Raw genomic sequence first — 115,166 nt, forward strand, 5'->3', positions numbered from 1 at the left:
TTTACAATTATCTTTGCTTTTATCTTTAAAACTTATTTTGAATTGAGACAAATCACTTAATTACAACCAGAATGTTGTAGTATATAGAACTGACTGTCCATGAATTTATTTTTATTTTATTTATTTTATTTATTTATTTATTTATTTATTTATTTATTGTTCTATTTAAAGTGTTCAAATTACAGAACCAACATCCATATTTATGTGTTTTTGTTTTTTTTTTGTTTTTTTTTTAATCATACATGTACCTCTAATCTTCTTATCAATATGACTTCGATCTCTGAGACTCAGAGGGCCTTTATAGGCAGAGAGCCTGCTGCCCAATCCCAGTATGTATGTAACATACATATAATTTACTAGTAATATGAATTATACATAAAAATAGTTTAAATTATGGGCCTTTGCTCTCTGTCTCTCTCTCTTTCTCTCGCTCTCTCTCTCTCCTTTTTCTGGCAAATAAAGTTTACATGCCATCGCGAATTTATTCAACAAATTACTAGTAGTTGTAGTAAAATTCAGAAGCATTAAATTTTATAATGGTGAGGTAATGTACAAAAAATCTAATATCAATCCTAATAGAGCTCAATACGGTTTGACACCTGGCCAGTTGCAAAAAAGATTTTAAAAAAAATTAAAGAGAAATATTATAGATAATAAACGAGAAAGTATATAATTCAAGAAGAAATATTGCACAGAAACTGTGCAGTTACTTTTTTCATAAATTAACAGCATTTCCTTATAAATCACAGAGTGAATTTTGTTATTGGACCTATATAGTTCGTGTTATCAATCTTGAAATTAAACTTCGACATTTCAGTATTTTCAAGTGACCATCGTCACACCTCGTTGACCGGTATAATTTTTACGGAGAACTTAGGCCTCATAATGATAAATGTGAATGGTAAAATTGAAGAAAGGCCAATTTCTTTCCTTTTTTATCCTTGGATGTGATTGATACTTTTATCAATTCTTTCACATTATAATTGTAGGGCATGAAACTGCAAAGTCAGGGTTTTATCGGTATGTCAAAAATGTCTTAATATTTTTTCTCTTTAAATCATCCTTATTTTGATGACAACATTACCTGTTTAAATGAAAGGTTTCTTTAACTATACAAAGAAGGTTTTATGAAATACTTACCTTTTTTCAAAAGAAAACATTAAATTAACTATTGTGCTTCTCGACATCGAACTGGAGCCTCCTTTCAGTAAAAAGCAAAATCTTCCTTTGCCTTTTTTTTAAAAATTAGATTCTGGGACCTCCTGAAGATGTGCACGTGAAGAAATAATGATCCGCGTTCCACAGATCACAGAGTGACAAACTAAAGTACATGTCTACCAATCTGTAGCTATTTCGTCAAGTGCTACATGTAAGCAGTATTACAAATTTAAAATGATTAATTAATTTTCAAAGCATATTTCACACAAGATAATGCGGATGCTGTATGGTATGCCTGGATGGATGTTAAGATAAAAAAAAATACATAATGATACTAAGTAATGGTAAAAAAATGCCTATACTGAATACTCACATTTACATCTACGAGTGAGCTGGACAAAATAAATTATAATTAGGACTTAATTTCTTTATCAGATGTATACCTGTCAGATGTTAGATATTGTGGTAGAAACATTTTTACCCCCTCATCCTACCACTCAAATAGCGTGTGCACTTTACAAAAAGATTTAATCATTTTTTAAGAAACTTTTTCAGAATGGATTAAATGTATCAGATGTATGTTAAAATCTCGCATAAAGCAATTCAGGGGCAATATGAAAACCATCTATCCTTCTGTGTTCAATAATTCAGAAATGAAAGAGGAATAAGATAGACTACAAGATCAGTATATACTGGTCCCAGTTGACAAAGCAGGTAACAACATTGTCTTTGTTTGTAAGGCTCGTTATTTTAATTGTACTGGGATTTATTACTACAAGTGGCAATCCAACTTATACCCATAGATCCCTTTCTTAGGAGGAAATTCTTCAAAATCATATGTCTGTTTTGAATATTTTCAATATTCCCAACAACCAAAATGAATTTGAATTACCATATTTATATTGGATTCCAAGCTTCATAAAAATCCTTACAAAAAAATTCAAAGCGGGTTCCAGTAAATGTTCTACCAAGCCTGTTTCTTTACTCCTCACTAAAATATTAACACCAGTAAAGAAAAAACTTCAGGAGTACTGTGCAACAATTTATTCGAGAAGTGATGTAAATCAAATGTGGATACTAAAAATTCCAAGGAATTTTTGGAAAATTTGAAATCACAAAATTTTACCAAAATCAATAGCATAAAAAACTTACGACTTTTCAACTCTATATACAACCATTCCCAAGACGAATTAAAGTCCAGGCTTTTTGACATCAATGACAGCTGTTTTTTTCAATAAAAATGGAACTCGTAAATTTACTAACCTTGTCATTGGTCATTTGCAAAATTATTTTGTTAAAAACATTCTGATTGTACACACAAGTACTCTGAAGTTGATATTAAAAAGATGCTTGAGTTTCTGATTGATAAAATCTATGTGGTTTTTGGAGACCAGGTCTTCCAACAATTTGTTGGAATGCCCATGTGTAACAATTGCGCCCCGTTATTAGCAGACCTATTTTTGTATTCATATGAAGCAGAATCTATTCAAAATCTTATGCATGAGAAAAAGAAAACTCTTGCTGTGGCCTTCAAATCGACATTTAGATATATCGACGACGTATTATCAATTAACAACAGTTATTTCCATTTATATGTCGACGATATATCCCAGTAAACTTGAAATAAAAGACTCCACAGAGTCTGACACATCTGTTTCATATCTGGATATTTTACTAGAAAAAGATGTTAATGGTAATCTAACAACAAAGCTTTATAATAAACGTGCTGACTTCAACTTTTCAATCGTCAACTCCCATTACTTATGCAGCAATATACCCTCATCACCTGCATATGGGGTTTATATCTCTCAGTTTATTCGATATGCAAGAGCATGCTCTACGTATGAACAATTTCTAAAACGAGGTAAATTATTGACAAACAAGTTGATGAAACAAGAATATCAACAGTCTTTTTTAAAATCATCAATTTGTAAGTTCTATGGTCCATACAATGACCTTTTCAGCAAATACAATCCATCGTTAAGTCGAATGCCGACTGAAGTTTTTCATACTAATTGTTAGGCCATTATTTACCCATTGAATAATCGACTGATTTTCCCGTTATTTCCCGATCATGTACACGGCGGGTGTGACCGGTCAGCAGGGGATGCTCACTCCTGTATGGCACCTAATCCCACCGCTGATGTTTTAGAGGTCCGTGTTTGCTCTGGTCCTGATTTGTATTGTTTGAATGGACTTTTGAGCTCGAATACTGTTCGTTATCTACATATATTTCATGGTAAAGATTATTATATCCTGAGAAACCTTTAACTTTGAATTCAGTTCTTAATTTTTTTTTTATTTTATACACGCATACTCTCTCTCTCTCTCTCTCTCTCTCTCTCTCTCTCTCTCTCAAACACCCCTCACACCCACCATAGATATATATATATATATATATATATATATATATATATATATATATATATATATATATATATATATATATATAGATATATATATAGATATATATATATATATATATATATATATATATATATATATATATACTTTTTCTTTTTTCAAACCTCGATGACATTTACATCTGCATTAAAATCCACTGTAATTGAAGTGGAAGGTAAGATTGAGACTAACTGTTTTTCTCCTTTTATTTGTTTCCATTGGTGATATTTAAAACACAATCCCAGTGATTTGAGACACAAATGTTCACTGAGTTTTTTTTTAATAAGTATGTATGAATTTAAGATTAATAAAGGTTTGTAAGGTTTTATAAATAATGAGTAGGATTTCAAACTTTACTTATCGTAAGGAAATGGGAATTCCCCTATCTAGTGCCCAGACATGTATGCTCTTGCAGTTATACATGTAATCGTTTTTTGACACGTATTTTTTTTTAAGTTAACGCTTGTTTTTGTTGATATTTTGAATATAATTAACAATAATGATATAATATTATATTATAATTGAAGATAATGCTTGTCTTGGCTTATACCGGTATTGTATGTGGTGTCTTGCATTTCTTTAATCGGTTCTGTGTTTGGGGAAATTCCCATTAAAATATCGAACACTTTAAGATGAAGTTTAAAGGTCTATATACACAGGAGATTTTTTTTAAAAGTCTATGTAGGGCAGGAAGTTCAATTGCTGTGATTAATATACAATTTTAACTTTTGAAAATAAATTATTGTCCATTTGGAATTAGAGATTTGATGTGTATCATTGAGAAAAATGACCACGATGTCGAAAAACACTTGTTTGCTGATAATGTTGTTATTGTCCACCGTTAGTTTTAGTTTGGCTTTAAAGGTATGTAAACTCTCTCTCTCTCTCTCTCTCTCTCTCTCTGTACATACTAGTACCGTATTTCTGCTTTTGTATTTTTCATGCATAGTTATTATTTTTTTTCGTAAATAAATTCTCCTAATGTTGTTATTATTATACAGAGAGAAAACAGTACTTGCCAGGTCTCAGACTTGGAGCCAGGGCGCCTACTGTCTTGTTCTGATGAAAACAATATTCCAGTTTCTGTTGTATCAGAGGTACCTAGCGGATCCTCATGCAAAATGATATGTCCTTATAAGGAAGTGGAGGCCTGGGTCACGTGTGACGACGGACTCTGGAATGACTACTACATCCAATGTATGTCTTTCTGTCAATATAAGCAAGTCCATGGACTAATACTAGTAAGAAAAAACAAAATTTGCTTTTAAAATAGAGACACTTTAGCAGATAACTTGTTCTTTTAAAAGATTGCAAAGAATCCATACCAACAAAGCGTGCACACGTAATCAAAAAACGGGGTTGGAGAGTGAGAATTCGAGTCCGGCGTTTTGTAAGAAAAATTGGATGCCTTTTTTCCCGGTGTAAACCACGTAAGTATACGGAGATGAATCTTACACTTAATCATCTGACTTTGAAGTTCCTTGTAAAGAGAAGGATTTTATGTTTAAGATAGTATACACTTATCCACTGTTATATTTAAAATAGTATACACTTATCCACTGTAATGTTTAAGATAGAATACACTTATCTACTATTATGTTTAAGAGAGTATACAATTATCCACTGTTATGTTTAAGATAATATACACTTATCCATTGTTATGTTTAAGAGAGTATACACTTATCCACTGTTATGTTTAAGATAGAATACACTTATTCACTGCCTAAGAGTAGGATAGTCCTTTTTTCAAACCCGGAACATGAACTTTTTCACGATTGACGAAAGAACCAACCAATTCACAGCCAGAGGATAGGCATTTTACTAATACTGATGCATATATATTTCCAAAGGGGTTAGATAGCACTTTTTATATCCTGGGGTATCTGCTCTGTGAAATTCTTCAGTGTTAGAGAAACTGCTAATCAATCATATTACAGGAAATCAAATTTGGGGTCAAATTTTTAATGAAAATTTTCTGAGAGGTGGATAACACATTTTTATACCCCGGGTATGCATTAGTTAAAAATTTCAGACTATAGGAAAATAGTTATTTAACCTCCTAAACTTTATATAGTAAACAATTTATAATAATTGTCATCATTCCGTATTTAAGGTGATACTACTGCACCAAGTTTAATATGCCCCCCAGATCAGCATGTGAAAGCAGAGAAATTACAAACCTGGAAAAGGGTCTATTGGGCGGAACCCACTGCAAATGATGGTAGAGATGGGGCCATAAAGTAAGATTTGTTTTAGATTTGAAAGGAAGCTGCTGCTGCATATACTTCCTTAAAAAATGATTAGTTTTACCTTTACACTCGTTGAATTTAGGCCAACACGTAATGGCAAGGGACCAGGAAGCTACTTTTCCGGTAGGAATATTATCGGATACTATGCACGTGACAAGAGTGGAAACATGGCCCGATGTGTCTTTACTGTGACAGTTACAGGTTAGTTTATCTTAAAATAAAAATACTGACTAAAAGGAATAACCTAATAAAAGTGAATTTGAATATCTATCCGATTTGACCCTTAAATAAATTTTTTAAAATCAATTTTTAATGAATTTTGATATCCTATCCATTTTTTCCAACAGTTAAGAGATGTCCAAAGCACAATCCTATTAGTAATGGATATTTCCAGTGTCATCCTAGTAATGATCCGAGATATGGTGCAACGTGTAAATTCGGGTGTTATCGGGGTTTTTCGCTCATCGGAAACACACAACTGGATTGTTTATATACTGAGTCATGGAACTATCCGACTCCACATTGTCAAAGTAAACTTTCTTTCTTACTATTGCTTAATGTGCTTCATAACTCTCAAACAATTACTCAAGCTTTTGGTTTCCCCAAAATGTTACGAAAACACCAAAATCTTTGACACTGGACTTGAGCTTTGTTGTAGCATTTTTTCGATATTACCAAGAAAAAAAACATTGAAGTTAAGAATGCACTTGAAAAATATACATGTACATGAATAAGGTTAGACAGATTATGATGATTCAAGGAAAAATCATTTCAAAAGGAAGAAACAGGTTCAAAATAAATGTTATAAAAAGTAACTATCCTTTTCCCCCTGAACTTTTGTTTCTGGGTATCTAATTCAGTATATGAAAAGACACCCGACAACCTCATCTTCCAATAACTAAAGATTAAGTTACTTGAGTTATTAAAGAATAACGTATGAGAAGCTTAGGGAATCTATATTTCTTTATAGACTTTATTCCCCTTTATTTTTCAGTCTGTCTCACCAACACATTTATTTTTATATATGCTTTATATATTTTTTTTTCTTCGTTTTTATAGAAAAAACATGCCCCACTCTCTCTCCGTCTGTAGGCAATTTAAACTATTCCTGTACTGACGGTAACAAATATCGCAGCATCTGTACATATTCTTGCGCCAAGGGATATGACATCACTCCTGGTATGTCACGTGTTCGTGTTTGTACAGCCAATGGAAAGTGGAGAAGTGAAGAACCTACATGTATAGGTAAAGTCCCTTGATGCTTGCCTGGTACAAGTAAAGTATTACTTTTTTATTTTATGTAAATTTTGACTTTTTACTTGGTAATTTAACTTTCATTTTTTAGACATCGAACCTCCAGAAATTCAGCAATGTGAACCTATAGTTTATGCATTTGCCGATAGGAATTCGACTTACGGTGTTGCTACGTGGAAGGAGCCAATTGCCATTGACAATCACGACAAAAACGTCACGGTTTCGAAAGAAGGGAATATCTCTCCAGGTGATAGGATACCTGCTGGCAATTACAAAGTTACTTACAGGGCCAGAGACAAATCTGGGAACAACGCTTCTGTGTGCACAACCAATATCATAATGAAAGGCATGTATATTTATACCTTAAAAGAAAATCACATAATCCTTAATCAATAAAAATTTCAATTTTAAAACGTATTCTTCTTAAATCGGTACAGTTCTAACATGCCCAACTGTGTATCCGACGCCTTTTCTGAGTGTAACGTGTCCCCAGGGATCGAAATACGGTGGTCAGTGTGAGTTTAACTGTGACCCTGGCTCTATTCGAAACGGATCTCAGATTGCTGTCTGTGAGATGAGTACAATTGGTAACTATGGATATTGGACCTGGGGTGATAGGCAACCATTTTGTCAAGGTTTGTTGCTGTCTCATTTAGTTAAAAAATGCATTCTATATTCGATAGCAAACCGAAAATATCATGTTTCTGTTCTTTGTGACAGTTATACAGAACTGCAAACGCAAACCAAACGAGCCTAAAAATGGTGCTGTTGCTTGTGACTACTGGCTGGGTGGAAAGTTTTGTCAAATGCTTTGTAAAAGTGGATATGATGTCAGCCGAGGTTCTCATTTTTACGACATGATTGTTTGTGGCGATAGTGGCGAGTGGCTTCCAGCAGGCGCGCTTCCACTTCCAGACTGCGCTGGTAAATGAATGTAACATTGATCAGTTTTGGGTATTCTTTTCATTCTTACACGGTACGTGTTGGCCTATTCTAAGTTGTCGATGACCATGTTTTCAGAGAATCGTAAGGCAAAGAGAGGAATTTTACGAATGTCTGTAACATATTATTTCAATGGAGACTGTACAGATTCTGCTGTCCAAGAAGAAATCAAAAGAAAATTCATCGCAACATTAAAATATTCAAATTTCAAAGACGCCTGTGAAATACACGCAACAGAGTGCAGAGTGGAAAATGTTCAGGTTGTTTTCTCCGTTTATTTCACTCTATTCGAATTTTTCACATTTAAAGCGATTACATACTCGTAGCTTATTTTATGTTTCCAGCTAAGAATGCTGCTTTTAACAAATATCTTTATTTGATTAATTTGATTTATTATCATACAATTCAAATATGAGCCCACAGTAATTCGATTAGTTTGTGAATGCTATGAAGTCTGGTCTTTTGAAATGTTTGGATGACATTTACAGGTGAAATGTGGAGCAAACGGACGAAAACGATCTGCTGAGCTAAGACTGGACTTTGATGTTGCTGCTTATTTCGACAGTTCAAATTTTTCTGTCTCGTTCGCACAACTAAGACGCCATCAATCTGACATAACAGACAAATTAAAAGACGATAAATTGTCCGGTTCTCTTGATTTCAATGTCACCTCCAGTGGAATCATGGAAGCACAAGATATTGGAAATTATGATCTTGTACTTGATTGTCCAGAGAAAACTGTTCCATCTTACAAAACTGTAGCGTGTGGTAATTGAATCGTCAGAATATTTTCAAAGCAAACTCTGTTAAAAGTAAAATGATTGTGGACTGTTAACTGAGTAATTGAGCAAATAATATATTTTTTTCCTTTATACCAGTAGAATAAAACAGTTTCAATTATTTTTAATTATTTATTTAAAACATTTGTATCTACACACGTATATGTAAATGCCTAAACATGCAACTTTTTTAGTTGAATGTGCAGCCGGTACGTATTATGATGTTACCACAGAAACTTGTCCGATGTGTCCACGGGGTACATACCAGAAATTAAGTGGTCAAGATCACTGTGTCAAATGTCCAGCTGGTCAGACGACAGAAGCAATAGGGGGACAGCTTCTATCGCACTGTAAACGTACGCTTCTAACTTACGACTATTTACATGAAATACTTGTATGTAAAGTTTTATAAAACAATATATTTGAAATGTACTTAAGCCGGTAAGTTCTGTTTCTAATCTAGAAATGACAGATAACGTATTCACATCATATTTAATTGTATTTATCTTTTTTGTTAAAGCTGGTTGTGAACCTGGTTCATGGTCCCCTGATGGGACCCCAGAATGTTCCCTGTGTCCGGTCGGGACCTACTCGGATCAATATGGGTCAATCCAATGTACGGTGTGCCCAGGATCAACTACAACAGTAGAGGAAGGCTCAACAGGATTGTCAAAATGTCAAGGTTTGTATTCTTGACCTACTTGTAGTGCTACCATATTCTACAAAAGAGTTGTGAAAATCATTATATCAGTCATAATATTTTCCTTTTTTAAAGAATTTGATCTGCAACTTACGGACAGCAACCAAGTGGTATCCATAGAATTTGATACAGAGAAGAACACCAATCGCTTTGTAGTTTCTGTTTGGACAAAATATGAACAATCTGTGAACAACCTTGATATCAGCCTCTCTGCAAAAAATGGAGCAAAAATTTTGCAAATTACAATCGGCACTACTATAAGAGTTAGCAATTACAGGTAATAAATGAAGTGTCATACTAAATAGCATAGACAGATGTAAAGAATGCAACTTTAATTTATATTTCTTTATTTGAAATGTTTATCATTTTTTTTTAGTCGAATGATCGAAACAAGCACACAGATTAGCACTGACAAGTGGCATTCTGTAGTACTGGTGGTGGATGGCGGCAGTACAGAACTGTATATAGATAGCCAAAAAAGTGGAAACACAGGGCTTGATTTTGAACTGCCAACAAATATTGTGCTGGGTTTAAAAGGTTATAAATTGCTACATAGTGATATATTTAATTTTGCAAAACTTTGTGTTCATTGTTGTAATCTTATTTGTGTGTTTGTATGAAGGGAGGGGGGTGTATTAAGATAAGGATATAATTTGCGAATATGTGAATAACTTTTCAGGTAAAGCCATTGTCTCGCAGTTAAACATATGGAATTACAACCTAACATCTCTCACTGCCATTCTTGCTATGGCAAAAAAATGTTTCAACAACGGCCACGGCGACATTTTCCACTGGAAGGCATTCGAGAATGTGTCAGATGATAACACTTTCAAGCAAATACCAAGCGAATGCGATGGTAAGCATTTATCTCCTCCTACACCTCTAATTAAAGTTGACCTGTACCAAAATCTTCATGATACCCTGCAAATTACAGATACTGATGCCTGTCTAACAAACCCGTGCCAGAATGGTCAGTGTGTGGACGGAAGGACCGGATATAGTTGTGATTGTTATTATGGTTTCCATGGTGACAACTGTGAAGAGAACGTGGATGACTGTGTAGACCATGCATGTGAGAATAATGCCACCTGTATAGATGGCGCTGCGGAATATACTTGTCAGTGTGGATATGGCTATAAAGGAGAACTGTGTGAAACAGTCATGGGTAATTGCTTATTTTTAACTATTCTATGTATTTATGATCCTACAGCAGAAAATTTTAATATATACAAGTAAGTTCTGTATTATCAATGAGTTCTTGAAATACACTTGTCAGTTGATGGATCATGGGGGAACTGGGGTGAATGGTCGTCATGTTCTGTGACTTGTGGAAATGGAACACAACAGAGGGCGAGAGACTGTGACGACCCAGCTCCTGATAACGGGGGGCTGGAATGTCTTGGCAAAAGCATAGAAAATAGGAATTGTAGCCAACAAGAGTGTCCTGGTGGGTTAAATCATTCTTACATGCTATGTCATATTATACGAAGTAATTATTGATTTTATTAAATTTATTAAATTTTTTGTTCATTACGTTTTACAGAGTGTAACATGTTAGACAAACTGGACCATGCGATCTGGGTATGTAGTAATGACAGTGGGGGTATTAACTGCACAGTTGATTGTGAAGATGGATATGAATTCGACCATGATATTAAACCTTTTTACTATTGTGGAAGAGAAACATTCTATCTTTGGGACTTTCAGACCGACGATAACCCCAATGGCAAAACGCCTTACTGTTCTGGTAATTACGTTGAATTTATGAAAAAAAAAATTCTAAGATACTGCTTTATTTTGAAATGTTTTTTTTATTTTGTTTATTTTTTATTTAGAAATAAGACCAAGTACCAAAATGCAGATCAGCTATACCGCATCGTACAAAGATCTTCAATGCGATACGTCAAACTTGTACAGCGAAACTAACGCCAAGGTTCCGGAGACGGTTCAGCGAGACCTTAGCAAAGTGAACTGTATTGCAACAGGTGTCTGTTTTCTTAACAATATAGCAGTAACTGGATGTAGTCGGAGGACAAAAAGATCAGCTGCAACTACTAGTGCAGGATTCCAGGTCTCTTTAACATGTGACTCAAACGTCCGTAAGTAGAAGGTCAACATTTTCCTGTTGAATTTTGATCACTTTAATCCCCGTGAATAAATTAGCTCGATCTCTTTATTAGATGGGTCTGAGGAGTGTTACACAGCCTTGTATATGTCAGTTGATGATTTGCAGTCTTTGGCTTGGAATGATTCGTTCGACACAACAGTTCAGGGATCAGTGTACAAGATCGATCAAGCAAGCACCGATGCCACTAGCTCTGTCAACTGTCCTACTGGCTCAGTGTCGGTTAAATTTTATTGTGGTAACTACTTTTATTATATGAATGAATTACTTAAAGTAATAATTTGTAAATATTTTTCTTATTGTACCGATATTTTTAACATACAGTTCCTTGTGGTCCTGGTCGATATTTTAACAAAGATGAATGTCTCAAGTGTGATTTTGGGACGTATCAGGATCGCTCAGGACAACTCTCGTGTAAAGAATGCCCATATGATACTACCACCCCTGGCAGAGAGTCAAGAAGCTCCACAGAATGTTCTGTCAAACTTCAAACTTCAAAAAATGGTAAATATATTTCTAATACTAAGCTTGCATTCGGTACAGAGCTTCGTTTTTATGCATACAAAATATTATAGGTTCCTGTTCCAAGTTTAATGAAGTGTTCATATGCTTGTTATTTCAGACACAGTATATATATCCATTAGCATTCTATCTGCGTTACTTTTAAGTGTTGTCATAGCAATGACTGTTCTTTTCGTTAGACGACAGTTGTAAGTATTGGTTTTTATTGTAGGATAACTAACATAACTTTTGTGTATTTTTGGTTTGTTAATTCTGTCTATTCTACAAGCTTAATTAATGATAGTTAAGTGTTCAAGTATGAAAGTTTTTATCAAAAGAATTGACTGATTGATAACTGCCTTTAATTATTAGCTGTGTTTCTCTGCGAGGAAAAGAAATGATTATTGAAGCACAAAAAGGTTTCCATCTCAGGCAGACCAAGCCAACAATAGAACAAAGGTTTTTCCTTATTATTTAAATTTAATTAAACACGTTTCTTCATGTTTGATAATTGATATTATCATGTTTATTTAAAAATTCATATGTTGCTAATCAGATATATTATTCTGCACCCATTGTGTCAAATACTTTACTTAAAAGAAATATTTGAAAGACCATGCATAAATATGTATAGAAATACGCATAGTAATTATTAATAAACCATTTGTTTAGAGAGAAAATTGACACTGGGAAACCAACCAAGTCGGATACTTCACTGTCTGTTTTAGATTGTCCTATAGTTGATGGAGACATCGAGGTTATATACCTGAAACACTGACATGGTGATGGAGATTGTTACTTTATTTTGAGTGTTGTACACTTTGTTATTTTGAGTGTTGTACACTTTGTTATTATGAATATTGAACAATATTAAAGGAAAATTAAATCGAGTTAAGTTATCTTTACATATTAGTTTCTGTCGGCATTGGTTATGTTGTATATTGTATACGATCTGAGGCAGTGCAATGATTCACTAAGTTGCGTATGTATATGACCTTTCTTGACAATAAAAAAATGAGTGAATGTGTTTAAACTTGTTATGCTTTCTAAAACAAATTTCGTTTAACAAAAAATATATATATATATATGCATATTGCATATCGTGTATATTGGTTTGTAATTTAATGAAAATTTAGTATTTTGTTGCGGGTGATCTAAACACCCCTATTCAAAAAAGAATGTGGTGATGCACTGGAGTTCCAATTGCAACATAAGATTTTCTCAATAAATCAAGTACATGTACAAGGTTGTGTGTGAAATCATCACATTTATTCCTCATCTAATCCTGTAAGGGTTTTTTTTTGCGCGTGACACTCGTAGAAAATAATATGTATTAGTAGGTGTGATCATGATGCATTGCTGCTATGAACTTTTTTCTTCATAAAATTGTACACTTGTACTGTTTCGAAATGAAAATTCTATACCCACAACTAATAACATGAACGCTTAAGAAATGAATTAATAAACACTACTCTTCATCTTAATCAGCAAACTATAATAGACACTCATCTTTTATTATGTGGAATCGAATCTTCGTCTATGATGCAAATATTTTTTTTTTGTAGTGTGTGCAAATATTTATTTGAGAATCAGATAGATTCTAATTCAAAACTTGTGTCTTTGAATCATATATATATATATATATATATATATATATATATATATATATATATATATATATATATATATATATATATATATATACATGTATATATATATATATATATATATATATATATATATATATATATATATATATATATATATATATATATATATATATATATAGAATACACAAAAAAATTCAATCATGTAATTCTTTTGTTCGACAAACATTGTATTCATTGTATATGTAATATTAGAGCTCTGGTAGACTAAGCATGTGTCATTAATATACATGTACATGTATCTCATATACATAACATGTATAACTTTTTTCAATATAATTTATTTTGATTTATATGTTTGACAATCATTGTATTCATTTTGTATGTATAATAAGGAAAGGATCTACTAAGTTGAAAGAACTTTTATCCAATCGGCTATTGTATATATCATACAATAAAATATGTTCAAATCAAAATCAAATCAACTAATGATTTTTCAACATTTTATTTTTCTTGTTTTTGTTTGCATGTGCTCAATGAAAGTTTTTATTTTGTTATTCAGTAAAATCACCACTGACAGTACAGTTAATTACCGATATTTTTATATATCGATCGTTTAAATTTTAAATATATTTGAAATTTAATCTTCCTGGTACAGAAAGTTCGATTAAGGATCGGATAGAAATATCTTCCGTTATTCGAAAACTTTAGTGACCTTATTAAAACAGCAAGTACGAAATAATCATGTAAAATATTTAAAAGCTGCTTTCAGAGGTCTGAATTAATATGCTGTAGTTGAGTACATTGAGAAATATCTGAACATTCCTGAAGGACTCAACAAAATCGAAGTATTAAACAAAAAGTTGCAAAATAATATTTAGCTTAATTTAATTTTTATTTAAAAATTCACTAATTTAAAACATATTTCTTCATTAACGTCGTTTTACCGTATACATTTTTGTCAGAGAATTTCTAGTATTAACAACTGCTGACGACTCCATCATTCACTGGAATGTACTCCCCCCTTGTGGAATGGAAACATATAGTAAATAAAAATCTTTTCTTTTTTTTTTTATAGAATTTAAAGTAATGTTTCAAAGGAAGAAAGAAAATAGTTTGGAATACCCTATTTTTAAATCGTTTTTTTAAAAAGTCGGGTTATAAATATCCTTTTATTCTATAAAGTCATTTTTAAAAGAATTCACTTCGATGAAATTTTAAGCCTCTATTTTGACAAACTTCAATCTCCGCTACATGAAGATTCTTTCACAATCATTAGAAAACCTATCTAAATTCTCTAAGTAATTTTCCTACATGTCGTTGTGTAAAAATTTGGACAGGGAGAAGAGACTGCAGAGTGAATGCGTACTGAGTAAAAAGTAGGACTGCGTATTTGTTCTTCATTATTTGGCTTGTAATTTGGCAAATTTGCACAAAATAAACCTTGCTCTATAAAATTGTCTAAAAATATGACAACTTTGAAGCCTTTATGTGCTTGATTTTTTTTTTCCACTATTCTCCCAATTTATCGTTATCTTAAAATGAGGACACCTTTTGAATATAAAAAGGTTAGTTCATTATAGTTACACAAAAATACTTTCTTTTACCAAAATATTTTCTCAATAATTCAAATAAAATTTGTGTGTGAAATTATATTTCATTTTCATCTACTTAAAATGTAATTATAGATATGTTCAGTTGAAATTGCAAGTTTAACATTTTTCCTTCATTAAATTCTTAATTTGTTGAACAATTCCGTTTCGAAATGAAAAATAGTAATGAGCATAAATAATAATAAATCTTCATCATTTTATTTTCCTCCTCTTTTACCTCACGCCGTGTTGTGCTCAGTGGTAGGTCGTTGTTTTGGTTGTTTCTTTATTCAGTAAAATCACCTCTGACGTTAGTAAAGATATCGATATTGCATTTATCGATCATTTTAATCTAAAAATATTTGAAATTTAACCTTCCTAGAAATTTCTTCCGTTATTAGAAAACGCTTGTGATCTTATTGAAATGGTTATGTACTAAATAATCATGCAAGACATTTAAAAAAAAAAAATTGTTTACAGAGGATCAAAGCAATGTATCCTAGTTTCTCATACAACTGAGTATCTTCGTTGAGAGATCAACATATCAAGTTCCTATCAAATCACACTTAAAGGTTCTTCTTTTGATGAATCTCACAGCTGTCGAAATGATAAATTAGTTCAGGAAGGAAAAAATACACAAATTATATGTTCTATGAGATAATAGAATGCGACAAAAAGCAAAACTTCAAAACTTAGCATGGCAATTACCTTACTTATCATCATAATTAGAAAATATATATACATGTATATACAATGCAAAATGCGATACCAAATCAATTGATCGGAAAGTATTTAAACTCAAGAATTTCTTTCTTACTCAATGATCCTGCCCTGCGAATAACCTCAGGTTTTTCCCATAATCGTTAAAGAGTTTCTTACTTAATTTGCATTAATGTTGCCCTCAATATTTACTGGTGTTTAAACTTCCTGAAATATTTAATTCGGCTTTGCATTAATAAAAAATTCTTCCGTTATTTGAATGAACTGACGTTACCCTCCGCATAGGTATTGTGTGAGGGAACTGAAAGCATTTAACATTGCACTTTCTTAAGTTATTTGTACATACATTAAACGATCAGTCTGAAGAGAAAGAAATAAACAAACAACCAAAAGTTTAAAAATATTTTACAACATACTATTTGGTACTCTGTTGTGAATAATTTCTAGTTACCATTCTTTTTATCTTCGTTATAATGTGTAAAAGTTATTATTTTGAAGACAGTACATGTATTTTATATACCAAATGATTATCATTATCTGAGATGCTACACGTTGCTTGAGGAACGTGTTTGAAATTAACACGTACAATAATGAAAATGATGCAGCTCCTTCTTATATTTCTTTGGTGCTACCTTCGTCGATTAAAATTAAGGTTTATCAATATCATTTTTAACCATCTGTTGAGTTTTATAGTCAGTTGTAAGATACTAGTAACTGACAAAAACTCTATCTTTAATTTTTTTTTTTTTTTTAGTGTCTTATCCGCCCAAAAGACACGAGTAGAGAAATTTACACATGACCTCGTATTCCATTCATTATTTCGAAATACTAAATATGGTCAAAGACTTCTACTTTTCAAGGGTTCCAATAAGATTTATAAAGATAAGTCAGAATTATAAATCTTAAGTCAATCACAGCCAATCTTTGATAACTGACATGGACTTATTTCATAAATCATTTAGTGTCTGAATAAAAACGCAGCTCATGATGCTAAAAATTTTAAAGTTCCTAGACTCAAATCACCTCCGTGGACTTGGAATGAGTCCAAACTTTACCTTACCCGGGATTCCCATGTCTTTATTTAGAAACATAAAGTCACGTGAACATCTATACAGAAATCTCTATACATAAAGGCAGGTGAATTAAAACTATTTTAAAAAACTTATACATGTAGTTTCTTGCTTGTTGATTTCTGATATTTTAAAGAAGTTTTTCATCAAAGTTAATGTGAAGTATAAAAACAATACAGAGATTTTTTTTTAAAACATCCTAATATTAATTAGTTTTGAACTAATTTTAAACCAGTTTAAACAAATAGTTCTTTATTCCAGTTTGTCCTGCAATGTCTACTTTGTAAAACAGAAATTCCATAAAGGATTCTTTGAATATAAATAAACTTTTAATATGTTTCTTCTTTGTGCCACGCTTAAGTAAATATCACCGAGCAAAATTAACATTTTTAAATTAAAATAACTTTTTAATATATTATACTAAATTTGGACGTTTATCTGTTAAATTCTCTATCTATAATTATTGTATGTCTATTATTTAGTTGATTGTGTCTCATTCTCTTTGAAGCAGGATTAAGACATTCCAATTGACTTTAAGTGACGTGTCAAAAGAATTGATACTCGTTAGGTGTAAATACCTCAGGACCTGTTAATCTAATATCAATAACTTTGTTTATATAATTATTTAGCAATGTCTTTTATGTCCATTCCATCAAAGAAACACACCTGTCTATCAATTAACTCAGCTAGTGTCATAATTCAATTATTGTTTACTCTCTATCTTACAAAAAGCTATGTCCATTATACTTTCTTCAGTTTTGGAGGCCCGATGCTCTACCGGCCACATCCAACTCGGTTAAGACTTGTAAACTTTCGTTAAAATTCATGTTCATTGTTATTTACCATCGTCCATAATAAATTTGGAAACCTGATTTACCAATTCTTGGACTTTATATTGGAAGACCATAAGGAATACGGCACCTTTCTCGTTTACATTGTATTACGGTCCCACAGCGCCGCTACTTTATTACCCGCCAACATTCCTTCTTCCCCGTTTACGCTAGAACAACGGATATAGTCCAGGAATTATTTTTATAACTTATAACCAAAATCTAACTGGTTATAATTGGTGTTAGAATCGGGACGATCCCCTTTGTGTTGTACCTTTCACTACGCCAGCGACGTGTTCTACCCATGAGTTTAATTTCCCCTAACATCAAACATCACGATGGACTTTTATTTTCGACCAGCATGGACATCAACAAATTCTATATGGCCGCAATTTAGCTATGCCTTTAACAACCCTTCTACAAACTTTCCGCCATCAGTGTGTTTTAACTGTGGACAGTATGGACATTACGCCAAAAAGTGCCAAGCTCCTACTAAAAAGTCAAAATCTACAAAATTGCGCGATGCACGCAGAGCCCAACTTTTCTCCAACCGAAAACTATGTCTTAGAGAGCTGCCATTCCACAGTCTTAAAGAAGCTGCTTTTCACAAATGTGTGGACGTAACTTCATCTCTCCGCTTTGAAATTTCAAGAACAAAACAACAGCTTAAAAGCTCAAATATCCGGATCAAAGAACTGCTTCAAAAACTGCAAACCACCAAGCAAAACTTGGAATCAACAGAGAAACAGCTCAAATCTGTCCAACAAGCCTGTTCTTTGAAAGTTTCCCAACTAGAAACGAACCTCCAGACCGTACAGAAAGCCAAACCAGAATTACAACGAGAAATAATTGATCTCCGCATTGATCTGAACAACGCCAATAAGAACAATACACTGGCCTCAGACCATGTATTAGTACTTTCTACCAAAAACCAAAAGCAGTGCGAGGAAATCCAGAATCTGACAACACAGCTTTACGCCACTGACCAGAACATGACAAAGCAAAGGGATCGGATAGCCGAGCAAGACGCAGAAATCAGATGTCTCCGCTTCAAAATTGATACTCAGGATCAAGAAATCAGTTCCTTCCGATTCACAATCGAATCTCAAGTTCAAGAGATAGAAAATCTACGCAATCAAGTCGAGGACCAGTACAACGAAATCGAAAGTTTAGAGCATACGATTGAATGCGAGAGACAAAACGGACATAATCCTTACCCCTCGTACAACAACTTCCACGGACAGTGCCAATATCAACACTTCTCGCCATTTTAATTTATTAGGTGTTCCTTTCTAAAACACGAGGACGTGTTTTCCCGGGGGCCGAAGGATATTATCACCGAGCAAAATTAACATTTTTAAATTAAAATAACTTTTTAATATATTATACTAAATTTGGACGTTTATCTGTTAAATTCTCTATCTATAATTATTGTATGTCTATTATTTAGTTGATTGTGTCTCATTCTCTTTGAAGCAGGATTAAGACATTCCAATTGACTTTAAGTGACGTGTCAAAAGAATTGATACTCGTTAGGTGTAAATACCTCAGGACCTGTTAATCTAATATCAATAACTTTGTTTATATAATTATTTAGCAATGTCTTTTATGTCCATTCCATCAAAGAAACACACCTGTCTATCAATTAACTCAGCAAGTGTCATAATTCAATTATTGTTTACTCTCTATCTTACAAAAAGCTATGTCCATTATACCTTCTTTAGTTTGGAGGCCCGATGTTTACTGGCCACATCCAACTCGGTTCAGACTTGTAAGCTATTGTTGAAATTCATGTTGATTGTTATTTACCATCGTCTATAATAAATTCGGAAACCTAATTTTACCAGTTCTTGGACTTATATTGGAAGACCATAAGGATATCACAGTGAAAAATTCACTGTTCAAGAAAGAACTTTATTTTGGACTTTACTTTTCAATTTTTAAGTTGTGTCATATTTTATTTCTCACGATATGTTTCGCGAATCTAATTGTTTAATTGACCAGTGACACTTTTCGGACACTTGGTCTGTTGTTACAAAGAGACAGAGTGCTATGTCTCAAGAACTGTTAATCTCTAAAAACAACACTGTGTAATTATCTGGGGTTTTTTTATGTCCAAACATCAAAGCGTCATTGAGTTTATTTAATTAACCCATACCTGTGAATCTTTCACTCATTTTACTAAATGTCAACACCTGTCATTTATTTACTCATTATGTACATTCTTATAAATAGTCATGTATAATTTCAATCATTAGTCTGGAATATACGAAGGCCAGTCTCGGCCACGACCGACTCGTCAGGACTCTGAGTCCGGGGCCACTTCGGCCAGATCCGACTCGATCATTTATAATATGTCTGTTTGTTGATTCATGTAAACTGTTGCCATCGTTGAGACTCATCTAATAAATACGGAATCCTTCATCATTTGTTTTATCTCTGGAATTGCATATTGGTAGACCTTCGGGAATACGGCACACCTATACTTCGTTTTTACCTCACGGCCACACAGCGCCTCTACCTATACCTCGTCCCCCCTACGCCAACATACCCTCACCCTGTTCGTTCTGCAAACAACAGATGCAGTTCCAGACGAATTCTTAAGGTATGTCACTCGTGAAATTTGTTATATCAAGGATTTTTTGAGAAGTATATTTTGGATAAGTACTCATATAGTATGACTCAAAATCGCAGAGAAAACAGGGGGTCAGTGTGCATCTTACTGATCTACGGTACAATTAAGTTGACCTTTTTGCACTTAAATTTTAACTCTTTGGTTAATCACTTTAACCTTTATCATATTTTATCAGATGTAACCATGGCGATAAATATAATCTTATTTCATGTAAAATAGTTTGAATAATATTTATCATTGAACAAATCTTGCAAATTAATGCGCGTAAATTATTGTGTGACCTTTTTGCACTAAAAAAGTAACATATTTGGGGTATTAAAAATCTAAATAGACAATAAAATATTTTTTGTATCAAACTTTTTACGACTTCAGTGCTGATCAGTCACAAGTATCGAGAAGTTTAAAATAATGAAAGAAAAAGTTGGGGTCAGTGATGTAAATTTTGAAATATTTGTAAAATATGCGATTTTCAGGCAAAAAAACGATGTAAATTTTATCTTGACTTCTTTAATATATCTTCATTTCTCAGCAAAGTTTGTTGAGGGAAGGTGTAAAATTTGTTATAAAAATATAAATTGAGACATATATTTAATATTCCTAGCATATCATAACGAAAAATATTCTCTGAGTAAAAGTATGTGAGTCTAAAGTTCCAAGATATTAAATTTAATAAATGTGCAGATTTGCAGAATTTTCTGCTAAATATCCTTCCACCACAAGAAATAGTCCCTCATAAATCTTGCTTCTTTATGAATTTTTGAGCAGTTTTTTCATTGAATGTTGAACAATTTACATTGTTTCATTCAAGTATGTTACGAAAAATTAATTTTGATAAATAGTTTTGAAGTAAGAGGTTCTGCCTGAACTTTTCTAAAAATCTGACGAGTGACATACCTTAAGTACCGTCCAATTCTACACGGTCACAATTGGTGGATGAATCCTAAGGGTAAAACAACGCCCGGGGCCGCTGCATATATTTTGCAGTGGTCAGATCTCGAACCTCTTCAGCAAGCGAGTTCCCCCTATTGAACCACTCTGCTCATCGAGAACTGTTCGACCAATGTATCAACGATGGACAACACCAGTTAACATCCATGAACACTTTCGGCATTCCTTTGTTAACCACCAGGATAGTTTCAATAACTAGTGTTTACCGATGTGTACGTCTACAAGAACATGAAAGAACAGAATCCGAGAAATAATTAAAGTGAAATTTCTTTCCAAACACGAGGACGTGTTTTTCCCGGAGCGGTGGGAAATTATCACAGTGAAAAATTCACTGTTCAAGAAAGAACTTTATTTTGGACTTTACTTTTCAATTTTTAAGTTGTGTCATATTTTATTTCTCACGATATGTTTCGCGAATCTAATTGTTTAATTGACCAGTGACACTTTTCGGACACTTGGTCTGTTGTTACAAAGAGACAGAGTGCTATGTCTCAAGAACTGTTAATCTCTAAAAACAACACTGTGTAATTATCTGGGGTTTTTTTATGTCCAAACATCAAAGCGTCATTGAGTTTATTTAATTAACCCATACCTGTGAATCTTTCACTCATTTTACTAAATGTCAACACCTGTCATTTATTTACTCATTATGTACATTCTTATAAATAGTCATGTATAATTTCAATCATTAGTCTGGAATATACGAAGGCCAGTCTCGGCCACGACCGACTCGTCAGGACTCTGAGTCCGGGGCCACTTCGGCCAGATCCGACTCGATCATTTATAATATGTCTGTTTGTTGATTCATGTAAACTGTTGCCATCGTTGAGACTCATCTAATAAATACGGAATCCTTCATCATTTGTTTTATCTCTGGAATTGCATATTGGTAGACCTTCGGGAATACGGCACACCTATACTTCGTTTTTACCTCACGGCCACACAGCGCCTCTACCTATACCTCGTCCCCCCTACGCCAACATTCCCTCACCCTGTTCGTTCTGCAAACAACAGATGCAGTTCCAGACGAATTCTTAAGTACCGTCCAATTCTACACGGTCACATAAACATCACTATTTAAAGGTAACTTCTTTGTGTAAATGTTTAATTTCAATCTCATAAAATCATTTTCACAAATGGACCTAACGCTTTTACTGGGAATCTAAATCAACATATTTTGTAGACGGCAAGTCATTTAAAGGAAACCCAAAATTACAGCACGTCAATGGGTTTGGTAGGTCCAAGATCAGTAACTCGTCCCAAAGCAAAATCCCATCGCATTTAATTCCATGGTCGTTTTTGAATATATTTATCAATAATTTTTGGTCTTAGATAACGCTTTGACATCCTATGATACGCACCGCGTTGCAAAAAGGAGCTCGGACTTCGAAAAAAAACTAGATGGCTTCCGTACGGGGACTTCCGTCGGTGGTAAGACAGGATTTAGCTCTGGAACCAAGGATTGTCATAAGGGTGTCATAGGAGGCCTTCTCTGTCTCTTTAGATGCAAGCAGGGATGGGGTAATTGAAAAAAATAATTGTAATTGAGTGTAATTAATTATTTTTCAAAGTAATTGGAAGTAATTTGTAATTGACCAATTTTTCAATTACTTGTAATTGAATATAATTAATTACATTAAAAAAAATACCCTGTAATTTCAATTACTTTTCAATTACATTTCAATTACTTTACATAATACATATTATGTGTATTTAATAGGAAAATATTTCCAACACAGTCACATTTAACAGTTATTTTAAATTTACTCAAAGAAGCCCTCTGTTTTTCAAAATCTTAAACTTTTTTATAGCTCAATAAATGAATTTGATATATTGGCTTGTTTATAAAAATATTATAGTTTGTTTTATAATTATAATGCACATAAAGAATTAATACGTTTATAATGTTTATCAAAAAATTTGTTCTACCAATCATAAGTATAAACATAAAAACATTTCAATTTTTGTTGCTTGATTATCAAAAAAGAAAATATAGAAAATAATTTAATGTGTCTTAAGACCTGCCTTGTTGCCCCTTCAATTAACTTCATACTGTAAATTGCTATCAAACAACCCTCCAAAGTTTTATATAATTTTATACCATGCTTTGTTTAATTTCAAAGATCTGACCATTAGAGTGATTTATTAAATACTATTAAGAATGCTCTACTATTTATACACTTCAGAAAAGAAATCAATATTGAATCACTATTTTAAAATTTAAACAGATCTTAATGCATGTAATGTATGCATTTGCTACCTGAAATATTTATTACATAAAACAAGTATTATTTGTCAACATTTGCAATTAAAGGTGTTTAGCTTGCCTACCTGTAGATGAAATAATTTGAGAGTATTTTATGGTTGATTCATAAACTCATGAAAACTCGCTTTTAATCAAATTTCATAAATGCAGTAAATTGATAAATGTACATGTAGGACTAAGTCTTATGTTGATGAAACACACAAACAATGTCAAAAATGACAGGTACCTGACATTATTTATTAATATTAATATTCAGTCATCAAGGGACACCGAACTACTTCACAGTGCTGTATGCTGTAGCTCTACTGTAATAACATAGGAAAAAACATGAATTTACCCAGTTTAAATGGTGAATAGTTTTTCTTCTTACGTAGCAACAAGCCAAACTACAGTTGAAAATGTCCTATTTGCAGTAAAACATAGCTATAAGAGTTTAACAAATATTGCAGTTGTGCAATTTCATGTGTTCAACATTCCCCAAATCAGGTTTTGAATGGATCCAAATTAAAGAAATAGTTATAAGACAAAACTCATCATCGCTTAGAATTAAGGGGCATCTATATTTCAATATATAGGTATTTAGGTAATTTCTTATTGGTTCAGCCTTTGTCTGAGGTTCCTAGACTGTAAAATTTACATTCAGCGTAATTTTCTTTCTGAAATCCATTAGAAACCTACAACATTCAATACCCTATTACACACACGAAATCTTGTCACCGCGCGGTAGAATACACAGTAGGAACTATACGCATTATCAATACTCAAGGAACACCAAAATGTATATTGTTTTAACTCAATTTAATAAAAACAATTACTATAATATTGTATTATTGTAAAAATATAACAATCATACGTTTAAAATTAATTTGTTATTTTTTCCCCTCGGAATATTTAAACAATAAAATGCTTTCTTTGGTTGTTAGTACGGGAATTAATGTCGCAGCTATTGCAGAAAAAATACATAACCCGTGTAAGCGGGTTATGTAATTTTTTCTGCAATAGCTGCGACGTTAATTCCCGTACTAACAACCAAAGAAAGACATTTTATTGTCTATATTTATATCTGTATAAATAATCATTTAAAGTAGGATTAAAAAGATTAATTATTGTATTGTTGATATGTACGTCATAGTACGTTTCATTTCGGAACAGCCACTGATCAAGAAATCTGTACAGGTGATATGCCTACTGTTGTTCATGAACTGATAAACGGCAATGGTTTTCTTAAGAAATAAAGGAGAAAATATTCAGTGGATGTAAATATTCATTATTTAACTTTCCATGTCACAGCGGCTCTTCCTAAGCACACCAGTTCTGAAAGGCGCTAAATTCATTATAAAGATTAGATTCACTAAACTAACACGCGAACGCGCGCAATATTCAATTTGTTGGCACGGCCAGATGCTGTTATAGGACCGACGACATCCAAAAACAAGAATTCAATGCTTAAATACGCCTCGGAGAAAGTAGGGACAACCACATATTGTTATATTCAAAGTGTCAGGTTGGTAAAGTAGATCATAGGTACATTGGTACCTAAATTTTCAAATTACTTTGCAAAGAGATGGTCTAGATATTTGTTTCTTGAATTTCTAAACCATGGTTAGGTACAGTGTGACAAATCGGAGTTCATAAATGGATCAAAGTGCATAGTTGGGTGTTTTGAAGGCTATAAAATGGTTCCTACATCTACACTGGAGCCAGAGAGCATTATATGTAATAAAACAAATCAAGGTCGGCCGACTTTGGACAAGGCAGTTCCCAGATGTCAAGGCTTTGTCATCAACATCGGCTAACTCATCCTTTTTTCTTTAAGAATCTGTTCATGAACAAATCAAGAAGGTTTCACTATTTCAGCATCATTGATTCATTGATGATTAAGTAATTTGCCTAGATGTTCGGCCAATGCAACAGAATTGGATCTAGTCCATGCCTATGCTGTCTGTACCCACAGCACTCACAGAATAATGTAACAGTTCCGGTGTAACGCAATGTGACATTGGATTTAGTCTAACATCAGGTATCATATTCTCTACCTGCCAAGAAGATGCCGTGGTTCACGGAGCTTCCATTTTGTCAAGGTAAAGGAACGGCACTTCCAAGTATATATATATATATATATATATATTTTAATTTCATTCTTTTTTTTAACATAGATTTTATTTGTGCTTTCACATATACAGACTGTACAATATATTAATTAACATTCAATACATGCTTTCATTTCTACTTCCTAATAATTCACATTACACATTTTCTTTATAGTAAATATATGTTGCATTTCAAAATCAAACTGAAATTATATATGACATGCTGTACATTTAAATGAATTTTCACTGTGAAAGCTTTATATACAAAAATGAAATAAAAAAAGGAGAAAGAGGGTGAAAAGGGGGTAAGTACAAAAAAGTGGGATGGGGGAACAGTATTAAGTATTGTAACATACTTGTACATTTGTATATAAACTTGGGGAAAAAAACATTATAGCATATTACAAATAGTTTTCCAGTATTTTTTATATTCTGAAAATTTACAGTTTCGTAAAAGTATAAATTTTTCAACTAATATTCTATCCACAATATTTTTTCTAACATTGAGATACTTAGTTTAGGCACATTTTTAAACCTACTAGCAAAAATAAATTGTATAGCAGTAAGTATTAATATATTGGGCAGTCTAAACATGTTTTTATTATTGAATTTACCAAAAAAAAATATCTTTTCTATCAAAATGAATGGTTAAATGAAATTTATTTATAAACCATTCCTCAATGTGACACCATTTTTTTTTTTAACACGGAAACACTTGCAAAATAAATGTTCAATCGTTTCAACATCTTGTTTACAAAAGGAACATGCAGGTGAATCAATTAGTTTCAGTTTATAAAGGTACATGTATTTATTTGTTGCAATAACCCTATGCAGAATTGAAATTGCATCCACTGAAATTTTGCTTCTTTTGTTACTTTAAAAGGAAGTTCGAATATTTTGTTCCAGTCTATATCGTCAAAAGTATTCCATTATTTTCCCATTTTTCTAGGACCCTAATTGCTTCCTTTTTCTTCTTAATGAGTTCGTTCTTATTATTTTTTCAGCTGGACGTTCTATACCAAAAAGGTTCAAGATCTTACCTGTAAACCTCCTAAAATCCTAAATTGTTCAAATACAATATATGCCTACACTACACAGACAGAAATAGCCGCCACACTGCCTCCGTCAACTGGTCAGAATTTGTGGCAACAGACAATGCAGGATCAGCAACTGTTTCACAAACCAGAAAAACTGCTCATCGAGCCAGTTTCCAAATTGGATTGACAGAAATTCGATATTTGGCAACTGATTTAAAAGGCAACGAGTCACCAAAATGTAATTTCTTCGTTAATGTTGAAGGTTACGAAAGTTGTCATACTACTGATGATTTTTAAAAAAGAAAGCAACAAGTTTAAACTAGAAGTCTCTGACGAGACTGTAGCTCTACTGGTTTGTACTTATAACAAAGGAAAAGAAAAGTAGCACTTGGACTTGAAACTTTGCAACAGCAGTAAATAGAGTAATGATCCTTGCTTTAGTCTCTTTTTTGTGGCAAGATTTATTGCAATCAAACTAAAACTGTAGGAAGAGTAACCTTTTAAAAGATTTTAACAGAAATTTTGATTTTAGTCACCATAGCAACATCATTCATCAAAATCATAAAACTGATCAAGGCAATTATGTACCTCAGTGTAGTCTATTTGCGTGGGAGTTTAGTTGAAATTAAAGGAAAACTATAGAAGGAGCAGAATTTTGAATGTTTTTCAAAGAAATTTGTATTTTTAGTAACCATGGCAACACTTCACCAAAATCAAAAACCGATAAACAGAATCAGGTATTTCAGTGTAGTCTACTTGTGTGCCAAGTACTTTTGAAATCAGACCAAAACTATTGGAGGAGTAGCGTTTTAAAGGAATTTCACAGAAATTTCTATTTTTAGTAACCATGGCAACACAGTTCATCAAAATCATAAACCGATGCACTAAATTATGTATCTTAGTGTAGTCTACTTGCGTGCCAAGTTATACTGAAATCAGATTAAAACTGTAAGAGGAGTAGCGTTTTAAATGATTTTCACAGAAAATTCTATTTTTAGTAACCATGGCAACATCGTTAATAAAAAAAAACGATGCACTAAATTATGCATCTTAGTCCAGTCTACTTGTGTGCCAAGTAATATTGAAATCAGACCAAAATTGTAAGAGGGGTAGCGTTTTAAAGGAATTTCACAGAAATTTCTATTTTTAGTAACCATGGCAACACCGTTTATCAAAATCGAAAACCGATGCACTAAGTTATAAATTTTAGCGTAGTCTACTTGTGTGCCAAGTAATATTGAAATCAGACTAAAACTGTAGGGGGAGTAGCGTTTTGAAAAAAAAACTTGTTTACAGACAGACGGACAGACAGACGGACGGACGCCGGACACCTTACTATCGCATAAGCTCTTCTGGCTCCGGGATCATGAAACGTCTTAAGCTTAAGTCAATATTCTCATATTGTGCAAAAATGTTGTAGAAGTCAAAAAGACCAAAATTAAAATATTGTTTTATTTTGCTTCACAAAAATGTTGCTATACCTGCAAATTTAGAGATTAATTCAACAAAAAATAAACATTTTACAGGCGACTGAAAATTTGACTTAAGTCTAAGTTTGTTTCATGATCCTAGGGCCTGGTCTCTGACCAGTAGAGCTAAAAATGCAAATGAGAGAAATAAGGACATCATGCTCATTTTCAAAATTTCGCTGCGACCAGCCTCTGATTGTTGACAAATATCTGTTTTATCAATACGTTACTACGGCGCCAATTTTCAGTTGCAGTTTATGGGAAGCTTTCCTCTGATTGGATACGGTACGATCACGTGTGAAAGAAATGACAGTTACTCTCCTGGTTCCTGGAATATTGGAGGGAATCGGCAGTTAATTTATTTCTCTTGATCATTACGCTTCAATAAGAAAACCTACCAGTTAATGAATTTTGCTTGAAAATTTTCAATGACGTGGTATTAGTTTTGCTAATTGCAACATTTTGTCATCACATTTTCATCAGAAAACCCCTTGCGATAAGCTCCCTGTCCAAGAAAACTGAACCATGGCTTGTGACACTTGGATCTTTGGCTTATAATGTCGAATGCAGTGTTCTGGCCAGTACGATATACCTTCTGGTACTGTCAGTTCCAAATGAGCCCCTTTCAGGGGACTGTTCACATGCTCATATTCCAATGGAGAATACACACCGTCTAACACAGTGCCAGGGTGCACAGGTTTGGAAAAAACATAAAACGGGCGGGGGATGCAAGTTCATGATGTATTTTTGTTCTCAAAAATTGTAGAAATTAACAGATAAATACAAAATAATTTACAATTATACGTGAAATTGTGGAGTTATTGCACTTCACAAAACATTTTTTTCTTTGAAAATTCTCAGATCTTTGCTAAGATTTTTATCAAAATACTTGTGAATTAAGTATATTTGAGTATAAATATATAAGTGAATTAAGGTAGAACCTATGTCATAAAAGTCTTTGTCACAAGATTTTCAAACTTTTCAAAATGATAAATTAGCACTCGCTTGTCAATCAGAAAAAAATATATGGTATGTTTCCTTGTTATTAAATGTAGTACAGCCTGTGCAACTTGGAATAATAATTTTACACTGCGATTACATATTTTCAGCCATTTTTAGGGTTACTGGTCATAATAAGAATATAGAAAATACTTCTTCAAACATCGTCGTTTATAGACTTTTTCAACTGAACCTTATTAAGCAATATTATTCAAGAATAAATTCTTTTTTATTTGATTGACATAAAAGATTAAGTCCACATTTCAACGAATATAGGCAAATGTGCTCAATATGATGAAGAACATACCCAAATGATTACAAAAAGTAATTAAAATATATACTTTTCCCCACAAACGAATGAAAGACACTCTATTTATCAATACTTCTTTTGTTGACCTTGCTGCACTAACACATGATTTAATTATTAAATGACTGTTTTGGGGTTACGTTAAGATTTAGAATGTAAATATTTATCAAAAAATGTTTGTTTGTTTTTTCTTTTTTGTTATAATAATTTAAAAAGATATTTTTGGGAAACATTATTATTATACACCAACCATTATAAATAATTAACAAATAATTATGAAAGGGAATGCACGTCATTTCATGATAGACATTACAAACTTTACACACAATTTTTAACAAATGTTTGACTCAGAGACATTTTTATCAAAATATTGTACTATTTAGATTTCTTAGGATTTTTAATTTCCTTCAAAATAGTTGCATGCCATTCACATTATCACAGTTGTGTAACTTTATTTTATCCCATGTTTACCCCTTTATCCCGTGGATATGACCCATTGGATAATTTTTTCATAATCCACAGTTGTGACGTCACAATGGTTTTTGCGTTAGCGCGATGAAGTAAAACAAAGTGGAGTCCTATATAAAACAGTGTAAAACATTGGTTGTGAAGTATTAAACATGGGATAAAAAGAATCTCCCATGATTTGTAGTTAGATATGACTTTTATCCAACTCGTTGTGTGTTTTTATCCCCTCGCCAAGGCTCGGGGATAAAAAACACACAACTCGTTGGATAAAAATCATATCCAACTACAAATCATGGGAGATCCTATATACACGAGACAGTCTTTAAGAAAGTTCGGGGAAAAGTAACATCAAAATAATGATGACGTCATAATGGATCTAGCATCAAGAAGTTGGTCTAAACTAATTTACTTGATATGACGTCATACGACGTAGGTTCTACGTTAAGGTCTAGTGAATCTTTTTGGTGCTAGATCCATTATGACGTCATAATCAGTTTAAACTTTCCTTTTCCCGTACTTTACGGCTCTAATAGAATAAAGTAGAAAATAAAATATTTTCATGGAATTTAATTTGAAATCATGTGAAAAGTAATCCGGATACCTTTATTCAATTTAATATGATTTTAAAGAAGAGTCTAAGAACATACAAATTACCTTTTTATGAGAGATTGTAGGCAATTTTGATACATTTCCTTTGTCTGATATGGAAAAAAACTCCAATATTCTTGACAGATTTCTTAATTTTTCTTTGAAAATGACAGATTAAAATACGATTTTTCATCTTGTTTATCCACAAATTATACCCCGATACACCTTATTTGACCAAGCCATCGTTATAAAGCATTGTTAAAGGAATTTATTGCTCAAATTTGAGAAATCTGTAGGCACCTTTCATTTACTAGATCTTGACCTTAAATATATTTTATAGTATTTAGTTTCAGAACGTTGCCGGCCTGGAATGACCACAGTTCTTGGTGATTTTTTTCTAATATTCTGGTTACTGTAACGATATGACTGTGTTGGAGGATATGTGTTTGTTGTTTAACGTCCCTCCCAAGAATCTTTCACTCATAAGGAGAAGCCACCACTTGCCGGTGGAGGATTGCAAATTTAGACCTATACTTGGCACTAAGGGCCATTGAGCAGTAAGGAATCTTTTTCATGTCAGCACCTACAGGACTTGGATTTATACGGTCTCTTCCAAAGGACCGGTCTCCACATCCCGCAGTGGGATTGCTGGACGATATTAAACAAAGCTTTATCAACTAGATGCAGCTCCTTGAGATGCAAATTTGGAGTGGAGTATGTCCCTTACAAATTGACAGCAATATCAACAATATTATCATCACTTGTGGACCCACAACTGGAAGGAAGAAACGTGACATTTCTGATTTTCTCCGACTTAAAGAAGTACCCACGATATACGGGTTGATGTTATATTGTCTACAACATGGTAAGATTTTTAAATCACTAGTGGTGCCACGATTTATTCTCTGGAGGAAGTACAGAAGAACCGTGGCGTTTTTGACATCATCACAGCGTACAGAGGTTGGTAATTTAACAGCTAGAGACCTGAGTCCAGATACCAGTAGCTTTATGCTGGGATACAACAGTCCAAACAGTCCAGATGGAATGGCAATACGACGGTCAACATTGACATGTGGTAAAACATAATTTGGTATTTTGGTGAATTAAAAAATAATGACCACCAAAATGGAATTGTTTGATAAAATTCAACTACCCATGACATATTTTTCACTTATGTCATAATATTGTACATGCATTCTTAGACTAGTTAATCCTGAAGTTGTAATAGAATAGACAATTGGATAAAAAAAAGTTTCAGAATTTTTATCAGCAAAACTTTATTTGAAAAAAGAAAATATCACTACATCCTTGAAGACTTTATAAAATACATAATCAAAAGAAATTATAGTTTTTTATGCTTTAAAATGGTATCAGCTATATAAATGATTAGATCTAAACTTTGATTGAATTTCTTTTCTTGTATATGTGGGGAAAAATAGCTTTTTGATTGTTATTTTACATTTTTTTTTTTCAAATCTGGTTTGATAAGTTTTAATATGAAAGAAATATGAAATTTAAAAAAATCCCACAAAATCATTTTTATTTTAAATCTAAGCCAAAAAAGAATTTTGATTTACAAATTTTCTTACAAAAAATACTAGATTTTGAAGTGACCCTATTTTACATTATTGTGTTGCACTCCTGACATCTGATATGTATTTTATTTAACATTGTTTTTAAAATTATAACAAACAATAACCCATTCTTAGTTTGTAAATTAGTTCGTCGTTTTGATATTTTTTTAATCGTTTACGGCAAGTTTTTTTTTCATATTCATAAGACTTCAGACATGATTATTTTCAATGTGTAATATATATGCATCGTATTTAAAAATATGTGTTAAGTGATGAAATTTATTCTCTGAATTGACTGTAAAATGTCTGTAATTACTTGAAAGACATATGTTTTGAACATCAAATAGTATCAAAGATTTTTTTCGATTTATTTTTTAGTAAATATTTGAAGATCATTGATAATTATGAAACAGTTTTGTTGCACTCCTGACTGTAGTAAAATTAAAAATTAAAACCATAGAACACAAAAATTCATAAAGTGTTGGCAACATCAAGTGGTAACGAAATTGTGCAATATTTATAGTCCAGTACAGTGTACTTCACAATTAAAACACATGAAAGTAGTTAAACTTGGCTTTATATCTTGAATTATTCCCTGCTTATGTCAAAAAAAAAACTAGCTAAAATGTATATTTAAAAGATAAAATATATTTTATAGTATATTTTCCTTCACAGGACAAACACTGTAACCAACTGAGGTCAACCAGAAACATTCTACTCATCATTTTTTTTTCTTTATATTTATTCATATTTGATCAGCAATGATTCTAAAATATTTGTTGCACTCCTGACCAAGAGCATGGAAGTCTATAAAGTAGAATTGTGAAGCGAAAATAACATCAGAGCTTGTTCTGTTGTTTCAGTGAAGTTGAGGTGGAATTACTTGAATTGTATAACAATTTTTCAGTGTGTTTATTTTTTACATTCATAAAAAAATCAAAGAAAAGAAAAACACATCTGCATTGATAAAATTGAGAAAGAAAAGGATTTTAATAATAAAACTGTCAATAATTTAGTACTAAATAATCTAAATAGATCAGTATCAATTAAAGAATATCTATTAGCATGAATAGAAGTCAGTTCACCATATTACTTGAATCTTTAAAAAAATGTGTTGCACTCCTGACCATAGAAATATAGATCTGAAACACAGACACACCCTGTAATTAATAAATCCATTTGGTAAAAATGTTCTTTGTATCTTTATTTTCCAAAATAAAAACCAGAGAATCATACATACTGATAAAAGTTTTTTCATGCTGGATAGCAAAACATCAAATGTTGCACTCCTGACATTATTGGGTATGCACAGATAATTGACTCTCATTAATGCTGCTTTTGATTTATATAACAGTTATTTCTTTACACTTTGAAAATTCTTTTTTGACTTAATTGTCTTTCAGATTTTTAAAATCAATGTCTTTTGGCAACACTACATTTTTTCTGTTGCACTCCTGACATGGTATAACATTTTTTTCAACATCAACCATGACCACAACTTGGTCAAACAAAAGTTGCAACAGTGTACATTGAAAGCTCAATAGTTTCAATATCATCAGGAAAGTCTTTATTTCCAACATAAACCATTATTATTTTTATCGACAGATCTTCAAACAATGTTGAATTTTCAAAATGTCACATAAAGGTGTTGCACATTTTTAGCATCATTTTTGGGCATAACCTTTTAGTGAATTGAGATATCAATGAGATATTTGGCAGCTATTTAGACACTATGTAAAGACATATGCTGAGACATAGAAATTTATTCCGATTGCCTGTATTTTTAGTTCAGGTTGATAAATATGTGTTTGGTCAATTTTTTTTAATTCACCCATTTCCTACCGTTCTTCTGGTGATTTTTTGACAGCCAAACATTTTCGAAATCCGATGGAAAACAATTAAAAATAGTAAACAAAAGTTTACTCAAAGATAGCTTCTATAACCGCAATGAAGATATGGGCAGATGTATGGAATCTAATTTCTTTCATTAATCCTAAAATTAATGGGATTTTTCCTTGTTATATATCAAAACTTAATCTTCAGGAACTGATGACTACTTGTATTTTAAAACTACATAATTGTTCAAAGAAAAACTAATAATGTTTTAATCTTTGTAGTTCCATTATTTACATTTCTTGACACAAAGACCCCATGAAACCTGGATGCAAAGATTGTCCGATGGGAATCTTCAAAGAACTTCCCGAGGACATCACTTGTGAAGAATGGCCAGAAGGAACGTCAATGGAATTCAGAGGCTCAAAAAATATCACAAGCTGTCAGAAGTTGCCTTTTGTTAATAATTTTGGAGATACTTAAAGACATGTCCCACTGCTTTTCTATCCGCCCTTTCATTGTAAAGTAGCTTAGGAAATTTCATTGGAGACCTCTTTTTTTCTTAACAAGAATTTCATCCGAGTATCTGAGATAAAATTGCTTGTTATATTTGTTTTCTTATTTACTATTGATATAAATCGCAGTCTCCTTACTGATATTCTTTCAGAAAAATGTAGTACATGTTCATACTGTGTTCATACTCATATAAACTGGACTGGTACCGTGCCATTTTTGTCCAGTATCATCGTACCAGAATGGAGAGATTCCACGTGGTGCACACAGTGTCCATCTGAAAAAAAAGACTTATTCAGGAGCTAAACACATTTCAAATTGCACGAGTACCTTTGTAAAGTAACCACTGTTTGATGTCTAGATTTCTTTTTCATTTTTCTTAGGTTTTACTAACAAAGTAGTCGTTATGAATTTGAGCAGAAAATCACCTTCGATTAGCCATTTTCTAATCAAACTGCGGTACCCATGTCATGCTGGTGTAAAGTACCAAAATCAAGGGCGAATATTTTCCTATTTCATTCCGAGTCTGCGTCAACTAGCATTGATTTCATGTACTTGGATTCTTTAATTATACGCATAAATAGGTAATTAAATCGAGTTATCTAAATTGTAATCCACTTACTTTACACTTCTTTTTAGCTCAGGTAAAAGCTCAAGTGAGCTTTTCTGATCACCCGTTGTCCTTCCTTCTGTCCATGTCCGCCTGTCTGTAAACCTTTTATATTTTCAACTTCTTCTCAAGAACCACTGAACCAATTTTAACCAAAGTTGGCACAAAGCATTCTAAGAAAAAAAAAGGATTCAGAATGGTTCAAATGCAGGGCCAACCCCGATTCCAAGGGGAGATAATCAAGAAAAGGCAAAACTAGGGAGGGGTCATAAAAAATCTTCTTCTCAAGGACCACTGGGCCAGAAAAGGTGAGACGTTTGTGAAAAGTTCCTGAGCAAGTGTAGATTGTAAATTGTTCAAATCATGACCCCGGGTTTATGGTGGAGCCACAATAGTGGTTGAAAGTTTTACATTGAAATATATGAGAAAAATCTTCATCTCAAGAACTACTGGGCCAGAAAAAGGTGAATTTCATGTGGAAGTTTCCTGTAGATTCTTAAAACCGTACAAATTATGATCCCCGGGGTTATGATGGGGCACAATAGGAAATTAAAGTTTTACATTGAAGAAAAATCCTTAAAAATCTTCTTCTTAAGAACCACCGCACTAGAAAAGATTGAAACTAATGTGGAAGCTTCTAGACATAATAAAGATTCTGGATTTTCAAATCATGGACCCCTGGGTAGGGTGGGGCCACAATAAGGGATCATATTTTTAAAATTTTTGAAAATCATCTTCTAAAGAAACAATGGACCTGAAAAGATGAAACTTATGTGAAGGCTTTCTGCGGTAGTGTAGATTCAAAACTGTTAAACTCATGGCCCCAAGGACAGTTTGGGGCCATAAAAGGGGGTCAAAGTTTTGCATGGAACTATAAAAGGATTTTTTTTAATCTTCTAAAGAAACCATTAATTTGCAAACATTCCCAAGTTGTGTGAATTGATTTTCTTTTTATTAGCTCACCTGAGCCAAAGGCTCAAGTGAGCTTTTCTGATCAAAATTTGTCCATTGTCTGTCGTCGTTGTCGTAAACTTTTCACATTTTCATCTTCTTCTCAAGAACCACTGGGCCATTTTCAACCAAACTTGCCAAAAAGTATCCTTGGGTAAAGGGAATTCAATTTTGTTCAATGAAGGACCACGCCCTCTTCCAATGGGAGATAAATACAAATTAATGAAAAATTAATTGCATCTTTTAACAATCTTCTTCAGAACCACTGGGCCAGGAAAGATGAAACTTTTGTGGAAACATGCTCAAATAATGAAAATTCAAGTTTGTTCAAATCATGACCCCCCGGGGTAGGGCGGGACAACAATGAACAATCAAAGTTGTACATAGGAATACAAAAGAAAAAAAATCTTCTTCCCCAGAACCACTGTATCAGGAAAGATGAAACTTTTGTGGACACATCCTCAGGTTGTGAAGATTTACATTTGTTCAAATCATGACCCCAGGGGGTGGGGCGGTCAAAGTTTTACATAAGAATACATAGGAATAATCTTTAAAATTCTTTTCAAGAACAGCAAAGCCATGATTGGTCATATTTATATGGAAGCATCCTCAGGTAGTGTAGATTGAAGTTTGTTCAAATCATGACCCAAGGGGTAGGGTGGGGCCAAAATGGGCGATCCAAGGTTTACATAGGAATACATAGGAAAAATATTTAAAATCTTCTTCTCAAGAGCAAAGCCATGATTGATCATATTTATATGGAGGCATCCTCAGGTAGTGCAGATTCAAGTTTTTGAATAGATCAACAGTTCACCAGAGGTCGCTATAAAAGTCCTTAAAAGTCCTTACATTCTTAACCATGCAAAAAATACTTTCATCAGGATCACATCAAATTATAAAAATCTAATTTCAATATAACTATTGCTACTGCAGCGTGTCATGGTTCACGGGTGTTACTCTACCAAAAGACAGCTGGACACATTTATCAGTTCAACTAGACTCTAGTACGTAGGTTACCTTGTACGCAGAAGGCAGCAGGGCCTATTCTGCTTCAGTGTCCTCGCGGTCATTTTTATATCACCAACTCGGTGCCCTCGGGATCATTTTTGATATCACTAACTCCATTCATGTCCATCTACTTTTAAATGAAGCATCCATTTACTGATAAGTTTTCTTTTTTATTTAATTTTTATGAGATTAAGATTTTCACCTTCCAAATAAAAATAATTGGAATTTTTCTAGGTCCAAGGGACATAACTCTGTCGAAAATTGCTTGATCGCACCCAAAACAGAACTTGACCTAGATATTGCTTTCCTTTCATTATCTCTGCAAAGATTGAACGAATTAATTACTGATATACCATGAGAAACGTGTTTTTGCCAAAGATGTGATGTAGAAGACTATTTCTGGTTGATGCATCTCAGATAGTACCGGTGGATAACCCCTTTTAAGTTCAAAATGTCAAATTTATTTCCATGTATACTGCCCATAATAAAGGCTTGTGCATCCTATAATGTACATGCATGTCCAAAGGGAGGAGGGGTGGGGCATAAGATAAGTGTTTCACAAACATCTCTTGTTCCATCTTAAATCAAAGGACATATGATTTTATCTGCATAAAAACTACCATGGAATTTAATTACTCTTCAGTTTGCAGTGTTAAAAGCTTCCTTAGCAAATGTGAAAAACGTACTCCTGTATACAAATAGTGTCTTGATAGCAATTTAATTCTTTTTGAAAAGGAATGGCAAATTAATCCTTAAATATCCTCAGTCTTTCACAAAACTACAAATGTGCTTCAAGATAAGACACGGTGTATAGATTTAATTAACTTTCAATAAATATGTTGCACCTATGTCAGGTAAGGGCAGAACAAAAGTTCATGTGCATTTGAGAGACTGGCATTTTGATGCTCTCTTGTGATTCTATGATTTTTTTGTATCTACTATCATTCCCCATGTGCATTTGAGAGACTGGCATTTTGATGTTCTCTTGTGATTCTCAGATTTTTTTTGTATCAACTATTATTCCAGTGTGTCAGTTTGCTTGATTGACTGTAGTAAAATTTCACAAACTGAGTATCATATAACTCATCGATTGGATATTTGATTTTAATGGAATCATACTACTTTGCAGATAAAAACAGAATCCAGCAATACCACTGATGATACTGACCAATCACATTGAATGATTGTTCACGTGTAGGGAATTTGTAGTAAGCAGCAACACATGGTCAGTCAAAGCCCATTTTCTGCATGTGTCATATTTGGTTGTGATTAGTTATTCCTTGTACAACGAATAGACCTTAAGATTTTGATTTATTCCAATATTTGATTCATACTAGTACTAGTACATCAACGCACTAGTTTCTTGAACATCTAAATTGAAACTCTAGCACTTTGTTGTGTTGATCAAACATATAGCAATATGCATTATTTAGCCATCACTTGCATTCTGCACCCATGTACTAGTACTCAGGAGCGTTACTTTACTATTTTTTATATAAAAGTTCTTATATGTACAGTATGACATTTTTAATCCTATCAATTCACAATTGAACATGCCACAGGAAGTTAGATATGCTTTGACTGACCACGTGTTTCTGTTTTCTACCATAGTAAACAATCATTCAATGAGTTTGATGCGATTGGTCAATACTCTCGGTGGTATTTGGGGTTCCTGTGTTTTATATGTCAAGTACAATGTAGTATGCATTTTTAAACCAACCAGCCAATCAACGAGTAGTATGGTAATCAACGTGTGAAAGTTTACCACGCTTGATCAAGCAAATTGGAATGATAGTAATATACATTATAGTAATGCTAAATCATTACTCCAAGTAGTCCATACTCCTAAACTGAACTTTGAATGCTAAAAATGAGTACATTTACAGCATACCTGTGTCCCACTCAAGATGATTGTTTATGTCCGAACTCTCTTATGACTGAATGTTACTATAACATTCATATACCGGGTTAGACCAACATAATTAATCAAACTTACGGAAGTGGAAAAAAATCTATATTGAGATTTTATTAATGCAAGACTTATGTTTAAAATATAAACATAACATGATAATTGCAATAAATCAGTAACTCAGTAAAATATTACAGATTTACGAGCTTTTACATTATGATAATGACAAGGCCCTGCATACCAAGGATTCCTGACTTTTCCAGTAATGCCAAAGAAAAGCAGGTATCAATTTTTGTATAAAGTTAAAAAGCACCTAGACAACAACTGCTAATTAAAAGTATTTAAGAAAAACATCTGAAGGTCACATTTCCAATCAATCTGAGTAAAGACTGTAGATCACTATTTTTTCGCAAAACCTTCTTTTAGCGAGACAGCTATTTGGTGATTTATAAGCAAGACAAAATTTTCATGAGCTGTGGTTATTGTTGTATATAATCCTTAACAATAAAAACATACGCGAGAATGAAATTTTTTGCGAGCAGACAGACATGCAGAATTACTCGAAAATAAAGTTTTCACGAATAGAAGGTGATATACAGTATACTCTTTACATGACCAACAGCTTATAACATGTCTTACAAAGTCATTCATTTCCAACATTGAAAGACCATGAAAAGTAATTTAAAAGTTAAAAACTAAGTTTTCTGTTAAAATTCTCATGGTAGAATATAGACTTGGCCCTGGGATCATGTAACAGACATAGACAAGTCTAAATTTAAAAATCTATTCCATGTTAATTACTTGTGAGCCAAGACTCTGAATTTGCATATAACAGCAATTTATTGATGCAAAATTAAAAAGCATTTATATTTTGGACCACTTGCTTTCTAAATCATTTCAGAGCAATACAGTATACATTTTTTGACTTAATATGTTTCATGATCCCGAGGCCAGGTTAAACAGAAAGGTCTGATAAGCCTTCATCATAAGACAAATCTTGAAAAAAAAATTAAAATCAACTTTCCTTTTACTTGCCATTGCACAGAACTGTATCTCTTTTACATTTTCTAAAGTCAATTTTCATGGAAATAGTACATAAAATGAATGTATGTATGTCCTAGTCTTTAGCTCATTATTTATTGTTAAAGAGTAACTGGCAAAAAATGATACATTTAAGATGAATCTAACTGCTGTGCTTTATAAAAACACAAAATGTAATCACAGACAACTCTTCACAACTTTTCTTTTTGAAGATATGTTTAACATGTTAAAAGATTACTTAAAAGTCCCTGATCAAATCAAATGATCCTAGATTATAAATACTAGAATATAAATTTTAGATATCTATATATTCTATAAAATAGCACTGCATAATTTGCTATTAATTAAGCATCTATCAGTTTAATATCTTAATTAGTCAGTTGAATTAATTTATTTACAAATTTTCTGGTCTAAATCTAAGATTGTGTGTGCGTGTGTGTGAAAATATCACTTTAACAACTTCAAGATAAAATATCTTAGATTTTAAGGTACTTTGAACAAATTCTTCTAAAAAAATTGATTGGGTCTAATATTACATTACCTGCACACTTAATACAATCTATGTATGCACAGATCAGTTTACGAGTCAACAAAAACTATGTAATAAAAACAGATGTTCAACATACACAATGTGAAGTATACATAAAATGATATGATCCCAACATGAAGGGCTACTATCATAATATAAACATATAAATGTGTACTATTTTCAAGTAAGAAGATAGAATACCATCTATGTTGAAACATTAAAATTATATTTTTTACATAAAACAGATACAAGTAAGACTTGCTTTAAAGTAAAATAAGTGTTTACATGTATAAAAAAAAAACTTACTCAATATACATGTAGCATTTTAGGACAAAAAAAAAAAAAGCTTCTTGAGTGAAATGGACAATGTTTCAATGAAACACCAAGAAAGTAAATGTACAATAACTGCCATTTGCCACTAGAGACACTGGCTTCTCCTTAGGAAAAACACATTTCTGTACCTATTATCTTTTGTCTTGTTCTATTCCTGAATATTGATATTAAGTCATAATTTTCATACTTTTATAATTTCACTTCAAAAGTTTTCTGTGTTCCTCTGCCACTGCTAAATGGATTATTATTGGATGCTGTTGGCCTGTTTGTAGACTTAGCAGCCCAAGCAACATCAAAAGGGTCAACATTTGGCCCTGTTGGCTTTGAAACCCCAGATGCTGATTCCCCCCATGCACTGCCATTGACTTGAAAGCTCCGTTGCTGTGCCATGTCCATAAGAGTAGGTTTTGCTTGGTGACGAGAATGACTTTGCCACTGACTCGTGGAAAGTTCACCAGTGTCTATGGAATGACTCCGAACGTGTTGCAAATTTGGAGCATGTGACCTTGGAGGAGGTTGTGGTTGTTGTGAAAACTGACCAAAAGCACCACCATTACTGACCGTTGCTCCACCTATGGGTGGAGCATTGGCAAAAGGATTTGTAGCTTGTGGTGTTGACCAGGGAGAAGTGGGTATGGCGGTATGGGCGGGGCTGCCTCTGGAAGAGGCCCAGGGGTTGGTCTGCTGAATGGGTGCTGCTGGATGTGATGAAACAGCTGCAATACAATATGACAGGCAATTATTGATACCTCACAAAAGTAATAAACCAACAAATTTAAGTATTAAAATTAAATGGGACTGAATCTTTCTGAAAAATCAATTTTATTCATGTGTGGTAAAGTTGCAAAATCAGACCAAAGTTACTATTATCAATTATCAAATTGAATTGGTAGTATACAATCGATTATATAATTGATGATTTAAACTTTCATTAAAGGTTACATTAAAAGCTTACATTCAATAAAGTTAACCATAAATACTGTATAAAAGATATTCTCATAAATGAAAAAGAAGATGGGTGAACATGACGAGCGAAAAGCCTATAGATCGAGTGACAAATATGAATGAGAGAAATTAAATCTCAATTATATCAAAAATTTCCTAAATATTTCATCTAACGTTAAAATATACTTTACGAAAGATCTCTACAATTTGCAAAAATCTCACAAAGATTGAAATTATTTGCCTATGAAATATTATACACACACTAAAGAGGGCAAAATGAGTCATTTTCTCATTCTATAACACTATTTTTCGATATGAGTGGGTTTTAATTTGCTCCATTTTTTTGACAGTTAATCTTGAAAGTTTGCATAAAAATATACATCTTTTGGTTACCAAAAACATGGAGCAAAGACCCACTATACCTTAAAAATAAACTTTTATGACATAACATTTGCATATTTTCGAGAAATACTTTAAGTCCATTAAGTCAAGGGTCATATTACAAACATGATTTAAATGCCACTATTCATCAGGACTTGTGTAGTCTAGTGGTTAGCGTGCTAGACTCGAAAGAAAATGATACTCAGGATTTTTATTGCTAGGGCTCGAACCCCACGAGTAGCACATTATTTTTTAATAAAAGAATAAATTTTGCCAAGAAAATTTTCCTCTTAAAAGTTTTGTTTGTCATAATTTCATAAACTTCAATAATGAGAATGTTACTCTAAATACAAAATTCACAAATTGAACATCATGAACATGATTTATATATATCTGAAGCTATAGGCTTTCTGCACGCTATGTTCACCCATCTCCTTTTAAACTTAGTTGGAAAACTTGTCTTGCTTTTGCATGAAAAAAAGAGAAATGTCCTTTGATAATGTTAAAAGATAAGTTTGGCAAAATAAAAATTTCTGGAATATTTAGCCACTATCAGTCTTCAAAATTTTAAATCAATTGTTCCTGACATGCTGTCTTCAGCAACAATTTTTCAATAGTTGGCAACCAACTATTGTAACATTAATGTTATTAATTAAATAGAATGTTTTTATATTACATTTCATTTTTCTATGTCATTGGAACAAGACTGGAATATTTAGCCACTATCAGTCTTAAAAATTTTAAATCAATTGTTCCTGACATGCTCTCTTCAGCAACAGTTTTTCTAAAGTTGGCAACCAACTATTGTAACAATAATGTTATTAATCAAATAGAATGTTTTTAAATTTCATTTCATTTTTCATGTCATTGGAGCAAGACTTTGGTTACATCATGCATGCAGGGCCCAAATACCCTAAATATTACAGTTTTTATGTGTACATATAAGAAACATTCCTGTTCCAGACTTAATTTTCCCAGTGCTTTAAATGGGCCGTTCTGCGATTTTATTTTTGCAACCTGTCTGCCTTTTTGCAAATACTTCACACTGCTTTTACGTGATTGGTTTTTACTGTATGTTATGTGTTTTCTCCTTTCTGTGATTTTTAAATGGTCACAATTTAGAGAAAGGTCAAAGTTTTAAGGAATGGTGATGAGTCTTAACTATGCAGAGTAGGTAAAATATTCAAAGCCACAATTACAACCTATGCAAAAGGAATTGCTGTGGTAAACAGGTGCAACAGGTTTTACCTAGCTAACAGAAGAGGTACACATTAAAATATGATGCAGAAAAGCAAAAAATATAATAATGGAAAAGCAGTATTACTTATTGTGGAAAAGCAGGATTCTTTTCATTGAAAAGCAATGTCAAATTGCAGAAAAGTGGATCTGCATTTTAATGAACTAACACAATTGATTACTGTTATGTCACTTCTGAAGTGCATACTTTTTTTACCCCCATTTTTTACTCAAAAGTGGAGGCCGTCATTAAGCACACAAGTGACACCCTTCTTCACAGTGCCAAAAATGTTAAAGGATCTGATTTCAAAGTTGGTTCTTTTTGGTTTTGTTTGGTAATCATTTTAAAATCTCTAATCGTCTAGTCAGATCTTTCATCTCTTTCACAGTAAGAGCTACTCATTTGCCAAAAGCTTTCAAACCATGTGCTACGAGTGTATGTGGCTATGATGATTTGAATCTGATAAATTTTCAAAGAAATTTTTTGAAGATTTCTGTACTTTTTTTATCATGATACAGCACTGAATGACTTATGATAAAAAGAAATTGATTTATAGATACATGTGTATTACATTTAAAAAAAAAAAAAGACACCTAGTACAAAAAATGATTTTCTTAGCTTCATTTCTTTATACACAAAGCATTATGCTTATCATAAAAGCTTGAAGAATGTTTTCAAATTCATTTTTGTTCTACATGCTTACTTGTTTGAGTGGTGTGTCTTGGGCTGGGTGCTTGGAATGCCGGTGAGGTAAGACTTTTAGATGGTGTCGATTCCACATTCTGTGTGGTGCCAAACGGGTCATCTGAACTAAGCTGTGATAATCCCATGGTCAGTTGCTGGCACATATTGGCTATTGAATCCTCTTGCTCTTTTGAAGGTGACATTTCTTGTATAGGAGCACTGATATCTACTAAAAACACATTTTTAGTGATTCCAAATTTTCCACTTAAATAAAAATTTTACAAGAAAGAGCAACACTTGCAAACAAAAACAAATCTCTAAAAGGTGTTCAGAAATTGGTAATATGGTAAGTTATTGACAAGTTTGTGGTGTGTTTGTTCTCCCATCTTTTTTGCCAATTCTTCTAGTCATATTTGTATTTTTTCATTATGTATATTAATATCCTTATAAGGAATATATTCAAATATGGGCATGTGTAATTTTTGTACATATTAGGTTAATTTGGCATTCTAATAAATGCCCATTTACGACAAATAGTTTGCTGTTATATTTGCAAAAAACAGAGCAGAGTAGACTCATGGATGGAGAAAATAAATTATATTGAGGGAAGTTGAAGATGATGGTATAATGATTAATATGCATTAAAAATGCTAAGAGTTTAAAACTGAAAACTGTGTACAGCAAGTATCCTATTAAGTTTTGTATGGTGTACAGAAAATTACTCAAGACCATGTGGTATAAAAACTACAAATACGCCCATTGTCCATAGGACATGAATATTCCCAGCCCTAGGTTTTCTATAGATATTGCTCATTCTCTTTTATATAATTGCTTCATACTTCTCAGGCACATTTTCTACTTTGAAATACATTCACGCATACATAAATATGATAACAATGTTACATATATTATGCTAAATTAAGGTCTTTTGATTTCCGACTCCCGAATATTCCGGATTGCCATTTTTTTAAATTAACATTCTTCATTTCACTAAAAAGAATCTATTCAAACTTCTTGGGCTATGTTAAAGTTAATTCCCACATACATAAATATATCAACAACATTATCTATGATAATGATATCTGTCCAAAAATGGTGATATCTAGGACTAAGTTATAAATGTAGAAACCAACAACGGATGCAGATTCATCTAACTGCTCAATTTAGTTCATAAATGCCACCATTCGTGACATTTTTGAAATTTTTGTATCTCTGTGAATTAAGTTCGACATAGTTAATATGCCTGAAAAGTTTAAACCGTATCTGTTTTGGGATAAGAGTATCAACAGAAAACATTAATCCAAGAGGGTCTGGCGTTGGGAGGACTAGATTTACTGCTTGCCATAGTAAGGTCAAGGTCACAGGGAAAGTTAAGGTCAGAAAATTATGACACAGTTGAATAGCTCTCACCAATTTGCATTAATATATGAAGTGTGATGAAAATATCTTTAATAGTTTCTTGGAAACTGAATTTTAAAAACAACAAAAAGTATAGTCAAAGATCATAGAGAAGGTCAATGTTAAAAAAAAAATTGGACACAGTTGATAATTTCTCACCAGTATGTATCCATATACGTGTTTAGATAAAAATATATCTTGAATCTTTTCTTTGAAATTAAGCTGACACAAATTTTAGAATAGTAAGGTCAAGGTCATAGAGAAGGTAGAGGTCAAAATATCTGATGCAGTTGAATAGTCTAACCAATACATATCAGCATAAGAAGTTTGATAAATATATCTTGATTTTTTTATTTCTTTGAAACTGAGCTAAATGAAAATTTAAGAAGTCAAGGTCAAAGAGAAGGTCAAGGTCATAATATTTTGATGCACTTCAACAGCACTCAACAAAAAAGTATCAGTCCATGAAGCTTTGAAACTAAGCTAAACAAAATTTTGAGAAAAGTGAGGCAAGGTCAAAGGAAAGGTCAAGGTAAAAAACATTGATGCAATTGAATAGCTATCATGAATATGCATCAGAATATGATGGCTGCTAAAAATATCTTGAATAGTTTCTTTAAAACTGAGCTAAACTCAAATTTTACAGAAGTAAGGTCAAGGTCGAAGGAAAGGTCAAAGTCAAAAAACATTGAGGCATTGAATAGCTCTCATCAATATATATCAGCAAAAAAGGTTTGATAAAAATATTTTGAATAGTTTCTTTGAATCTGAGTACCAATGCAATTGAAATGCAAAGTGTGAAGGACAGAAGACAGACATGCCCTGGCCATATTTATGGTGGGGCATAAAAAAACTCTGTTTGCTTTAACTTCAAAACTTTTCTTCCTTCATCTCTTCAAAAAATAAATTTTCAACCTAGCTTGTGAAAAATGTACTCACCAGTTGGTTTGGGTGGTGAGCCATCAGTTATTGCCCCTTGTCTTTGTAATGTTGATGGAAGGTCACTGAGTCTCAACGACACAGAGCGTTTAAATGGAGAAGATTCTTTCTGCAAATTTTCAAAGCCTCGAAATGATCCCTGTCTGACAATCATAGAAGGTGTGGCTTTTGGCCGCTCCACAGCAAAAGGGTTATCTACCTTCTTGACAGGTACAGGTTCTGAAATTACAGGCAACATCTAATATATATACATATCAATAATATATGCATAAATATATGATTCTGTGTAAAATCAATACATTTATAAAGTGAGTGCTTGGCACAAATTAATATTATTAAGAATATGTCCATTGCAAAACACTCAGTTTTACCATCCTGAAAACAGCAGAAGTAAAGTAGTGCTAAATATTTAAGGTAATTGAACCTTTCAAAATGACCGACTCTAGAGAAAATTGATTTCTGACCTCGCAACTAACCATAATGACATCAATTCTCTTACCAGCAAGTATGGCGCTCTGTGGGTCTGTTATCCTCTCTGTCAAAGTGGTCTGCCTAAATGATCCCATTCTAGTAAAGCTGGTCTTGTCCTGAGAATAGGTCACTTGTACCCCTGTATTTCCATCTTTATCCCGCTTCTGTTTACGTTCCAAACAGATGGCAAAAGCACAACCTACAGCATGGCTCAAACGTTCCCCCTACAATCACCAACTTCAAAATCAAAATCATCATTTCACATTGCAACAGTACTGTGTCTTCACTTTTAAAAACTTGTAATATGTGTTGTAATATATTACCACTGAGTGAGAATGCATGTTTTTACTTCATATAAATTTTTTATCAAATTCAATTAAAAACTGAAAAAAAAATCATAATCAAAAGATTACATGGGAAAACAACTCAGTTTAGTCTGTTGATTAACAAGGGGCTCTATCTTAGAGAGTGCATGCTATAAGCCTATATCCAGATATTTATATATATATTCTCTGGTTAACTAAGTAATATTGTATTTTCTATATGATTCTGGGTTATAATATTATTTTTTGCCTTGCTTCAGTACAGAGGAGAGAGTATAATTAAAACATTGGGGAAAATGTGTAAAATATTTAAGGAAAATATACTGAACAAATGCTGTTTATGCTTTCCATATATAGTTTTAGGAGCAAAATCAATCAGTTATAACTTTTAAAATCATCAATTATTTACATTGCATTGGAAAATCATTCTAAAAGCTATTTATCAATAATGAATATTGTGCTTAAATCCTTTTTATTTTGTACTTAAACCATGTAAACTGCACTATAAAATATGCAAACATTTACTGTCAAGGTTATTTCTTTCCAATCTTCCATGAAAAATATATTCTTGAAAAAATATTAAAAATTGTCAGGAAAAAGGAAGCAGGTGATGACATAACAAATGACATTCCTTTCTTTCTACTTAATGTTCTTCATATCAAGAGATAATCTATTAGATGATGCATATTATGCACAGAATGTTTTATATAAAAACAAGGAAATGCTTAGTACAATGAATCTGAAATAAATACATGGTGTTATTAAAGCATTGATTACACACTGAATGCAAACCTTCACCAATAATAACATGTTAATTGCAAGCTTCCATCTGAAGAACCAACTTGAAAGTGGACAAAATCTGTTATTCTGAAAAATGTATTGATTTTAGTTGTATGATGAAGTTATTTTCTGCATGCAACATGCTGCAATGAAACTATCAATAACATTGCTTTTTTGATCTTACACATAGAAAATTAATTTAGTTATGTAATTCCTCTAGTAATAAACAAAAAAAAGGAAGAGAATTCATCACAATAAAAGCTGAATATAACTTCTGGTGATTCTACTGAGCTTTACAGTGTTGCTTATCTATTGATATAAAGAAAAAATATACCGTCATGATAGCATTAAAAATGTGTATAAAATAATACATAACTTTATAAATGTTTACATACTTAAAAGATGGTTGAATGAAACAAATGTAAAATAATATTAACCATATGACAACAATGTATATGAACCCATCCCTAAAATATAAAAATAACAGCAAAATGAGTATGCTATATGGAGAATGAGAAAAAATTTACAAATCAAATGATGGCAAATCACTCGACAGGTACTGTGACATAGATGCAAACACATAGCAAAGCTTTATTTATCCAATAGACAAAGAACATCAATTACTGCGGCTTAGATGCCAACTCTAAATTCATGAACTTTTTTCCCTCTTTATTGATCCCTGAGGAATTTTCTACTCCCTCTCTATTGATTCTGCTACACCATGTGTCTTTTTGTTTCACATTGTGTTTTATTTTCCACTCTGCTACGCGTGTTAAGTCATGTTGAGGGCCGTGAGAGATCTGCCATCATTAGCTCTAAATCATAGCTGTCTACAAAGCCTACACAAATCAGTAGATATTCTGGAGTATACTGTTATAACGGTACAAACTAGAACTCGCTTCATGCAAACGGTGTAAAACTAGAATGCAGAACAGGCTTAACTAGAGCCGAGCTTGACTACTCACGGAGCGACGGTTCCGGCCTTTGAAATACCACTTGGTGAGAAAAACAAACAAGTAGGCCAACTTATAAAACAGTCATTCAGCATTCATAAAGATTTCATTCAAAATATGAAACAAAAAGAGAAATCTTTGAAACATAACATTGCTTAATATACTTGCATGCTTTTATTAATTGTAAAGTTTTTCTTTAGTCACAAGTATGATATCTTTCATCTACTTGAAATGACAAATGAACAAACGGAAGCAATTTTACTACCAAACAAGATGGTCAAAGCTGATTTTGTTATACTTCAGACAAAATCCATGCATCATATGCTTAATTACATAGATCAACTAATGAATATATGTTACAATTAAAATAAAAAAGTTAAAGACAGAAAAAGCAAGGAATAATCCCGACACAGTATGCAAGAGAAGCCACGCAGACACTAAAAAAACTGCCGAGTTGGGTGGACGACGCATCTGCTCTCAAACTAACCAGGTGATATCAATACAAAACATTGAAGCTTTCTCAAAAATTGTGGTACGAAACTGATATTTGGATGGAATTTTGCAATTCACAATGTGCAATATTTTATTTTTATACATGGATCTCGCAGACATTAATAACATTTTTAAAGATTTCTACAAAAAAAATAATGTACCTGCTGAGCAGGAACAAATGTCACATTTGATACACGGTGTCAATCTTATATTGATACTGAAATATTAATGAAAAAAGAGGACTTTTTTTAATTATCATTTTTCATTTGATGAAATCCAACACCTGGCTACATTTCAGACACAGATCAATGCTTGATTTTACTAATAAAAACTGGATTTATATCCTTGTATTTCAATTTTAACTGAACTTACCATGATCACTAAAACTATTATGATTACATATTTTTTAAGGTTGGGAAGATTTGAATAATAAGTTTATATATAAATAATATACAAGTTTTGTGAATAAATGCAGAAGAACACACACTTTCACACCTACATATATATATAAATATCAATATAGTGATCAACACGACCTCTACACATTTAACATGCTAAACTTGTACAGTGAAATAATTCATGCCAAAATAACGAAAAAAAATTGTTCAAATAAAACTGGTTTGAACACAACTTAAAGTCATTGGTAGTACCAGACTCTGCTGAAGAGCGAGGGGTATCGGTCTGGTTGTTTTGACAGCAGCCTGCTCACCGGACACATCTCGGCAGCTATGTGTCGGGACAAAGTAAAATTATAGTAAATAATACTGACACTTACGGACTCTTTGACAGCCAGGAAACCATGACACATCCATCGCCTTGTGGTTCCATCCCGACATATGTAGGCAAATCCTTTCTCATGATTGCGGTCTGGTGCACAAAAGGATACCTTCTCAATGGTTTGGTCAACTATCATACTCTGAAAAAGTACAAATGTGCCACTTATAAACCCTGATGTAATATTAACAGTCAATTTTATTTCAAAATTACTGGTATATACGATGGTAGAATTTCTAACCTTAACGAATTAAAGTGTACAAAAATAAGATCTTGTAGTGACAAAAAAGTCAAAGAAGCAAACCCAAATTTGCTATAATAATTCAAGCTTTTAAGAAATTATTAAACACTTTACTGACTACAAAGTAACAAAATTTTGAATAATAATAAGTAACAGGTATCTCCTTCAAAGAGGAAAATGCTCTGAAATACTGAAATTTGCAAGCTGTACGATGGAATTGATCTTTTACCTACTAATCAAATAAACAAAAACATTTGATTCACTTTAACTTTTATTATGCTGTTGTATTGAGTATTGCAAATATTAATTACAAATTATAAAACAAAATTAAACCACATTTTTTCAACATACAGGTACAGGCATTACATGTGTAGAAAATGAAAATATATCATAAGAACTGAAATAGATTCTTTAACAAATTTGAACCTCATAAATACTGAAATGGCAAAGTTTTGGTCCATTTTTATTATTTATATTTACCCTGTTATGCTACACAGTCATTAACATTTATATGTATCATATTTTTATCCTAGTTTTTCTATGAGGATGATCAGCATAACAATCTACAATATTTCTGTATTTTTGGAGTTGCCACTATTGTATATACATTTATCCATGGATGGAAAGTGTAATACCAGCAATTTATTATACAACTGCCAAGAGATATAGGGTTTTGACTACTGTTGGTATTTGACATGTCAAAATTTGGAAAATATTATTACATACTGAATGCTTAAGTAGATCCATCTAAATTATCTGCCTACATTGATACACAACCAAAGTTCTGGGTGCTAATGAATGAATCTGGCAAGCCAGAATGGTTTATGTAAATATTTTGGTGATTGATTCTAAATCTAACCTCATCCCCAGATTTCTACAAATTCAAGGCTTCTATTGATTTAATGGTCTGGATAGAAGATGAATCTATTTATTCAGCCTCCAAAGTTCCTTAAGTGAAACCACAGATTCCCCCATCTAGATTACCATGGCAAATAAATTATTTGTCTTGCATGCACAGAGCTATAAAATTGTGTTTTAATACCACATTCTCATATCAGTTATCAAAACAAAAATAGAAAAGAATTCAAAAGATTCCCAACTACAAAGTGGAATCAAATGAATTCTGAGGAGACAATGAAGACAAGCCCTGTCTGAGACATCCACAAATACTTTAGAACATCTAAGGTCAACAGAATCAACTCAGTGACATCTAACAAAGGTCTCGGGATATTAATCTGATCCCGTTAAAGTCCTCATACCAAGTTCATACATCCCTTACTTTTTTCCTGACCTAGAGGCACTTTGCAGCTATTGTATACTATTCTCTAGAGAAACAAGCTATTCAATGTTCAGTATCTATGCTGTATTTCATGACTCCTCTCACTTTTTAATCAATATCCATTATTTATTGTCATTTCTCTGTCACATTTAGTTGACAAATGACAGTTCACAATCAATAACATACTGCTTGTGGGTAAATCTTTTCTCTTCTCCAACTTTTTTTTTTTTTTTACATATGTCAGAAACCTACATGACGTATACACAACTAAACTGAATATATGGCATGCACTAGTATGGCAACGAGTCTGCTTATCACCTCGATTCTACCTGGCAGTAATACAAAACTGGCACATTGCATTAATAAAGTAAAATCACATCCTGTCAAAAATTATCACAATCTTACTGCATCAGCTATTGATACCATATTTTAAAGCATACATATTTTATGAGGCATTACATTTCAGTCTGGTGAGAGATTATTACACTATCACATCTATATAGATAACTATATATGAATATCTATCACCTGGTAAAATATGTCAAAATAATGGAAAACTAATACTGTTCATGGGAAAATACTAATACTGTTCATGGAAAAAGTGTTGTATAAATAATTTAACAAAATGAAGACCATTTCAAAACATGATCAACAGTCTATTACTCACTTTGCTGATCTCGTCCACAACTCGCAAGGCATCTCCCGAGACATATAATACTGCTCTCTGGTATTTACCTTTACACTGCTACAGAATATAATGAAATAAATTGTGACACTAATCACCAGAAATAGTGAGGATTAAACCTTTTTTTTTATTTCAGAGATACTTCAAACTTTCAAAATGAGAGATGCTATTATGCAAAAGTAAAATTCTTTATATTGCAACTGAAATCTAAGGTTTTCTGAATATCTTTCTTATATTTCTGTCTCACTCACAGCTTTCAATGTTTTCACGGCCTCTTCACAAACTTGCATGCCTCTGGACTCAAAAACTTCAACACAACCAAGGTACTATAAAGCATTAAAAAAAAGAAATATTTATTTCACTGTTTTAAAATCTACATTTTACCAGTACTCATGCTAAATGTTTGCAATTTATTAACAGTTTTTATAACTGCACAGACATATTATTCACACACTTTATCTTCTGGAGGGAAGTTCACTCTTAAAATACTTAAACTGCTACAAAAATTTAAAAGTTTTAATCAGAATTCTTATGATTATACATCATGATTAATTAAGAAATAAAGTCTGCATTTTGATGAATGTTGCAGGATAACCTTCGAGGTCAAGAAATGTTGTTCGAAATATACAAGTCGAAGCCTTAGCCGAGGTTTTTATATTTCCCACAACATTTTGAGACCAAGGAAGTTATCCTGCAACTTCACTACCATAAGGACTTTATTTCTATTCTATTAACAGCTCTAAAATACAACCGATCATTTCCTCTGTAGAGAAACGAATTATATCACCATGTCACAACTTCGCTGTTCCATTTAACATCAGAGGGTCAATTTGTATGTTTACTTGTGTATCGACTGCATAGACTGCAGACGATTCCAGCTTTCGTTGGATTAAAAATATCCTTTAATTATTTAATATAAATTTGTTCGTAACATATATTGATTAATTTTCATGAATGTAAAATAACAAAATCAGTTGTCTATTTCATTGCTTTATCAGTAAAATCATGGAGTGTAAATGTTGTGGGGAGGTCCATGTAACAGCAGTTATAAAAAAACGGATATTTATCAGCTGTTTCAGGCAATACACACTGTTAAGACTGCATAAGATGACACATCGATATGTTCTAAATAAGTATTATATTCTACAGTGAAATATTCATTTCAACTGTACAGATTTGACATAATGTCCTTTTCTTTGATTTTCTTTGATTGCATTTCTTTGATCTCAGCAATAACTGTAGAGTAGTAGAATATATAATAATTCATGATAACAATGGTAAATATTCAGTCTGTGTTCATAAAACGTTTATACATTTGCGATGTTCAAATTTCAATATCTATAGCATTTTTCTTTAAATACATATAATACTCAATCATTAGAGCAGATCATTATTTTGTTTAAACAGATTGTCTATAAAACTTAGGAGGAAAATGGGTCAGTGATAGAATAATCAAGTCTTCATTATCCTCAGGCTTTATAAATCCCACATTCATGTGAAGTCCTGTCTGAATCTTTAGTACATGAGATTAATGTTTATAATTACCCGAACTTGAAAGCTACAGGTTCCATCTCTCACTTTCTTCTCGTCTTCCTGCCACTGGTGTGGTTTTGAACACTCAGGGACATGGTTCTTCTTTTTGCGAAAACTCAACCGCCTCTTGATGCTTTCCATGCCAGCCTTCAAAGATAAATCATAAACTTGTATTAATGCTAAACATGCTGAATCTGATTGTGCATCAGCATGATGATTCTAAGATGACATGGAATCTTGGATTTATTTTTGTCCTGTAATATTCGTTAAAAACAAAAAGAAAACTACCCCGTGAATCAGCCATTGGCATGAAAAAAATTCAATACTCCCCAAAAAATGTTTCATGTGAACTTGACAAAACATTTGAAATTTTAATAATCAATTTAATCAATATGACATATTTGTTATAAGTTTAATTTCACTTTTCATGTTGGTCAATTTTCATGTTCTTTTTTTACATTTGGATACATATAATATGCAAAATGAAATGTTTCATGTTGTGTGCAAGATTGGATAATCTTCTGATTGAGACACAGTTATGAAGAACTAAGTTACTAAACCAAGTTAAGTTATGAAATTCAATTCATGTCCACCCATTGGCAAATTTTCAGCAGGGATGAAAAAAAGTTGAAAGAATTTTTGGTTATTTCTAATTTATTTAAATTAACAAAATAAAATTGAACATCCAGACTAGCAACTTTTTCAGCAAGTGTTACCGGTATACACATTGTTTAGATTCTGTTTTCATCAAAATTCTCAATCAAATTAAGAAAGCCAGTTTATCAAAAATTTGTGACTACAAAAGCAAACTTTTACATTGTTTAAAAAAAATCCTTTCCTCATTCCTGAATGCATTATATGCAATGAACATGTCCAATCAAGAGTGTACAGGGATTTACCCCGGGTTTTATTCCATACAACCTGAGGCTGAAGGCCGAAGGGTGTATGGAATACAACCCGGGGAAAATCCCCATACACCCTTAATTGGACCTGGATAATGGATTTATTTCCTATGTACCCAAATAAATTCTTTGTAAACAAGTAACAATCAGCTGTGTTTTACTACAATGCATCGTGACGTCATGTTATCTGCTTTTTATCATAGAGAAACTATGCATTGTGACGGGTATACGGAAATTTACATCTGATTTTGTAACCAATCAAAGCTTGTGTTACAAGCTACATAGGAAATAATAATATTTATTCACAATATGGACACTACGGACAGGTCACTGAAAGTTCTCTATATCCAGCTACTGTAAACAAAATCATGGAAGACTAACATTTTTCCTTGAACATGTGGATATATATATGTTGTGTAAAAGGAGTGGAATTACATTAATTGTTAGACAGACAAACTACTGCTTAACCTAAGACCTTGCCCACAGACTGTCAAATCCCCCATAAAACTGTAACCTTTCCTCCCTCAGTAATTGACTAAGATTAGGACTAAGGTTTGTCAAGAAACTAATCAATAAACTTTATCTGGCGATTTTAATGCCAGAGATAATGTTGCTTTGTTGGAATTCCTTTCTAAATCTGTCCTATCAAGACTGAACTTCGTACTATTGTTGTACAAAAAAAATGTCCAAATAACAATACAATGTGACCTTTGAAAAATATCTTAGCAAATCTAACGAAGTTTAAACCCTTGTTCAACATACCAATTAATAATACTGATTTCTGAAAGGTTTCTTGTATTTTGATATGAAAACTGCATATCATATGATTTCTACCTTTATATTTTTACCCAAGGTAAATACTTTTTACACATTTTTTTTTTTACACAGAGTAACAATCCAACAATACTCTATTTAAAATGTAGTATTATAAAGCACATGTATGTGCATGTGCTTGGATAAACACATATAAGTTGAACACATTAATAAACAAAGTACAGTGTGATGTTTTCGTCTTACCGTCATGGTAGGGTTGTCCTCAACTTCCCTGAGGTCAAGTTATGTAAGGTAAATGGCAAACAACGGAAGGTTGTGTTTTACAAACAAATCATTAAATCCCAAGTAGATACACTGAACAATTCAAAAACACAAAGGCAAATAAAGCACAGTAAATTTGGTCACTCGTAATATGACTAATCCATGCATTACTCAGTTTAATGTGAGACTACACTGTATGACGTATATATATATAGTCCTCATTCACCTGTATACCTTTATTCACAATTAGCACTAGATATCATTAACATAAATAGCCATCAAAGTTCAGCTGCATATCTAATATTGTATGATCATGGTTTCATAATGTTCACTACCAGAATTTGATATTAAATTTAAATTCTTTAAAATATTTTTTTTATCTAATGACACATCTCTAAAAGGCAAAAATTTTCCTGATTTAGATTGATTGATAAAATAAAACTGTAAAAAATAAATCCACTTTTCAAGGAAACAAACAAATTGTCATTAAAACTGTAACATACAAGATTATCATGTCTCTGATGCTAAAAATCAAGTGCATATTTTATGTAGAATTCTTCACTTCCTTCCTGTATATTTATATAAAATGGTATTGTGTTTAAGAGTGATTGTTGTAATATTTCCAAGCTTTCACAGTTACACAAGTTTTTAGCGAGTAACTTTGAACATTAAACTTTGGCCTAATTCAGATGTGGATAACATCATTCAATAAATACATCAGTTAGTTGAGTTAGTCATTACTTATTAGTTATCAAACATGTTGAACATTCTTAAATTTGAAAAAAAAAGATTTTGTATAAATCTAAAACATATCACATCTCATCTAATACCATCATTCAATCCAAGAGAACCTTGAATTATGTACCATAATTTTATTTATGTGGCATGTTTGTGTATTTATATGTAACTAATACAAGTCTGATACTACTTTACCACTCAGTAACTACTTTACAAAACAATTACTATCATTCTGAATTGAAGTAAAATCTCATGCAAGTAGCATGCATTAAATCATATATCTATACACTTTAACATATCAGCATATTTAAGACTGAGACCCCACCCCCAATATTTTCTTGACCTTCCTCACAGTTCACATCAGATCTTTGTATCTAAAGGACTCTTTATTTTCACTCATTAATAACTACCATATCACTATTTACAATATTACTATCCTTGCAAGGAAAAATATTTCTATTCTTATCTATTATTATCATTATCTGAATTGGACACATACATTAAGTCCAAGACATTACACAGGAATCACACTCCATTCACTCACTCTCTTTTGCAGATGCTATTTGGAAAACAACAACCCCCCCACCCCTCTGATTTTTTTGTAGAAAAGTCATTTGCAACAGTTTTAATATGAAAATTTGAATTGAAATACCTGCTCTTCTGGAGCAAAATTATGGCCAAATTATAATTTTTGAGAATTAGGTCAAATCTATAGTTAAGGTCATGAGGCCAAATATACATGTAGTAGTCTACTTTCTGAAACGTGTTGTCATAGGAAATGTACATGTAAAATATGAAAGACATATCTTCTCTCATTCAAAAGTTATAAGTAATGTTATTTAGACCAAACTTTCAAGATCAAGGTCAGTTAGGTCACAGGGTTAAAAACCATTGTACATTTGGAAACGTCTTCCCACAGGTAATGCACCATCAAATATGAATGCCCAATCTTATCTCATTCCAAAGTTATCACCAATGTTAAGTTTTTGAAAAGTATGCCAAATTTAAAAGGTCAAAAGGGTCAAATATTACTTGGAAAGGTCTTATCACAGTTAAAGTATATGTGAAATATGAAAGCCCTATCTTTTCTTATTCAAAAGTTAAGACCCGTGCAAGGTTAAAGTTTTTGAGACACGGACTTACAGACGAGTGTGATTTAATGTCCCCTCGCTTTTGCGAAATCAGGGGACAAAAATATGGGAAGAAAAAGGTGAGAGTTTGGGAAGGAAGTGAAAAACATAGCCCATTTGTAACAGAATGGCTCATCCCATTACAAGATAAGCAATATGTTGAAAATTCCCAAATCAAAATTTGTTTATGTAGCTCGAAAGTTTTTTGCCAGAGGTTCAGTAGAACACAAACTGAGAAGTGGGCTTCCAGCAAAAATGAAAGAAAGAGATTACTGCAGTTTGGAAAGGCTTTTGAAAACGCATCCTTGGGAATCACTGTGACATAACATCGAAGTTTATTAAACACAAGACTTTAAGTAAGCATACCATTCAAACTTGAGTATAGAAGGTGTGTAAGTAAGAAGAAACTAGTAGTGAAGGCAGTTAACCATGGAAATACACTGCTTGGTGTAGAAAGGAGAAGCAAATGGACAGTTAAAAATAATTGGAGGAAAGTAATATTTTCAGACAAGAGCAAAATCATGATTGGACATGACCACTGAACATTCATTAGGGATATCAGAATCTATCATCAGATTACTGTAAAATAAACATTTATTAAAAGAAGAGGTTGAAAAAGGTGAAAAGAAGCATCTATTCAAGATGTCACAGTGGGATCAGAAATAAATATGAATAGTGGACGTGTTTCAAATGACATAATTATGATAATGAACCATTTTAATGAAAGCAGGGACCAAAACAATAATTTAAATCCATGGACAGTGCAAAAAAATTATATGAAAAGATGTGAAGAGAGGAGTGGTCAGAAAAACAATTGGCAGCGACGCATGTAAAAAAGTAAACTTAAGGCTTAATTACAGATAATTCTAAACATTAGAAACATACTAATGACTAATGATAATCATTGGAACACTGATCTATATTTTTCCTGATGAAATCCAGATAGTTTGGAGAAAAAAAAACACTGAGTTAATGTGTGAAGGACATCAAAAAATTTAATTTTCCTTGTGTGCAGGTGCCCCCATTGTCAAACATGGGTACCAATTATGGTGTGTGGTTGTACATGTATTACATATACAAAGATGGAACTTTATCATGTTTATGTCTTTAAACAGTAGAAAAATGCAGAAAAATATGCTACAAATTTAGAAAAGTCTCTATGGTTAGACATTTTGGGACATTTAAGCCAAAAAATTGAATGGTTTTCGAGATGACAATGTCCCCATCCAAAGAGCCCATATTACTTGGGATTTCAAATGGGAATATAATATTCAAATTATTGCATATATTGTGTGGTCAACATAGTACCTGGTCATAAATATTATCAAAAGATTGTGAATATCACTCTCTACACAAAAAACAACAAAATAATTGGACCCTTGAAGAGTTCTTTGACTTTGTTTGATCAGAACTACCTTAGCTGCAACTCTTTATGAATCCAAACCATTCCTTTTATCTGCTGTCATTATGTGTGAGAAACTTATCATCAAATAAATGTTGTTTAAAATAAAAATGTTTTGACATTTCATGTCTGTCCACATCAGATGCATCAAAGTTTACGTGCACCATTTTTGAAAATTGTGCATGCTTTTGCCATGGTGCTGTAGCTAAATCAAGAGATTGTGCTGGACCTGATTATTTATTTATTATCAGCAGCTTGACTCCCATGTTACAAGCTGAATCTAAAAATAAATTAAACCTAGGTATAACATCTACTGTTCCCAAATGGATAAACTAATACCCTGTCCTTTTTTAACAGCCAAAGCCCTTTATTTAGCTTGAAATTTAAATGCAATGTACCATGTCTGAACTGACCGGGTTATTAGAGTACAGTGTATTGTACACAATTCCAGTTTATCAAAACATGCCACATTCGTCATGCTTGAGAGATTTTGTATGCATAGTGCTTCGTATTTCTATGGTTCATTTCATTCGTTGGCCTACAACTGTGAGAATTTTAATTTACATTACATTTTATAAACGATAACTTTTAAAACCATATATTCAAGTTAATAAGCGCAAATAAAGGAACCACCCACTGAAATTAGATGCGGCAGCCATGTTTTTCACACGATTCATTCATGTTTACCTTGATATGTTAGATAATGTATAGTAAGTAATCTATCACTGATCAATCTTAATGTGCAATTTACTCACCTTTGATTATATGGACTTCACCAAGAAATAGATTTTTATTCGCGAAAACTCAAAAAACACATGATTTGGAACGAATTATGTCATTTCAATGCCCTATTTCTAATCCATATTCAAAAGAGACGGCCTGCTGTAGTAATTATGAGTATCACAAATGCTTCTTGTACGGTAATTCTTTACACAGCACCTAATTAAAATGATGTAAAATATTTAGAAAAATGTAAATAGTATCGTTGATAACCACAGCGGAAGAACCACTTCAATTCGACAGGTACGAAAATGATCTGCGCATGCTCACCGGAAATTAAAAAAAAAACACCTAATGAATATTTTTGGCTTTTGATCCGCGCCGAAACTACACATTCCTAGAATCACGATCATTTTTTATTTATTTATTTATTTATTTATTTATTTATTTATTTATTTATTTATTTTAGTGGGGATGCGCTTCTTTTGGCGCTACGGAGCATTTAGTATGACCTTTTTGCACTGTAATTACATCTAACACAAAAATAATTTTTTTCAAAGTTTTTCCTTTCATACTTTTTATCCAAATAAATTATGGGAACAAACACAGTATTTTTTCATCTTAAAATACAGTGTAGTCACATTAAAGTTTGTGACAACAAAAAAGTTTCAAATTACTTCGCATAGTCAATTATTTTACCTTTTTTGCACTCAAAAAATGTAATTTTTCTGGCATTTAAAATTTAACAAGCAATAAAATCATTTGAAAGTAGTGAATTTTTTTTTCTGAATTTATTAAAGCAGAATGTTTAAAATTATCTTATATATTCAGAAAAGAAAATTAAAAGTGGGGGTCTGTGATGTTGATTTTAGATATTACTTAAATATTTGGAGTTAAAGTGACAAAAAATTGTATAGATTAATAAGGATGGTTGCAGAAAGGTGGAATTTTTGAACATCGTAGAAAGTTTACAATTTCTTCATATTTTGGAAATATTTTATTCTAATCATTTACAATTAAAATAGTTCAAAAAATATATACCAATCCAGGCATCCATTTTTTTTTTGTCTGTATCATCTGTCCTTAATTGGCATTGTAGAATCCAAATTTATCGTAAGAACTAAAACATTGTGCAGAATTTTTTAAATAGAGGTCAAGACAAAAATCTGTTCAAAAGCTCAGGAACAAACTTCTTTAAATTTGAACCTTTTCAGCTTCTTCTCTGGAACTGCTGAATCAGTTTCAACCAATTTTGGCATAGAGCATCTATGAGTAAAGAGAAACAACAAAAATATATAGATTTCATGGTCCCTGCCTCTATGGTTAATACGAGTAACAGTGCCTCTTGCTAATTGTGATATTTGTGGCCCCAGGATCAGGGGTTTTGGAAAGTGGGCTCTTTTGATTATATGGTAAAAATGCATTACTTCCTTGAAAATCTCTGCTTCTTTGAAAATTGTATCCTCTGCCCCTGGGTATTAAGCAAACAAACGAAGTGTTTAGTCATGATGACCAAGGGTGCTTCTTCCAAAATAGTGCATTTCATGACCTTGCGTCAGGAATTCTGGTGTTAGGGCGGAGATGTGTTGAATGTTTAGTGAAAAATAAAAATGCATTATTTCTTTAAAAATCTGCTCTGCTACTGGGCAGCAAGGAGGCAAAAAGAGTACAGATATGTATATAATAAGGAAGGGTTTGGGTTTTCTATGCCCTCGTAATAGAAGATTCGGGGGTATAAAGTTTTTGCCCTGTCCATCTGTCTGTCTGTTTGTCTGTTTGTCAGCAAAATATCAACATTGCCCATAACTTTTGATTGGTTGGAGCTATGGGTTTCATATTTCACATGTGTATTCCTTGTGACCTTTCTTTGGGTACCAACATATTTGGCCTCTTGACTAGTCCTTGGAGTTTGACCCACTTTTGCAAAAATTTACCCAACTTTAACCTTGGCCATAGCTTTTGGACGGTTTGTTTGTTTGTTGTTGTTTAATGTCCCTCTCGAGAATTTTTCACTCATATGGAGACGCCACCACTTGCCGGTGGAGAGCTGCAAATTTTGACCTATACTCGACACTCAGGGCCATTGAGCAGTTAGGGATCTTTTTCGTGCCAGCATCTACTGCGACACGGGACCTCAGTTTATACGGTCTCATCCGAAGGACCAGTCTCCATGTCCCACAGTGGGATATACATGTAAGCCTGCGACGTAAGGATTATCTCCTTAATATGCGAGTCTAGAGCAGACCCTCTACCAACTACCGCGGGCAACTTGAACGGTTGGTGCTAAGGCTTTCATATTTCACTTGTATATGAGAAAAGAATTTTTCATGAGTGTAAATATTTATTTTACCTTTTGACCTTGACCTTAGAGTTTGACCCACTTTTAAAAAACTCTAACCTTGGCCATAACTTTTGATCAGTAAGCACTAGGGCTTTCAAATTCTACATTCCTCGTAAAAAGACCTTCCTTTGTATACCAACAATTTTGACCTTTTGACCTTGGAGTTTGGCCTTATTTTGAAAAACTTTAACCTTGGTCATAACTTTTGAACAGTTGGTGCTAGGGCTTTTGTACTTTGCATGTGTATTTCTGATGACAAGTTCTTCCACTGTGTACCATTAATTTTTATCCCTTGACCTTTTAGTTAAACCCACTTTTAGAAAACATTAATCTTGACTGTAAATTTTGAACAATTAGTGCTAGGGCTTTCAATTTTCACACTGTATTCCTTGTAAAAGATCTTCCTTTGACTACGAACAATTTTGAGCGTGACCATTGAGTTTGACCTACTTTTAAAAAACTTTAACCTTATACATGTACATAACTTTTGAACAGTTGATGTTATTAAGGCTTTTATATTTTGCATGTGGATTTCTTATGACAAGATCTTCAACTGCATGCAATTATTTTTGACCCTCTGAGCTTGGAGTTAAACCCACTTTTAGAAAACATTAATCTTGACCGTTAATTTTGAACAATTAGTGCTAGGGCTTTCAATTTTCACACTGTATTCCTTCTTTTAAAAAACTTTAACCTTATACATGTACATAACTTTTGAACAATTGATGTTAAGGCTTTTATATTTTGCATGTGGATTTCTTATGACAAGGTCTTCCACTGCATGCAATTATTTTTGACCCTTTGACCTTGGAGTTTGACCCACTTTAAGAAAACATTAACCTTGACCATAACTGTTAAATGGTTGGTGCTTGGGCTTTCATATTTACCAAGTATATCCATTGACACAAGTCCTTTCTTTGGGTAACAACATTTTTGATCTCTTGACCTTCACCTTGGAGTTTGACTTGGCTGCATTTGAAAAATTTGAACCTTCGCCATAAGCTGCTTTACTGGGGCATCAGTGTTTCACAAACACATCTTGCTTTTTTTAATACCATATTTGTGAAAATCTGGACCACTTGGTCAAGTGTTCTGGTGCTGGGCAAGGCCCTATTGATTTGTATTATACTGAGAGAAGTTATTCCCCTTTGCTATTCACCTATGATAATTAATCAGTGTAAATAATGTAATCGTGAAAGGTCAATTGAATAAGAGATTTATGCAAGAATTTTCATAATATATAAAACATAATTAAAAGTGCTTTCATAGTTTTTAATGGTCAGGTAAACTTGTATATATTTACATTTCCAAATATTTTTCTTTAGAAAAAAGTTCACGTTCTCATGAACTACGCGGGATGAGTGAGAATATTTCCATTGTGACTTAATTGAAGTAAAAAAAAAAGTGCAAACTTTTTTATCCTCGTATCGAAGATTCGGGGGTATATAGGTTTTGCCCTGTCTGTCCGTCTGTGTGTCTGTTTGTCTGTTCCGCAAAAACATTAACATTGCCCATAACTTTTGATTGGTTGGAGCTATGGCTTGCATATTTCACATGTGTATTCCTTGTGACAAGACCTTTCTTTGGATACCAACATATTTGGCCTCTTGACTAGTCCTTGGAGTTTGACCCAGTTTTGCAAAATTTGATCCAACTTTAACCTTGGCCATAACTTTTGAACAATTGGTGCTAAGGCTTTCATACTTCACATGTGTAATCCTTGTGACAGGTCCTTCCTTTGGATACCAGCAACTTTGACCCTTTGACCTTAGAGTTTGACCTACTTTTGAAAAACTTTAACATTGGCCATAACTTTTGAACGATTGATACTTCAGCTTTCATACTTCACATATGTAATCCTTGTGATAAGACCTTCCGTTGAATACCAACAACTTTGACCCTTTGACCTTGGAGTTTGACCTACTTTTGAAAAACTTTAACCTTGGCCTTAACTTTTGAACCGTTGGTGCTAGGCCTTTCATACTTCACATATGTAATCCTTGTGACAAGGCCTTCTTTTGGATAACAACAACTTTGAACCTTTGACCTTGGCCTTGGAGTTTGACCTACTTTTGAAAAACTTTAACCTTGGCCTTAACTTTTGAACTGTTGGTGCTAGGCCTTTCATACTTCACATATGTAATCCTTGTGACAAGACCTTCCTTTGGATACTAACAACTTTGACCCTTTGACCTTGACCTTGGAGTTTGACCTACTTTTCAAAAACTTTAACCTTGGCCATAACTTTTGAACCGTTGGTGCTAGGGCTTTCATACTTCACATATGTAATCCTTGTGACAAGACCTTCCTTTGGATACGAACAATTGTAATCCATTGACCTTGTCCCTGGATTTTGACCTACTCTTGAAAAACTTAAACCTTGGTCATAACATTTGAACGATTGGTGCTATGGTTTTAATATTTCACCTGTATATTTCTTGTGAGAATGCCTTTCCTAAGGCACCATTAATTTTGACCATTTGACCTTGACCTTGATGTTTGACTTACATTTGAAAAACTTTAACCTTTTCTGTATCTATTCAATGGTTGCTGCTAGGGCTTTCATATTTCACAGGTATATTCCTCGAGACAAAACCTTACTTTGGGTACCAACATATTTGATTTGCATTTGAGAAAGTTTAACCTTTGCTATAAGTTGCCATACGGGGGCATCAGTGTTTCACAAACACATCTTGTTTTAATCAAAAATGATCTTTGAATGACAAAAATATATAGCAAATCATCGCAAAAATAATGTAATGCTAACGCGCTTCATGAAATATACCGGCATGAAGCGTCGTAGTTCATGTCCTCATGAATTCTCAAAAATCAAATTCATTTCTTAAATAATAGATAAATAAAAATGAGACAAAGATACCTTATCTTTGTACATTAAATATTCTTCAAGGACTAAGAGAGGCCAATGTAAGAAAAAATGAGAGGAGTTTACTAATAGAGCTCAAGCACTTTTGTTAAGTTTATATAGTTATAGTGACAAATTTCGGCAAGTACGGGCAAGTATATTGATCAACTTTAAGATTTGTTACTAAGCACTAAATTCATTATTTTGTTGACCCTTTAACATCCTATTTATCTTGTTTTTGGGCAACATAGCTTTGTTTATTACTTTATTTTCTTTTATTTTATACTAACATAGATCCTTATATACAGTGTTGTATTATACTCAGGTGACCGCTAAGGCCCTGTGGCTTTTTGTTAGATAGCCAATTTGTTTCAAATCTTCTATAGTTTTTTTGATAATTCCAAGTTATGGAATCTTTTTGGCTGAAACCATTTCCTCATTAGATATACCCAAAAGACTGAAAATTGGTTTCATTGCATTCTCACTCTCCATAAAACAGGATTTCACTTAGAACAATCTCAATATTTGGATCTTATATTCTGCTTGAGTTAAAAAAAATGCTCACACCATTATAGAAAGACATGTTTATTTGGCGTAAATTTGAAAGTGACTGAACAAGAATGAATTGATGCACCTCAAATTTCAGTCTGATTAAAATTAGCCCATACGTTTCATTTGATATGTCGTAGACATAACAAATAATAAAACGTATAGGCTAATTTTAATTGGACTGCTCAAATATAGCCTTTAAAACTTGCTGATCAGACTGTCCAATAAGTGAACAAGAGAAATCGGTTTTATTGTTTAAAAATAGCTTTTCATTGGACAGTTTTAACAATAGGAAAAGTTAACCTGATACTGTCCAATCTTAACACAATGACACAATGGAGATTTTGTTTCAGCCTCAAACGGTATATTCTGTGAGAGAAAGAACTGATCTCGGTCATACGGGCCTCCATCAGTTCTTTATCTGACAGAATGTACAGTTTGATGCGTATGTCCTTTACATAAACTAGATGCTGTCGTAATACACCCCCCCCCTTTTTTTAAGGGTTTACCTCTAAAACAAGACGCTCTCCTTCGTATCTGGGTACCTATACAAGAATCCACAATACCGTTATTAAATATTTAATATAAGTGTATATTTTTTCATAAAATGCTCAGCTAGGTCACAATATGGCCTATGTTCTTTCTATATAAGTATTTCATATAGAGCATATAAAAAATCCATTAACAGTCTTATTATCTAATGAAACACATTAAATTCTGTTTAAATTTTGATTAAGCTACTGTTTATCCTGACATTTTTGTTTTTTTTTTTTTTTTTTTTTTTTTTTTTTCCCAGAAAATCTGCGTTTTCGGTCCCCAATTGGACATCGAATGAAATTGGAAATCCCAAAACTTGATTGCACATCTACAAGACACTAGTGGCCTTACTGTCTTTTGGAATATAACAAGTGTTCTGGGAACAGGGTTTTTTAGTAGAAAAAACGTAGTTTTTCAGCCCCCAGTTGGCCTCCCGAATGAAAATTTAGAAAACTTATCGCACGTGTACAGGAAATCCTCAATTACATTTTCTAATGATGAAAACGGCTACCACGTAAACTTGAAGAGGATTTCCGATAACCAGATTTTGCAGAAAAACGCCGTTTTTCGCCCACCTCCAATTGACTCCAAGGATAACAATGAAAGTTTTGAAACCTTATTGCACATCTACTTGACACTAACAATCATATTCCAAAAAAATTGAATTGGCCACAAATCTAAATGTAAGAGGAGTTTAAGGAAGGAAAAGTGTGACAGACGGACGAACGAACGTACCTTGATAACAACAATTTTTCATAAAATGCTCAGCTAGGTCACAATATGGCCTATGGGCTTCCTATATAAGTATTTCATATAAAAACAAGATGTGTTTGTGAAACACTGATGCCCCCACATGGCAACTTATAGCGAAGGTTAAACTTTCTCAAATGCAAATTAAATATGTTGGTACCCAAAGTAAGGTCTAGTCTCGAGGAATATACCTGTGTAATATGGAAGCCCTAGCATCAACCATTGAATAGATACGAAAAAGGTTAAAGTTTTTTCAAAAGTAAGTCAAACATCAAGGTCAAAGTCAAATGGTCAAAATTAATGGTGCCCAAAGAAAGGCCTTCTCACAAGAAATAAACATGTGAAATATGAAAGCCCTAACAGCAACCGTTCAAAAGATATGACCAAGGTTAAAGTTTTTCAAAAAGTAAGTCAAACTTCAAGGTCAAAGTCAAGTATGATGGTACCCAAAGAAAGGTCACAAGGATCACACATGTGAAATATGAAAGCTATATAACTCTAACCAATCAAAAGTTATGAGGAATGTTAAAGTTTTTGCGGACAAACAGATAAACAGACAGACGAATGGACAGGGCAAAAACTATATACCCCCGAATCTTCGATACGGGGGCATAAAAATCCATTAACAGTCATTATCTCTCACAACAATACGCTATTGCGTAAATTACATTTTACATAGAGGAGTTTGATGAATACCATAGTGTGACAGACGGACCGGTACAACGACAACAATATATATATATATATATATATATATATATATATATATATATATATATATATATATATATATATATATATATATATATTCGCTTTGTTTAGGTACAAGAATGTTACGCGTACAAGGATATGGCTGGGGAAAGGTGAAATTTTTTTTTCTCAGAAGAAATGTAGCTTCTCTTAGCATGCTCAGAAGTGACATGTTTTAATATTAATCGCCGTTTGACCTTTTTCTCAAGCGATTTTAATAAAGATTCTTTCTCTCTCTCTCTCTCTCTCGTGTAGATTCAAATGTGGATTATGAAAGACTTGTAATTGCTTGAGTCACAAGTACCTAGTAAGAATATTCCTCAAAATCCTAAATGTTCCACTGGGAACAAAAAGTCTGGGTAATGTATTCAGAATCCCGTGGAACATTGTTTATGAGGACAGATGTTAATCTCTACATGTATATGAGTTCTTAATTGGTGTCTTTGCAGGTTCCATATCTATATAACAAGACTAATTTTACATTAACATTCAATTTTCCTACCATTGTCCTTCATAATTACTGTATTGTGCAAGAGGACCAAAATTTCTGTAGCCGATTTACCACTCAAGGTTTGATAGTTAATTTTGGCCTCCCAATAACAAATACTTGTAATTAATGTTTCTGAAGTCTGTGAGAGTGTGATTCCTTTTAAGGTCTTATCCTTCAGTTACTTGTATTATGAATTATGTTACATGTATTTCCTGCAATCCCTCTTCAAAATATTTTTCTTTCGAATTGCATACAAATTATACATATTAAAGGTATATGTTATTTATCAAGTTGGTTGTTTCTTGGCACTTGGGAGGAGGACAAAATTATCTGTGAGACTGACATTTCCAGACTTTTGTCACAGTGTCTGTGTACTGCATTCTATTTCGATTTGTTTTCTTCGTGCCCCAGACGATCGCATCAGGAACAGGGAAACGCTCCGACGGGCCTTTCTGACTTTTATTTTATTTGTCAAATACATGCACAGTATACTTTGGTATGAATTTGTTAAATAACAATTCATAATATAACACATGTAAAAAGGAATTACTGTTTCAGATAATAATTTAATATAGAAGAAATTTTATAATAATTAATACAAAGAGTAATGTCATAAAGTAAGGGGGGGGAGGGGGTTAAAAATATTCCGTTTTCCATCGATTTCTTTAGTGAAAAACACAAGTTCAATTGACCTTTCAATTACATTATTTACAGTGATTAATTATCATAGGTTAATAGCAAAGGGGTATAACTCTTTCAGTAGAATACAAATTAGTAAATTGACCGAGTGGCGCAAAATTTAAAAACTCTGGTAAAAATACCCTTGCATATTACAACTTTATATACTCTTTTTGCTTCCTAGATGTCCGTGGTCAGAGAAGAAGATTTTCAAAGAAATAATGGATTTTTACTTTATATTCAGAAGAACCCCACCCCAAGACCAGAACCCCTGACCGAGGGGTTATGAATTTAACTTTTTGAAAAGGCATCCTTGCTCAACATAACCATGCAATTCGTTCGACTATTAAATACCCAGAGTCAGAGAACTAGATTTTCAAAGAAATACTGCATTTTCACTATATATTCAACAGACCCCACCCCACCTGAACCCCTGACCCTGGGGCCAAAAATTTCACAATTTTGGAAGAGATATCCTTGCTCTTCATAACCATGCACTTAGTTTATCTGCTAAATACCCAGGAGTAGAGAAGATTTTCAAAGAATTAATGCAATTTCTCTATATAATTACAATGCTGGTTCGGGTCTCAAGGGGTGATACTTATGCCACTAGGTCTCACCACTTAAAACCTTGAGTTAATGCCCACCGTCTCTAAATAGGTTCTGCCAGCAAGTCACATGCCACACCTCCTCGTGGTGACCCTGGAAATGCTTTAGTAGCTAAGTGGCAGTGGCAAAAGGCGAGTGTCCGGCGCCTTGAAATAACTGGAACCCGTGGCTAAGGGAAGGATACCCTGACAGAAAACCACTGGCTCTCCGAGTCCAGGGGGTTGAGCTTAGGGCTAACAACCCTAACTCATAAAAAAGTATTGTTACGGAAACAGTAACGAGGAATATCTCTATACCTGTGAATGAGAGCCTCTCTGGGACCTGCACTGGAACCAGTATGACTGTAGGTAGTGAAAGCCATTGGGAAACTACCAACACGAATAGGGAGGCCCTTAACACGGCCAAGACTAAGATCAAAATAGGATTCTGGAATGTACGTTCTATGTATGCAATCGGTAAATTAGCACAAGTAACAGCCGAGATGAGAAGATACAACCTGCACGTGCTGGGAGTCAGTGAAAGCAGATGGACTGATTCAGGGAAAATACGTACAACAACAGGTGAAACATTACTGTATTCTGGTCGAGAAGATGGACAACATCATGAAGGGGTTGCAATTATTCTCAAAAAGGAAATTGAGAAGTCTTTAATGGAATGGAAGCCAATCAACAGTAGATTGCTAACAGTACGGCTTAGAGGAAAGCAAGTCATCATGACATTATTCCAGTGTTATGCACCCACTAACGATGCAGATGAAGAACATAAAAATGCTTTTTTATGAACAACTACGGCAAGAACTAGACAACACACCAGACCACGATATTAAGTCATCATGGGTGATATGAATGCTAAAGTCGGAGCAGATAATGAACTATACAATAGGGCAATGAGACGACATGGTTGTGGAAGCATGAATGAAAATGGAGAGAGACTTGTAGTTTTGTACCACCAACAACTATGTAATTGGAGGAACACTATTCCCCCACCAAAACATTCATAAGTTAACCTGGCACTCTCCAAACATGAGAGACAAAAATCAAATTGACCACATCATGATAAATGGAAAATGGAGACGATCATTATTGGATGTGAGGGTGAAGAGAGGTGCCGATGTTGATAGCAATCACCACCTGGTAACAGCAACTATCAAACTAAAACTGCGTAGCACAGAGAGAAAGAACATGGCAAGAAAGAAATTTGATGTGGATAAACTTAAAGACATCAAGGTACGACATGAATTCAACATCATGCTCAAGAATAAGTTCGATATATTACAAAATTTGGAACCAGAGGACAACATACATGTAACATCAATCGACAAAAAGTGGGAAAAAATTAGCAACATCTACACTGAAACTGGTGAGAAATGTATTGGTTATAGGCAGAAGCATAAGAGTAAAGACTGGATAATGCCTAGAACGTGGATAATGATTGGCCCAAGAAGAGATGCCAAAAAGAAAGTAAATGAGGCCAAATCTCTGAGACTTAAAGAGAGACATCAAAGGGAATACAGTGAAATAGAGAAGGAAGTGAAAAAGGCTCTACGTGCAGACAAGAGAGCACACATAGATGACCTAGCAACAAAAGCAGAAGAGGCAGCCAACAGAGGAGAACAAGGAAACCTTTACAAAATAGCCAAGGCACTGAGAGGCAGGAATAGACCATCTCCCAATCTACCTGTCAAGGACAAAACAGGAAAGTTGCTGTCATCAGAACAAGAGATGGAGGAACGATGGACAGAGCATTTTAAGGAAATCTTAAACAGACCACCTCCAACTCATGAACCTGACATCAGTTATCCAGCAAATGACCTAAACATAAGCATTGAACCACCACAAATTCCAGAAATTGTCTCTGCAATACAAAGTCTAAAAAATGGAAAAGCCCCTGGATATGACAACTTAAATGCAGAATTGTTCAAAACAGATCCACTTCTTACAGCCACAATTTTACAGCCAATTTTCCATGACATCTGGGAAAGAAACACCATACCAGATGAGTGGAACCATGGAGTTATCATTAAAATACCAAAGAAAGGCAACCTAAACGACTGCAACAATTGGCGAGGAATAACACTGCTTTCCATCCCAAGTAAGATCATGGCTAAAATCATCATCAGAAGGATATCCATAGCTGTAGATGTCAAACTGCGTAAAGAACAAGCAGGATTTAGGCCAGGGCGAGGATGTATTGATCAAATATTTACACTAAGAAACATCATTGAACAGTGTACAGAATGGCAACGACAGTTATATATTAATTTTATTGATTTCGAAAAAGCCTTCGACAGCATTCATAGAGACAGTCTCTGGAAAATTGTGCGGTCATATGGCATCCCACAACATCTAATAGATGTCATCAAGAGTTTTTATGTCAACTTCAGATGCAGAGTTGGAAACACCAGCATCGAGTTTGACGTTAAAACAGGAGTCCGTCAAGGCTGTGTAATGTCATCAACACTCTTCATCATAGCCATTGACTGGGTCATGAAGAATACAACATCTGACATTCCGAGAGGCATCAGATGGGGTACATTTACAACACTAGAAGACCTGGACTTTGCTGATGATATAGCCTTATTCTCCCACTCCCACCAGCACATTCAAGACAAAACCAGCAGGCTACACAAATATGCAGGAAGCATTGGACTGAAGATAAACACCAAAAAAACAGAGGTCATGACCCTAAATGTAAACAACCCACAAGCGGTCAAAGTGGAAAATCACATCCTTCCATGCACCAACACCTTTACATACTTGGGTAGCAAAGCAACAACAGATGGTGGAGCAGAGACCGACATCAAAGAGAGACTATCCAAGGCAAGAGCAGCTTTTAACAACCTACATACTGTTTGGAGATCAAGTCAGTACACAACAAGAACAAAGCTGAAACTATACAAAAGCTGCATTCTACCTATCCTTTTGTATGGATCAGAGTGTTGGAGAATGACAGAGAGCGACCTGAACAAGCTGTCAACATTTTATACAAAGTCCCTGAGAAGGATCTTAAGAATATTTTGGCCCAATACCATCTCAAATCAAGACCTTCTCAACAGGTGCAAGCAAGAGGACATGGCCACAATCATCATCAGAAGACGCTGGAACTGGCTTGGCCATGTACTTAGAAGGGACTCGGACAGCAACATAAAGACAGCTCTCTTCTGGACACCAGAGGGAAAACAGAAGAGAGAAAGGCCCAAAGTCACTTGGCGGCGGACAGTGGAAGCTGAACTTAAAGAACAAAAGAGAAGCTGGGGCACACTCCAAAAGCTAGCCAGTGATAGACAAGGATGGAGAACCCTCGTTACTGCCCTATACGCCAAAGGCGTCACGGGCAGTAAGTAAGTAAGTACTATATAATTAATGGAGCCCATTTGTCACCAAGATGAAAATTCTGAAACTTTATTGCACATCTACAAGACACCACCAAAAATAACCCAAAAGGTGATTTGGTTACAGCGTAAAATATAAGAGGAATTCTGGAAACCATGGCCCGTAGTCCAGTGTCATGCTCTCCCAAGCATTTTATTCTAAATTTGATACATGTACATTATTAGAAAAACTTGTGGCTTCTTCACTCGTTACCCAAGTACGAAGGAGAGTACATTTAGATGCACACACTTAACTGCTGCATGGTACATGTATTACTGTCTTTTAACAGCATCTAGATTGCTTAATGTGGGACAGTTTTTAAAACTCGAGTAAAGCCAGTGTCTTAGCAAGTGCATCTAAATGCGAATATAAGACAGTAATACCTGCACGCAAGAGTTTGCCTTTAAACGTACTCTCCTGGATAACTAGAGAAGAAGCCACAAAAGTTATTCTATAATTTACAAATATACATGTATCAAAATGTATGATTAGTGGTGTCCTGTAGATTTGCAATAAGATTTTGGAATTTTTGTTAAGGTGGACAATTTGGGGCAGGAAATTAATTTTTTTTTTTTTTTTTTTGCAAAAACCTCCTTTCCAAAAACACCTTAAAATTTCAGACTGGTAGTAAATTTATTACTGGTATATGAAATACTAGTATGACGCCCATGGGCCACATGCTCACCTGAGTATTTTATACTCTATTTGATGCATGTACATGTAAATGTAAATTGTACGTAGAATAACTTTTGTGGCTTTTTCACTAGTTACCCAAATAAATGCACATTTAACAGGCAATCACTTTCATGTTGGTATAACTGTGTTACGGCAGCATCTAGTATTCAATGTTTTTTTTGTTTTTGTTTTTTTTATCTGAACTTTTCAATAGGAAATATGACCTGTGAAATAGGTAAGTCTTAGAATTCACTGTTTATCTCCAATATGCAGAAGAGAATAAAAACAATCACATGTAACATGAAGAAAATACCTGCATGTAATTGTCATATGAACATTTTTATTTGCCAAATGCAAATATATAAAGCAGTACAATACATGTAAATAAAGTGTACAATAGATAAAAAATGTAATTTATTTGGACGGATTTGATACATGTATTAGTAATGAATTGAATGTCATCTCTTCTGCTGTTCACATAATGAGATGCAGTGCATGTTGAACTTACTAAAATGTGTTCTACAATCATAAGAATCCTGATACATTAAAAAGTGCCCCGTTCTACAAAAGAAAAGACATTGACCTCTCTATCAGAACAATACACTTCTTGCATCATGAAAAGGTTTTGGAATGTCCTCCTAAAAATCCCATTTATTTACAGATTCTTTGTCTAAAAAATGTTTCCTTTCAATGTATAAAGTATAAAACTTCTTTCATCGGAAATCAAACTTTTCAGATGTTAATAAATCAAGTTGAAGACAGCTATAGAAACAATATTGTGTGGTACCCTCTGTATCAATAAACTGTCTGTGTATTAGCTCTCTGTGCCTCTTTACTTCTCCTCTCACATAATCTACGATATCTCTCCAACTCCTTAAAAAGAATAAAACAAATGTCAAAACTAGTTATTCAAAAACTCTGATCATACTTTGTACTACATGTACTTCTGTTATTTTAACAAATTAACATTGTTTTCACCTCATCTTTCTGTGCTCGGAGTGAATCAATGGCTGCCTCCTGGTACTGAGGGTCTTTAGCAGGGTCATCTACTAAGGCAGGGTTTGATATATCCTGTGGATTGTAAATAAGAAATGCTGCATTGCAGTATATTTACATTTGCCAATGTCTTTCCTTATTAAACAATACAAATTAAATTGACATTCAATTTTCAATGACAAGAAGTTGGTCATGTGATCAGATTTTCTTGCGTATGTAAAGCAAACCGCACGAGATATTTGAAAGTCTAGACTGTGACATCACATGACGTCATACAGTATATTATGTTGCATTTCCATAACAATGTCTAAATAGTGCATTTTTTCTTTGTAACACAAATAAAAATATAAATATAAGAAATAAAATATCATTTGTTAGAGTTTCATAGGGACGTCATGACATGGTGTTGGTACATGATCAAATCTACTATAATACCCTTTGGGCATAATAAGATTTGATCACATGACCAACTTCATGTCATAAGCCAATGAAACTCTAAAAATGATATCTTATTTCTGAATTATCTATTTCTTCTTTCAGAATACAGTGTATCTGTCACTATGCTGAAATGTTAAAATAGCTATACTTCATAAAACAGTTATTGTGAAATGAACCAAACTTACATCTTGTGGGAAAAATCCTGTAAAAGCATGCTTCCATAATTGCATAGGATTCCTGTAAATACATTTTAAGTCATTGTCATAAAGACCAGCTTAAATAATTTCTGGAAAAATATTCTGTAGAATCATGTTTACCTCCACATACAGCTGGTGTCAAGGGCACCAAACATGCTTGATCAAGTGAACTGTTTGATACACGTATCATCAATGATTTCATTTATCATTAATGGATAAAGGGATTTAATTCCAACAGAGACTTACTTTGCATGGACTCTACCAATGTCTTTGTCGGATAAAGGAGGAGTACCTATCAATATGATTAAAGTGAACAGTGATCTATCTGCAACTTTTGTTTCATATTTAATTTATAAAAAAATATTAGCAAATATGAACATTTTTTAACCCACTAAATCAAAATAAATCATGCAGCAAAAGTATGAGAATAAAATCTGTTTACATGTCTGATTCATTTTTTAGAAAGGAAAATCACTAATTTCACAATTGTAGTACAAAAAATGTATACATAAAGACACACACCTATTTGTTGTAAAGAGTCATGTCCAGCTGCCACAAGGAGAGGTTTGTTGTGGTCTACTTGTAGAGATTTCCTGTAAATCATTGACAGAATCAGAATACAAACATCAAACTAGAGGTACTCCGAGGCACTGAGCTCATACCCTCTCTCCAATGTGAGTATAATGACAAAGTCCATGTTTTGCAATGGGAATTAAACCCCAAATATCTGTCTGCATGATCCGAACATAAAACAGGAAGTGCACAATGGCACTTTGTACTATAGATTCTATGAAAGTCTGATTAAATTTTATTCACTGGTATAGGAGGATTGTGGATAAGAGATGGGTACCCCAATATTGTAGAAAGAATGGCAGTGTCCAGGATTTGCTACAGGAAACCCCAAATAACTGTCCGATTGAAACAAAAAATAGGAGTGCAAAATGACACTATATGTAATGAAGATTCTGTGAAAGTTTCATAAAATTTTATTCAGTGGGATAAGAGGAGTTGCAGATAAGAAACGGGTATCCTCTGTGTTATAGAAAGAATGGCAGTATCCATGTCTTTCTGATTGAAATAAAAGATAAGAGGTGCACAATGGCATTATGTAAGAAAAATTCTGTAAAAGTCTGATAAGAATTTATTCAGTGGTATAAGATGACTTGCAGATAAGAGAGGGTATCCAAAGTGTTTGGATGTACAGATGGACCCCCCCATCACTAAACACCGTCTGCTTTTCAAGCAGGAGGTATAATGTATGAACTTTTGCATTAAAGCAATATCATTTGAATCTTTTAGAGTTGTAGAGACATTTAAAAAACTGTAATGTTAATACCCCTACTCACCCCATAGTTGTCCCAAACAAATGATGACTAATGAGCCCTCTCATTCTCATAACCAGCTGCTCCTGTTTCAGTCCAAAAAACTACAAGTAGAAAGGAAGAATAAATCTTATTGCTAACATATATGAATGTACACAAAAAATGAAAAGTTTCTGTTCTTATCAATTAATAATTGCACCATTTGTATGTGTATATATTTGCATTAATTACCTGTAATGTTGCACCATTTGTGTGAGCAATAAACCTCAGAGTCTTGCATATAACTTTTCTCTTTTCTGAATCAAAATCCTACCAAAAAATTCAATAGCAATTACTATTGTATCTATTGGCTAGAATTTTCAAACCACACTCTTTGTTACAAATACTAGATAGATATGCTTTGTATTGTTCATTGAATTATAAGAATTAAGATACAACAGATCTTATTTGTTACATAAATTATCCACTTTTTTTAAATCACAAAATACAAAGATTCCTCAAGAAATATAACTTACCTGAAACACATCATATTTTCCTCCTATAATAATCAAAGGAATTAAGAAAGGGTCTATCATTGTCTTGTCCTGCAATAGGACCATAATTCATGAAAAAATTGCTTCAAAATAAAATTTATCAACAATTAAATTTGCATACAGCATTTGTATAAATAACATATAACTCACTCTACTAAGTTAGTTTTATTTTTAATGAATTTTTGAAAAAAAATTTGGACAAAACATGAAATACATGTAAATGCTGCAGTGAATATCTTAAATGCAGCTACAACAAATGGTAAAAATTAAAGGAGAAAAAATATACAGGTAATTTCAAATTGAATGACAGATGCAGGGGAAAACATGAACAAAATCAAGAGCTTTACTCAACATCCAGTTTACTTGTATTGTACATGAAAAAAAAAAAGCGGCCCTATGCTTTTCATGGAATCAAAAGGAAAAGGTCAAGTTATTCAATGCAGTGGAGCCTCATTTATCTGGACACTTTGGTTCCAGTAGTAATTGTCCATTTCCACCAAAAAAAAAAAAAAAAACGTCCAGAAGCTGAAGCATCTGGATATCTGAAGGTCCACTGTTTTGAAAAGTTGTGACAAATTGATATATATATATATAGGATCTCCCATGATTTGTAGTTGGATATGATTTTTATCCAACGAGTTGTGTGTTTTTTATCCCCGAGCCTTGGCGAGGGGATAAAAACACACAACGAGTTGGATAAAAGTCATATCCAACTACAAATCATGGGAGATTCTTTTTATCCCATGTTTAATACTTCACAACCAATGTTTTACACTGTTTTATATAGGACTCCACTTTATTTTACTTCATCGCGCTAACGCAAAAACCATTGTGACGTCACAACTGTGGATTATGAAAAATTTATCCAATGAGTCATATCCACGGGATAAAGGGGTAAACATGGGATAAATATATATATATATATATATATATATATATATATATATATATATATATATATATAAATTAAAATAAAATCCAAGATAAACAAACAAGTTCACATTTAATTATTACACTAAGCGCTTTTGCCGTGAGGCTCTTCAGAGTGTAACAAAGTTTATAAAAACAATACAACTTGGTTGTTATGACGTCGTTATTGTGACGTCATAAAGGCAGCATTATATATTGGCGCAGGTAAATGTCATTAGGGCGCCAAAAGTAGAGAATTGAACATATGTACATTGTGATGAAATAGGCTGCTAATTTTAAGCTATAATGTTCAATTTACATTTAGTTTAGGTTTAAATAATTTTACAAAGTAATCTTCCTTGGCTCTCCGTAATTGTTCATTATTTTCTAGAACTTTATAAAATGGAAATACTAAAAAGTTTCCATTCGCACATGAATCAAAATGTTCACTGCATGGCGTATTCCTGACAGAAGGGTCCCGTATTTGTTGTTTATGGACTCTTACGCGGTCAGCTAGTTTGTTACTGGTCTGTCCAATGTAGTTTTCCCCGCATGAAGTACAAGTCATACAGTATATTAAATTTTTAGATTTGCATGACATATTCGCATTTACGGTAAATGTTTTACCACATTTAAAAGTAAACTTCTCTCCTGTTTTTAAATAAGGACAGGTTCCACATAGGGGGTTCATACATTTGGCCACTGTGCGTATGTCTTCATTTGACGAAAATTTGGCTCTTGTAAGGAGTTTCTTCAGGTTTGGGGGGTTGGCGCCGGCTATAGATTATGCTCTTCAGGTCAATTAATTCCTTTAGATTTTGGGATTGTTGTAGAATGGGGAAACACTGTTTACGGAATGATACATATTAAGGTTCCGGGGGTTATGTGTAATGACAAGCGGGATTTCTTTATTGTTTTCCTGGGCCCCTGCTCTAATAGAACTCCGGAGATCTGTAGTTGGTATTGACTTGGCCCTTTCAATAGCGACGTCTATTAGATCATTGGGATATTTTTGTCTAAGTAAAAAAGTTTTCAATTCCTGTAGACGGCTGTTTCTTCTGTTTCACAATAACGACGTCATAACAACCAAGTTGTATTGTTTTTATAAACTTTGTTACACTTTGAAGAGCCTCACGGCGAAAGCGCTTAGTGTAATAATTAAATGTGTACTTGTTTGTTTATCTTGGATTTTATTTTAATTTATAACCTACCTATACCGTGGACTTTTACTACAATTTCACTATATATATATATATATATATATATATATATATATATATATATATATATATATATATATATATATATATATATATATTTGTTTGAGTTGTAAATAATTTTTCACAAATATCTTCCTTACAGAGTGTTCCTCTCCCACTCTTTCCCAGGCCTTTTTGTGTAACTTGTCCTTCAGACCAGGCTGTTCTTGCTTCATTTCCGTCAGAATGCTCTCTATTCTGGACTTGGCCGCTGCCAGCAAAGTCTCCAAAGTGAACCAGATCTCTGAAGGCTTGGACAAATCCACAACAATAGCTAAGGTAGTATGCCTACCAATAAAACAACAAAATGTCTAAAAACCACGTGCAATGTGACCTTCTAGTATATGGAGGTGGCCATATTGTGTTAAATGCACTCGTATGATTGTGCATGTTTACCTTATTGAAAAGAGATGTAAATACAGTTATACAAAAGATTCTCTGCTGGGACATTTTTTTCCTGGAGATTTTAGATAATTACAAATGTAGCATTTATAAAAAAAATGTTTGAAATTTGAAAAATTAAGAAAAACTGAACTAAATAATTTTAGATATACATTTAGTTTGTGTTTAGCTGAGTTAAAATTATTGTTTTCACTATTTGTTTAAGTACTAATTGTAATAGTAATTTATCTGTGATTTCATTCGATTTCTTTTCAGCACTTACTGGATTGTATCTGGATTAAGAGGCACCTCCATTAGCTTAGACAGCCAAGTACCCCCTCCTAATTCCCAAATGTGTCCTACATCTTTTGCCTGGCCAAAAGGATAAAAGGGCATATAAAGGACAGGCATACAAAAAAAAAACAACAAAAAAACATTCCGATCTTCAATCTCAAGAGCATATAAAATATGGAAAATCTAACTGCAGAAAAGAAAATGCTATCCATGTTTACAGAGTATATTTCTAAATACACAATGAAAGTTTGCAAAATATATCTTTAGATTTTCATTATCCATTCATTATACTTACAATATTGTGGCCTTTGGCTCTTCTACCAAATGTATATTCTAATGCCACTGTAGGCTTTGGTGCTTCATCTCTGTGTATAAAAATAAATATTAGACTATAGAAGTCATCTTCACTTCTTGATGATTTAATGTAAAAATGATCATTACTAGATATTGCAAAATATTCTCTATGTCTAGTTTTAAAATACTAATGATAAAGGTTGAAACATCATCATTTTCTTACTTGTTTATACATGTAATTAAAACAAACTTTTAAAACACACAGTGTAGTATTAACTCAATGTTACCTGTCTAGGAATCTAAGAATGATCGATGTTTTCCCCTAAAACAGTAAGGAATGTACTGATCAATATACATGTATATGCCTAATTTTCAATTACATGCAAATTATTTGCTTTTTGGATTATGTACTGTGTACATGTATAACTGTCCATATATTTAAATCAAAATCAAAATTCATGTGTTTATTATTTAATTCTTAAAAAGACAGAACATATCAAAATTTAATGGTATTCATTCATCAGATCACATACTGAATTTTTACTTCCAATGAAAAAGAGTGCTGCATCTTCACTTTTAGGTCCATCATCTGTTTAAGATTAGATATACATAAGCATTAGAATTTACATCAAGCTTGATTTTCATCAACATTACTATTACTCTTGTGAATAAGAAAGAGAGAAAATGTGATGAACTGTAACAGGAAAGGAGAAAAATGTGATGGACCAAATCGGGATTTGAACCCAGGCCCCCTGAATCTCCAGTAAGGTGCTCTACCAACTGAGCTAGCTGGCCATCAGCATTCAAACCTGTCTGACTGCCACATTCCTTAAAGGTCTTCCGCCCCAAAGACACCAGCTCTTCTCTGGCAAGTCTTTAACCTGTCACTTCCAGCACATGGTACAGCACCAAATGTAATGGGAGAGGAGAAAAATGTGAGAGACCAGACCGGGATTTGAACGAAGGCCCCCTAAATCTCCAGTATGCCCAACTGAGCTATATGGTCACCGGTGATAGAACCCATCTGAGAAACTCAGAATAGAGCTGAAACGAATGTTCAAATATTCGCGAATGAATAGTAAATGGCGAATATTCGAATGGAAATTTAGCAATCGAATATTCAGCATCATGATTTATACTTCCATGTTTACTTTGTTGATTAAATTATATTGGTACTTTAACGATGAAAATTTACTTTACAGTATTATTAAGAATTTAGTGCTACTTTATCCTTTGGATGCTCCACATGAACTGTTGACTACCTCTCTGGGTTTTATTAGTGTTAGAAAGTACAGGAAATATGATTAGAAATTGAAACAAAGAATGCACATAATTTTTCTCAGTATAAATCCTTTTGAATATACAATCAAGATATTTCATTTTCATATTAAGTGTAATTCAGGCCTACCAATTTCATCACCGATCATTTGCATGGCCTGTCATTTCCATGCAGTTTTCTATCACAGTTGTCACTAAATCACAAATGTGTTTTCTTTTGAAAAGAAATAATCCTAAAAACTAATTACTGACATTAATTTTTTTGGAAACACGTTTATTTACAGACTGACCTCTTAAAATGTTATAAGCATGTTCAGTAATGTGTAATTTGAATACCCCGATAACATACGCGGACTTTCACACTTCTGAATTTTCTACAGCATTTGTCATTCTTACTAACAAACTGTGACATTTCTGTTTTTTCCATGCATAGATTTTTTTTTTAAAAATTTAGTATGTAAAGATAGTTTCCTATCTAAGTACATAAATTTACACATTTTCCCACCAACCTAACCTTGGGTGATGTAAAAATGTCTTTACTGTAAATAAGGCATGGTCAGCACCACAGAAAAAATATCGTCTGTTTTCCGCTTTCTTTAACTGATTGATTGTATTTTGTTTAATGTCCCATTTGAGAAATTTTCACTCATATAGAGACGTCACCATATGCCAGTGAAGGGCTTCAAATTTAGACCTATACTCAGCAATCAGGGCCATTGAGCAGTGAGGTTGTTTATCGTGGCAACGCCTATTGTGACACAGGTACTACGTTTTTTAAGGTCATGTCCAAAAGACCTGTGACTTTCACTTCTAATGCCAGGCGCTGGAACAGTCACTACCTATGTTTACGTTGCAGGTTTGATGTGGCGCAGCAAACGAGAATCAAACCCAGCTAGGTCTCCCAATCACGAAGCGACCACCCTACCACTAGGCTACCGTGAATGGTCTATTTCCTTTGCATGAGGAGAAGCTTTAACAGTCGTCAGTTAAACATCAAACTATATCGTTATCAATTTTATTATTACATACATATACAAATTTTCTTTGGTCTGCAAATAGTATACGTATTATAACATTTTAGAAAGATATACTTTAAATATATCATCAACGAATATTTGAGTACGAATCAAATAGTAGTCCAGAATATTAGAATATTGATTTTCAGTATTCATTTCAGCTCTACCACAGAACGAAACACAGCTTAGAACCCGAACTCCTTAACTCTAGACCACTATCCTATCTACCTGTTGAGCTATATATGGACACTTGCAAAGGACACTGTTTTATTATCATATTCCTCCATCCTTCACTCTCAAAAAATAAACCCATACTCTTTCACAACATACCTGCTTCCTGTGCTTGGTCAATAGCTATGTCCCAGAGCAGCCTCTCTCCAAATCTTAATGGAAAAATGTTTTCAAAAATTACATGTAAGAGAGGCAATTTCGAATTTCCTCTAAATTCACAACAGTCAGTTTCGGAATATTGGTATAACCTATCAGCAAATGAATTTAATCTACTATAAATATTAAATATATCACAGTTTAGTATAAATATAATAATCTGACATTTAATTAAATACATATGTGCTACAGTTTTACCCTTTAGACATATTTTTTTCTCTGGTTTCTAAGTCGTGAAAAAAATGTTTACATATCCGAAGTGAATATGACGTAGACACAAAAGATCGTTGGAAAAATAAAGAAATATCGCCTTGAGCAATAAATCTGATAATACTAGCAATGTATCACTATTATTTCTTAACTTTCTTTGAATCAAAAAGAACATGATAAAAGGATGTGTTTTCATAATTTATTTCAAAATTTAACATTATAGACCGTTTCACGATAACTGCGAGACTGCTCTTCGCGCATGCGTACAAACACTTCCGCAGGGCAACTTTCAGTTTATTGAATATTGCGCTTTCGGTTTAATCATAAGATTTGCCTCAGTATGGTACGCTCTTGCTGTGTTGTCAAATGTTCAAATCGTGATGATACGAAAGGAAAACAGAGAGGTCTACACTTTTTCAGGTAAGTCTTTCAAATATCTTTTTAAATTTTCTAAAATCCAGGTTGAATCGTGGTAGGCCCCTATTTCCTTGCGTATTAACAACCAATATGAATACAAGTATACATTGTTTTATATGGTTTTCGTATTCATTATGCTACACAAAGAATTTTACAAGTGTGTCATTTCATAAGAGGAGAGTAAATTATATTAAAAAAGTTAAAAGTTATTTAATGTAAAGCATCCACATACATGTATATAACTGTGTACTTAAATGTAACGTATACCATCTCATTGTAGTGATGGTACTTATAAATGGACAAAGGATGTAATATATAAGCAAAATTTCTTTTACTTTCATATATTTATGTATATTTGTTTAGTCTATGTAAATGATACCAATGTTGTGTGACAACAATATCTTGAGTTGAAACTGTTATGTTATATTTATTCCTCTGTTATTTAGCTAAGAGTGACAACTAGCTCTTAGCTGATCTTTATGTTTTTCTTTCAATATTCATGTATTTGTTATAGATTTCCCAAAGACGGTTGAAAGCGTCGTGCTTGGATAAAGGCAATAAACAGAGATGATTTTGTGCCCAATGAACACACCTGTGTGTGCTCAGACCATTTTGTGACTGGGTGGCACAGTGATGACCCTGAAGATGTGGATTATGCTCCAACTATTTTTTCATACAAAATGAAGACAGTTAATCCAGAGAGAGAAGAGAGATTAGCCAGAAGAAATTTACAGAAGGTTCTAAACCTTTCTCCAATGAGACAAAATAATAATAAGATGAATTTCAAAAAATTAAGCCTTTGGACAAAACTAAAAAATGAGAAATAAATATGGCACATTCTAAACCCATTTCACCAAAAAAAAGATGAAATGGTTTACATTCATTGAATTTAACATTAACCATACAATAATTTTTGCTGTATTATTTCTAGGAATTTCATGTGTCAGTACAGAGAGAGCAGGAGCAAGAGAAGAAAAGTCTGGACTTTTCTTTATTTGTACATTCCTACTGCAAAGGTAAGAGGAAAATGTGTAACTATGTTATTATTTGTATTAAGATCTGTGCCAAGACTTTCAGAGTGGGAATAGTTTCTTTCAAGATTTGATTTGGAAGTCCCAACCATTTATGAATATTTTATCCCCTATATCTAAAATACACTGCTCTCTTGATGTTTTACTCAGTCCCATGTAGATAAGAATAACAAGGTTTGAATGTACTGTAAAGAATCAATTGAATTGAATTGTAAATTTTGGACAATCATCATGTTATAACCCAGACAGCTGAGCTGACAATACTGAATAACTCACTAACACCTTATTCAATTTGTTAGTACAACCATCTATGTTAAGACATGATGAACATCCAAAATCTGCAATTAATTGCTTAAATGTTAAAAAAAAATTCAGTCAGGACATATTATGTTTCTTCTAACTTTTGGACATGAATTTGTCATTCAATTTTTATTTTAGATAAGGAAGAGGAGGAATGTTTTCATGTAGAAGATGTAATGGAAGATACAGATGATGTAGATACAGGAGTTACACTGAAGAGAGATATTGGTAAATAAATTAGATTAGCGGAGGAAAGATTAACACAGTATTGTGTTCATACATGTACACTGAACACCAATGTCAACAAACAAAATTAGATGACGTACATATTTCCGTAACAAATCCAACTGTCATTCCAAGAATATCATTAATAATATCCATAAATAGTTATTCAAAAGATATGAGTTAAAAATTAGATATTTGCTGTATTTATGTAGTTTACAGGCTTTTAGTCATACAGGTATATTTTATGAAATAGCTATTAATGTACATTAAAATGTCAGCTTATTGTAATTCATGAATTGTAGGTTGCCAGTGTGATCCAGACCCCCTTATACTTGAAAATCAGAGACTTAAGTTGGAATTAAGGAGGATACGAGACATAAGGTGGTCTGTTACCAAGATTAAAGATGATGACGCAATGACCAGGTTCTATACAGGACTCCCAAGTTTTGCAGTGTTTCTGTGGCTTTTCAAGTATGATTTAAGAGCTTCATACCTCTTATTCCATAGACGGTTTCACAATAACTGTGGTACTTCTCTTTATCTATCAACAAAAACTTTGGTAAAAGTTATTAATTTGCCCTGCAAAAGAGTGGTACCACAGTTATCGTGAAAGGGCTAATTGAAAACTTTTTTGAAAAATTTTTAGTGGCCTATAACTCACTAACTGTTTGTGTGTTGAAGGATGGAGGCTAAATAATTAGCAAATATTATATTTATTTCTTTGGGCTAACATTTAGCATACAGGTTATCTTGGTGAAATTCCAGTAATGCAAATTTAGTCAGGTGTATTTAATTTAAGCAAATATTTGATACAACTTGAAGAAAATCTTATATTTATAGATATGAATTTTTTGCAATATTAATTTCAACCATCTCCTAGGCCCTTGCCAGAATAATATGCTCCTACTTTATGATACATTTAGCTACCTGGCACCAAAGCTTGAGAAGATGGTCTACTGGAGAGGTAGTTCAGCAACTCCAGAGGAAAGGAGTAGAGCTAGGCGAAACATGGCACTGGAGCCAATTAACCAATTTTTGGCAACTTTGATGAGGCTTAAGGTATCTTTTAGTTACCATAAATTAATACATATACTAGTTACTGTAGATTCCTTATATTTATACTTGAATATTGAATTTATGATTTAACTTCCTTAAATCACAAATTGCTAGAAATTGAATTCATGAATGGTCTGCTGATCAAGACCTATTACATGAATTTCAGCCATAGAAAAACAAAAGGGAGTAATTTCAAATCATGAGAACTGCTTCTTGCAGAATTATGGAATAACAAATTCTTTGGAATCTACAGTATTGCATAATAACATAACTGTTTAATACAAAGTATTTTAAAATAAGCCACATTTTATGTTGGATTTTGTGGTATTTTTGAAAGTTTAATTTTGAATCATTTTAAAGGTTGGATTATATGTACAAGACATGGCAGAGCGTTTTGGTGCTTCTGTAGGAGCCTTCTCTCAGTACTTTACCACCTGGATTTGCCTACTTCACAAAGAACTGAAGGATCTTAATCCCTTTCCTTCCAGAGATGTTGTTCAGAGAAATATGCCAACTTGCTTTAAGTCTTTTCAAAATTTAAGAGTCATACTTGATTGCACAGAGATATTCATTCAGAAATCTAACAGTTTGATAAACCAGAATCAATCTTTTTCTCATTACAAACACCATACAACTTTGAAATTTTTGATTGGTATAACTCCTTCTGGTGTTATCTCATTTGTTTCAGAGGGCTTTGGTGGAAAGATCTCGGATCGGCAGATGATTGAGCGTTTACCTCTGCTTGATCTGCTTGAGGAAAGGGATGTTGTCATGGCAGACAAGGGCTTCACTATTAGGGATTTATTAGAGAAAAAAGGCTGTAGTTTGAATATTCCGCCATTTCGGTCTTCTTCATGTCAATTTTCTACTGTAGATGTTTTTAACACTCAAGATATTGCTAAATTACGGATTCATGTCGAAAGAGCTATAGGACGCGTAAAAAATTTTCACATTTTTGATGGTGTACTTTCTCTTTCTCTAGTGCAACTGGCATCTCAGATATTTTCTGTCTGCTGCTGGCTTACCAACCTTGATGTCCCTATGGTTGAAAGTAATCCATGATAACAAATTTAGGTTAGTATGAATTTATCTGATGTTATAATGTATCTTTCATTTCGTTTTCACTTCCTTAATACTGTTTGAACAATGCATATATAAATCTGTATAAAAAATCATTTTTTAGTCATAAACAATCAATGTAATTTCACAGTGACATCATAACCATATTGACATATTTAAGATATGAATTTAATTTTTGAGAATTCATGAGGACATGAACTACGACGCTTCATGCGTGAAGCGTTGTAGTTCATGTACCTCATGAATTTTCAAAAATCAAATTCATATCTTATATTTACTTTATTTTTCTGATGACTTCCCACATATTTTTGTCTTTCAATGATCATTTTTGAAAAAAAAAGTTTTTTCACTTCAATCACATCACAAGGGAAATACTCTTACTCATCCCATGGTAGTTCATGAGACCATGACTTTTTTCTAATTTGCAAAGAATCTTAGGGAAAAATATTTGGAAATGTAAATATTTCTAGATTAACATTTATATGGGTTGGTATGTGATCAAATCTTCCATAACATCTTTTGAACTTTTTGGGATTAGACCAACCCATATTTATATTCCTAAAATGTTACCTAATTTCTTAATTGAAGAACGTTTACATTTTAAGGTATGAAGATGAAACATGTGAAACAAAAAACTCTACAAGTTTAGGCATCATCAAAGAACAGAAATCTGAATCAAAATAAATTCTCTCTATAAAGCAGTTGCTTTGCCTGGCTGCTGTCCACACAACAAAGTCACCCCATGCACATCCCATAATGGCCATTTCCCCTTGAATCTGGGCATAATATTTATGCTCTCTTTTCAGTCTGGGTCCCTCATCAGTGTCTTCCAAGAAAAAACCTCCTCTACCAACCAGTTCATGCACCTGTTCAATGTATGCCAATTTAAGGTTGCTTTACTTAAAAAAGTATGACTAATAACAAAAGACAACTTAGGAGGTGAACATGTACCTCTCTGTCAGTAATAACTTCATTACTGATGGAGAATGGGCATTTTATTTCCAAGACCCCTCTTTCATTTCCCTCTGGCATAGACTCATCATATACCCATCCATCACTGGTTGCTCCCAGAAATGCATGTGATGGGTATATGGTGAGTCCAGACTCCTCCACTCTGAGATCAGTAATAGCATTCTGGAGGGCCAAGTAGTCTTTCAGGGCATTTTTCTCATTCTCTATCCCCCACTTGACTGGCAAAGGTAGTGTCTGGTACCTTAAATATAAAATGTTATACATTATGATATATCAGAAGTTGTTGATGCGCTATGCTACTTGATTCTATGCAGACTAAAAATGTAGGGATTATTTATAGTTTTTAAGATTTTAAACCTATTCCTTTACCTATCTAAACTCGATCCATTCATTATCTGATTGACTAGGCTGTGGGGAGTTTGTCCTGATTTTAGAACAGAACCAAATATGGAACTAGTTATTCGTCCTCTATGCAGCTCCTTCCACATCTCGCACGCTCTTTGGCCTCTTGTTCTATGCTTGATGAAAGCACTCAGGCTTTCATCAATAGAAACTGGAATGGGTACTGTAACAATAATGTTTTTTTTAGATAAAGATTATTTTCAATTTATAGCATAAATTTACAGAAAACTTTTTCCCTTACAGTTCTCCTCGGACAATACAAGACTTTTCATTGCTGTTTCCATTGGATCCTCTGTTGTTCTGACTTCAATTTCCCCTGATGGATTAGGTGTCTCTTCTGGAATGGTCCATAAGTGACTCATGCCTAGAATAAAAATTTTGATGAAAATTTTTATGTTTTTAATACTAAATATTTGTGTTATTCTTTTTTGTGTGTATAAACTGTAATATACATGTACATTGCATTTTTTTTTTGTAAAGCAAAATTGCAAATCATGCTTTTTAAATTGTAATCAGCTCTTTTGTTTAACCTGCACATTGATATATAACACTTCTGTGTCCACTAGAGAGATCACATTTTCCTTTGGAAGTTAGTAGATTGATTTTATCAAGATTTTGAAAATAAATCTTAAACTGAACCATTATCTATTCTTATCTAATATGATTTATGTATTGCTTTTTCATGCACATAACTGAAAAGATTACTTCTTGTATACCAGTTTTGGGAAATATTTTTTTTAACATCATCAATTGTTCCATGGAATGTTTGGAGTTAAATTCTCGCTCTTCAGGATGCCGAGGATCAAAGTCTAATTGTTTTCTCTCACGGTACTCCAGTTCCCCCTCTGTCGTCAGTTTTGGTCGCCCAAGATTCCACTCCCTCAAGGGCATGGGGTCCATCTTAAGTGGACGGGGGACATTCCACTGGCATGGTCTAGAGGTTGCGCTGTCTGACTTAAGTACCTCGGTCAGATGCCAGTGGTGTAAATAAAATAGCAGTCCACCAATATGGCTGCATGTTTGGGCTAGACTATATCAAACAAAATACATGTATAATTTGTTTGTAATTTAAGATGTTGATTTTTTTATTTGTTTAACTTTCTATTTTTAATATTGATTTTTAAAATTGTGCCTACCCAATTGGACATTCACAATAGGCAAATTGAACCGTTGTCCTGTCCTCAACACAGAGAAAAACTTTGTACTTCACTTTTTTCATAGAGGCTAAGCAGTAAGCTCTGATGTAGTCAAGGGACTCATCAATCTATAAGTTTGAATTTATAAATGTTAAGCATCAGTGATGTGAAACTTTTAGATAGAAAGTTACTGTTTATTTAAATTAGGCTTTATTCTCTTCTTTAAAGTCCGTCTTCACTCACCCTTTTCATTATTAGAGTAATTAATATTTCCATTAAGTAAACAATTCCCTATATATTTATTGTGGAATTCCAAATAAAAGGTGAAAAATGCAGAAAAATTATTATAGTTGAAATGTAAAAAGGACGATGATACATAAACATACTGAGTATACTTTTTTTAATGCTTAACCATCATACCTGAGCTGTCATTATTTGGGATATATCTCCAGTCTCAAAATGCTTAATTGCTCTATCTAATCCCTTAAAATTCTTTGCTTGTCTCCCTTCTGTTGTTTGCCTCAATATCATGTGATGATAAATCTGTTGAAAAGAGATGTTAGGCAGGGAGGTGGGCGTGGCAGGGGAAAACGACGCAGACTGTAGAGGGGGGAGGTTTTCATGCCCAGAAATCTCGGGTACAGTACCCACCAATGCCATTGTCTGATACTTGATTGGCACTTCAGCGAGAGACCCTCTCCTTTTCCTGTTTAGGTCATTTAAATTCTCCCGGGAAGCCATCTTCGCGTTGATCAGTTACACGGAAGTGCCCCCTTTGTGCACTAAACTCGGACCTCTATTTTATTTAATTTCTCTACATAAATATATATCTTCATGCATAATCAACACAAGAGAAGTCTAAATATGTTAGAAAAACAAAAAACAAACACACTTTCACATAAGAATCCTTTATTTCGATCAAAGCCATCTTCGTATTGATGAACACGGAAGTGCCCCCCTTTGTGCACTAAACTCGGTTCTAGGTGGGTTTTTTTAATTTCTCTATATAAATATTATGTATATTTACACATAATCAACACAAGAAAGGTATAAATATGTTAGAAAAACAGAAAACAAACAAACTTTCATATAAGAATCCTTTATTTCGATCAAGTAAATGTGGCTTTGTCGTAGTACCGTAGTAGTCAGCGTAACCTATGTAAACAAGTTGCCCTGCGGAAGTAGTTATACGCATGCGCGGAAGTTATCGTGAAACGGTCTATTAACTCCGTGTCTGTGTTGAGTCAGTATGGCGGCTGAGTGGAGACACTTGTTGGAAGAGGAAGGTTATGAAAAGTTCAAAGAGGCCATCCGTCTCTCAGAAGACGAATCAAAGAATGACCCAGACGAAGACCCATTCAGGTCAAAATATAAGGCAAGGGAAATTTTCCTGGAAGTGAAAGAAAAGCTCAAACCTTACTTAGAGAAGTTTCCAGAAGAACAGGAACTTCTGTTTCTCAACAGTGTCATTGATTTAAGGCTTGGTATAAACTACATTGACACAGAAGAACTGCAGTCCGGGGAAGAGTATCTCACCCAAGTGATTGATGCCACTGAAAATTATAAACTTCATAAAAATGCCTCTGATATCTACCTGCATGCTCTAAACAACTTGGGGATATTATGGTTTGGAAGAAGAAACCCAGAAAAATCTCTTTCTTATCTACTGAAAGCAGAAGAACTGTATTTTAAGTACAAGGCTGAAGTAGATGGTGCACCAAAATTTGTTGCAGAATATTTAAAACCTGATAATGAAGATAAAGAAAGATTGGAACATCTCCGGAATTCGAATTTTGAAAACTCGTATACACACACCTTGTATTATATGGCGCAGGTGTATGCTAAACTGGATGAAAGTGAAAAATCTGCCTTATGTTGTCACAAAACCTTACAGAGGCAATTAGATGCACACACATACACTCCACTTGATTGGGCAATAAATGCTGCTACACTGTCCCAGTATTTTGTCACAAAGGATGAGTATGCACAGGCTCGACATTGTCTTGCATGTGCAGAAGTCATTTATGAGGTGAGTGTTTTATTTGAAATGTTATATATTTAATGAATATTGACAATTTAGTGTCATTTTTCAGGTGTTAATTTTTTTTATAATAATTTGCCCTACTTAATTAAGATGGAATATATTAAGGTATGGCGTTCATGTCCGGCGGTCTGTCTGATACCTTTTTCATGTCTGGCTCATAAAAATTTCTTAGAATTGCTTAGAATCAACAAACTTTGTCAGTTGATGCCTCTTGGGTCCTCGGAATGTGTAAATCAAAAAATAGATCATGGTGACCTACTTTCGGAATTTTATAGATGATTTAAATATTTTAGATACTAATTTATTGGTTTAGAATAACCAAACTTTGTCAGTTGAATCATCTTGGGTCCTCAGAATATGTCAACGAAAAAGTGATCACACTGACTTTCCTTTGTTACTGAATATTTAAGACATTAAGGGGCTTAGAGTCATCAAACTTTGTCAGTTGATGCATCTTGGGCTCTAAGATTGTTAACCAAAACGTAGGTTATGATGACCAACTTTTTTTTGATTTTAGGCTTAAAATAGAAGTGATAAGTTGTACAATTTATCAGAAGTCAAGAGCAATTCTAGGCCCCTGGGCCTCTTGCTTTTTTTTTATTTAGCTCACCTGAGCCAAAGATTCAAGTGAGTTTTTCAGACAAAGTTTTTTCATAGATTAGTCCATTAATAATATGTTGATGGTGCGACTGTTAGGGCGAGCGCAGATACTCAGTGTTAATTTAGATCGGGCTCGACCATCAAACTGCAGGTGACATTTGATGCGTCTAGAGTAGACTCTGACGTCACATGACGTCGTATATAAGTTGCATTACCAAACCAAAGCCTGAACATTGTTGACTTAAATGAAGAACGTTTTATTTGCTATTTATCTGCAATATATCCATTAAATCAAATCGAGTTTATTTATTGTTAAACATTTTTTGTTATTCTCGCGAGAACATAGCTTAAACAAGTGATGCATTGTGGGTCCAAAACTTACTGTGGAAAAAAATTTCGTTTGGATCAATGTGTGAGTCCGAATTTTCTCTTCGCCCAGACATTGTCGTTAGAGCTCGCATTGCACTCGCTATTACATACTATGGGTATCACATTTCATGGTTTGGGAAAGAATACAAATACAAAGGTGTATTCAGGTATGTAAATTCCAGGACAACCGCCTTGTCCTGTTTGATCATTATTAAAATTTGTATAGGACTGTCAGTATAGTAATCCTTGTTCGCCTACTTTGTGGTCTAACCACACACACCCACACACAAAAAATAAATAATTGGTGTTCAATGTTTAATGATAAAATCACAGTATTTGACTTTTCCTGAAACATTGGGCCAATTAAAACTAAATGTGTCACAGAGTATCATTGGCTGAAGGGGATTGAAATTTTTTTCCCTTGTTCCCATAGAGTTCAATATAATGTCTTATGAGGATTGACTGGATAATACAATAAAAAAAATCTCTGGTGGGAACATTTTCTAGTTTATTCAAATAACTACAGCCTAAGGAATAAATCGTGTACATTGCAAATCAGACTCTTAATTTTTTTCATTGAACAATACAGCATTCATAGATTGAAAAGAAATTTTTAAAAAAATGAAAGTCTTTCTTTTCTGTTACAGGAGACCAAGTTAAGAGAAGATGAAAATTTAGATGAGGAAGAAAAAGAAAAACTTCAGCAGGGAAAAGCTGATATACAGAGATGTTGGGCCAAATATGGACTTGCACTTCTGGAGTTTTCAAGGGATCGTCTTTTGAAGGCAACTGATGAGGAAGGAGAAGAACAAGATCAGGACCAAGCTGAAAAGGAATTTGAGAAATTTAACCTTGAAGTTGCATCACGAGAAGAACAAATCACCTGTAAACCTGTTCGTGATTTTGAAGAAGCAAGAAATGTGTTTTTATGTGTACAGACTTGGCTAAACGGAGCAAAGGAATTTTATGTTTTTGATGGTCGATGTACAGATTATGTAGAGATTGTTCAAGATCACAGCAAAGCATTCAAACTTTTAGCCTTCTTTGAGCTAAACTTGGATCGTCAGTGTAAAATGCACAAGAGGAGAATAGACATGTTGTTAGAGGTCTGTAATGAGTTGAATCCCCAGCATTACCTTCTTGTGGTTCGCCAACTGACATATGAATTGGCAGAAATCTACAGCAATATGTTAGATATTAAGTACATGATTTTGAAGGAGGAGGGGGGACAACCTTCAGTCCATGCCATGAAGAAAATTAACAGTTTAGCTTTTCAGAGCATAGAGAAGTACAAGGCCTATATTGATTCTTTTAGGGAAAACGGGGCTGATTTACCAGTAGAGTTTCCAGAACTTGATACCAGACCTGTGCTGGTAGCCTGGTTCTGCATGGGAAGACTTTATTCCAAAATATTCCCCTCCAATGTAAGGGAGAGATTGGATTACATAAAGAAGACTGAGAACTGCTACCAATATGTAATAGACTACTGCAAGCAACATCCAAAAGCTGCAGAGTGCATGCGTACTGAACTTGAAGTGTGTGAAGAAATGGTGCAACTATTACCACTCAAAATGGAAAAAATTAGACAAGAGGCGGAGGTTTAATGAATTAATTCCAAACTTTTCAGAGACACGCCACAATAAGAAATTATTAAAGTTGATATGGCTGGATTGTGAAGAATAAAGGAAATCTTAATTGCTGTAATAAGTTCCACATTACATGTTAATTATATGAGGAATCAAGAGAAATTCATGATCCTGCATATCATTAACCAGTTCTAAGGTTAAGTCCAAGTTATCATAAAACTTAATTGGTATTCAAATTTCCAAATACATGTATTGCATCCTAAGTTATATATACACATTTTTATGATAGATTACCCAAAGCAGGGGTTAGCACTTATTTACCAGTCCAATATCAAGGTCAAAGGTCAAGGCCTATGTCAAATTCAATAGCAGAATTGAAAAGGTATAATCTTTTAAATTACAGAGTAGATCAAATCTTAACAAAGAGAGATGTGTAACTGTTTTATTTACATAAGGTGAAATGCCAAGCCAAAGTGATTGCAAATTAAAATCATGTCACCTTGCATTAATAACCTAAGGCCAAAAAATTAATAGTCTTGTTTACTGCTACCTGACCGATCCTTTTTTTTTTTCTTTTTTTTTTTGCACTGGAACCTAAAATTTTTTTTTAGTATTGGAAGAAAAAAATTCGGGAATTTCATTGTTCTGTCACTGTAATCAGTTTTCATGTTAAAACAAAACAAGCATTTCATGAAATTCTATGTTTTAAATATGGACTTTCATAAAATAACACTTGAGTTGTGCATCAAAAGACATGAAATTTAATTTTAAAAGACAATATTGATCTGTGACGTTTAATTTGATCTTGTATAAGTTCATATCCAAAAAAAATTCAGTCAGAAAAAAAATTCCTACCTACCTACCCTATTTTCTTCAAGCTGGTAGCAGGAAACAAGACTATTATTTTTTTTTGGCCTAATGGTGAAGATACAAGTCTGAAATAATCATATTAGAACAGAAAAAAAATACTAGTATTTCATGTCAAGGTCATTGTCAGCACTGAGGTCGGTATTTCTAACATCTCGTTTTATCTATGACTGTTTAAGTTTGATACTCATCATTTTTTCCAATTACTAGGTTCAAAATCAGACGTCTATGTCACAGGAACTTGTTTCTTATGCGGGGCACCCCCTACTTATTGGTAAAAATTAAAGTAGGGGGGGTGTCTTGTATATGAAACAAGTGCCTGTGTTCTATGTCATGGCAAAGCCCCAGTGTTAGTATTTGATATATATCATCCTGAGTAATTTACAAGTGTGGGATGTTGGATGATCAGAATAAGTCACACTCAACAGAACTAATTTAAAGGTCAAGGTCATCCAAATGACAGCTCGTATAACATCTCATCCTGATTTACCTATATAAAGATTGAAGGATATCATACGTATAGTTAAACACAACTGATTAACAGAATTGTTAATGTGGACAGGGAATAAACTGTCAAACAGACATCATCGATTCATATATATGATTTGGGCTTCACAACCCAGCCAATTATACTCTGTAGTTCTATTAATATACAATGTATTTATAATAATTTATTACTATTAGTCTATAAATGTGTCAATGTGAATAAATCTTGAATATAAAGATTAAGAAAGCATTTTATTAAATTTTATTCAGTGCACCATATATCTTTTAATTAACGTATTAGGTGCAATAATTTTAAATGTATACAAGTCTAGCCTTGGTAATCCAGCTGATGCCAATAAAGAAGCTGAATGAAATTTGGTAAGAACAAAATTTATATTTATATCTAGCTACCACTTACAAAAGGTATGTTTTAGTAATCTGGCACAAAAAAAGAGTGTATCAAAGATCGAGGCTCATCTGCATACATATATATAATCATCAAATACAATCTTTGCTGCTGAAAATGTGTGAGAAAAACTGATATTAGATGCCTATACAGAAATGAACCTTATGTCCCTTGGGTAAGGGATCAGGTTGTATTTAACTATGAAGTGATCAGTATGATTCCTGCATGATTAACAGGTTTAATGGATAACACAAGAATACTGCTTGTTATTTTGATATCATCTTTTTCAATTCTCCAACAAACTCTTAAAATATTTTAAGTCTATGTCCTTTTGATAAAGGACTGGAAATCTTGGAAAGTATTTTAAAAAGATAAGAATATCCTGTACTTGAGGTCATGCGTTTAACACCTGGAGCCAATAAATGTCTAAGTGAAGGTGTTAATTAGGTAAAGCTTGCCTTCACATAGCCACTTCCGGGTATTGAGGATAAATTACAATAGATAATGTATAACGGGACTGCAGTTTGACTTAGAGGGATCAAGGATTTCAAGAAATTGAGAGTTCGAGAAATCAAGAATAAATTTGCTTAATATACTTATATAGGGCAAAAATCAGGACCGGAGACTTACTTCCAGTGATCGAGAACTTGGAGAGATCGAAGTTTGAGCCATCAAGAATTACCTGTATATACAGACTTAACTCTTGAAACACCCAGGTAGTCATGTGTTAAATAAACATGAATATGCAAAAGATGGGAATGTTTGTATATTAATTTGACTCACTCTTCTCTGCCGTTCTCTACACAAAGTGATAAATATATAATTTTCCCCAATATATCTACATAAAAATACGAGTCCCTGTTCAAGCTCAACACAACTTGTAAATAGGTATACGCCATATTAGTTTTCCCATCTCCAATAATGGCACTGGGGTATACCCTTTGCACTCGTTACACCTGACTGCTTTCTTGTCACAGGTACCTGAATGGAATGGACAACACCTGTTCATGTTGGTCTTACATTACCTTTGTTTACATTTTATTGCAGTTTACGTGTATTTGTGCTGCACTGACCTGTGTAACTGATGTAAATTTCTTTGGTAACTTTCTCTTTAGCCATGGAAGAAGCACACAGTTACTTTTGTTGCTACCGAGAGTTTTACAATAGTTATGTAGAATACCGGTGAAACCTTATTACACTCAACTGTGATCAAGTAAATGGCTTATGTAGGGGGCCATACAGTATTGGAAAATGCAGCGTAATATGGCAGACAAACGTAGATCTCTGCCTTTTAGAATAATGTACAGCTTTATATAATGCCCATCTCAAATCACAAGATCATGTCTAGAACAATCAGCATAGTCCCAGTTTGGGGATTCTGTAGCATTGATTAGTGGTTGACTTTTATGATATTTCTTGTCTAACAAGAATGGAGAAAATGTATGGCTTAAGACCTGGAATCGAACTTGGGACTCTGCATCACTAGTCAGGTGCTCTTATCCAGCTACCCAGACCAATATCCATGCAAGTCCTGGGGTGGTCAACAGCACTAAATTATGTAACAGGAAAGAAAATGCCTGGAGTGGGAATCAAACCGGTGACCCATATCACAAGCCCAGACTTACCCTTTTCTCAGCACACTTTAGTGCCAGCAAATCTTTAAAATTTTCCTATCACCCTTTTTCACTGTTGCCGCATGGTCATATTAAATTAATTGATCTTTAATATTTCCCATCTCATGGACTTCAGATACATTTGTAACTAATTAATGTTCACATCCAATCCAATATGGTGATGACAGATATGTATTTCCCAAAGTTTATCTCACTTCTTTACTGTATATACATCTATATAATTTCATACCCTCACAAACATTAATTTGTACTGAAATTTTGAACTGGTCTGAGAAGCGCGCACAAATCTTGACTGGCTCACCTCATTGGATACAACCCTGAGTTTCAAGCAACCATGGGGGACACAGCAGGTTGTTAATGTAACTAGAGGACTGCATTTGCAAGTTGATGGGATAAAGATTAGAAGCTCATGTGTGCATGCCTTTTTAATATGTAGCCTCAATTTATTATAAACTACTGTATCATTAATTTCTAGTAAGATTTTAAATATATCTTTGTTTCTTTCAAATTTTATTTTCTGTATAAGAAATTCCTGCCTGGCCCCCAATTATTTGTGATGCATTAACAGTAACACATGGGCAATTGTAATGAAGGCTAGTGAAAGCTAGGACCACCAAGAGTGACAAATTATTGTATTTCCTCATGTGAGAGGTTAAAATGAATTAGTTGCACTTTTAGCAGTTTTGAGAAACTGCTTGTTTGACTGCTTAAGTTTGTTCAATACTGAACTGCTAACACAAATTCTTAGCAGTTTCTTAACCAGTCTGTTAGCAGTTTTAAGGAATGCTAAGACTAAGACTGTTAGAAACTGCTTAAAAACTGCCAAAAAACCTCAAGACTGCCTAATAACTGTTTATAAACTGCTAAAATAAGCAGTTCACTTTGACTTGGGCCCTGCATCACTATTCAGGTGCTCTACCTACTGAGCTACCCAGACCAATATCCACAACCCTAACCACTACTCTTGCATACATGTTTGACTGATGACTTTTTAGTTCGGCAGTAAAAAAATATGTAGTATCAATACATGATTTAACCCTATAGAATGACATAGTACTGTCATTCCTCCAAGTCATTAAAATATAATGAATCTACAACTAATCAAATGAGGGATCCACAAGATTTAACTAAGTCACATTGCCCCATGAATAGGTAATGAGACTCCTAACTATACCCAAGTAAAGTGAAAGATATACGAGGGTTGTCCCAGAAAAATGCAAACTTTTTAAATATTTCATAAACTACCCAATCAAAATTATTCATTTTTGGCACAATGTTGGGAAATGATATTTTCGTCATTTTGACCAAATACTATCAGTCTGATTAAGATCAAACCTTCACTAGCTCCTTTTTATTTTGATTGTCATGCGACAATCAAAATAAAAAGGAGCTAGTGAAGGTTTGATTTTAATCAGACTGAAATACTATAAGGCTGGAATGTCATATGCATTTAGAAACAGCATTTAAAGGGTTTTAAATATCGGTGGTTGGCGCACAGCAATTTCTTGACTTTCAAAATTAGCATTGCCGTCTACGTTTTTCTTTATTACACGGCTCTATGGAAATATAATGTGACAAAAATTACATCCATAGAAACTGTACGATCTAGAGTACTCGTGTGTAAAAAATTAATACTTCGACTTCATAAATGACAAAATATGACGTTATATGACCAAACACTATTAGTTACATATTGTCAAAAATGGCGACGTCCTGCGATAATGCGGCACACCAAATTATCACTCAGTACTGTCACAGGTACTTATGGACAGGACCCCCCCCCCCCCCCCCCCCCAATTCAACCCCAATGTTTGTTAGACATTTTTTCACAAATTATATTTATTACACTTATTCATCATGTGTACCATAGAAAAAAATTGTGAAAACCCCAAAATAATCGTTCCACACAAAAATACCCCACTATACATTATAAGAGAGAAAGGTATGCCACTTCGGTTTGTTTACGTTGTATCCCCACTGGTCTTTCTGGGTTTAAAAACATGTATTTATTTTATTTTAACCTAAAATGTCGGTTCACAAAGTCTTTTCATATATTTCTGTCTTAGTTCATGCTATCGGATTGACTCTGCATCTCGAAAGAATCCCACAATTTCTCCTTAAACAGCATTGCAGTCAGTACATTGAAAAATCCTTTTGTTGGGCCAATTTAATACCAATCAAGAAACTTTGAACTTTGAACTCTCAATCTCTCTCTGTTTTTCCATGGTCCCCTAGACTTTGAAATATCTTGTAACCTGTATTGAATTTTCACCATTTTTTTAATTATCTACTCTTGCCATTCTTTTAGAGAATTGAAAACCTTTCTCTGAAGGATGCTTTGTGGCTTATATTGTTGAAACTGGCATATTGGTTCTCAAGAATCAAACAAAAGTGTGAAAAGATTCTGTTAAAATACACAAATTAACACATAGAAAACATAAAAAAAAAAACCTAAATTGATCAGAAAAGTTCACATAATTCTCTGGCTGAAGTAAGTTTAAAAGAACAGATGATCTCTTCTAAACAATTATTAGAAACAGTAAGTATAAATTCCAAATTTATGTGTTTTTCATTTACTTGTACACAATAAATATAAATGAAAATATCCAAGTAATTTGCATATTTCTGTGTATACCATTACCACACAATAAATACAAATGAAAATCTGATAAATTAGAAATAAATAGAAATAAAAATATCTGATTAACTTGCAATACATTAATAGTTTAATACCATAGTTCAAAATAATAATGGAAACCAGAAACAGTCATGGAAAATACAAAGCTTCAAAAGATCAGGAAAAGGGCTCATTTTGGCCCAGCCTGCTGCTTATTCCCATTTTATACACACACATTACTTACATTAGATAACAAATAATGGAAAATGCATTAGTATCAAAATATTGCATATACAATATATATATTTTTTTATATTTAGAGGGGATCAAAATTGCATAGTCTGTTCTGAAATACATGTATATAAACAGGTGTACCTAATTAGAGAATTCAGGCATTTTACAAGCAATAATATTGAAAGTTAGGAAAAGACATACAAGTAAAATTGAAAAATGATGAATTTGAGCAAACTAACTGGAAAAGATCACTGAGATTCCCTCATTTACAGACTTAATCCATTCAGATAACTGAGACTCCAATGCCAAACTGTTTGTCATGCAGAGGAGGGTAAAAGATTGGTTCCTTTTTAGGACAGGAGCTCTGAGACTCATCATGGAGACAGTCTATTAATTTAAAATCCTTGCTGACACAGATTTCAACTTCATACAGCAGCTGCTTCTTTGTTTTTTCCTGTAACAAAATATACCATCAATATTTTTCTTCAGAGTTATTTCCCTTACAGAAATTGAGAAGAAAAAGGCATACATGTATATCAAAAAGGCCCCTCAGCAGCCATATTTTTTTCAAAACATTAAATTTCAATTTATTTTAGCAAAATTAGTTTAAAATTCACAATAAATATGTTAACTTTTGTTATTTATATTTCAAAAGTTAATATGAGATTATCCCACAGTACATGTAGTTGATCCATACATAGATGCTTTTTCAACATGATAATTAACATTAGGGTCATGGGAAAATATGAGAGGCTGGCATTCAGAAATCGTCTATGCCATATATTGATTAGAGTTGCCTGTATGATGCATCCAGTATGTTTTCATTGCCATCAATCAAGATTCAGATGCTGCATTTTCAGCCAAAAAATGACCAGTTTAACGTTTTTGGAGCAGGTTTAAGTTTCTTGAGCAGATCACATATACCCAAGTCATTTCAAGTCTGACTTTGACCAAATTGCATGGACGTTGCTTCGAAGGAACTTGATTTAGATTTAGATGCTGGATCTGACTTACATTTTCTAGATAAGTGATCTTATCTTTCTAGATAAGAGTTTGAAGTGGGTCTAATTCTTAAGTAACTATAAGTCCTACCATGACCAAAATAACAGGGATGATGCATCTAGGGTTGAACACTAGAGCTGGTTCAGATGTTAAATATTACTTACATTTACAGGACACTTTTGGTGTTTTGGAGCAAGTCCATTCCCAACTATCGGTAACTAAAAATTCCTCCAGATTTAACGACTTGTTGCATATAGGGATGCACACTGCCAGAATACTGTATACAGGGTTGTTTTTGCCCCATGTTATTTTTTTGCCCTTTCAAATTTGCAAGTAATTTTGCCCTGTTTAAATTCGCCCAGAAACAGTTTTGTTTAAGATATAATACTGTTTACTTTGAATAAGCCCAATTTTAAATTCGGCCACTTCCGACAAGGGCGAAAGTGGCAAAAATAAAGCGGGGGCATAAAATTTCCTACTAAAAGATGATATTTGTTGAGGCGAGTTTTTTAATCTTTGATTACCTATCTTCTTAGTAAAGTCATACAACGGTGAAGAAATTAGTCTACACCTTACTTAAGAGACCCTGGAAATCATTTTTAAATTTGGCATTTTTCAGTCCCAGTTATGTTTTTGTGTTGCTTGCAGAGCAGAATGACACTTAGGGATCACCTCACCCAGTGTCTGTCTGTCCGTCCGTCTGTCCATCCATTTGTCATACCTTATATTTTGAGAAATGTAAAAGGCATGAATTTAATATTTTGCACATATATAGCACATATATGGCTTTTGTAAATACCATAGTTTACCAAGCCCTCAATCAAGATTTTGACCCAAGCCCAATATTGCATATATTTCAAGACAGTTATCATGTATTTTGTTTATCCTGCAACAAAATTTTTACATTTGACCTCCAAAATGGGTTATTTTCAACTTTCAGGTACATTTCTGCAGTTGAAACTATGACCATTTTGACTCTAACTTATCTTTTCCATGGCATTTTTTAAGTGGGAAAAAGTTTATGTACAAACTATTGATGAATTCTGATTTTTTTTTTTATCCTTCTGTATACCGGTAAATGAATGTTTTACAAGTTAAAGTGATCCTCTTTAATAGACAAGAGGCTGATGGGCCACAATGCTCACCTGAGTCAAAATGACCCTGTTGTTCTTAATCAGCAGACTTTTTTCTATTTTATATCATGTAAAACATTGATCCCTATTGTGACCCCAACCTACCCCAGGTGTCATGATTTGAACAAACTTAAATCTCTACTATCTGAAATTGCTTTCATTTTCATATGACTAAACATTGCTTTCCTGTTCTTGAGAAGACCTGTTCTTGAGAAGAAGATTTTAAAAGAAGTGATCCCACCATACTCCTGAGGGTCATGATTTATACAAACTTACATCTACACAACCTGAAGATACTTTTATATCAATATAACTAATCATGGCTTTGCTGTTCTTGAGAATAAGATTTTTTAGGATTTTTCCCTTTATAAATTCCTGTTAAAATTTGATTCCACACTGTAGTCCAATCCTACATGTACCCCCAGGGGTCATGATTTGTTAAATTTTCACTACCTGAGGTTGCTTCCTTATCAATATGAACAATCATGGATTTGATGTTCTTGAAAAGAAGATTTTTAAAAAAAATTCCCTATATATTCCTATTTCATTATATGAACAATCATGGATTTGATGTTCTTGAAAAGAAGATTTTTAAAAAAAATTCCCTATATATTCCTATTTCATTATATTTTTTGGGGGCCGAAAAACATCCTTATCATAAAACTCCTCCTCAGTCCAGTTCCATACCTTGTCAAAAACACACTGCACCACTGTGTTCACTCCTAGTTCCCTCTTCAGAGCTGCTTCTGTTTCATTAGCCTTCAAAAGTATCAAGTTATGATTCATTTATCAAAACAGAAAACAAGTAAATTAAATAATGCTTTATAAATGTAAATGTAAAATCCTGTGGAAAAGGGGTATTTGTAATGTGTGTATCTGTTATTTGAATGATTTTGAGTATAAAAAGATATTTGAATCAAAGATTTCAATTGATGTGAAAAGCTAACTCAACAAATCAAAAACATTTCTTTAAATTATAGGGGAAAAAACACTAAATATGAATGCTAAAGTTTGCAGAATTAATTGATAGATCTACACAGAAATTTTATTTCTGAATCAATTGAGTTTATGATCACAAACGGAAAAGAGATGATTTACAGAACATGGCACTTCTGATGGAGTGTCCAGTCCAGAATTAAAGGGATAAAGAAAAAGTGCTGAAGTTGACATCCTTCAAAATTTTCATTAGAATCTCATGACTTGCATTTCTTGAGACCTTTTCAGACCATTATATCATAAAAACTTGTTTGGAAACTTTTTTTAACTGAAAAATTATCAAAACTATGAAATTTGGGTGTGTTTGAATGCCTTACATCCTGACAGTTTTATTCACTAAAATTTATTCTAAATATTAATTCAAATTACACATCATCTCCATATTTGTTGTGAGGGGATAATAAAGGCTACAGCATGCAAGACAAAGTCACTCAATTCTTCAAAGTCCATGGATTTATCAGATTTACTTTTAAGATTATATTTAGGAAAAGTTAAAAATCTGAGGTGTATTCATAAAAGATATTAAAACTATAATCAAGGAAAGTCAGTAAAAAATGTAAGAATTAAAGACAAACCAAACACCAATGTTGTCAGTCAGTGATGTTCAGTGATGTGTGCAATTATTTTAAGTTTGATAGTTGACCATATTACTGTCGACCATATTAAAAGGTTGACAGTTGACAGTTTCTTTTCTATCATTCTGTCAATCTTGCATGGTTGACAGTTGACAGTTTCCTTTCTAATCAACTGTCAACCTTACATAGTTGACAGTTTCCATTGTAATCTACTGTCAACTGTAGACAGTTGACAATCAACAATTTTACTCTTTCTCACCTGATGGGATTGTTAATATTACAACAGAAGTATTTTAATTCTTATAAGGACATTATGTTAGATCTGAGAGATTAGAGTTGGTACTTGCAAACAATTCGACTGATTATGGTTAGATTCACAACCATATGAGTGGTTTGGGTTAGTCCTTGCACATTGATGAGAGTTAGTCTAGCACCCCACCTAAGAGATTAGGGTTAGTCCTCATACACTAATCGACTGATCAGGTTAGTCTCACACCAACCGAGAGATTAGTGTTAGTCCTCGCACATGCTTCAACTGATTAGGGTTAGTCTTGCACCCTGCCAAGGGATTAAGGATAGTCCTCGTAAAGCATTTGATTTGGTTAGTGTTAGTCTATAGCCCATGGCAAAACAACATTTGAGCACCTTTTTCTTGGGAAGTTTAGTTGTCCTTGTATCAAATGTTAACTGTTGAGTTGTCCCCATTTGACAATAGGACATGAATATGAAAGGTGTCAATTGTCTACCCTTGACCTGTCCCTGGTCTATACTAGGTCATGAATATGGAAGGTGTCAAATGTCAACTGTTGACCTGTCCTCAATCAATGCTAGAAAATCGAAGTCAAAAGTGAACACTATCAACAATCGGTCTATGGAAATAGAGTATTTTTACAGGTACTATTTTATCCACATGTTGGAGTTGAGCCTTTGGTAAAAGATTATGAAGAATGCCATTGTCACTGAATATTATTTTGAATATTCAAAATTGTAAACAACTCAGCAATGCAAGTGTGTCCATGCCCCTTTGTCTGAGATATGGGACCGTGACATTACCCACCATTGATATGTGTGCTTAGAATTGGAGTTCCTTAGAAATTTAGATTTGAGTACACTTACCATGTAACCAGCTGTGTTGCTTGTTATTATTCCCTGGTTCAGAAGTATTCTAAAGCACAAAATACATTATTATCACACATTTATTAAAATATTTTTGAAATATATCACAAAAACTAATTTGTAGTGAATAACTAAAAACATTTACTTTGTAAGGTTGTATTGAGCATGTAGTTTAAGTCCCATCTGGAAGTACTTGAGTTCATTAGAGGTAGCAGGTAATGAGGTAGCACAGGTTCCATGTTTTGACCACTCGTGTTCCCTTCAAAAAAGGCATGTATACTCTTCACCAAACATTTCATTCAATGAAATGTTACAGATAATTAATGTAGTATTTTCTCTAGCAGAAAGCTAAATTGATCTACCAGAAACTGTTTGCTCCTGTATCTGGATAGAGGTTTGGCCAAAATTTCTTCAAATCTGGCAACAGCGTCTGAAACAATATATAAATGTATACCTACATTTAAGATGTCAGGACTGAATGGTTCTCAATAAAAGGCTGATTTAAGCACTGGTTTCTTTCTTTTTCTCTTATCAGTGCTTAATGCTGAATATTTATTAGCAAACATTTGTTTGGTAAGTTCAGATTTGTTCAAACACATTGTCTTAGTTAGCACAGAACATGATATTTTACAAGTTATGTGATGGAAATTGGTATGTGCTTCACCAAGCTAATTCGGAATACTATTCGAACACATAAAATTATCATATAATGATTTACAATCATCTGTACCAGTAACCTACAGCTATGTGTAAGTGACCATATTATCAATTTCGTTTTGAAATCTCTGTCAATACTGGTGCCATATGGAAAGGAGTGAAAGAGATATCATGTATATTTCTATTCATGCATGACATTGTCATGCATATCTATCAACTTAATCTTCAATTCAGGGCAGGTAAATGTAATTTCTTGAAATTTACAAAGCAGTAAGGGTTGAATAATATTTAACTATTTTATTGTTCCACAGTCTGAAATCATTTTGACAATCAATTCAGCCTCAAATTGACCAAAATCTTTGACAAATTAAAAGAAATAAAATTACATAACATATGAAAGTAACAGAAGCTACTATAAAAAGAACCCAAACCCCGTGTTAAGTGCAGTCATCCTTTCCCATCTTCTTATGCTTAGTCATCCTTTGAGGGAAAAAAAATATGCCAATGTCCAAAGGGACCAAGTCCTTTTACTGGACCAAGATTATGAGGATATTAATGCCTGGTATTTCAAGCAAGATTGCTTTTTCTCAATGTTCAATATCCAGAAAAGCTTTGTTGAAATACATACCTTGACCCTTTCAAAATTAAATGGCCAAGAGGTGTTACAATTTTCTGGTCCTTTAGATTTAGAGTCTGCTGTTGGCCTAAAATAAAAATAATACCACATATAATTTTTAATACCAAGATGATTTTTTTTTGTTCAAACTGAACAAGATTGAAGTCCAAAGACTTTGACAGTCACCTGATTATCATGAGTATTTTCACATTTATTTGTTACTTTCTATTAAGGCAGAGGCTACCATTATATCACATATATATTATATATTACATATAAACATATAATATATATATATATATATATATATATATATATATATATATATATATATATATATATATATATATATATATATATATATATATATAATCAGCTTGTTGCTCTACATTGATTATTGTATACTTTAAACCTATAAATTGTATAGTTCTTGGTAATACAATACATAATAAAGAAAACAGTTTGCCTTTTACCTATCAAGTAGTAAAGCAAAAAAAAAATTTGAAGATGGCATTTTTACTTTATTCTCAGATATTGATACATTTTATTCTATGCTGCATGTCAAAATTGGTTACACAAGGTTCTCGTGTTTTTGAGAAGAGGCTAAAAATGTTAAAACATTATAACCAACAAACAGTAGGTGACAAGAATGGAGAGTACAATTTTATATCTCCTGGTTGACTCGGGTGAGCCAAAAAATGACATCAAACCTTTATAAAACTGATCAACATAACGTGTTGCTAATTATTAGTGTCTAAATTAGCAATAAGCCTACTTTCACTCACTTTCAAATCTAATTAAAATTAGATCTTTGATCTGCTCCAACTAGATTGCTACACTTTGTGTAGTGATCTAGTGGTGAGCAGATCAAAGATCTAATTTCAATTAGATTGACTCGGTTTCTCAACAGCTTTTCTAAATCATTCTGTATTAGCCATGCTTTCTGATATAATGATGACCAAATAAGGACTGAAAGAAAATGGTTTAGACAAGTTAGCGGTCACAAAATTAGCAATGGAGATATGAAGGTAAAACCCCTGATTTTACTGGAATGATTATTACTAAGAAAACATTGGCAAATATAAATACATGTATTACAGACAAACATTTCCTTTTCCTTAAATAATCATAAAAACTAATACTATAAAATAACATAATACTACCGGTAAATGAATATTGAGGAAATTTTTCATGCAAAAGATTTCCCTCTACCGGTATATTAAGTTACCAACTACCAAGGTCAAAGAATGATTGAGGAAGAATATTTTTCATTTACTATATGCATTATGAAGATCATTTTTGATTCACCTTAACATTAAAATCCAAAGAACTGAAGGATCAATTGTGGCTGAACACAAAGTCTGAGACTGGCATGTCATTTATAAATACAGTACATGTGCCAGTACACTGTAACAAATTTACAGGTACCTTTATACTTATGAATAAACTCACCATATATAAGTTAATCTGTATACTTATGAAGAAACTCAACATATACAAAGTTATTTGTACTTATGAATAAACTCACCATACACAAAGTTATCTGTATACTTATGAATAAACTCACCATATACAAAGTTATCTGTATACTTATGAATAAACTCACCATATACAAAGTTATCTGTATACTTATGAATAAACTCACCATATACAAAGTTATCTGTATACTTATGAATAAACTCACCACATACAAAGTTATCTGTATACTTATGAATAAACTCACCACATACAAAGTTAATCTGTATACTTATGAATAAACTCACCACATACAAAGTTAATCTGTATACTTATGAATAAACTCACCACATACAAAGTTAATCTGTATACTTATGAATAAACTCACCATACACAAAGTTATCTGTACTTATGAATAAACTCACCATATACAAAGTTAATCTGTATACTTATGAATAAACTCACCATATACAAAGTTATCTGTATACTTATGAATAAACTCCCCATATACAAAGTTATCTGTATACTTATGAATAAACTCACCATATATAAGTTAATCTGTATACTTATGAATAAACTCACCATATATAAGTTAATCTGTATACTTATGAAGAAACTCACCATATATAAGTTAATCTGTATACTTATGAATAAACTCACCACATATAAGTTAATCTGTATACTTGTGAATAAACTCATCACATACAAAGTTAATCTGCATACTTATGAATAAACTCACCATATATAAGTTAATCTGTATACTTGTGAATAAACTCATCACATACAAAGTTAATCTGCATACTTATGAATAAACTCACCATATATAAGTTAATCTGTATACTTATGAAGAAACTCACCATATATAAGTTAATCTGTATACTTATGAAGAAACTCACCATATACAAAGTTATCTGTACTTATGAATAAACTCACCATATATATGTTAATCTGTATACTTATGAAGAAACTCACCATATACAAAGTTAATCTGTATATTCATGAATAAACTCACCACATACAAGTTACCTGTATACATATGAATAAACTCACCATATACAAAGTTATCTGTATACTTATAAATAAACTCACCATAAACCATGTATACCCCAACCATTCACTGTAGGTGGTATTACACAAACTTTATGCTGAAAATAAAAGAATTCACAAGTAATTTCAATTTTATATTGACTTTATGTATTATTGTGGCAATGTGCAGGGGCTTAAAACTTAATTTGTGCATAGAATATATACATGTACATCAAGTCAGTCTACAGATGAATATTGGTGCAATTTTTTCTACTTCCAGTGTGTATTTTAATAACAATTTCTCAGAATTTATTTCAAAAACTTGTAGCATTTAGCTGGACTGGGGTATTAGAAATATAGTGGCATATTTATTTACTTTTGTAACATGAGCAGCTGTTAACCAAATACATATATGTATGTATAGCAAACCCTTTTACTATTTTATACTATCTATTCATAATGTAAGACGACTCTTCAATTAGAAAAAATAATGGTTTAAAACTTAAGAAGGTATAATATCTTAATTTAAAAAGATGTATATTAAGGAAAAAAAACTTCGTGCTAAAGAAATTACATATAATGTTTTTCTGTGTTAAAGAGATGTCATATTTCTCTAGAAAACAAGAGAACTTTCTGTAACTAATTATTTATTGATATGAAATTACTCTTTGATCTGATTTGAACATATTTTATTGTCTATAAACTTTACAGCTGGGATTGGGCAAAAGTTCTTAAAACTTAATATGACCTTTCCCTACATATGAATTATACCAAACATACAGGTAAACTTCGTTATCTCGACATCGACGGGACCATCGGAAAATGTCGAGATATCCGAGGTGTCGAGATATCAGAGTTGAGACTTGACGTCCAAGATTTCATTGCATAGCAAAACAGACAAGCTTATTATATGTACATGACTTTAATATAGACTGTAGCTCAACATATTTCATTATTCCCTCTATTTTTATTAAAAATCTAGAAGTTATTTTAAAAATCTTGTTTATAAAACGTGTTCCTTATCGAAATATTTCTAAATTCACAAAGTTTCAGCACAAAGTTACAGCATTGAGCTGCATTCGAGTGTAACTTGCCTTTTCGTCAGAACAGGATACGAAATGCGCTCTATAAACTTCGAACCGTATAAAGTCGACATCCGATATATGGTAAAAAAAAAAAATAATAAATGCGGATTATTTTTTTCTTATTTCATTCAGAAAGAATATACAATAAAATTATTTTTTTTAGAGAGATTTGTGTATCTTAACTAACGTAGTGATGTTACGGATGCACGAATTACGACTGATTCTGTCAATCGTGTCGTTAATTGGATTGTTTCCTGTTGAATACATTTTAACTACAAAATATCATTAAAACTTTTTTTTTAATTCCTTAGTATGAATTTTTCAGTGTGTTTTTGTTATTCATTGTACTTTAGTTATCTTTTTCAAATTTAAAAGTTATGTTACGTTTCGATATACATTTACGCAGAATCGTGTAGATTTAGCAATGATATTACCCAAGCTCAATTAACTTCTCAAAGACGCCGAAGGGGCTTGGGATTCACCTACAAACACAGTCTATAAAATTAATTAAGCAGCTTGCAGTCAAAACATGGGTGTGAAAGGTGTGAAACTTTGACGAAGTCGAGATACCCTGAGTTGTCCGTGCGTGACGAGCGACCCTGTCTGACAAACAGTTAGGTTCAGTAGAGCAGAAAATTGCCGATGTCGACATATGCCAGGTAAATTTTGCTCTTGGGACTGTGAATATACGTCGAGATAACCCGGGTTGTCGACATTACCGAGGTCGACATATCAGAGTTTTTGCAAATCATTTATATAGTAAATACTGCCGGGACCGCGGAAGGATGTCGACATATCCCAGGTTGTCGACATATCCGATGTCGAGATACCGAAGTTTACCTGTATTTACATACATGGGTTTCAGAAATTACTCTTTATAAATAAGCAAAAAAAAAAAAAAAAAAACACAAACAAAAACAAACAAAAAAAAAACACACAAACAAAAACAAAAAAATCAAAACAAAATAGCCAAAAATTTTAAAGTGAAAAGGTGATAGTTTTAGGAAAATAAATTTCTCTATGCTTGACATACTTTTTGTTTCATAAAAAAAGAGATCGTAAATCTTACTGAATATTAGAAATACCTGATGTTTTGTGAATAAATATGACAAAGGTAAAATAGTGTGTCATTAACCATTACTTTGAAAAAATTTTAGTTCTGTTATTTACATGTTAAGAAGGTTTTAGGAGGTAATATCAAAGGACACTAATTCTGAGAACCTTAGTACCTCTGCACAAACAGCAACTGGCCACTGCTGGGCAAAGGTAAAATGACTCCAATCTTCTCTGGCATATCTACAAGTAAAGGTTGTTGTATGTAAAATATATATAATTTCAATAAAAAAAAATTATCAATTACTTGTCACAACAATTTTAACAAGTTTTACAATTACTCAACCTACTAAATTTTAATTGATGAAAAAAGTTCAATGTGTATGCATGGACTTTGTGTTAAGGGTTAAGTGGACAGAGTACATAAACTTGAACATTAATAGTTCTTCTGATACATATAGAAAATTACAGTATATATATATTTGTTGACCGTATAAAATGAATAGTCACTCACACTGAAACCGTGGAAAAGAGGATGGTTATAAAGATCCCACAAAAGTCTGCCATATTTTCTCTGAAAGGGAAAGATATTCACATCACAGCTACCCACATTCAGCAGAAGCAAACCTCACTCTGGGGGGGGGGGGGGTAACAAGTGCAATATATTTAGACAACAGACATCCAAAAATAGGATTAAAAATAACTGTTAAATATTAGGTTTGAAATAATATATGATAAATCCATACGAAATGAATACATTTGTAATTAGATGTCAACTTTGGAAACAAACCTGCACATATGATATAGGTCTATCAACAAAACAGTGTTTCTCCACGAAATTTGCGTGATATAATATACCACCAGGAACTGTTTTGTTGATCAATCAGCTGTCGAACAAAATCACATGACCTGCTTCTGTTTACCTGTTTACAACCCTACTCTTTCCTCTGATGTGCGCACGATTACAGTCTTACATGATTAAATCACTCTCGGATAAGTCACTATAAAATATTATATATAAAACTTAAGTTCTTTAGCATTACAGTATTGCTTAATCAGTTAATAATTTCATTTATCCTTTGTTCATACTCTATATAAGTACTTTGCTGTCTGCGTATTTTCAATGGATTGATTATGTTATCTCCAGAATTGAAGAATTCTAAGGAAGGGAAATAACTTTCTTAGCTTTGATTTGAAAAAAACTAAAGGTTCATGGGAATTCATCTAATATTGCTGTGCTAGATGAGTTGGATCAATTTCCACTATTTAACTTGTAATATGAAAATATGTTTAATTTTTATTTTGGTGTCTGCATTTAATTAGGATTCTGGAAGATAAAAACATCGGGGTTTAAGAGTATCTTGGCAAAGGAAACTTTTTTTACGCTACAACAGAAATTTTCCTTAGCTTCTTTAAAATTAGACATACCACATAAAACTGTAATAAATTAGCATTAGAGGAGCATATTATAGTAATTAAAAAATCTGTGGACAATTAAAAACATTTGATTTCTAAATTGAATTCTGGAAAATTTACTTTTTTATAGTTATTAATAAAATAAATTTAAATGAATATACATTGCAAAACTACATACAATTACCATTCAAGAAACCCGAGAGAAAAATCATAACAAATCTATGAATTACTAGTGCTCACACATTGCATATTGAAATGAGGAGATACTCATGACCACATATTCCTAAAGAAAAACGTGTATGTTATTCTTTCAAGCTATTCAGTCATTGAAAATGAAAAACATGTTGTACTTTATTGTCCTAGCTACAATCAATGTAATTTACAATATTGCGATATATTTCAACCCTCCAATTAAAAGTGTTAAATTTGTTTGAAGAGAATGTAACTTTCTAAAGAAGTGTTTTGACATCAGAAAGGAATTAAACCTCTGTTATTACAGCCCTCACTTATAAATATGTTTGTATTAATTGAGTGAATGACAGAAGTTTCACAGTCTCATGAATAATTTTTACTTCACATCCCAACGGGTACTACTAAACAGAGAACCCTAGAGAACTCTAAAGAACTTTAGAGAACCCTAATGATTTTTAATTATTTATTGTCTGTAAAAGAAATATTTATGTTTTAAATAACCAATATATCATACAAAAACAAAATAAAACTTGAAAAAAAATATCATGCCACGTTTGTGCTTAATTTTAACAGAATACTAATCTCTGAAGACTTTTCATACTTTTTTGTGATAAAAGTAGTAAGAAATTAATTTTATTATATGTTTTACAACAGAGTGAATGGTTAGGAGTTCTGCACGACTTAAGAAATAAAATATAGTGTGTAAAAGACTTGTAAAATTGTGTGAAAAAATTGTTAGCCTATTTCAATAAATAACGTCTTCTGAAATTCAATCGGGATCGGGATTGGATAAAATATTTTACCGTAAATTTGTAAATTTTGTTAAGTTTTTCAACTATTTTCGAGGGAAAACATACATAAAATAATCTTGTTTTTGATTTTTTTGATAAAATATGGCACATAAATTGAAAATCATGTCAAATATATATATAATTTATTTGAGTTCATCAAATACATGAAATAAACCTCGAGTTCTCTAGGTTCTCTAGAGTTCTCTAGGGTTCTCTGTTTAGTAGGACCGCATCCCAACTATCACACATGAGTACGACACTAGCTTAGAGATCACTTTACCTGGCGTCTGTCTGTCTGTCATACCGTATACCTCAAGAACCATTAGAGGTATAGGGATTTGATATAAACTGACTCATATATTGCTCATAAGAATGGCTTTTGTAAAATACCAGGGTCAATGACCTCGTGAGCTTTGAATTTGACCTTTGACCTAATTTTCAAAATACACCATAGTTTTGATATACATACATGAATGTACATGTATAACATGTATATTCTATGAACTTTTAATGGCAATTAAGTTTCAGCTTCACAAACCAACTGGCCTTGATCTTTGGCCTATTTTCAAGAATATGCCGAACCATTAACGTATTCATAAATTTTGAGAAGCATGGCTTTGTTAAATGTTTATAACCTACTGACATTTTCTTTCAAATTTATTCATTACATTAACCACACAAAACTGAAAGTAATAATTAAAAAAGATTCTAATAGGCAGATAGAAATTTCTGGACTTGACAGAAAGGTCATTGTTGTTCTCGACTTGAGATGTAAACCGTGTGATGTCCCCATTTTTCCGCGTTAGTTCAGGATCAACTTGGGCTTGTGAATCTTGGGGATGTTGAAATAAACTTGTATTAATGGATGGTTATTTCTTATAAATTCAATTCGAATTTTCATTTTTAACTTAAATTTATATCGACTGTAACTTTTATGATAAATATTATTTATCGCTGTCTTACTCTTTGTATTTTTTAAAACTAAAATGCTAGTACAATATTTAAAAAGTTGATTAACGTCATTTAGTTTTATTTATAACATGCTATAGCATGCAACACATCCATTCCTTGGAACACCCTAGTTTAAGATTCTAATTCAAACTCCAATGGTCAACCGATATCATGCAGTAAATCTCTATGTCTGTATATCATTGTTAATTAACATTTATCTATTATTTACAAGGTCTACCTTCAGATCATTAAAAACTATAAAGTCAAAGTATACTTTTTGTATTATATATATTATAAAAATTCCTGTATAAATCTCTTATTCAATTGACCATTCAATTACATTATTTACAGTGATTAATTATCAGAGGGGGGGGGGGGGGTAACTTCTCTCAACGTAGAATACAAATTAATAGCCCTACCCAGCACCAAGCTA

At 33.0% G+C, this 115,166-nt stretch overlaps 7 protein-coding genes and 1 pseudogene across 14 annotated transcripts; 4 read left to right on the forward strand and 4 right to left on the reverse strand.

Annotated features, from left to right (window-relative positions):
• The first annotated feature begins 4,356 nt into the window (after nucleotides 1–4,356).
• Nucleotides 4,357–12,889, forward strand: LOC133182626 (uncharacterized). Its single transcript, XM_061317474.1, has 26 exons — nucleotides 4,357–4,425; nucleotides 4,563–4,758; nucleotides 4,869–4,991; nucleotides 5,675–5,801; nucleotides 5,893–6,011; nucleotides 6,158–6,340; nucleotides 6,870–7,055; nucleotides 7,156–7,410; nucleotides 7,502–7,699; nucleotides 7,785–7,988; nucleotides 8,085–8,266; nucleotides 8,495–8,774; nucleotides 8,980–9,141; nucleotides 9,306–9,467; nucleotides 9,561–9,762; nucleotides 9,862–10,022; nucleotides 10,165–10,341; nucleotides 10,420–10,650; nucleotides 10,762–10,932; nucleotides 11,029–11,232; nucleotides 11,321–11,584; nucleotides 11,666–11,848; nucleotides 11,935–12,114; nucleotides 12,233–12,320; nucleotides 12,484–12,570; nucleotides 12,784–12,889. The coding sequence occupies exons 1-26, from the start codon at nucleotides 4,357–4,359 to the stop codon at nucleotides 12,887–12,889; spliced, it is 4,500 nt and encodes a 1,499-aa protein (XP_061173458.1).
• A 5,379-nt stretch (nucleotides 12,890–18,268) lies between these two features.
• LOC133182627 (uncharacterized) lies at nucleotides 18,269–31,823 on the forward strand (annotated as a pseudogene).
• Nucleotides 31,824–39,237: 7,414 nt separating this feature from the next.
• On the reverse strand, nucleotides 39,238–60,351 carry LOC133182158 (protein numb-like). Of its 7 annotated transcripts, none has more exons than XM_061316889.1 (10): nucleotides 60,137–60,351; nucleotides 54,166–54,320; nucleotides 52,872–52,946; nucleotides 52,603–52,680; nucleotides 50,411–50,557; nucleotides 49,162–49,191; nucleotides 47,122–47,317; nucleotides 46,623–46,841; nucleotides 44,305–44,514; nucleotides 39,238–41,754 (listed from the first exon to the last, which is right to left on the reverse strand). In XM_061316889.1, the coding sequence occupies exons 2-10, from the start codon at nucleotides 54,292–54,294 to the stop codon at nucleotides 41,228–41,230; spliced, it is 1,611 nt and encodes a 536-aa protein (XP_061172873.1). In that variant the 5' UTR covers nucleotides 54,295–54,320; nucleotides 60,137–60,351; the 3' UTR covers nucleotides 39,238–41,227. The 7 variants fall into 7 exon arrangements, with proteins under 7 accessions (XP_061172873.1, XP_061172874.1, XP_061172872.1 ...); XM_061316890.1 differs by having other exon boundaries at nucleotides 54,166–54,300; nucleotides 60,116–60,351; XM_061316888.1 differs by lacking the exon at nucleotides 60,137–60,351 and adding an exon at nucleotides 56,073–56,093 and having other exon boundaries at nucleotides 50,417–50,557; nucleotides 54,166–54,300.
• A 13,660-nt stretch (nucleotides 60,352–74,011) lies between these two features.
• LOC133183554 (cytoplasmic dynein 2 light intermediate chain 1-like) lies at nucleotides 74,012–83,255 on the reverse strand. The gene is made up of 15 exons (XM_061318496.1): nucleotides 83,196–83,255; nucleotides 82,941–82,993; nucleotides 80,850–80,905; nucleotides 80,604–80,638; nucleotides 80,318–80,387; nucleotides 80,012–80,100; nucleotides 79,449–79,635; nucleotides 77,162–77,230; nucleotides 76,878–76,955; nucleotides 76,671–76,750; nucleotides 75,847–75,917; nucleotides 75,571–75,616; nucleotides 75,313–75,364; nucleotides 74,672–74,764; nucleotides 74,012–74,566 (listed from the first exon to the last, which is right to left on the reverse strand). Exons 1-15 carry the CDS (start codon nucleotides 83,204–83,206, stop codon nucleotides 74,489–74,491), a joined length of 1,068 nt encoding a protein of 355 aa, XP_061174480.1. The 5' UTR covers nucleotides 83,207–83,255; the 3' UTR covers nucleotides 74,012–74,488.
• Nucleotides 83,256–83,509: 254 nt separating this feature from the next.
• On the forward strand, nucleotides 83,510–89,328 carry LOC133182161 (uncharacterized). Of its 2 annotated transcripts, none has more exons than XM_061316895.1 (8): nucleotides 83,510–83,627; nucleotides 84,139–84,361; nucleotides 84,556–84,640; nucleotides 85,094–85,183; nucleotides 85,483–85,651; nucleotides 86,104–86,239; nucleotides 86,597–87,310; nucleotides 88,934–89,328. In XM_061316895.1, the coding sequence occupies exons 2-7, from the start codon at nucleotides 84,305–84,307 to the stop codon at nucleotides 87,296–87,298; spliced, it is 1,239 nt and encodes a 412-aa protein (XP_061172879.1). In that variant the 5' UTR covers nucleotides 83,510–83,627; nucleotides 84,139–84,304; the 3' UTR covers nucleotides 87,299–87,310; nucleotides 88,934–89,328. The 2 variants fall into 2 exon arrangements, with proteins under 2 accessions (XP_061172879.1, XP_061172880.1); XM_061316896.1 differs by lacking the exon at nucleotides 88,934–89,328 and adding an exon at nucleotides 88,019–88,095.
• LOC133182162 (uncharacterized) lies at nucleotides 87,883–89,950 on the reverse strand. Its single transcript, XM_061316897.1, has 6 exons — nucleotides 89,827–89,950; nucleotides 89,407–89,720; nucleotides 88,932–89,054; nucleotides 88,658–88,853; nucleotides 88,268–88,529; nucleotides 87,883–88,182 (listed from the first exon to the last, which is right to left on the reverse strand). The coding sequence occupies exons 1-6, from the start codon at nucleotides 89,907–89,909 to the stop codon at nucleotides 87,910–87,912; spliced, it is 1,251 nt and encodes a 416-aa protein (XP_061172881.1). The 5' UTR covers nucleotides 89,910–89,950; the 3' UTR covers nucleotides 87,883–87,909.
• Nucleotides 89,951–91,052: 1,102 nt separating this feature from the next.
• On the forward strand, nucleotides 91,053–96,025 carry LOC133182160 (KIF-binding protein-like). The gene is made up of 2 exons (XM_061316893.1): nucleotides 91,053–91,855; nucleotides 93,487–96,025. Exons 1-2 carry the CDS (start codon nucleotides 91,076–91,078, stop codon nucleotides 94,441–94,443), a joined length of 1,737 nt encoding a protein of 578 aa, XP_061172877.1. The 5' UTR covers nucleotides 91,053–91,075; the 3' UTR covers nucleotides 94,444–96,025.
• A 4,411-nt stretch (nucleotides 96,026–100,436) lies between these two features.
• LOC133183555 (ribonuclease Oy-like) lies at nucleotides 100,437–112,435 on the reverse strand. Its single transcript, XM_061318497.1, has 10 exons — nucleotides 112,174–112,435; nucleotides 111,898–111,957; nucleotides 111,560–111,626; nucleotides 109,309–109,364; nucleotides 106,777–106,852; nucleotides 105,854–105,921; nucleotides 105,637–105,750; nucleotides 105,492–105,540; nucleotides 103,492–103,563; nucleotides 100,437–101,123 (listed from the first exon to the last, which is right to left on the reverse strand). The coding sequence occupies exons 1-10, from the start codon at nucleotides 112,179–112,181 to the stop codon at nucleotides 100,953–100,955; spliced, it is 741 nt and encodes a 246-aa protein (XP_061174481.1). The 5' UTR covers nucleotides 112,182–112,435; the 3' UTR covers nucleotides 100,437–100,952.
• Between the last annotated feature and the right edge of the window lie 2,731 nt (nucleotides 112,436–115,166).

The sequence above is a fragment of the Saccostrea echinata genome, unplaced genomic scaffold (assembly GCF_033153115.1).
Source record: "Saccostrea echinata isolate AGI-Se365-2 ecotype Australia unplaced genomic scaffold, CSIRO_AGI_Sech_v1 ptg000009l, whole genome shotgun sequence".
NCBI lineage: Eukaryota > Metazoa > Mollusca > Bivalvia > Ostreida > Ostreidae > Saccostrea > Saccostrea echinata.

Coding starts and splice junctions, on each gene's coding strand:
- LOC133182626 (XM_061317474.1), top strand. CDS start 4,357: ATGTCGAAAAACACTTGTTTGCTGATAATGTTGTTATTGTCCACCGTT. Junction 11,233..11,320: donor CAAAACGCCTTACTGTTCTG/GTAATTACGTTG, acceptor TTTTTTATTTAG/AAATAAGACCAAGTACCAAA. Junction 12,321..12,483: donor CTTTTCGTTAGACGACAGTT/GTAAGTATTGGT, acceptor TTTAATTATTAG/CTGTGTTTCTCTGCGAGGAA.
- LOC133182158 (XM_061316886.1), bottom strand. Junction 44,515..46,622: donor CTCACCACCCAAACCAACTG/GTGAGTACATTT, acceptor ATGTGTTTTTAG/TAGATATCAGTGCTCCTATA. Junction 41,755..44,304: donor AAGACACACCACTCAAACAA/GTAAGCATGTAG, acceptor ATTGTATTGCAG/CTGTTTCATCACATCCAGCA.
- LOC133183554 (XM_061318496.1), bottom strand. Junction 76,956..77,161: donor GAAAATATGATGTGTTTCAG/GTAAGTTATATT, acceptor ATTTTTTGGTAG/GATTTTGATTCAGAAAAGAG. Junction 74,765..75,312: donor CAGGATTTTTCCCACAAGAT/GTAAGTTTGGTT, acceptor TACAATCCACAG/GATATATCAAACCCTGCCTT.
- LOC133182161 (XM_061316895.1), top strand. CDS start 84,305: ATGAAGACAGTTAATCCAGAGAGAGAAGAGAGATTAGCCAGAAGAAAT. Junction 84,362..84,555: donor CCAGAAGAAATTTACAGAAG/GTTCTAAACCTT, acceptor TATTATTTCTAG/GAATTTCATGTGTCAGTACA. Junction 85,652..86,103: donor GTGTTTCTGTGGCTTTTCAA/GTATGATTTAAG, acceptor TGATACATTTAG/CTACCTGGCACCAAAGCTTG.
- LOC133182162 (XM_061316897.1), bottom strand. CDS start 89,909: ATGAAAAAAGTGAAGTACAAAGTTTTTCTCTGTGTTGAGGACAGGACA. Junction 89,055..89,406: donor AAAAATATTTCCCAAAACTG/GTATACAAGAAG, acceptor TTTTTATTCTAG/GCATGAGTCACTTATGGACC. Junction 88,183..88,267: donor AAGTTATTACTGACAGAGAG/GTACATGTTCAC, acceptor TACATTGAACAG/GTGCATGAACTGGTTGGTAG.
- LOC133182160 (XM_061316893.1), top strand. CDS start 91,076: ATGGCGGCTGAGTGGAGACACTTGTTGGAAGAGGAAGGTTATGAAAAG. Junction 91,856..93,486: donor GTGCAGAAGTCATTTATGAG/GTGAGTGTTTTA, acceptor TTTCTGTTACAG/GAGACCAAGTTAAGAGAAGA.
- LOC133183555 (XM_061318497.1), bottom strand. Junction 106,853..109,308: donor TGGGGTATACATGGTTTATG/GTGAGTTTATTT, acceptor TTTTTATTTTAG/GCCAACAGCAGACTCTAAAT. Junction 105,751..105,853: donor ACAGGAGCAAACAGTTTCTG/GTAGATCAATTT, acceptor CCTTTTTTGAAG/GGAACACGAGTGGTCAAAAC.